The 144,179-nt window shown below is 35.7% G+C and overlaps 3 protein-coding genes and 1 non-coding gene across 4 annotated transcripts; 1 reads left to right on the top strand and 3 right to left on the bottom strand.

Moving 5' to 3' along the window:
* Nucleotides 1-6,283: 6,283 nt before the first annotated feature.
* LOC115857597 (U6 spliceosomal RNA) lies at nucleotides 6,284-6,390 on the bottom strand. Its single transcript, XR_004041303.1, has one exon. It is a non-coding gene; the product is annotated as a U6 spliceosomal RNA (small nuclear RNA).
* Nucleotides 6,391-15,798: 9,408 nt separating this feature from the next.
* Nucleotides 15,799-17,139, bottom strand: LOC115853292 (pleckstrin homology domain-containing family A member 3-like). Its single transcript, XM_030856632.2, has 2 exons — nucleotides 16,397-17,139; nucleotides 15,799-15,969 (listed from the first exon to the last, which is right to left on the bottom strand). Exons 1-2 carry the CDS (start codon nucleotides 17,137-17,139, stop codon nucleotides 15,810-15,812), a joined length of 903 nt encoding a protein of 300 aa, XP_030712492.1. The 3' UTR covers nucleotides 15,799-15,809.
* Nucleotides 17,140-89,550: 72,411 nt separating this feature from the next.
* Nucleotides 89,551-129,349, top strand: OSTN (osteocrin). Its single transcript, XM_030860722.2, has 5 exons — nucleotides 89,551-89,600; nucleotides 100,605-100,703; nucleotides 103,328-103,542; nucleotides 122,752-122,848; nucleotides 126,599-129,349. Exons 2-4 carry the CDS (start codon nucleotides 100,605-100,607, stop codon nucleotides 122,834-122,836), a joined length of 399 nt encoding a protein of 132 aa, XP_030716582.1. The 5' UTR covers nucleotides 89,551-89,600; the 3' UTR covers nucleotides 122,837-122,848; nucleotides 126,599-129,349.
* UTS2B (urotensin 2B) lies at nucleotides 128,833-142,213 on the bottom strand. The gene is made up of 5 exons (XM_030860734.2): nucleotides 142,114-142,213; nucleotides 137,956-138,054; nucleotides 136,728-136,765; nucleotides 135,163-135,256; nucleotides 128,833-130,695 (listed from the first exon to the last, which is right to left on the bottom strand). Exons 1-5 carry the CDS (start codon nucleotides 142,211-142,213, stop codon nucleotides 130,670-130,672), a joined length of 357 nt encoding a protein of 118 aa, XP_030716594.1. The 3' UTR covers nucleotides 128,833-130,669.
* Between the last annotated feature and the right edge of the window lie 1,966 nt (nucleotides 142,214-144,179).

Below are 144,179 nucleotides of genomic sequence, written 5' to 3'. Positions count from 1 at the left end.
TTTAGTCTCTGGTCTTTCTTTCTGTGAAAAGGCCCTGATGTCCAAGTGGACAAGCAGGTGAAATTTCAGGAAATCTGTAATGGAAAACTCACATTAAGAGTTTCACAGATTTCAGTTAAGTTTTGTTTTTTGTTTTTTTTCCTCCTCATTCAAGTTTGGTCTTGTAGGGAGAGGGAATAGAGTTTACAGATAGATCTATTGAATATGGAATTCCTGGCCTTCCTAGAGAATTGTGTAAAATAATTCTCGTCATCCTATTCTTGCTGATACTCCATAGTCTTTCTCCTTTTTACTTTCTTTCTCTTTTCCAGTTCATTACATTGATGCTACTTTCATTTAATGAATTGCATTTCTGCCACTCATGCCCTTTAAAATTGTTTTATTTTCATTCCTGGTAGAGGAGAGTGTTCAGCAAATCTTTCTTGATTATTAGTACAAAAGCTGTCTTGCTCTTTGCTTGGTTTCTGAAGGAAAAGTCCACTTGCCTAATTTTGACTTCATTTACATTTTCTCACATTGACCTCCCTTTTACAACTTCATCACTTCTATCATTAGCACAGTATCTACTGTGGGTTGGAAGGCTATACCTACTCTGGTTTGGACTCTAAGCTACTTAGACTTGTGCCAGTGTATATATAAATTCTCATTTATTCCTTAAATAAACTTAAGCCATTATTAGCCCCATAGAAGTAAGTGAATCTCACAGATTTTAAGTAGTTTTGTTTAAGACATATACCAGATTAGGGACAGAAATGAACATAATATTTAGTGTTGTTTTTGTCATTATTGGAAGAAATAAAACTATCTTCTATGTCTGAACCCAGATCTGGATAGGTGATATTTCAGGATTTTTACATACTTCAAAAATTATTTGGAAAACCTCTGACTAAAAAAAAAAAACCCAAGAAAGAAAACAGCAAGAAAACATGAACTGCCTTGTTTTTTCTTTCCCACTATTTAGTACAGAAGAAAAGTATAAAATATCATCAATATTTACATTTCAAAGCAGAGGTTGTTTAGCACAATAATGTTTGATAAGTAAATGGAGGAAAGCTATTCTTTTTTAAAGTTAGGTGCAAGCTATGATTTTTGTTGCTGTTGTGATTACCTCAAAATCTTAGAGTCATTTCAACTTCACTTTTTTCTTGTTGCTTGTGGTTAATTACCAAGTCCAATTTCAAATTCATATTATGGCGAGCATCACCTCTATTTTCTTTCCAGGGAATCCATGGCGTTTCTACATTGGGGATTATACACGTTTCTTAAGAAAAAATTAAGGGGATTGCCCCATATGGCCATGCCATGTTTTTCTAAATTATTATTTCCTGCTTCCTTATATGAACCCCCTGTGCAACTAAAGCTATTCTTCCAAGTACATGTGGATAATCTACTTGCCTAGATTTTTTTTAAGGATATTCCTTCTTACTGGAAAGCCTTATTCTATTATAAATCACTGTCTATCAAGTACACATATGTCCACTTTCATATATCCCTTACATTCTAGGATAACTATACTAAAAAGAACACTTAAATTTTATCAGTTCTCTATCCTTGGAGCCTGAAGCTTATCATTTATCCCTTCCGCTCATTAGTTGATCTCCACAATGAGGTTAGAACAATAGGACTTTATGATCCTTAGCTACAAATGCCAAAGGAGGCAAATCTGGGGTTTATTTTCTGTACATCACTCTGTACAATTTTTCACTAAATTCTTTGAAAAAATATTACCCATTTGTTTGTGAAAACCTTCAGAAATCCTCTTAGGGTACTGAAATTAAATAATTATAGAACACAAGACATAGGGAATTTAGAGATCTGATATTTCCTAAAGTTGGAGAAATGTTCTGAAAAAGAAATGAGTTTAAGGTAGACAGCACTCTTCATTTTATTCATTCTATTTCTTTCACACTGATATTTATTTCAATTAATATTTGAAGGTCATTTTATTGACATTTGAATATTTGAATGGCACTGTATTATCATATATTATAAAGCATCTATAATACATTTTAATACATTTGTTCCACCTATACTTTTTTTTTGTCTTAATTATTTTAAAACAAAACCCCGACTTTGTTATTTCATCCCTGTAGCAGTCAGTATTTATATCCTTAAAAAATTATCTGGATATTTTCCTATATAACCAAATTTCTCCAATTGTCTTGAAATATGTTTTTACAATTAATTTTTTTCAAATAGGAACCAAGTAAGGTCCACACTTGCCAGGTGGTTATGTTGCTTACATCTCTTTTTATCTAAAACAGCCATACTATTACATATTGTTGATCTGCTAAAGACAACAGATCACGTGCCCTCTAATACTTCCAACATTCTAAATTTTCTTTGCTGTTTGTTTTGTGATGTTGATTTATTTGTTTCTCTATCCTTAGTATTCTTTTTTTTAATGGCTGCGTTAGGTCTTCGTTGGGGTGCGGGCTTTCTCTAGTTGCAGTGAGTGGGGGCTACTCTTCATTGCGGTGTGTGGGCTTCTCACTGCAGTGGCTTCTCTTGTTGTGGAGCATGGGCTCTAGGCACACGGGCTTCAGTAGTTGTGGCATGTGGGCTCACTAGTTGTGGCTCGTGGGCTCTAGAGCTCAGTCTCCATAGTTGTGGCACACGGGTTTAGTTGCTCAGCGGCATATGGGATCTTCCCGGACAAGGGCCCGAACCCGTGTCCCCTGAACTGGCAGGCAGATTCTTTATCACTGCACCACCAGGGAAGTCCCTTAGTATTATTAATATACTAATTATTGGCCCTACAGATATGCTAAAATTTGGGATTAGATGTTTTGTTTGTTTTTGAAAGAATAGTTCTTAAATGGTGTCATGTATCCTGCATCGTGTTTGGAGACAGGCAATGTCTTATTGTCCCTTCTCAGTGATGTGGTGAGTGATTGTGCAGTTAATTCAGGTCATAATAGCCTGCATATCAGAAGGTTGACTTAACACAGCTCTCTGATTTTTGGCCACAAATAATCTAAATCCTTCCAGCTAGTGACGTCAAGGTATGGATCAAATGACTGTGCATAACCCCTTTCTTGGGTTCTGAGCTAGGAGACTAAAGATCTGGGAAATTAATTTAGATGTGCATGTGTATTCTAACACAGGCATATTAACCAAATTTTAAAAGTAAAGAACTGACTCACAGGGATTATAAAGAGTAATGGAATCTGAGAACCACCCCCCTTTAACTCTCCATGAAAATACCCTTGAAAAGATACAGATAACAAGGAAAAAGCAACAGTGATTCCAGAGACTAAGCATAAAAAGAGTGGAAACAGCAAAATTATGGAGGGATATCTTTAAACTTTGATGACATTACATAAATGTCATTGAGAGCTGATGTATCCTTTAACTCCTAAACTAAAAGAGCACTGGTACAATTTTTGGGCAAATCTCATTCATATCCCCTAAATAATGAATGTGAAATTTAACTTTATGTAGATCTGAGTTTAATTCTTGGATTCTTGCCTCTTATCTGCTCTGTAATTCTGGGGAAGTTACTTCGTCTCTATAAGCTCCTATTTCTTTATTTATGAAATATAGAGTGGATTTCATTACTTTCCTCAGAGTCTGCATGTAGGAATTAAGCTGGAGAATGCATGTATGTATAATAGTATCATGTTGTTTTAAAATAGGTTTTATTATTATTTAGCAATGGTAAGGCTAACAGAGATAACTGTCATTGAAAATATAGTTTGTTATACTTACGGATGTCAACTTTACTGTGGTTTCCATGGGAAGGAACAGGCAAGGCAGGTTAAACATTTTTAGGATTGAGTAGTTTGAATAATTCCATTGGCTCTGGGGTCTCTAGTTTTCTGGTACCCGACCCTGGGGCGATTAAGGCAGGTGACTAGTGGCCTAGAATATGAGAATCCAATAGACAAGTTAGTTGGGCTGTGGGCTCTGGATCGCACTTAAAAGGCATGTGGGCAAATTATTGTTTTGAATTTTTCATCCCTTCTCCACTGATCTAAATGATACTGTTTTTATATATCAGGTTCTCCTTTATTCATAGATCTATTTTTCATCTGTGCATTTTTTTCCCATGGGTCTCCTGTAACCTTTCTTCCTGTATAGCTTTTCAATATATACTAATTGTTTTAAACTTTTTGTTTTGAAATAATCTTAGACTTGCAGAAAAGTTGAAATAATAGTACAGAGTTAATGTATAAGTTTCAACCAGTTTCCTATGGTAACATCTTTTTAAAATTTTTTTAAAAATTTTATTGGTGTAGGGCTTCCCTGGTGGCGCAGTGGTTGAGAGTCCGCCTGCCGATGCAGGGGGCACAGGTTCGTGCGCCGGTTTGGGAAGATCCCACATGCCGCGGAGCGGCTGGGCCCGTGAGCCACGGCCGCTGAGCCTGCGCGTCCGGAGCCTGTGCTCCGCAACAGGAGAGGCCACAACAGTGAGAGGCCCGCGTACCGCAAAAAAAAAAAAAAAAAAAAAATTTATTGGTGTCGAGTTGATTTACAATGCTGTGTTAGTTTCAGGTGTACAGCAAAGTGATTCAGTTTTATATATATACATTCTTTTTCAGATTCTTTTCCCATATAGGTTATTTCAGAATACTGAGTAGAGTTCCCTCTGCTATACAGCACGTCCTTGTTGATTATCTATCTTATATGTAGTAGTGTATATACGTTAATCCCAAACTCCTAATTTATTCCTCCCTCCCCCACCTATGATAACATCTTCAATAACATAGTACAATTGTCAAAACCAGGAATTAACATTGTTACGCTGCTATTAATTAAATGCAAACCTTTCTCAAATTTAACCAGTCTTTTGCCTAATGTTCTTTTTTCTTTTCCAGGATCAAATTTCAGTTCTTATATTGCACTTAGCTGTTGTGTCTCCTTACTCTCCTCTAATCTGTGGCAGTTCCTCCCTTTCTCCTACTTTCCTTGTCTTTTATGATGGCATTTTGGATGAGTTCTAGTCTGTCATTTTGCAAAATGTTTCTCAATTTAGGTTTGTCTATGTTTACTCATCCTTAGATTGAGATTATACATTTAAAAAGATAATACACAGAAATGATGTTATGTTCTCAGTGCATGGTATCACTATATCTTCTTACTGGTGATGTTAATATTGATAACTTGGTTAAGGAGGTGTCTGCCAGATTTCTCCATTGTAAATTACTATTTTTTCTTTTATAATAAATACACTGATCTTAAGTATAGAGTTCAACGAGTTCTGACAAATGCATACATCTAGATAACCCACACACCTAAGATATGGAACATTTCCATCCCTCTAGAAGGTTTGCTTATGTGGCTTCCTAGCATCCTCTCCATAGTAACATCCCAAAAAGCAACTCTTCTGATTTCTTTGATGTATTTCTGGATTCTCTCTGCTAAAATTTGTTAAGGATATTTGGATCTATGCCCATGAATTATATTGGTCTATAAATTAAACTGTCTTTTAATGTGCTTGTCTTGTTTTGGTATTAGGATTATTCTGGCTTCAAAAAAAAGTTGAAAGATACTTCCCTTCTGTTTTCTGAAAGAGTTTATGTAATAATGGTATTACCGTTTTCCCAAATATTTAATAGAATTCATCACCGTAACTATCTGCACCTTGAGTTTTGATGGTGGGTAGGTTTGCAGCAATGAATTCACATTGTTTAATAGATACGTGCTTATCAAGATTTTCTATTTCTTTGTGGGTATTTTTTTTTACATCTTTATTGGAGTATAATTGCTTTACAATGGTGTGTTAGTTTCTGCTTTATAATAAAGTGAATCAGTTATACATATACATATGTTCCCATATCTCTTCCCTCTTGCATCTCCCTCCCTCCCACCCTCCCTATCCCACCCTTCTAGGTGGTCACAAAGCACCGAGCTGATCTCCCTGTGCTATGCGGCTGCTTCCCACTAGCTATCTATTTTACGTTTGGTAGTATATATATGTCCATGCCACTCTCTCACTTTGTCACAGCTTCCCCTTCCCCTTCCCCGTATCCTTAAGTCCATTCTCTAGTAGGTCTGTGTCTTTATTCCTGTCTTACCCCTAGGTTCTTCATGACATTTTTTTTTCTTAAATTCCATATATATGTGTTAGCATACGGTGTTTGTCTTTCTCTTTCTGACTTACTTCACTCTGTATGACAGACTCTAGGTCCATCCACCTCATTACAAATAGCTCAATTTCGTTTCTTTTTATGGCTGAGTAATATTCCATTGTATATATGTGCCACATCTTCTTTATCCATTCATCTGATGATGGACACTTAAGTTGTTTCCATCTCCTGGCTATTGTAAATAGAGCTGCAAAAATATGGAACGCTTCACGAATTTGCGTGTCATCCTTGTGCAGGGGCCATGCTAATCTTCTCTGTATCGTTCCAATTTTAGTATATGTGCTGCTGAAGTGAGCACTGTGGGTATGTTTTGATAGTTTGTGTCTTTCAATAAATTTTCCATCTAAGGGGACTTCCCTGTGGCTCAGTGGTTAAGAATCCAACTGCTAATGTAGGGGACACGGGTTCGAGCCCTGGTCCGGGAAGATCCCACATGTCGTGGAACAACTGAGACAATGCACCACAACTACTGAGCCTGTGCTCTAGAGCCTATAAGCCACAACTACTGAGCCAGCATGCCACAAGAGTAGCCCCCTCTCTCTGCAACTAGAGAAAGCCTGCACGCAGCAACGAAAACCCAACGTGGCCAAAAGTAAATAAATAAATAAATTTATTTTAAAAAATTTCCATCTAAATTGTCAAACGTATCGGCACAGAGTTATTAACAAAATTGCCTTAGCGTGTTTTAATGTTTGTAAGATCAGTAGGGCTATTCTCTCTTTCATTCCTAATATTGATAGTTTGTGGTTTTTCTCTTTCGTCTTGATCTACAGAACTATGGTTTTATCCAAACTGATGATCTTTTCAAATTATTAACATGTGAATGTGTTCTCTTTTTTGTTAGTTTACTTTCTATTTCACTGGCTTCCACTTTTTATTATTTTTTTCCTCTTATATTTGGGTTTCTAGCTTCTAAAGGTAAAAGCTGAGAGTATTAATTTTAAAATTGTATTCATTGTTAATACAAGTATTTAAAGATTACAAATTTCTCTTTCAGTGCTACATTAGTTGCATTCCACAAATTTTGCTATATTGCATCTATAAATTGCTTCCAGTTGTTTCATAATATCCCACATGTCTTTCCACTTACATTACTATCTACAACTCTCAAGGATGAGTGACTCATGATGTCTCCAATACTCTAACACTCAACACGAATACTGCTTCAGTAATTCCTAATATCATACCCTTGTATTCTGAGAATTTCTTTGGGGTACATACCCAGGAGCAGAATTTTTATCATATCTAACTACCTTGCTTCACTCTATTAATCATTTGAACAATTTACAAAAAACATAGTTTTTTTCTTGATTTCCATGTAAATGGTGTTTCATTTGTGCTTAAAATGCTGGTTTTCTTCTCTTTTAGTCCACATATCTTTATTCTTTTTTCTCTGCCCCATTACAACATTGACTAGAAGTGTTAATCTTTGCCTTAATCCTAGTTTTGAAAAGACTGTATCTTAGACATTTATGGAAAGTATCTTGTAGTTTCCTTTTTTCAGCCTAAGCTCCTTCTTAGTGTACCATGGTATTCATCATTGATGAATATTAAATTTTAACAAAACATTTCTAAATATACTGAGATTATTGTATGGTTTTTCCCCTTTAATATATTTTTGTAATGATTTTTTTTTCCAAATTGAATTCAGTGTACATTGCTGGATAAGCACAATCTTGCCATAATGTTTTTAAAAATATATTGCTTTATATGTTTTTCTCTTTTTTTGGAATATATGTTCAGAAATGAGATTAACTTGTTATTTTTCCTCTCTTGTTATATCCAAATCTTGTTTGGGCATTAAAGTTATACTGGTCTCATAAAGTTGTGGAACAATCTCTGATATTTAGTTTTCTGGAAAACTTTGTAATTCTGTCCCTTGAATCTTTGGTATGTTTCAACTCGAAAAATAGCTGGGTGTGTGAGAGTGTGTATGTGTACATGTGATTATTTAACAGTAATATGTCAATTTTCTTCTTTTGATTTGATCCAGTTTTTGTAAGTTTCATTTCTCTAGGAAGTTGTTCATTTATTTAAAATTTCAAAATTGGCACATACATTTGTTCATTTTGTTTTCTTAATAGTTAATCTCTGCTTCATCTAGAGCTGTACTCCTTTTATTCCTGTTATTATTTTTAGTTTCTCTCCTTGTCATAAACATTTCATTTTACTTTTTTTATCTCAAAGAAACATCTTAAAATTTCTGCAATGATTTGTTTTCTTTATTTTCTTCTAACTTATTGTGTTTTAATTATTTTATTTTATGTAACATTAAATTGAATGCTTTCTCTTTATATTAATCATATAAAGCTGACTGCCACCAACAAAAAGAACCTCAGTCAGTAAATTTCCAAAATAGAAACCTCCTTCTTTCTCACTTTATATCCAATTAACTTACATTCTGCAAAATGTTTTTCAAACTCAAACCCCTCTGATTACGTAGGGCTTCAGAGTCCTTCACACAATCTTTGTATCCAGGCTTCAGGCAAAGAAAAGAGAGCATGTGTGGAAAAAGCTCTTTATTCTTTATTTAATGACTCTTTATGCAGTCATTACATCCATTCACATTTATTTTTTTTAATTTTTTATGTTTTTCGGTACGCGGGCCTCTCACTGCTGTGGCCTCTCCCATTGCGGAGCACAGGCTCCGGACGCGCAGGCTCAGCGGCCGTGGCTCACGGGCCCAGCCACTCCGCAGCATGTGGGATCTTCCCGGACCGAAGCACGAACCCGTGTCCCCTGCATCGTCAGGTGGACTCTCAACCACTGCGCCACCAGGGAAGTCCTATTCACATTTATTGATGAGACCTATTGTTTGGCCACAAATCTCTGTAGTAAAACTGGGAAATGTAGTCTAGCTGTGGACTAAGCAAAAAGAAAACACAAATATTGGTCAGCATTGGGCCAGTCGTGCCAGAGTCCATAATTGTACTCACCAAATATCCACTTTCTCCTTCTCTCCATGCTGACCCCCACCCTGAGAAATATCCCAGAGACATACTCCGTCACTGTATACTGCTCAAAGTCCAGGATCTTCAGGTGATTTGCTGTCCTTTTCTTCAGATTTGAACATGATTCCTGTTCCAGCAGCCAATAAGTAATACAACTAGTTATCTGTTCCCTTCCACACACATTGCACAGTGTTAAAACCAGGGACAAAAAAAACCACTCCACAAGCTCTGATTCAGAAAGGGGAAGAATAGGAGACCTAAAACAACCATTATTCTGTGTTAATTCAAAAATCCTCCTGAGCAATCTTAACAGGGACAGTACCCTCCTGTCCCTATTTTGGAGGTGTGAGAAGTTCTTTGCATTCTTAGAATCAAGTAGGTTTTGATTCTACTCTGGAGGGGAGTCTTCTTCTATCTGTGGTTCTCTGGGGCCCCAGACTCTAATTACTGTTAAATTATTCCTCTGTCTGTTGTTAGTCCCACTTTCTTTTCTATTTCATCAGCGTCACCAAGGATAAGGTAGCAAAGCCCTCTTTGACTTTGTCAGCGGCTGCTGACCTCCATAATACTCCCCTGTCCTTTGTAGCCCATCCCTGTTCCAAGTTAGTGGGTCAAGAATGATCAGAATTTGTTCCCCACTAGTCAGTCTGTTTTGACCACAATCTCTTATCCCATTGGAGCTCTGGATTAGGGCTAGGACAGGATTTTACTTACTTTCCCAGTGGACTTGTCTCTCCAGTCTGTAGTGGGTGGTGTGGTACTTGCTCCCCTAGATCCCTCCTTGCTAGGTTGCAGTGGCTTGGCTGCTTTCTTGTCCTCAAAGTGGCAGATGTTGAAAGGTAGCCCTCTCTATAGAGCTGCTATCTCCACATTCTGTTGATTACTCCCTCCCCTCTCCTCTTCAGTTCAGGAGTAATAATGGCTCTCTGCTCTTCCTCACCCCAGGGTCAGTTTACCATCCCTCTTTGGACTTCCTTAACCCTACCTATACCTTGGTAAACATGTCTTTATCCAACTCTCCTTGATTGCCTTATTTGAGCACACCCTCTTACTCTTATTGAGACATAAAGGATGATGTAAGCAAATCTGACTTTGAATTCCAACTCTGCCACTTGCTTTAAAAACAAGTTTTGTGACACAGTTAGTGATTATTTTGCATAAAATTGTTTTGCATGATACAATACTAACAGTATTTCTTGTGCTTGAGCCAAACTAAAAATATATATAGCACATGAGTTTGTTGTGGTAGGAAGGGAAACTTCCGCATTTTAAAATAATGTTTAGTTTTGGTTCTCCCAAAAAGCAGAGCTTGAGACAGTCTTACATGTATGAAGTGATCCTAGGGAACGAGAGTTGCGGAATTGCAAGAGTAAACTGGGAAAGGAAGACTAATCCAAAGGTGCATTATTGATTTGGTTCTGCTATAAACAACCGGAACTAAATTTCCCTGCAGAGTTTCTGAAGACTAAGAATATGTCTCAGAACTGTCAGTCTAAGGACATTTGAGAGAGGGATTTTTATCCCCTGACTCCTGTCTCTCTAGCTGTTCCAGAAAGGCTGCGTCAGCTCCCACAGCATCCTGTATTGAGACATAAGAGAAGCCCTAGGGCAAAAAGCAAGAAATGAGGAACTGTTAAGATATATCTGAAGACTGCTGGTTGTCACAGCGATAGCCAGAGCCAAAAGGTGGTGGGAATTTTTAAGTTGGCATAAAAGTTGTCCAACCTATTACCACCCCTCAACTTGGTAATTTACATACGCAGAGGTCAATTTACAAATGTTTGTTCAATGAGAACATGCAAACTATTCTTTCATAGTCGCTTTAGATTTCATTCATTTTGATAAATACAAAATTGTCAAACTCTCATTCAAGTAAGAATTCTGATTTTTGAGCTAGGAACCTTGATGCCGGGGGAGACTAGGAGGATTGTCCTCTGGGCGCCAAGACACATACTGTTCAAATAAACTGTGACAGTCATATATGCTTCCTCTAAAACTTTATGGCTTCCATTAGTTTTGCGTATTGATCCAGACTTGCATTTTCCATTTGTTTGATCACTATCATATTTTCTTTTGTGATTGTAAAAATGTCTATAACACTTACAGCATTGCAGAGCACTTGAAATTTTTTTTTAAATGACAAATGTTTATGTGTGACTTTTCCTTTGCATAAGTTTATATCCAAATTTCAGGACTAACATATAATCTAATATATTCTATTTGATCTCATCACTCAAATTTCTAAATTGCCACTCTTCCCCATCCCACTTCTGCCATAATTCTTAGTAGGATTCAGGTGAACTCTAAGATATGACAAATCCTCTTAAAAATAGATGTACTGGGCTTCCCTGGTGGCGCAGTGGTTGAGAGTCCGCCTGCCGATGCAGGGGACACGGGTTCGTGCCCCGTTCTGGGAGGATCCCACATGCCACGGAGCGGCTGGGCCTGTGAGCCATGGCCGCTGAGCCTGCGCGTCCGGAGCCTGTGCTCCGCAACGGGAGAGGAGCCTCTCACAAGAGTGAGAGCCCCGCGTACCGCAAAAAAAAAAAAAAAAATAGATACACTGTTGAGCATCTTTTCATGTGCCTCTTGGCCATCTGTATGTCTTCCTTGGTGAAATGTCTATTTAGGTCTTCCACCCATTTTTCAGCTGGATTGTTTGTTTTTTTGATATTGAGCTCCATGGGCTGTTTGTATATTTTGGAGATTAATCCTTTGTCTGTTGTTTCATTTGCAAATATTTTCTCCCATTCTGAGAGCTGTCTTTCCATCTTGTTTATGTCCTTTGCTGTGCAAAAGCTTTTAAGTTTAATTAAGTTCCATTTGTTTATTTTTGTTTTTATTTCCATTACTCTAGGAGGTGGGTCAGAAAAGATCTTTCTGTGGTTTATGTCAAAGAGTGTTTTTCCTGTTTTCCTCTAAGAGTTTTAGAGTGTCTGGTCTTACATTTAAGCCTTTAATCCATTTGGAGTTTATTTTTGTGTATGGTGTTAGGGAGTGTTCTAATTTCATTCTTTTACATGTAGCTGTCCAGTTTTCCCAGCACCACTTATTGAAGAGACTGTCTTTTCTCCTCTGTATGTTCTTGCCTCCTTTGTCGTAAATTAGGTGCCCATATGTGCATGAGTTTATCTCTGGGCATTCTATCCTGTACCATTGGTCTATTATTAGAGAAATGCAAATCAAAAGTACAACGAGGTATCACCTCACACCGGTCAGAATGGCCATTATCAAAAAATCTAGAAACAATAAATGCTGGAGAGGGTGTGGAGAAAAGGGAACACTTCTGCACTGTTGGTGGGAATATAAATTGATACAACCACTATGGAAAACAGAATGGAGCACCCTTATAAAACTAAAAGTAGAACTACCATATGATCCAGCAATCCCACTACTAGGCATATACCCTGAGAAAACCATAATTCAAAAAGATACATGTAGCACAATGTTCATTTCAGCACTATTTACAGTAGGCAGGACATGGAACCAACCTAAATGTCCATCAACATGTGAATGGATTAAGAAGATGTGAGACATACATACAATGCAATATTACTCAGCCATAAAAAGAAACGAAACTGAGTTATCTGTAGTGAGGTGGATGGACTTAGAGTCTGTCATACAGGGTGAAGTAAATCAGAAAGAGAAAAACAAACACCGTATGCTAACGCATATATATGGAATCTAAAAAAGAAAACAAAACAAACAAAAAAACATGGTACTAATGAACATAGTTGCAGGGCAGGAATAAAGAGGTAGACATAGAGAATGGACTTGAGGACATGGGGTGGGAGGGAGAAGCTGGGGCGAAGTGAGAGAGCGGCATGGACATATATACACTACTGAATGTAAAATAGTTGGCTGGTGGGAAGCAACAGCATAGCACAGGGAGATCGGCTCAGTGCTTTGCAATGACCTAGAGGGGTGGGATAAGGAGGATGGAAGGGAGGCTCAAAAGGGCGGGGATATGGGGACACGTGTATGCATATGGCTGATTCGCTTTGTTGTGCAACAGAAACTAACACAGTATTGTGAAGCAATTATACTCCAATAAAGATCTATAAAAAAAAAATAGATGTACTTGGTTTGGTTTGGTTTACTTGGCCAGTATTTAAAAGTAAAACTTCACACTTATGAAGAGCATATAAAATGTTAAAACACAACTTAATTTAGTGAAAGTGGACATGCAAATTAACTTTTTTGACAGTTTTACTGAGATAGATGGTTTGTAGAGTCATTATGCTTTGTTGCAAGTTATACGATCTTCTCTTTATAGATTAAATTCCATTTTTATTTTTAAGACCTGTAATTGTTGAATTCAGTCTTGGAAATCAGAGATGCAGAAGCTATTAAACTCTTAAGTCATTGGGAGTACTTTAACTCATTTCAGATTAGGCACTTTTCATGTCTTTTCTCAGTACACAAGGAATATGTGCCACCTGCAGATAACTAACTTGATAACAAATTCACACTTCTAACCTCTCCTTACACCTCACCTCCCAAGGATCACAGGAGTACCTGTCTTTTTCATTTCCTTCTCGTTCCTTCTTCCTCTCCCGCTCAAGATGTGCTTTATTTCGCTTCACAAATTACCAAAACTAATATAAGAAGAATCAGAAAATCTGAACAGCCCTGTGTGTTAAATAAATTAAATTTATAATAATAAAATTCCTCACATAGAGAACTCCAGGCCCAAACGGATTCATTGGTGAATTCTACCAAATATTTAACGGAAAAAAAAATCCAAGAATATACAAGCTCCTTTAGAAACTAGAGAAATAGTGTGCATTCCACATCTATTTTTATGAGCCAGCATAACCCTGGTATCAAAATCAGTCAACAACTTTACTTGAAAAGAATATTACGTATGAGCATAGATACAAAGTGATATAGATACAAATTTTAGCTTTATTGCTAGTAAAGCTGTTTGATATACATGTCTCACGTCTTTGGTTTAGAGTCACACACATCTTTATTTTAATTAAAACAGGTGTGTATTGTACGTATTGTTTTATAATATTTTTATTAGATTTTATGCCATGAACATTTTTTCATGTCATTAAATATCCATCTATAACATAATTTTTAGCCCTTCTCAAAGTAATGCCTATCTGTTTAATCAGTTCTGATTGGCTTTATAGAAGTACTACTTCTGAGTATTTTACACATTCCTTGTTCTGTGTATTAAAATGCACACACAATATGAAAAATTCCCTTTATAGTTGAACATAATGTTTTTTTCTTTTAAAAGTTATTTTGGTTTATTTGATGTAAGTTAATCTCTCTCTATCCTTTTTTTTTTTTCGGTACGCGGGCCTCTCACTGTTGTGGCCTCTCCCGTTGCGGAGCACAGGCTCCGGACGCGCAGGATCAGCGGCCATGGCTCACGGGCCCAGTCGCTCCGCGGCACATGGGATCCTCCCAGACCGGGGCACGAACCCGTGTCCCCCGCATTGGCAGGTGGACCCTCAACCACTGTGCCACCAGGGAAGCCCCCAACCTTTTTATCTTTTAAGAAAAAAATTTAGTAAGAAATTTCCCTGGAAAAAAAAAATAGTGGTTGATTACATTTCTGTCTTCATTTTTTTTTTTTAATGCAAAAACCACATATTTATTAAGCATATGATTAACTTAAAAACACCAAACCAGTTTGTTTTAAAGTGCTCCTCATCCAAAACCTTGGACAAAACCATCACTCCAAAGTGAACTGAAAAAACAGTTTACAAGGCAGACACTGACAATAGGTATGGACAGGCACTACCAAAAAATGCTATTTGTTCTTTAATTAAATAATGCCATTCTCAAGTTACGTAGGGCAGTCACCTTGACATTCCTTTTTTATAAATATTCATAAATTAAAAATGTCTAGATATTCTAAAGAGCTGCAAACATTAATACCTTACAACAGCAACTTAAGTCTATTTTCGGAAAAAAGCACTAAAATCCTCTTCAATTGCAAGTCATTTATTTCTCTGGTGGAAGTGAGCAAGGTCACTACAATATTAACCTCTTTTCTAGAACAATGTAAATAACAAGGTATGCACATCTTAAATTTGGTAGGTCATAAAAGTTAGGATGAAATCATTTTTTTTGATGCAACAGAAAAATAAATAAGTAAAAATTAAATACTTTAACCCAATACTTGGTATTGACAAATCAGTAGTGTCAACTTCATATACAAAGGACAGCACAGTCTGGTTTTTAAAAAATCCTCAATGTCATGGTATTTGGGGTAAAAATATTTAGAATATTAAATGTTTCCTTTTTGCTTAAAGGAATATAATACAAACACCATCAAGCTGCGACCGTAACTCAGTTTCAGCTGGGGTAAAGTGACCATTTGGTCCATGGCACAAGTTACATATATCACACTTCTGTCAAACTGAATGAAACCTTAGGTTTATAAGATTTTATGTTTATAAGCTACAATACACACTGACTAAGATGTCAGTCCCTCACAGTTTTTTAGAAAAAAATCTACATTTGTCCTTACAGATGTCAAAATGTTACACCCACCATCATTTGTTCAAAAAACAAAAAGATGCACATTCATACTGCGAAGTTATTAGGAAAATACTCTTGCAAATAAACTATATAAAGATAAAATACACTTCAAAGGTATGTGGGTTGTTTTTTGTTTGTTTGTTTTATAATATTCTATAAAGTGCAGAGTAATCCTAAGGGAAAAATTACTCCCTATAACATAGTTTAATTACAGCAGCTTTTGCAGAGCAATACTTAGAGAAAGGTGGACATTTCCGTTTCCTCAGGAAGAGGAGGATGGAAGAGGATCTTCCGATTCAGATTTTCTTTTGGCCATAAGTCTGCTTTCTTCAGGAATGGTTGCTGATGCCAAATCTCCATTAAGTGTATTTCTTGAACAGTGAACAGGTCTATCTGGGTCTTCGAGAGGAACATCATTACAAAAAAATGTCATGAAAAACCTAGGGTTGAAACAGGAATAAAGACACAGACTTACTAGAGGATGGACTTGAGGCTATGGGGAGGGGGAAGGGTAAACGGTGACAAAGCGAGAAAGAGGCATGGACATATATACACTACCAAACGTAAGGTAGATAGCTAGTGGGAAGCAGCCGCATAGCACAGGGAGATCAGCTCGGTGCTTTGTGACCGCCTGGAGGGGTGGGATACGGAGGGTGGGAGGGAGGGAGATGCAAGCGGGAAGAGATATGGGAACATATGTATATATATAACTGATTCATTTTGTTGTGAAGCTGAAACTAACATACCACTGTAAAGCAATTATACTCCGATAAAGATGTTAAAATAAAAAAATAAAAATAAATAAAAAAAATATAAATAAATAAATAAATAAATAAATAAATAAATAAAGAGTCTGTATCTGTGTAGGTTCTTCGGCGCCGCTGGGAGATTCGGTGAAGTGTAGACACTGTTTCTTTTATAGAGTGGCTACTCCTCTCTGAACTGCAAGAACCAGGGTGACTGACAGGACGTTTCATCATTTGAACAGGATTAGTTGACACAGGAGAAACTAAGGGATCCAGATGGCACAGCTGAAACATCCCGGGTTTAAACTTGGCATTCGCTATCTTCACACATTCCTCAAGCGTTGTGATGAATGTATTACACGTCGCCCTAAGTAGAGAAGAGGCTTCATTCATGTTCTCTATGCTGGGAGATGAATGATTCTCATCATGGTGAACAAATTCTTGGATCGTATGAACTTGCTTCATTAGGAGGTCACAGTAGAGGCGAAGCTCAGACATTTTGGTTTTCAGAGATTCACTGGTTTCACTTATTTCTTTTTCTTTTTTAGTCCCAGTATCAGACAAACAGGCTTTGGAGCTCCCCAGAACAACCAGCCACCTTTGTCTTTCAGCTGCATTCACTGCCTTCATGTAGAAATGCTGCTCTCCTGGAATGATTAATTCCATTCTTGTGTTGTCTGCTGAATGGACTTTAATTTCACAAACTACCATCTTTATACTTCCTCTGCTCCCTTTGCAAACATCATCTGGTGAATCATAGTAGGGCAGGATTCCATTATCTAAAACAAAACAACGAGGCTGCCAACCTGTGAGATAGTTGGTCCACTTGTATAGAACTCCCTCCATGTTTCAGAGCCCGGTGCCGCGCATCCTCCTGGCCCGGCGCCGGCCGCGGTGAAAGGGGAAACGCGGGGCCTGGGCAGCCCCTCCCGGCCCGCCCGGGCCCCTCCCCCGGCGCCCCCAGAAGGCACCGAGCAGCCCTCAGCCCGCGCGCGCTGCCGGGGCGTGGCGGCCCTCAGAGGCCGGGACGGCGGCCGCCGCGTGGTGCATGGGGGCCTTGAGACATCCCCGGGCGAGCCCCGGCGGCGACGGCAGCAAGGTCGGGACCGCGGCCGGCCTCCCGCTCGCGCTTCCACCGCCCGGCTGCTCACTTCCGCGCCCCCTCTGTCTTCATATTTTTAAAAGGGGAAATGTTTACCATACTTTAAAGGCTTCTTGAATATCCATCATCAAACATTCTAAGAGCAATTGCTTAGAGGGTATTTTTGTTCACCCAAATTTTAAGCAAGGCTTTAACAATTTTTTGGCAACTCTGTACAACATTGCCGGCTTATTTATGAGCATATATTACCTGTGTACAAATAACAGAACATGTCGTAAAGATATGATGATTTTTCAAATGAACTTATATTTCCTTCATAACCCAGGAAGATTATGGAATAGCTACCTTGATGTACTTCATGAAATAAGGATTGTTTAGCGTCAAATGCAACCGTGTATAAAACAATCTTCCCAATTAGATTCATTCATTGAAGACTCCTGATATCCTTTCAATCTTAATATTGGTTTAAATGTTGATCAGGAAAATTGACAGTCTTCCCTAATTTGAGTTCAGATTTTGCTCATGAATTCCATAGAGCATTTTCCCTTTAAAAGTTTAATGAAACTTAACTTTAAAAAGGTACCACAAAAGAGAAGCAGCTGTAAATGCCAAGGCTTGCACTGACTAATGTAATTCTAGTCTATAATCACAGACTCCAATCTGCCCCCAAACAAATTACACTGTGACAAAAACTGTCTGCAAAAGAAAAGTCAAAATGAATATAATATTGGAATCAGCTTCAGTGGAGTGACCCAACAGAAAAGTCACTAAAGATTAAAATGGGATCTGACAACAAGGCAGGATACGACTCCGGGATCCAGAGTACAGAGGTTTATTGCCAATGCTGAGCTGGAATCCTGGCCTAGAAAAGGGGGATGTCCAGAAGGAAGCCACACTGGGATAAGTCAAATTGGGTAAGTCAGTATTTTGGAGTGGCAGGGTAGGGTTACCTTCCTGGTTCTGCTGAGTAGCTGAGAACACAGCATACTGGAGCCAGGCATTTGGGGTTCTGTTCCTAACCCTGGCTCTTATTGTCCCAAGAAATCAGTGTTAGCCACTTAACGTTCTCTGTCCCAGTTTTCTTCTAAGTATAATCAGATGAACACATTGACCACATACTGAATTTACTAGGATGTTACCAGTTACTGTTTTAAAATAGAAGATAATAAAATAGAACAGAACAGAAATTATAGAGCTATAAGAAATTTTACAGATCCACTAATCCAATCCTTTCAACACTATGGCTTTGAGAGAAGAGACAAATCACACATCTAGTGAGTGCTTTGAAAGCTTCTCTTTTTCAACTTGGAAATAAAAACTAGAATACGTCCTTTGAATATTTTATTGTATCTGGGGCTGGACAAATAGGTATTGCTTTGTGGAGTATTAAAAATTATGAGGTAGATAGATATGTAGTGACCTGAAAAGTATTAATGTTATATACCTTAGTGAAAAAATATTACACAATAATATGTGCAATACAAGCCTGTCTCTATTAAAATTAAATAGGTATGCATATACCTCTAAGAGAGAGACCTGTTGTCAAGTCAGTATTTTATGGTGGGATTATAGGTTATTTTCATTTTCCTCTTTTGGCTTATCAGTGATTTCTAATATATTGAATATGTATTTAGCTTATAATAGAAAAAAAATTACATTCTGTGTCCTAAAATGCAACATATATTGAAATCTAAAAAATATAGGTTTTATTACCCTAAAATGATTCCTTTTGATCTTTTGACTACCTGTACAAACATCAGAACTGTACTGTTAACTCAGACCTCTCTTTTAAGCTCCAGACACAGTTATTCAAATTTTCTATGTATAGTTTAGGGCCCCATTACTCTCTACTTAGAGTCTCCTCTGGGACATTAGCTCTCAACCAATCATAATACTACCCTGCCTTTGGAGGCATAATTGAGTACTTGATATCAAGGCCTCAGGCCCACTTTTGATAACAAAGAAACAGCTAGTTCCCAAAGTGCAAACCTTCTTTTGTCAGCACATAAGCTATTCTACCTTTCAGAGCAATAATTAAAATATCTCAGATTCTGACCACAGTCTTCTATAAATTCCATCTTATTGGATCATTTACCCTCAGTACAGCTGAACTTCAACCTCAGCGGAATCATTGATTTATTAAATCCTCTGCTTTCCCCCATCTGTCAGCTCTTTACTCTTCTCCTATCCAGGTTAGAGTCCATGGTCATTATTGCAACTACTCTCTTCCCTAAAGTCAGTGCCCCCTTTCTCTTTTCATTTCACATTTTCAACAAACCACATTCTTCAAATTAATGACTTTTTGATTTTTCTGTGCCTGTACCCAAGGTACTAAAAAAACCTTTTCCTTATAAATTCACAATCATTGATCTTAACCCTGCAAGACAATTACTCATCCCTCTGATTTTCCCCTTACATTCTACCCAAACTGCTTTCATCATTACTATCAATGTCATCTACTTCACCAAATCCAGGAGAAACTTTTTTGTTCCTTAGCTTATTAGATCACTTAGTTATCTCCAAAACAGTCATTCGCTTTCTCCTCTAAAATATTCTGTTCCTTTACCTTCTAAACCTTAGAGAATTTTAATTTTCCTTTTTTCTGGCTATTTAATCTTAGTCTTGCTTGAAGGCTCATCTTCCCATACTGAGCTGTAAGAATTTTCTCAGGGATCTGTCCTAGGTCTTCTTGTCCTCTACTCTTCAGTCTCCATCTAGGACTATGGCATCTATTCCACTCCTTGGATTTCAATGAGCACCTATATTCTAATGGATACCAAATCTATACCATTAACCCACACCTCTCCTTTAAGATCCAGGTCATTTATTCAACTGTCTACTTCACATCTATATTTAGGTGCTTCACGGACACCTTAAACTCAACAGATATTTAAAACTAACTCGTGATCTTCCTCTTTCTCCAATAGTGTTTGCTCTTCATTCAGTGCTCCCTAGTCAATGGCACCCCCTTCTACCCATATGTTCAAGGCAAAACCTGCTTGTCATCTTTGACTCCTGCCATCCCCTATCCTCCCAAACTAGCTTCACCAGTTAATGCTATCTCCAAGATAGGTCTCATTCCACACATCACTCTCCATTTCTAGTACCCACACCTTAAGCTAGGCTATTGTTATTTTTCACCTGTAATAAACTCTGATAGGGCTTCTTCCACCTACTCTTATTTTCCTCCAATATATTCCCCACATTGCTGTCAGCTTGATCTTTTAAAAACTAACATTTGATCATTTCTCTTTCCTACTAAAAATCTTCATATAGCTTCCCATTGCCTGTAGGGCAAAGACCAAATTCCTTAACACCATCTGCAAGACCTTGCCTGGTCTGCTTTCTACTTACTTTTCTAGTCCCATTCAATGATAGTCCTCTATAAAACTATAACTGTGGAAAAGAAATATTATCCCCATTTTACAGCTCAGGAAACAATTCCCTGAGAATTTAAACTATTTAAATTTAAATTATTTTCTATTGTCAAATGCTTAGAATTTAGTAGAGCCAAGATTCTGACCTAATCAGGTTGGTTCCTATCCTCTTTTTCAGAATGCAACCTTATCTCTATAGCTCCAAATTCATTTAAAATAATATATGTCTCAAAAGAGGATAGTATTGAAATCAAACAAATATTTCACCTTAAGGAATATGCTTCCAGAGATAAGACAAAGATTCACTGAAATAAAATATAAATTATGGGTTTTTGTTATACCAAATACTAGTAGATGCAATGTTAATAATAATACCCAAGATGTATTGAGCACTTACTCAATATGAATACTTTATACTCATTCATTCATTTATGCCCCATAAAAACTGATTGAAGTCTATAATATTATGATCCCCATTTGACAAATATCTAACCTGAGACATGGAAAGATAAAGCATTTGTACAAACTTACATATGAAGTACAGGAGCTGAGCTTTGAACCCAGGCTATCTACCTCAGAAGTTTATTTTTCCTAACAGTCTTTTAATGTATTAATATTGTAATCTCAATTTTTTTGAAAAATGATGGAAGATAGGAAGTAGACTTCATAGGGCAGGATAAAATCCAAGCCCTTCACTCACTTTTCTAGATTTTCCACCACCATATGGCCTCCCTGTGACACTCTCCAGACTTTCGGCACAAGATACCACTCACAAATCCCTGACTCCTGCAGTTTTCAGTCTATGTGCACATGATCACATTCAGTCTGTGTGCACACATTCTGCATATACATTACTACATCCTTTTTCTTTTTTTTAATAAGTTTATTTTATTTATTTTATTTATGTATATTTGGCTGCATTGGGTCTTCATTGCTGCACGTGGGCTTTCTCTAGTTGTGGTGAGCAGGGGGTACTCTTCGTTGCGGTGCGTGGGCTTCTCATTGCAGTGGCTTCTCTTGTTGTGGAGCACGGGCTCTAGGCACGCGGGCTTCAGTAATTGTGGCTCGCACACTCTAGAGCGCAGGCTCAGTAGTTGTGGCGCACCGGCTTAGTTGCTCTATGGCATGTGAGATCCTCCCAGACCAGGGCTCGAACCTGTGTCCTGCACTGGCAGGAGGATTCTTAACCACTGCACCACCAGGGAAGTCCCTACATCCTTTTTCTTTTCATAATCTTAATTATGAAGGTCTAAGCCCTTAAACATAGATAGCCCATTATAAAGTAGCACTAAATAAATGTGTGGTGAATTGAACTGGTCCTCCAAAGATAAGAAATACATATTTCCTTAAATGCACATATTGGTGGCCTAAGGTAAACAACTGAAAATCCCTATTAGTGTTTCAACTTTGCCATAAAAGTGTATCAAAACAATGATTTGTATCTCAATCAGTAGAAAGAAAACTACCAGAATATTCTTAAATAAAAACTTGCATATTAGAAAGCAATTTATATTATGTAGAATATTCAGAAAACAAAAAATGAAGCTGTTAATTATGTAAGTGTCTTTAAATGTAAAACTGATTTCTTAAATCCACACATAGAAATGAACCTCATGTCTGTCTTATATTCACAGTTGTCATGCTACCATTACTCATGATATATATAACAAGATTTTCTTGTATTTTTTCCTATATTTATTTTATTATTTTTTTATTTTTTTGTGGTGTTCGGGCGTCTCACTGTTGTGACCTCTCCCGCTGCGGAGCACAGGCTCCGGACACGCAGGCTCAGCGGCCATGGCTCACGGGCCCAGCCTCTCTGTGGCATGTGGGATCTTCCCCGACCAGGACACGAACCCGCGTCCCCTGCATCAGCAGGTGGACTCTCAACCACTGCGCCACCAGGGAAGCCCTTTTTTCCTATATTTAAAGGTGTTATAAACAACATTCTTCCTGTCTTACATGCTATGGATACACCATAATTTTATTTTTTGATATTTTTCCCATTTGAAATTTGGGGAGAGAAAGAAGCTTAAATTTGGATATTTTATATATAACACTATATTTGGTATCTAGTTCAACCAGTAAGTTTGATTTCTGGGCTCTTTCTGCTGTTAGAGGAGACTTTCTCATTATAGTAGCCAAGCACTTAGTCACAGCTTTAGGAGTTCTGCGGAGGCTGAGTACATGTCTTATGAATACATAGGGTGTGGTTGGAAGAGCCCCGGGAAAGGAATAATTATACTTGCCTTCTATGTTCAGTCATTCAACACCTCCAGGCAAATATCTTCTCAACAATTAATTGGGGGATTTGTAATAAATGATTTCAAAGGTTTGTCCTTCTTACCTTAGGATCTATGATTCTAGGTCAAGTGGGGAAAATTTTACAAAGCTAACTTCTTCAGCTCTTGTCTCTGCTATTGTTTGACAGGGAATATAGGAAAATTAAAAGGACTAAAATTCCAGTCTGAAAAGCCAGAATGTTAATAAAATTTTGATACTGGTCATTTCTTACGTATTTTTTTGTTTTTTTTAAACCATGACCTGGTGCTACTCATAGAGATTCCAATTTTTTTTTTTTTTTTTTTTTTTTTTTTCGGCACGCGGGCCTCTCACTGCTGTGGCCTCTCCTGCCGCGGAGCACAGGCTCCAGACACGCAAGCTCAGCGGCCACGGCTCACGGGCCCAGCCGCTCTGCGGCACGTGGGATCCTCCCGGACTGGGGCACGAACCGGCGTCCCCCGCATTGGCAGGCGGACTCCCAACCCCTGCTCCACCAGGGAAGCCCTCTTATGTATAATTATAGCTTGTGTTTCAGTGCATCAGCAGTTTATCCAGGAATCTGAAAGTACATGGACATGGCAGGCATTTATAACATTAATAAGGACATACATCCAAGCTACAAAGTAGGCAAAGAAAAGCTTTTATTTTTTTTTAGAACTTTGAAGGATCAGAAAGGGATCTCTGACTTTCTTAACAGAGGCTCTGAGATGGAAAATAATTTTGGTAAAATAGCTTAGAAAGGAAAACAAATTTAGTTTCCTTATGACAGCCGAGTTCTGAAGATGACTTCATTTCAGAGTCCTGTATTTGTGACTCAAGAAAACCAAGAAAGTGTTCGTTACTCAAAGCTGCAAGAAGAAGGGAAATAAGAAACCCAAAGTTAAGCATGGCCATCCAGCTGGCACATGTGCCCGGGCCACAATTGGCTTTGGCAAGTCTTCATCCTCAAGGTCTCCAATGGCTTGGAGACACCCACCGCAAGAAAATCATGGGTTTTAAAATACAAGAGTTAAAGAACACGTTGATGTCATTTTGGTGCAGGAGCATTTAGAGAAATGTGTTCCTGTCTTTGAAGGTTGGCTAACCTTGTGAATGCTTCAGACCTGTAATGGAACTCTTTGCCTGGGAGTTGGTGCTACCGTCTCTGAAGAGATTTGTCTTATAAACCATCGCTACAGTGCAGCCTGAGCCTTTGTCCTTTCACTGCTCCAGGCCCAGGAGGAGAAATTTCTACCTAAACTTCTTTTTAAAATCAGAAGTATCTTTATGCATACAGACTAGTCTCCTAGAGTCTTAGAATAACCAGAAACCAGTTCTTGAAGTTACCTGGAAGACTCTCAAATGATTGTATAATCTCTGCTTAATCGACTTCTTTATGAGGGAATTCTTAAGAAGTTCTTCCACATAAAAGAGTCAAATTTGTCTCCCTTTAATTCCACCCATCCTCTAAGAGCTACAAAGAAGAATCTACCCTTCACCAATCTCTTTTCCAGATTAAATATTCCAATTCTTTCACCTAATAATTTCAAGTACTTTGCCATCCTAACCATTCTTTCCTGCATGTGCCCAGCTTAATTTTCATCTTTTAAAAGTGATTCTGGTAATTTTAAAAAATATTTTGTCTGGATTGCACTGAAATACTCCTACAAAATAAAGCAGAATCTTGATGCCCTATAAAGTGGGTTTACTCATATAATTCTGGCTTTTAGAAATAATTTCTAGATAAAAAGAATTAATATTAATCACCAAATCTCAGTCATGACAGTCTTCTTTCCCACTGTTACCCCAAAAAATCATGCAAATTAATTTTTTAGAAATCTAAGGACTATATTTGTAATCCTTCATTACATTATGAAACATGTTTAAGAGAAGAAAGTAAAATACACGTTCAATCTAAAATGTGTGCCTTAGTACTTTAAATCCAGACTCTTAATGTTTGATTAGATAGGAATTTAGATGCCAACAGGTTTCTCCCCTCTGTTTAGAGATGAGGAATCCGAGACTAGGAAAGAGTAAGTATCTTGCCCAAGTACTTGCTTACACCCTCAAATCACTGGGAGAAGCAGGATTCTTTCTCCAATCCAAACCTCTTTCTCATGAACCCTGTATGTTCAGCTTGCCATAAATTGCAATTAGAGCCAAATGTCACCTTAGTTTGTTAAATGACTTACTCTATATCCGTGCAGAGAATATAACATAACCATAGGACATGTTTTATGTTATTAATAAACATGACAAAACCATATAAGCAAAATGTTACAAGAAATAGCATATAAGACATTCGTTTACAGGTAAAATCCTCTTATAAGAAATAGCATATATAGAAATAACACATATAGAAAATGTTGATTCATTTCCATGTCAAGAGAATCTGTCTTTGAAAGAGCTCTTCAATGACAAATTCTAGCTGCTGAATTATGTTTCTGGATGCTAGTTTCCTAGTTTAGAGTTAGTTTACTAGATACTGCTTATGTTTCTTACAGCACACTAATTTACTTAACTACCCATAGTTAACTGTTCAGTTAACTATGCTGCATAATTAACAACTTAAAGCTTAGTGGCTTAAAATGACAATCATTTTTCTCTGCCAGTCAGATATTCGAACATCCTCATTAAGGATAGCTTATCTCTTCTGCGTAGTGACAGGTCCCTCTTCAGTTACATTCGGCTAGAACATCAGGTCAGCTAGAATGTTCCAGATTGCCTCACTCAGCTGGGATGGTTGGGAGGACTAGGCTTCTCTTTTCTTGTGGTATCAGCCAGGCTCCCACACATGTCTGAGCCCTCAGTTCTTCTTCATGTGGCCTTTCTCTCAATTCACATGTATAACCTGGACATCTTATATTGTGTCTGGGTTCTCCCTGAGCAAAAGCAGAAGATCCAATAACTACTATTAAGGCCTGGGCTCAGAAGTCCCAAAGGGTCAATTCCGTTATATTCTATTGATCAATGCAAGTGGCAAGTCCAACCCAGATTCTAAGTTTCGGAATATAAAATATACTTTTCAATAGAAGTACAATTTATGTGAACAAAGATGGAAACCCCATACAGCAAATCTTTTTGTCTGCTATTTGCTTTGCAGTTGGCAAAAGCGAAGCCGAGTTCAGCTTTGATTCTGCCTCCAAAATAAAAGTACTCTTAAAAAACTCATCCACCAATATAGAAACTAGTATAAATACACACACACACACGAAGAACCAGTAGACAAAAATGCACGAGAGTATTGCACACATGGTTTCTCTTCTTACCCTTAAAGAGTAGTTTCACATTAAACTGTAGTTTATCCACATTACTTATCCACATTACTAAAAGTTTCATCTTTATCTCTGAGATAACATTTTGATTCTTATCATTTTAATAAAATTGTTTCACAACCAAAGAATACATATGTATGTCCTAAAAGATTTGATGTAACACAAACACACACACACAGCAGTTCTAGAACCTTTAAAGTTCAACACACTTCATTAACATTTTCCACCATAATTGCATCATACTGCACTTCATGATGGTCCATAGCTGTATCTTACGTCATGGAGCCACATCATCATTTACATAATTAATATTGAAAATTATGTTGTTTCAAATCATTTAGTATTTGAAATATTACTTTAGTGAATATGCTTATTTATAAAACTTTGTATATATTCATGGCTCTTCCTTTTCATACATTCCTAGGTCACAGTAAAAGCTATCTCAAAAGCTTTTGATGGATATAGACTGATTGCACTACCAGATGTTAAAATGATTACACTTCTACCAATGTTTGCCCATATCCTTAAACCTTTGCCGACACTGGATATTGTCATTAATTGTTAGACATTTCTAATTTATTAAATGAAATATAGTTTCTTATTCTTTTACGTGTATTTCTTTGACTACTAGTGAAGTTTATCTTCTTGAGTTTCCAAGGCATACAATATAACAGTATCATTTTCTAAAAGGGATCATTTAATCACCTCCTATATATATATGTATATATATATATATATATATATATAAAATATGTATCTACATGCACACACATTCACACATGAAACAAAATTTTAGAAATAGTCACTTTGGGTCCTTTTTGTTGAATTATGGGTAATTGTTACTTTTTTCTATATATTTTCAAAAATTCTCTATGATTAAGATGAATAGATAAAAGCATTTAATAGATTGTTGCCATCCCTAGAGTTCCATCTTTGAGATATTACAATGAAATTCTTTGAAAACCTCATAAAAAAATCTCAATAGAATAGAACTCAAGTGGGACCTGTCTACATTCATTATCAGTTGGATTTGATAAGCACTGTACAGTGTGACCCTGTCAGATAGAAAATAGAAGTATAGGTCTTTACAGCAGTCATTGAAAACTGCCTCCCCACTCTAAACATATATACCCAGAATAGAATATTGACCCTGCCAGTCTTTCCCAAATAAACATGGTTTGGACCAAGAAGCTCTTTCACTCTGACATTATTTCAGCTCTGACACTCCTGGGTTGTAGCTGTGTTGAGCCTGTTCCTTTCCTCTTCCTTCTCTTGGTTAGGTTTTAATCAACTTTGCTTCTCAGCTGGGCTTGATATTTTCATCCTATACTCAGCTCCGCTCGGTCTTTCAGCTGCCAGCTTTCCTTGGCAACTCGCCTCCATCTCCACTCTTTCCCAGGGAAACCCTTTGAGTCCCAGTCACCAATTACACTTTGAAGCTTTATCCTCACCACCCTGCCATTGGATATGTTCTTTACTTCCTCTAATAACCTATGAACTCATCCTTCAAAGAAGATAGCATTTTTTGTATTAAAATAAAAATCACATTGGATATTTGTATCTATTTCTCTTTCTTTAAATTGAAGTATAATTGATTTACAATATTATACTGAATATTAGTTTCAGTTATACCACACACGGATTCAAGATTTTTATAGATTATACTACCTTTAAAGTTATTATAAAATAATGGCTATATTTCCCTGTACTGTGCAATATATCCCTGTGACTTATTTATTTTATACATAGTAGTTTATATCTCTTAACCCCATACCCATATCTTGCCCCTCTCCCCTTCCTTCTCCCTACTGGTAACCACTAGTTTGTTCTATCTATATATGAGTCTGTTTCTGTTTTGTTATATATATTTGTTTGTTTTATTTTTTAAATTTCAAGTATAAGTGATGATAACATAGAGTATTTGTCTTACTTTGTCTGACTGATTTCACTAAGCGTAACACCCTCTAGGCCCATCCATGTTGTTGCCAATAGCTGAGAGAGGATTAAAGCATGTTCAGTACCCTTACTGTTATCAAAAGCTTATCATCTAGTAGCAGTCATTACTACTTTTGATGATAGTAGGGGTACTGTACATGCTTTAATCCTCTCTGTGTGATTCATCATGCCCAGCTCTGCTTTGAATGTAGAAGTTATTCAGCATGTATTTGGCTGAATGAATGAATAAATGATGTAGCTATGTATCCAAGACTAGATGGTCCATCCTAGACAGAATGAGCTTCTTACTCAATCACAAGTTATTATTCTTAGTGAGCTTGGGTGTCTAAAGGAAGGTAATTAATAAAATAGTTTTAGGGGCAGCAGTGGTAGAGGGTGAAACCTGATTTAGGAAAGAAAATCATGACCTCATTTTTCTGTGAGTCTTGAAAAAGTCACTTACTCTTGCCAGAACTCAGTTTCCATATCCATGAAAAGAAAGTGATCAACAAGCCAATCTTCATGACCTCTTGTAGTCTGGGCATTCTTGAATTCTATTCTTAGATTTCATTCAGTCTTGAGCTAAAATGAACCTGAACATCTGGATCATCCCTGGAGCCAAATGAGTTTTAGGGCCAGGAGCTAGAAATTAGATTTAAAGAGGTCCTAGTTGTTCTTTCCTGGATCTGTACACTTGAGCCCATGTAAGAATGAATTGTACTCTACAGCTGTTGAGCTCAAATTATTTCTTTCAAAATTATCTCCTTACATTCACTCTGCTGATGGAATTCTCTTTTTAAAATAATAATCTATTAAATCTAACATTTCAATAGTATTGTTATTGTAAAACACTGTATTCTAAAAAGTGTGTGAAATAAATGTGCGTAAATTAAATCCATTTTCTGATGGAACTTGCAATTTCTGAGATTAAATACATTTTTTGATTAATTATCAAGGGAACTATTTTTGAGGTTAAATTTCTTTGATAGCCAGCCTCTCTGTGATATATTTACTTACATCTTTAAAACAAAGAAACAAATATATTAAATGTCTTCTCTTAGAGTGATTCCTAAGGGAAGAACTCTAGTTATTGGGAGATAAGTCCTAATTAATCAACTCTATAAATTTGAATGCTAATAGTCCTGATCTCTTTAAATTAGAAGATATCGGACCAACTATTATACCTCCAATCTGATCTTTTCTATAATACAGAAATAAAAACTTCTAGTTACAGAGTTCAGGTAGTCTACAGTAGTCTTATAATTCATCACTTTTGTTATTTGGCTATAAGTAATTAGATTGTGTTGAAAACTTTCATTTCTTCACGTCTATGGTTTTACATTAGATTACCAAAATCCTTTTCATATAATCATTGCATTTAATTATAACTAGTAGCACTAATCTTGGAAGAAGACAGAATACAAAGTTAGGACTGACTTTATGGAATAAAAATGTAGTGTCCAAAATATTCATGTTTTATATTTTAAATCCAATTAAATTGATGCTGTTACTGGGAAGAATATAATATGAGTTCATTAGTGACTTCGCCTCTGACAGAACTGTCTTGGACAGTGGAGATAGTTATTCCTACATTAGAATATGTTGTGCATCAAAAAATCAGCTTGTTTGCTTGTATTGATCTCTTGTAACTCTCTAGACTTGGTCAGGAGTGGCCCCAGTTTTAGCCTCATACTTTAGAGCAGTACCACTTCATGAGTGGATCCATGACAGAATAAGAAACTTGTATCAGAATGTAAATTAATATTGGTTTCTTTACCTAGCCGTTCTAAAGAAAAATGTTAGCAAAAATAAATAACATGCTTAGTGATGTAGTTCTTTTACATTCTGGTGAAGCAAATTATCTCATCATGGAACAGTAACAAGTAGTTCATGGTGTCAGTTAGAGTACTGTTCTATAAGTAGTACTGCTTTAGAGATCATCCACTCTGCCCCTCCTCCAGCCATGCCCCTCCCACAGTGTGAGGAATCTGAGGGACCTAGGAGACACAACTAACCAGAAACACATTCCAACTTCTAAACCGTGATCTGGGCACACAAGACCTTGGAATTCTTTGTCCAAACTGTCTAAGGTTATTTGGGCCTCCTCCTCATGTCCTTTTTCCCAAAGATGAATCACACTACTAAGTGCCTTTTTGTAGCTACATAAAGAGAAGTTGGTTGTGTGGGTTGGAGTTTCCACCTTCGTGCACAGATGCTCACAGGACAGGTCAATGGAATTTGGAGTGAGGAGGAAGGGAGTGGTCGACTCTTCAGGGGCCAGGGCCAGCTCTTCATGCATTGCCACTTTTCCAGCAAGTAGCTAATTCTAAGTTTCTACCTGGTCTTCTAGTTCAGTGTAGAACATTTCCCTGTATGATATGTAGAGCTCCACTGTACTCTTGCCCCAGCCCTGCAAATGTTAGGGAAAGACTCCTTCCAGCCTATGGGCATCACTTTGAAAAAAAATCAAAGGGATTTTAAAAAACATGCAACTTTTAAAAATGTTCAATCCCTATTCTTCTAATAGCATTTGCTTGTTTTTTTTGAAGTTTTTAGAATGCAAAAAAAAAAATGTATGGTACTAGGATTTTTATATGCCTTCATTTTCTTTAAGGAAATCATGTTTTTCTTATGCTATTTTATTTACCAGAATTTTTTTTCCTCTCTTTTTCCCTAGTGAATAGTATGCATCCTTTAAATAATTTTCAACCAGTCCTGACCTTCCCCTCACTTCTCACACCTTTTAATGTCCCAACTTAGTGATAAGATCTCTCATCTCTAGAATTGGCCAAATCCCCCAGAATTCTAATTGCTTCCTTCAGTTTCTTTCTATATTTTATAGGACACTGTTTGAAGTATTATTTCTTAATAAACTTCTTTTCAACTTCACTGTTTTCCTCTTTTCTTTCATCTCTGTCTCATCATGTATTTACGTACGTATATATTCAGATATTTATATGTATATAATTTATTTTTATATTCATTTCTTCCCCCTTTGTTGTGAGTTTCCTTCAGGCCAATGACTATATCTAATTCGTCTATTTTTCCACAGCACCTAATATAGTGACTGTCGCATAGACACTGAATAAATAATTCATGTTATTTAAATAAATCAAGCAAAATAAAATTGTTATATACTATTAGAATAATTACAGAGAGAAGGAGCTGCCTGGATATTTAAGATTTTAAACCATACTTTAATAATAAAAGTAGAACATTCTTCTATACCTCCTATAAAGTTGAATGTCAAATTAAAGATTCAAAAAAAAAAAAGCCAATATAGAAGCAATGCCTTAAAACTCTGGAGAGGCCTTAGAAAGGGAAAATCATTTTTGATTGGCTTTGTTATTGTTTTTCAAGAATGGGTATCTTCATTTTGAAATGTATTATTTTAAGATCTAAGGGTTTCCTGCTAGTGCGAAGTTATCTTTTTTTATACTTATATTTGGCTTACCATTGAAACCATTCATTTATTCCGTTTCCATAAAACCCCTAATAACTATTTAAATTTTTTCTGTTCTTGGCTCTTTTCAAAATCACAAATACAGGTTTGAAAACTAAATTTGATTTTGGGGCAAATTATTCCCCTCCCTGTGCCCATCCCCACTAATTGCTAAGGAACTGTGACTGTATCCATCAGTTTTACTTATGATAGACTCATGTCTTATTCCCTAGGAAATGGAAAGCCTGCTATATTTTCTAGCCCCAAACTTGGGGGGGAAGGAGCTTAAATTTAATTTATCTACATTGCAGCTGTTCTACAAATATTTGTTGTTTGCTGTTTTCTTAAAAGCTCTCAGGGAAATTTTCATAACCATAACAAAAGTCTATCTTAGGGCTTAATTGCTTTAGGCTTTCTAATTTCTGATATAAATCTCTCCTTCTATAGTTTTAGCATCTTCTCTCTGAGGCTGCAAAGTTAAATCAATCAATCAATCTACCCAATACCATTCTCATGATACTTTTAATCCACTCAGTTTTAAATTTCTCCAGAATCAATTACCTAGGTCACAGTTGGATTACATGATAATAAAAATATTTCACTGTCCACTTCACATTACTGAGGTGCTATAAAAATAATATTATGACCCAGAGTTACTTTAAAAGACTTGAGAGATTAAAAATGCTATGTTTTATCATTTTTGTTTTGAGAGACTGAGGTTATTTAAATCAGAATTATTATAGATTGTAATAGTTATTCATTTTATACTGTTATTATATACTATATAGTTATTCATTTTATCACATTTTTAGCTAGAACCAAATTCTTTGTCCTGAAAAATCACAGAAGAATAATCATAAGGGCAAAAGGTAATGTGTAGCAAATAAAAAGCTTCCCATTCAGATGCTACTAAAGGAAGTGAAAGTCATTTTTTAAGCATATACAATGGGCCAGGCTATGTTCTAGACACTTAGGTTTCAGCAGCAAACATAACAGATAAAATCCCCTGTCCTCATGGTTCTATTGGAGAAAATAGACATTAACAAAATAAAAATGTAAATTAGATAGTATGTTAGAATCACTGGATATAAATTATATGTAAGTTCAGCTTTAATCAATACTAACAAAGAGTTATTTAAGTAGTTGTATCTATATACTCCCATTGGTAGTGTATGGGAATTCCAGTTGCTCCACATCTTTACCAACAGTTGGCATCATCTATCTTTTTATTTTTACCTATGTTGGTCAGTGTGAAGTATTATTTTTTTAATTAAAAAATTTTTTTAACATCTTTATTGTAGTATAATTGCTTTACAATGGTGTGTTAGTTTCTGCTTTATAGCAAAGTGAATCAGCTATACATATATCCCCACATCTCTTCCCTTTTGCGTCTCCCTTCCACCCTCCCTAACCCACCCCTCTAAGTGGTCACAAAGCACCTAGCTGATGTCCCTGTGCTATATGGCTGCTTGCCACTAGCTATCTATTTTACATTTGGTAGTATATATATGGCCATGCCACTCTCTCACTTCCTCACAGCTTACCCTTCCCACTCCCCATGTCCTCAAGTCCATTCTCTATGTCTGTGTCTTTATTCCTGTCCTGCCCCTAGGTTCTTCAGAACCTGTTTTTTAGATTCCATATATATGTGTTAGCTTATGGTATTTGTTTTTCTCTTTCTGACTTACTTCACTCTGTATGACAGATTCTAGGTCCATCCACCCCACTACAAATAACTCAATTTCGTTTCTTTTTATGGCTGAGTAATATTCCATTTTATATATGTGCCACATCTTCTTTATCCATTCATCTGTCGATGGACACTTAGGTTGCTTCCATGTCCTGGCTATTGTAAATAGAGCTGCAATGAACATTGTGGTACATGACTCTTTCTGAAGTAGTATTTTATGTTGATTTTAATTTCCTTTTATCTGATCACCATTTGAGAGCTTTATTGTCTGTTTGAATATCCTCCTCTGAAGTGCTTAACCAGTAATTCTATTGTTTTCTTCTTACTGAATTGTAGGAATTCATCATATATTTGAATATAAATTTTTTGTTATATGAGTTACATCTTATTGAACTCTGTGGCTTTCCTTTTCGTTCTGTCAGTGTCTCTTCATGAGCAGAAGGCCTACATTTTAATAAAGACCCATTTTTCAAGTTTTTATTTTTATGATTAGAGTCTTACTGAGTTCTACTTAAAAAATCTTTGCCCATCCCAGAGTAATGAAGGTATTCTCCTGTTTTCCTATATGACATATATTGTTTTATCTTTCACATGTATGTCTACAATCCTTCTGGAATTGGTAAGTGTGAGGTACAGGGCAAAATTACTTTAATATAGATTTCCAACTGTCCCAACATCACTTATTGGAATAATAAAAACACCTTGTCCTCCATTGCTATGGCACTTTGTGTAAAGTGGGACAAATTTTGGTAAGTTTGAATATTGATAGGAAAATCAAGTAGAGAAGGGAAAACTGATGATGTGGGAAAGGGAAAACAGAATAAACTGGAGTAGGCTACTGTGGATGTGCGTTAAAGTGCAAATGGAGGGCTTCCCTGGTGGCGCAGTGGTTGAGAGTCCTCCTGCCGATGCAGGGGACACGGGTTCGTGCCCTGGTCCGGGAGGATCCCGCAGGGGACACGGGTTCGTGCCCCGGTCCGGGAGGATCCCACATGCCGTGGAGTGGCTGGGCCTGTGAGCCATGGCTGCTGAGCCTGCGCGTCCGGAGCCTCTGCTCCGCAGCGGGAGAGGCCACAACGGTGAGAGGCCCGCGTACCGCAAAAAAAAAAAAAAAAAAAGTACAAATGGAGATGCTGACCTTAGCTAAAAGCATAGGCAGTCATTAATAATGGCAATATTAGTGATGATAATCAATAACACTTATATTATTTACCATGAACCAGGTACTTACTGTTCATGGTTATTTACCATGAACCAGGTACTTACTCCACGCACACACATATATACATATGAATTCATATATATGTAGGTATAAATATGTTTTTAATCTATTTTTTCTTTTTTAAACTTTTTAAAAAATTAATTAATTTATTTATTTATGGCTGTGTTGGGTCTTCATTTCTGTGCGAGGGCTTTCTCTAGTTGTGGCAAGCGGGGGCCACTCTTCATCGCAGTGCGTGGGCCTCTCACTATCGCGGCCTCTGGTTGCGGAGCATGGATTCCAGTTGCGCAGGCTCAGTAATTGTGGCTCACGGGCCCAGTTGCTCCGCGGCATGTGGGTTCTTCCCAGACCAGGGCGCGAACCCGCGTCCCCTGCATTGGCAAGCAGACTCCCAACCACTGAGCCACCAGGGAAGCCCTGTAGGTATATTTTTTTATGTGTAAATATACATGAACTCATATATATATATTTATATAAATATACGAATTTTAATTTGTAACAACACTATGTACATATGTACACAGATACACGTATTTTTATGTACATGCACAGTATTTTTAGAAAAATATATGTATACATGAAATTAGCTATATATTCTATACCATATTCACTTCAAAATATACTATGCCATATATATTGATTTTATGCAAGAAGTACCTTAGGCAGAGAGTACATAAGTAATTTGGCCAAGAGTGGTAAAGCTGGGGTTTAAATCCAGGCAGACATTCAAAATCTCTAGGCTTAAACTTCTATGCTGTATTCATCCATAGACACTTTTTTCAGTCAGATTAGTTACTAGTGAATTGATAAATATTATTAAGCATCTATAGTTAACAGACGTTTAACCCAACAGCTAATTTACCTATTTTCCTATGTTTTGAGACATGTCTTACTAACTAAGCTTAAATTAAAAGAAATCTCATTTCTCATGTGGCTTTCATAAATGCAGCTGCTAAAATTAATAGGAGAAATAAATTTGATCAATCACTTTGAGTTTCCTATGTTATGTATTTTTTTTTTTTTGAGTTTACTTAGGGCATGCTTTCTTTTTTGTGTGTTTGTGATGTATTTTTTTTAAAGGAGAATATTCCTCCTTTATCTGAAGACTGTCACTCAAAAAAATACATATCAGTAACAGATTTAGCTTTCAAAATTCCATTTTTTGGTTGTATCCTGCCACACTCTTAAAATGTGAATTGAAAACTGTGTGGGATGAATCCAAACACTACATTGGTATCCTCTTTAAACACATGCAAAATTGCTCTAGTGGTACTTGTTTTATCTAATATCATGTTTGGAGGGAACATACACATGGTTTTATAAACACACATTTTAGTCAAATTGCATGTTCTAACATCAGCATAATATTTGCATGGTTTTGCAACAGCAAAGTCCAAATAAGCTCCTTAGCCTTCTAACCTCTGGAAAGCAAACTACAGCATGATGCACATCAGACATTATAAGTTATATTTCTCTGTTGTCCATTAAAACGCTGGCATATATCAGACAGTTCGGTGAAATTCAGACCAATGCAAGCAGAATGAAACTTGAACTTGTGTTTAATGTCACCTGGGTTTGAATCACTTCCCTTAGTGTCCCTACAATTTCCCTGAGGCTTTCCATTTGTATGTCTTTTAAAAATATATACATTGCTCATTTCATTTCATGATTTAAAAATACTGCTGTAAATAGGGAGTTGCTAAATATACCACACATACACCACCAACTTTCAAAGCAGGGAGACAACATTCCGAGTACGAGAAAAGCCCAAAGAAAAGGATAAGTGTGTCACAGCATGTTTGGGAAACATGAGGCAATAAGCTTAGCGGGTGCAGTGGGTGATTGTTAAAATGAGTAGAAAGAAAAAAAGCAGAACTTGTATGGAGTCAAATGATAAAATCCTGGAAATTAAATTGAGGTGTTTAATTAATTAGTTAATTAATTTTAATAATACTTTGAGTACTGAATTCAGAAGGCACATTGTTATGTGCTGATGATTCAGATTTGAACATGATATGATACCTGCTCTCAAGGAGCTCAGAATTTCACATGGAAAAAAATGCATGAAAACAAGGCAATACAGTATGATAAGAGCTATAAAAGGGGCATGTTTAAAATGCAATGAGGATTTAAGGTTAAGGCTTATTCAATCTTCCTAGGAAAATGAGAGTAGAAAGGCTTCGCAAAATAGGTTTCAGTTGGTCAAAGTGTTAAGACCAAGTAATGGTTTACTGTGCATTTCTCATGGAGGGATCAGCAACTACAAAAATCCAGAGGCAGGTATTTTAATTCAGATGGCACACTGTCAGGTAAATTTTGTTGCTCCCTTCTCTTTAAATATCACAACGACTAATAAAATATACTTCTAAAAATAAAATTTTAAACAGAAACAAGTTTGTGTTTGACCAAAACAAAAATTTGCAGGGACAATTGTGGACTTCAGCCAATGTTTTCTACACCCTGGTACCAGAATCAGAGTGAGGTAATTAATTTCTCTGACTACAGGGTATGTATGTATGTCAAGTGACGCAAACCATGTTTATTCTATTAAATGAGAAGCCAGGATTGGCTGTTCCAATCAACAAGAGAAAGGCTAAAACACTGTGACCACTTGTAGTGATTACTTAAGTAGAAAGTGTATATCTGAGTTGCTGAGAGAAAGAATACAAAGCCATACACAAAGGACCTGTGTCAAGCCATCTGGGGTTCAGTGAATGAATAAGTCTTTTCATAGTTTTGTCACAGGAGAGTAGCACTCAGTTGTAAATATAGGACCTGGTTCTGGATTGGGGGATGAGGATACAGGAGTGCATCTGCAAAATAGCTATATTGGATCCAAGGACTACAGATATCAAGAGCATTATAACAAACAACAAACAAAAACCTCCCACTCAAACTAAGCCTGAAAACAAAAGGTCTAAAGCACAGAAGGAAAACTAAAATTGAGAGAGCAACTCTTAAAAGTCCTTTTTTTTTTACATTAGTATTTATTTCATGGATGCAGTTTAGACACTCACTAATGAACAAAATTAGAATGCAGACAAATATACAAATACCATAATAAGCATTATCAAATAAAATAATTGGCACTAGTATTATAAGCATATTAATGGGCCTGGTGAGAAAAGTGATGAAAGAACACTGCAGCCCATGGCATTTTTCTTTTTATCAAAAGAAAACACTCAGTAGCACCATAATGGTAATACTTAAAAGAAACCTAAGATGGAACATTTTAACTGTTAACTGTTATCACTGAGGTTAGCCTGTTTTATTTAAGTGAATTATACTGGAAGTTAACAGTACAGGCAATATTTTGGCCAACTTCCGTTTATGGCAGCTGAACATCTTCCATAAAGAAAAGCGATGGAAAATAAAGCCAGCCATATGTGGACCCCTCGTTAGTACTTGGTACAAACTCTGCACTAACCAGAATGACCTTTTTGACTAAAACCGTATAATGCTGAATAAAGGGTGTTTGAAATGCCCATGTACTCACACATATGCACATACACACGCATCTTTTAAAACTCATTTTAAAGTGACGTGAAAATAGAGATATGTTGAGCAGAATAAACAAATAAAACAGAAACCCTGGGATGTGTAGGGTTTTATACCCATTTACTCTGAGAATGTCTGCCAAACCACGGAGAAAACACTTTGATGACTACACGTGATATGGGAGCATAAGGTGAAGTTCAGCAAACTCTCAAGTTGACATCTCTCAGATAAAACTGGGACCCCCAAAGGGCTCTACAGGAAGTAAGGGTGAATCAAACACATGACACAGACAATGAGAATTTGAATTTCTTACCTCTGACACTAGATGGAAAGGGAGAAAAACGTGATATCCCCCTAGAAATCTTTTTTTAAAACATTTTTAACGAGGATAATATGCATATATTAAAGTTCACAAGTCTAAACTATACAGATGTTTGAATTTTACATTTAACCACAGCAGAGATGAGAATACAGAACATTTCCATCACTGCAGAAAATAACCTCATGCCCCTTCCCAGTCAATACAGTCCCTATCCCTGGGGTAACTATTCTTTTGGCTTCTAGCATTATAGATTCGTTTTACTTGTCCTTGAACTTCATATAAATGAAATCATACAGTGTGTCCTGTGCGTGTCTGGCTCCCTTCACTCACTGTGATGGGGAAAATAATGAACCTCTAAAGGTATCATCAATCACTTCAGCTAAAGCCAAGGACACATTTCTTATCATCTTTTCCAGTTGAAGTTAGGTGCCTGCAACAGTTTGGAAGAGCCATGTCAGGGTATCTTCCTTCGTGAGGAAGATGCCAGTGGTGGATCTTAAAGAAAAAGATCATTAATGTATCTCTTTCTGCGGGATTCTATTGTTCCTTCCACAAGTACCTGGGTTATTATTTCACCTCCATTGCCACAAAGTTGGTGTATCCCATTGCTATATCTGTAACATTTTTTTCAGCAATCCCCTGTTCGTGCCATACCTGTGGTCTAGAAAGTTCAAGTGCAAGAGGGACAAAGGCGTTTTCATAAAACGTACAGAGGTTCAGTATGTCACCCACTTTGGCTCTTGTGTGCTACTTAGGGGTGTTAAGTGAGCAGCATATGCAACCAAGTAGTAAATTATTCCCATGTCCATCCAACTAAAGGATACAGGTGGCTGAACCACAATTAAGTTTGAACACTTTTGTCCGGGTGGCCACTTGAAGGGCGAACCAAACAGTCCAGCCTGGGTTGCCGTTAGGGGAAAGAAAGAAGCATGTTCAAGAATAAAGAGGGTGCAATCCAGAATTTTCAAAATAGGAGTGACCAGTTTTCAATATAGGAGATCCTTTTCTTTTCTTTTTCTTTTTTTTTTTTTTTTGCGGTACGCGGGCCTCTCACTGTTGTGGCCTCTCCTGTTGCGGAGCACAGGCTCCGGACGCGCAGGCTCAGCGGCCATGGCTCACGGGCGCAGCCGCTCCGCGGCATGTGGGATCTTCCTGGACCGGGGCACGAACCCGTGTCCCCTGCATCGGCAGGCGGACTCTCAACCATTGCGCCACCAGGGAAGCCCTAGGAGATCCTTTTCTGAGAAACAGCCATATTTAGTGACCACATTGCCTTACTAAACTGTGTAGCTCATGAGGAGCTGAGAAAGATAAGTCAGAAATATTCTTAAGTCCATATCTGAGGAGGCTGTTCCAAATACCTGTGAATGGATCATAGGGATCGTGGAAGATATTTCAGTTCCCTTGACTATACGTCCATCGAGTCCCCTCCTCCTGCAGTGTGGCCTCTCTTACCACGGGTCAAATGAGTCAACTTTGAACAGAACTAACACATCAGACATTCAGTGGTAACCTCTGCATTAGAAATATTGGGTCCTATAATGTGTGCTCAGTCCACGTGATGGACGTGTTTCTGTGTCCAAAGCAATGGCAGTCTAGGCAGTGAAATCTTCTTCAACAGCTAGATCCATCCAGTCTCTAAGACTGGGCCCATACCATGGGCATCTATATAAGTGACCCAGATAGTTTAATCAGCAGCTGCAATTTGTTTCAACAGTTCATGGATCCAAATAAGAGTATCCTAGATCTGCTAATCTGTGGTTTTCCAAGGGGAAGATCCAAAAGCTAGACCAAGGGCAACAGAATCAAATATAACAAAGTTCCTTCAGCGGAGTATGGCCAGAGCTATGAGAATGGACTTGAATTCTGCCCACAGAGAGGAACAACCACAATCAATTTTGCTTCTACATTACTAGTACTACGGTTGAACAGTTGCAGCAGCCCAGAACACACTGGTGAATAGCAGTTTAGCTCAACTGCCAGCGTACCAGGACTAGGTGTTTAGGAGACCTCTGTGAATCAAGGGCTCCATTGAGCTAGCGACTTTGCTTGAGGCAGTGGAGTGTAAAATAAACTTTCTCCCAAGTGCACAAGGTAAAGCTGAGATGCCTCTGGGATGAAGTTAGCTGCATTCTTGGATATACCATTTCCATTTGATGAGCAAGATATTTTGAGGCCTTCCTACTATATTATTTACTGTATTCAAGTTGACATATCTTATCAGACTATCAGGCTGAAGAGTAACAGGAACCCATGAGTCAGGTGTTTCTGTGGAAAGTTAACAGCTGCCTTTCAAAGTGGATATAACTGTTAGACATGGAAGAGAGGCAATCAGTCCAGAATCTCAAGGGGAACCTCCAAATGAAGGCTGCTTCATTTGCTTGAGTCTCCAACTGGCAAAATCATCTGTCACAGAAACTTGTAGCTCAAAGTTGTCATTGGGATTGTGGGGCCCCAAAGATACTATCACTTCTCTACATGTGACTCTGTCCAATTGAGAGAATCCACTTGGCCACAGATGGAATTGAGAAATAAAAGCATATAAATATCAATTCCTATTATATATTCAGGTGTATAAGAAATAACAAAAGTTCATCGAGTTTGTCCAAAGATACCCTTCTACAAGGTCACCTAAGTTTCCCTTCCACATTGTGAACTCTGCTCAAACTTGCATAAGGTGAATCTAGACACCCCCTCCTGCCATGGGACTGGGTAAGATGCTGATTTGTAGTACCTGTGTCAAATAGAGCCATAAAAGTATGAGTTTCTCCTTTTCCTTATGTTTTTTAGTGTATTGAAATCAGTGCATAAAATGGGGGTGAAAAAAAAGAAACAAAATTGAGTTATTTGTAGTGAGGTGGACGGACCTAGAGTCTGTCATACAGAGTGAAGTAAGTCAGAAAGAGGAAAACAAACACGGTATGCTAACACATATATATGGAATCTAAAAAAAAAAAAAAAAAATGGTTCTGAAGAACCTAGGGGCAGGACAGGAATAAAGACACAGGCGTAGAGAATGGACTTGAGGACACGGCGAGGGGGAAGGGTAAGCTGGCACAAAGTGAGAGAGTGGCATGGACATATATACACTACCAAATGTAAAATAGATAGCTAGAGGGAAGCAGCTGCATGGCACAGTGAGATCAGCTCAGTGCTGCGACCACATACAGGAGTGGGATAAGGAGGGTGAGAGGGAGATGAAAGAGGGAGGGGATATGGGGATATATGTATGCATATAGCTGATTCACTTTTTTATACAGCAGAAACTAACACAACACTGTAAATAATTATATCCAATGAAGATGTTAAAAAAAAACTGTATACAAAATATTGTTATTTGTATATTCCACAAGCATTTATTCAATACCTTCCGTGTACTTCAAATTATAGAAGGCAATGCCAAATGATTGGAAAAATACATTCTTTGGAGTAATGAGACATTAGAATACAAGGTAGAAAGCAACACATTGTAAAATGAGAGAGAAGGAAAAAGAAGAGAGATTGTATGTGCTTGGGAGGATCCCAGAAAGCATCACGTTAAAACAAGATGTTTCCATTTGTCTTCAGCAAATGTCAACCACAATGGAAAAACATTAAGACAGCTAAGTATAAAATACTTCATCATGACTCTGTTTCCATGGTGTCAATTCTGTATGTTTATATAGACTATTTTCTTGGTCTCATGAAAAAGATTTTAATAAATCTATAAACACAAAAGCATTGAAAACCATACTTGCCACAAGATACCAAAGTTCTTAAATATTAGTGATTTGGAATATTACTGTGTATATTCCCATCCTGGATTAGTTCTCTTTTTGAGATTTGGGGAATTAGTTTCAGACTATCTGTCTTCAGAAACTATTGATGCTGTATGACTTCAGCAGCACAAATTAGGTCCATGAGTAGGAAGGTAAGCGCTTACTTCAGGAGCTCTGTTTTGACTTTCACAAATGGGAAGGGCTAGAGGTGGCTTTATGGGCCAATTACAGTTCATTTCAGGACTCCTCTTGCCTTTAGTGTATCTCTGAAGAGATATTCTCCAGAAGATGTGCTTTCCTTCTTTAAATAAGTATATGCATTCCTGTGATGAAGGGAGAAGCAACAAAGAAATCCTGCTCAATTAATACATGCTGGAACATTGCCATTAATGAAGGATAAATAAACCTCTATAGTCGTTCATTTGAAATGTCAAGAAAAGCAATGGAGTTTTTAAAAATAACAAACATTTATTTAGTTCCTATAAGGTGCCACAGTTTTAGGCATAGGGGACCTTGTAGTGAAAAGGCAAATGGCCCATGCTCTCCATGCAAGACATTTTGCAGGTGTATGAAATGTGGGTTACAGGAAGAACAGAGGCAAGAGATTGGAGAGGAGAGGAGGTAAAATACATGCACTTAACAAGTAAAGAAATTTCAAAATGTAATTTCAAATAGTGGCAAGTGCTATGAAGACGATAACTGAGGGAGATCTGATAAAGAGGGAGTTGGCAGAGACCTTAGGTTAGGTGGGCAAGGAAGGGAGTCATATATAAGAAGGTGATATTGGAACTGATACCTGAGTTATCAATTTACAAAACAACAAGCCAGGTAACAATCCAAGCACAAAAGCAGTAAGGGCAAAGGTCCTATGGTGGAACACAGCTTGGAAGATTCCAGAAAAAAAAAAAAAAAAGACTAGTATAACAGAAGCATGGTGACTGAGGTGTAGATGCTCCAAAGTGAAATTGTAGGGTTTGGCAAGATCAGGTAAGATGATGTAAGCATATAGAAGCAGTTTGGATTTTATTTTCTTAAAGCTCTGATTTGAAGCCATGGTAAGGATTTCTGTATACTTTTGCATACACTAGTGAAAGGAAATTTTGATGTTTATATTTATTCAAAAAGCAATTACTGAGGAGCTCCTATGTGCTACAGTGTGGAATTGGAGTAGAAAGTAGACAGGAGGATAGACAGTACTTACTCTCTAAGAATTTATAGAGTGATCGAAGAAAAAGTGCTAAAAGTCCCAATATATTATATTACATTTATAAAGTATTTTGGATAGTCTAAAAAATGATATAACTTCCAGATGGTAAGATCTTTTCATATAATATGGCATATATATTGAGCCTTGAAATATAGGTATGAATTGAGTGTACGGAAATGGGGGCATGGGTAAGTTCTGGAAAATGCATTAAGATAGAAGGAAAAATACAAGACCTTTTATGGAATGCAGGGCATTTAACCAAGTGTTGCTGATACTGGCCATATATGTCAGGCAATGAATGGACATTAATTAATTCTCTCATTTATTCAGTGAATATTTATTGAGCAAGTACGATGTAGGAGGTGTCATACTAGTTGCTAGAGAACAGTAGTGAATGAGATAAAGTCCTTGTTCTTATGGAGCACTCCAGTAGGGGGAGACAGACAATAAACAAATAAGTTAATATAGAGTACAAGAAGACAGTAAATGCTATGGAGAAAAATAAAGCAGAGAGTAAGGGAAAGCAGTTTGTACGTACTTAAGCTTTTACAAAATTGATCGAGAAAGACTTCTCTAATAATTGACATTATAGCAGAGACCTGAAGGACATGGGAGAGTGACTCATACAAACATCTGAGGAAGAGTATCAAAGCAGAAGAAGCAATAGGTAGAAATGCCCTGAAGTGGGAACATGCTTGGAATGTTCAAGAAAAAGTATAGAGACAGGTGTAACTGCAATATTGGGGATGAGCTGGAGAGTGATAGGAAATGAGTTTGCAGAAGTGCTTTGTAACAAGGGGATTTAGACATGAAGCACCTAGGTGATAGCAAGTTGGGAAGCCATTGGAGCACAGTGAACAAAATGGTGGAATGTTCTGACTTTCGTTGTCAAGAGATGCTATGACTAGTGTGGTGAGAAGGCCCAAAGAGGATGGAACAGAAGCAGAAGGCTATGGATATTATCCAGGTGAGAGGTGTTTGTGACACAGATCTGGATTTTTATGGAGGAAGTGATGAGAATGGTCAAATCCTGGAAATACTTTGAACGGATAAAATTTGACAATGGGTCAAATACTGATAAAAGAGGAGTCAGATTGACACCAAGTTTTTTAGCACAAGTAACTGGAAGAATAGAGTTGACATTCACTCAGATGAGAAAAACCCCAGAAGAACAGGGATTTGTTAGGCAATCTACAGGTCAGCTGTAGACATAGTTTGAGATGTCTATTTATAACTAAGCAGAGATTTTGATAGGCAGTTGAATGTATGGGTCTAGAGTTCAGGGCAAAAGACTGGGCTAGAAATAAAAATTTGGGAGTCATCAGGAGATACATGGTCTTTAACACCTTATGACTGGATTATATAAACCATGGAATAAATCTAACTGAGAAAAGAAGGCTTGGCATTGAGTCCTGAGGTACTACAGATCTAGAGGCCAGGGAGAGGAGGAAGAATCAGCAAAGAAAGGAGTGCTAATGAAGAAAGAAGTAATAGGGGAGTCAAAAGGAATCAGTGCCGCAATAACTTAATGAAGCAAAAAGAGAGTAATCAACAGTGACAAATATGTTTAAGTAATTTGAAAACTGACCATTGGATTTGGTATTGGGGAAGTAATTAGTGACCTTGACAAGAGCTGTTAGAGTAGACTGGTAATAATTAAAACCTCACCAAAGTAGGATTAAGAGAGAAAAGATAAAGAAGAAATAGTGAAAGTTAACTCCTCTGAGAAGTTTTGTTGTAAAATGTGCCAAAGAAATTGAACAGTAGCTAGAGGAAGAGATACAGTCAAGAAAAGTTTTGCCTCCTGCACTGCTGGTGGGAATGTAAACTGATACAGCCACTATGGAGAACAGTATGGAGGAAAATAGAACCACCATATGACCCAGCAATCCCACTACTGGGCATATACCCTGAGAAAACCATAATTCAAAAAGAGTCATGTACCACAATTTACAATAGCCAGGATATGGAAGCAACCTAAATGTCCATCGACAGATGAATGGATAAAGAAGATGTGGCACGTATATACAATGGAATATTACTCAGCCATAAAAAGAAACGAAATTGAGTTATTTGTAGTGGGGTGGATGGACCTAGAATCTGTCATACAGAGTGAAGTAAGTCAGAAACAGAAAAACAAATACCATATGCTAACACATATATATGGAATCTAAAAAAAAAAAAATGGTTCTGAAGAACCTAAGGGCAGGACGGGAATAAAGATGCAGACGTAGAGAATGGACTTGAGGACATGCGGTGGGAGGGGAAAGCTGTGGCAAAGTGAAAGTTGCATCGACTATATACACTACCAAATGTAAAATAGTTGGCTGGTGAGAAGCAGCAGCATGGCACCAGGAGATCAGCTCGGTGCTTTGCGATGACCTAGAGGGGTGGGATAGGGAGGGTGGGAGGGAGGCTCAAGAGGGAGGGAATAGGGGGACATGTGTATGCATATGGCTGATGTGCCTTGTTGTGCAACAGAAACTAACACAGTATTGTGAAGCAATTATACTCCAATAAAGACCGATTAAAAAAAAAAGATTGCCTGAGATGAGACATAGGTTAGTCTAAATTGAATGCTGCTGGAATGGTCCAGTTGAGAGAGAGAGAAAAACTAATGAGAGAAAACAGAAAAGGAGAACTACATCAGTAATGTATTTGAGTGGTCAAGGAAGTTGCTTTCTAGCGCACCAGTGGTTTACCCATACTAATAGGAGGGAAAGCAGAATATATTGGTACTAATATTTACAGGTGAGTAGATGGGGTAGCAGAAGTTTGTAGACAATTTTTTTTATAATTGCTTTCTTCTGCTTGGTGAAATAGAAGGCAATTTTATGAGCTGAGAGTGAGGCCAGGAAGGAGGTGGTTAGAGAAGAGTGGTTAGAGAAGAGAGAAGATTTAGAGGAGTCCTCTAAGGAAGTAGGAAGAAAAAAGTACATTTCCCTAAATGGACTATAGGTCAGGATAAAATGTCTGTCTGAGATTAGCAGGCTGCATTTAAAAGTGATATAATTAAGCAGAGCATGTAGGTTTTACTCATTACGATTGCAGGGTGAGTGACGATTTTGATCAACTTTAATTTTGTAAAATTAGTATGATGTGAGGGGCAGTATGATGCATGGATGGATTCTAAGCTATATGAAGACAAAAGGGGTATAAGTACAGTGAAAAGGTGATAAGATCTAAAAGGCATAGTCCCTGGAGTATTGGAGTTTAGATACAAGGTAGACTGATTTAGAGCTGGTGGGTTTGAAGATGTTACAGTTACTCGCATTTGATAAAGTCTAGTTGTTTTCATTAAAGTGAATAGTCAAAGACGGACAAAAAATAGATTATTTACAAAGCAGTAAAGAAATCAGGATAAAATGATTAATTGCCAGTATAAGGAATAAGGACCACAGACTTAATCTTAGAGTATGTAAGATGCTCTGAAATTCTTAAGAAGAAAAGTGACATGATCATTACTTCGAAACAGGTAATCAGAAGGGAGCATGGAAGGGGAATATATGTAGGCAGAGACTGAAAGCAGGAGAAAAAAATTAGCAGTCTCATGGCACCATGAATAGCAAAAAGACGAAGGAAAAAACTGAGGCGAAGTTGGGTTGTGTTCTGCTCTTAGTGTAAAGAAACATATGGACTGGATGCATTGTCTCAAGAATTTGGCATTCAAACCAGGTAGATAGGCATGTAAATAAATAATTTTGACCAGATGTGATAAATGCTATGCCATAGGTATGCACAAAATGTTATGTAGATGCCAAAAAGAAATTGAACCATTCTGATGATCCTGCTATGAGCAAAATTGAGGGATAAAGGAAAAACTTAATTGAAGACATAAATTGTTAGCTGAAAGCTGAGTGGTAATTTTCCAGGTAGAGTAGGTAGAACTGGGTGTGCTAAGTAGAGAGAAGAGGAAGCTTAATATCTAAGGAGTGTAAAGAATACGATGTGTCAAGTATGTAGTGCTGTTTGGGATTAGTTTGAGCATGGATGCTAGAGGAGACATCATGGGAAATAAGGCTAGACTTAGAAGTTGAAGCCAGTTGTGAGTGACTTTGGATTTGGTCTTTTTTCCTGCAGGTAATGAGGATTCACTAAAAGTTTTAATTGTGTACTTTCAGAGGTTGTATGTGTGTGTGTGTGTGTGTGTGTGTGTGCAGTGAACATGTGCACGTGTCTGTTTAAGACAGTGCATGGCGTTCCTTTTTTTGCATAAGTCTGAACTTATTTGGTCACACTTTGATCTCCCATGAAATGAGTGACAACCTAAACTTGGATTGTGGTTACAATTAAAGAGTGTAAAATTAGCCTTCCTTTCCAGTAATCCAATTGGAAACATTGACCTCATCACTATTACACTTTAACAAATGAAACTGATAAACAGTTATGTGATAGGAGCAAAACCAGAGCCTGACCAATATCATCTGGGGTTTAGATTCTCTTTGAATCCAGTTCCACGTCTGTAAAGTAGCAGATGGGAGATGGACATATTTGATAACTCTAAGGTTTGTTCCACGTCTAAAAGTGTGATTACTCCATGCTAAGAAGAAAAAAGGCAAACTATACCTAAAATTTCACTATGAATATCCACATATCAGAGAAAATAAAAATCAAAGTAGCCATCTTCTTTTTCCAAATAAAGAATAAAATGTAAAATACAGTTGTCCAAAATAGAAGTTGGTTAATATACTATTAGGCCAACATTGAATAAGTACACAATCATATTGAATGCTAGTACATCTATATTGATTTTCAAGGATAGTGTGGAATGTTGCTGTCTAGTCTGGTTAGCATAATTTTTTTTTTTTTTTTTTTGCTGTACGCGGGCCTCTCACTGTTGTGGTCTCTCCCGTTGCGGAGCACAGGCTCTGGACGCGCAGGCTCAGCGGCCATGGCTCACGGGCCCAGCCGCTCCGCAGCACGTGGGATCTTCCCGGACCGGGGCACGAACCCGCGTCCCCTGCATCGGCAGGCGGACTCTCAACCACTGCGCCACCAGGGAAGCCCGGTTAGCATAATTTTGTTGATGTTCAGTTCTTACTGAATTTATTTCATTTGAATTCAGAGAAATAAACCAAAACTTTAAAACAAAGCCAGCAAGTTTTTCCTGTGTTTATATGTTTATGTAAATTTTGTGACAAAATTTTGTGACAAACCCACAGCTTTCAGTGGGTGCATGAGGTTTAAGTGGTTTCATCTCAAACTGGAACCAGATGTGAGGACTGGTGAAGTGACCAAATGTCATATTGCAAAACCAAAACAAAACCACCGTTCACTGTCTTCGTCTCTGCTAAGCACCAAAATGATGTGTTTCAAGGACCAGCAAAGGTCTGAATGAAATTTGTCTTCATTGGGAATTAGGACTTAATTCAAAACCAGCAAAGAATAAAATCATCAAGGGATCTGGGTGAAATATTTGAACCATAGATTTCAGAGGAAACTGCTAATTGTTGACCAAACCCATGGAGCCTGATAATTAATCATATGGAGGTATTTTCTCTGTTCTATTGTACAAAAAACATATTCATACCCATTTTAATATTTTGCTTCTTTATATCCCCAAGTGAGACTACTTTCCTCTTTTTTTTCCTCTTCAGTCTCATTACTAATCACTAATGGTCCAGCTCAAATTCATTTATGAAATAACACTTGCCATGAAGACTCCATTCTTTCACTAGAAATCATTGAATCCCCTTACTTTATAAATGGGAATCTATGTTTCAGAGATATTTATTACATTATTATATATAAATATTTGATTATATAAAGATATATTACATATATAAAGGTTTGGTAAAGTCATACTGTTTATTGGAGAGTTATAATTCCTCTAAATTTCTACAGCTTTAATTATCTATAACACAAAATATATTTGCCATAACTAGAGAAGGGTACCTCCCAGTTTATGAACATTCAATTTGTGAACAATATAATCCCACATTGAACATTGGGGGAGCTACCTATTAAAAATTCTAAGATGTGAGAAATATCCCCTGAATGCTACAATCTGTTGTCTACACTGATGCTTTCTTCATAGTTCCAGAAATATGGGGAGAGCAGCACTCTTTTTAATGTCTTTAAGGGGTTTCAAAGTCTGAAACTAGCACTTTAGTTTTACAGGTCCTCTACTATTGCACCATAAGGTATTTTTATTCCTGTAGTATTCAAACTCCCTGAGGTTTCTAATTCCTTCTCATCAATTATTCAACTAGAGAAGAGTAGCAAGATAAATTTTACTGTTCACTTGACATGAGCAAAGTTTTCAAAATAGGTAATGTCAAGTCACTTGGAATCAAGTAGTGACCTAGGAGAGAAAATAACACAGTAGCGTAAAATTGTTATATATATATATATATATATATAAAATACATTATATATATATATATGTAACCTCACATATCATATAAACTAAAACTCAGAAAAGTAAAAAAAAAAAAAATTGTATAAGATCACCCCACTATCTCATAAAGCTCCTCTCTACAGTGGTGATTAATTCCTTTTAAGGTTGTAATTGGTAATCTTCTGAAAAGACAGACAAAATATTTGTTTCCTCCTCTGAAAAATGTAAAGGGCTTACAACACATGGCATGAAATTAGGACACCTAAACAGCACCCAAATATCTGTAGATAAGTAAAGCCTTTTTACATCCTGGATCTATGGTGTGATATATTCAGGATGTTGTTGAGGTCTCAAACACTCTCTAACCCAAACTTATAAAGAGCTCCCAAGTGAGTGTTTGATTTCCTGACTTCCCCTAAGGGTAATGGCCTCCAATACATAATCCTTCAATAAACTGGCTAATTTAAGTAAACACCAAAGTTGGCAATGGTCAAGGATATAGGGATTTAAGGTAATAATAGTAACAGCATATGAGGTCTTAAGGAGCAGGGATTAATATTCCAGTAAATTGGCTTCTCATCTCTTCTGCAGTTCCATTCTCTGAATTTATAATTTTAGTAGATACCATTATCATCACTTACATTGACTATTATTCAAAAAACATGGAATCGGACCTGCATTCTATACTTTTGTCAGTTTATAGTTCAAATAGTAAACATATATTGATCACCTAATATATGTCATGTACCATGCTAGGCTCTGAGAATATAAAAGTGAAAAGAGTGATTTTCTTTGAGAGGTTTGCATGAGAGCAATTTCAGAAAACAGAGAAGACCGAAGCAGCGAATTACAACGTTCATTTATTAACTTATAAGTAAGAGAAGCAGCAAAAAAAAAAAAAAAGTAACACCTTACTTCTACAAGGCAAACATTTGGTTGCAGAGATCAAATGCCTCCTGAATAAAGACTTTGTTAGTTTATTTATATAAAATTGTTATATAAATATGAATATATAAAATATATTCATAAATTAGTTTATTTATATAAAATCCCAAGTCTAGCAGGTGAAAACACAAATGAAAATACATAAATTTTCATCCTTTCATATCTCCAAAGAAAAGAGGGGTACAATTTGTTCTTTACAATATTGATTCTTTATGAAATTACAAATGGGCAAATGAAGCACTGCTCCTTTATTATAATATATTTAAAAATCTAGCAAAATAGATGCTTAAAATATATAAACTTTGCTCATTTATAACTATATATCTATATATCTATATGTACTTAAATATCTAAATACACTTAAACATACAAATATAAATGAGTAATGTTTATAGCAAAAAAAAGGCTGTAAAACTGAAAATCCAATACTACAGAGGGAACAAGAAAGTATATTTAAAGATATATTCTGACCCAGAGGAACTAATATGTCCTATGTTATATAAACTCTTCTAAAGTATTCACTGTAGATAGAAAACTGCTCAATCATTATAAGATACTAGATACCAAAACCACCAACATGGGCGTGCACACGTGCGTGCACACACACGCACACAAACACTCTAAACAAAGTCCCATTTTTATACTTACATTCAAAATCTCCTAAATAATGTATTTTTAAAAATCTGACAAGTAGTGAACTAAATGTGCAATATATTTTGTAAAATTAAAAAATTTCCCAAGAGTACATCTTCTTCCCCTCATTTGATGTTTCTGTATTTTGTTAGAATTTGTTAAATATAGATTAGAATTTGCCTGACATATGTTATATTTTAACTTCATTTTCAACTGTTTTAAAAGTTGTAAGTGTCTCTTCAGAATAGTGTTTAACTGATCATTTTTGTTAGTTTTTTATTAACTCGTTAGCTTGACTTTACCCAATTCAAAAGTATCTATCTTTGGAAGGGGATAATTAATCCTTTTATATTCATTGTAATCCTTATCTGTTGATCCTATTTCTCTCACTTGTTTTTTCTGTAAGTATATGAAAATATGGAAAAGGGATTGTGTTTTTTTGTTTCTTCCTTTCATATATTTTGTTAAAATTTATAGAAATTTTTCTTCAACATGTGTACCTCTCATGATATATTTAAATCATTGTGATATATTTATATATCTAGCCTGGGGCCTCCTTATTTTAGTGTGAAAGCAAATAGTTTTTGTGAGGTGTTAAGTGCTGAGCCCCTCCCTGATGGCAGAAAATAAGCTGAAAGATCTCTTTTGTCTGTAAGGACTTAAATGAGAGGGTGAACCTGCAGGAGTTTGGGGAAAGAACATGGATAAATAGTACCAGATCCCAAATTTGGATATCCGAGTCCCATCCAAAGAGCAACTCAGAGATCAGCCAGTGACATGAAAGCATCAGGACAAAGGGCTGAAGGAAATAACAGGACAGCATACAATTGCCCAGGTCCATGCAGCTATTGGGCAATAACTCCAGCCCAAGAATGTCTCATCAAATGCAAGATAAAATTATAGTTACAACTCTGATTATTCAACTTAGTGTTTGACCTTGGATGCCTCCCTTTATCCTTTTAAACATCATAAATTAAAGTGATAATGATTTTATAATTAACTAGAACCTCTTCAAACCTCAAATTCTTGGGCTTCCCTGGTGGCGCAGTGGTTGAGAGTCCGCCTGCTGATGCAGGGGACGCGGGTTCATGCCCCGGTCCGGGAAGATCCCACATGCCGCGGAGCGGCTGGGCCCGTGAGCCATGGCCGCTGAGCCTGCGCGTCTGGAGCCTGCGCGTCTGGAGCCTGCGCGTCTGGAGCCTGTGCTCCGCAACAGTGAGAGGCCCAACTCAAATTCTTAAGAAAACTTCTTTTCTCAGACTATGCTGCTTTTGTTTATCACTTAGGACAACATGAATTGGAAATTCCTTTAGAAAAGAGGCCAGTTTTAGGCTATTCTAGGTTTGTTTCACCTGGTTATTGTTTTATCCCATATTTGAGAAGCCAGAAAAGTACCTGGTACAGTACTCACTCTTTCCTTTTCCCCTCAAGTGACTTTGAAATGATTGCACCAGACACAACTTCTGGGTCCCCCATAATTCAAACAATAAAGCTGTAATTTTAGGAATAGCAGTGAAGTTACCCTATTCCTGTTCTTCAATTAGCTAGAATGTTTGGGGCTGGAAATCTTTTTGGAACAATCCCTCACGCCTAGTTAGTCTTGCTTGTCAGTTTATATGATAGGTCTCTGGGTGCCAGAAGACCATGTCAACCCTGGAATGTGATTTTATGAGGAAGCCCATTTAACTGACAGTGAAAAAAAGGGGTTAATAACAATCATGTGTATGCAGTGGTCCATTGAGCTGACTGACTTGCGAGCATGGCATACTTCTGAATGTCAACTCAACTTGTAAAAAATCTTGTACTCAAACACTTAGGTCTGTATAATAATTTATAGATACAGGTTAGAATACCATGGAGTGCTTTGGAAATTTATTTAGGTAGACTTTATTCCAGGAAAATCTCATCATGTAAGTTTGATAACTAAAACAGTGTGGTAAATGTTCCAGGCAATTGCCTGCTAACTTGAAACCTTGTACACTCAATATAAAAATTATGGCCACTGAATTTTCAAGAAAAAAAATGAAAAAGTTTTAAAAAATTTTCTTCTTGTAATTCCACAGTATATTTATACTCTTAGCTCATGGAATTAATAAGAAGAATGGATTCAGATACCATCTGACCCACTCTCTTTTTTTTATATTAGAAAATGGAGGCTTAGAGGGGAGAAGTGGCTAATTTGGTTTTACAGACAATTACTGCAGATCTACGAATAGAACACAGCTTTCCTACACCCAGTGTTCTTTCAAGGCACTCCAGATTATACTAAGCTAATTGTACATAAATGTGGTTATGTCCAAGAATGCAAAGTTTCAACCTCTAGTTCTGATATATTAACTACTAAAATGAGACAGATTCTTTTTTCACTCAAATAGGGTAAATTAAATAAAGTTTTGAAAGAAAACAACAATTTCCAACATATATAATCATTAATAGTCTCACTGATTAAGAAAAAACAACGAATTTATCTTTGAATTCTAATAAAAATCAGATTTTTAAAATAATGAATTTTAAGTATGAAAGGAAAATAACAAAAAAAAAAGAGGAAACAGGTAGCCTTCTAGGGATATTTATTCAAATGTAAACAAGCACCCTTTTAACATGCCATATCTATGGAGCTGGAACTAGAAATGATAGAGAAAAAAACTTGGAAGAAAACGGCTTCCTCACCGTGTCTTCCAGTTTCCTAGATTATACTCTGTTGCATTATGGTTTAAAATGCCATGCTGAGCAATGTATAGGGCCAATAATTTTTCTGACATTTTATAGTTAAATAAATTTTAGGTTTATTCAATCATTCATCATAAATCATCCATCTTGATTTGGATTCAAACTTATTCAAAGTCAAATCAGTTCCTTCTATAGCAAGGGCATGTGGTGGGGAGGAAGCAACAGTGATAAATACCACAGAGGATGTTATTTTATACGAATTAGAGTATAAGCCTATATTTTATTTGCTCTTATTCAATGAAATGAAAAAATTGCCAACCTGAAATGGTAAATACTTATAAATTTAATCTTTTTTCTACCCTTTTTTTTTTGGACTTTTGTTTTTAAAGATAATGAGACTGAAAAAGTTGTTTTTAACATAAAACACAAAGTTTTATGGAAATATTCAGAGGAAATTGTGACTGTTTAAGAAAATGTTGCTTCAGGGTAGTGACACCACAGGGAAGGGATTTCTTAAAACAATCCCTTAAAGATGGTTGAGGTTTCTGACCCTTGGCTCTGTGGACTTAGATTGAGGTGTAAATTTTGTAGACCAAATTTTTTGCAATAGATAGTATTAAAGGGAAAAATAAAAAAAGAAAATATATCCAGAGTGTTTCAAATTCCTTTATTTTCATTCATTTTGAACTTTTCTACTAACTGAAGGTCATTCATATTCAGAATTATATAGCTTCATCTGACTTATCAAACTTTCTCTTTTATAGAGGGAACTATATCTAAATGTTAAGATATTTGTATATTATTTGCATATTAATTTATGGAGGTCAGAAAACAATTTTAAGGTAATACTGTTTTTTCCTTTGTTCTCTGAATCTTTCCTCCAGCCTGTGCAACTCATGTAAAACCTGAAACATTACTGTTGCTGAAATAAGTGTTTTGGGGTTTTTTTTGAATGAATGAATGAATGAATGAACTCATATATATTCAAGTTTAATCTTGGAGAAAATGTTTGATGAAAGTATCACTAATAGTATTTTTATTATTATCGTCTCTAAGTAATATGTAAAAATTCTTTACCAGGGTCAGAGTGGATAACAACAACCAGTGTTCATTGCAAATTTATTCTGCATCAAGTTCTTTGTTAAAATTCTTTCATAGAAAAAAAAAGGAAAAAAAATCCTTTCCTAGATTATTTTATTTAATCATCAAAACGACCTTAGTAAGTGGGTATTATTAAATATATCCATAATGAAACTGAGAGAGCTTAAGTAACTTGACATATATTACAGAGTTATCAAGGAGCATAGCTAGTTAGCAGCAAATATGGAATTTAAACTTAAATAGTACAATTCCAGTGCCCTAGGCTAGACATTATCAGATTATTTTTTAGGTTGGAGGAATCGATCTATTTAGGAATGGTGAAGACGGACATGGCAGCCTGAAGTAAATGCCCTTTATGTAAAATTTTGAGTTCTCTTACATAGGCTTAAAAGGTATATAAAGCATATACCAAGCTGTATTCCAAAGATGATTTAAAGAGAATTAAAAAGCAATAAGCAATGTCTAGTTAAAACAATTCTTTTGTTCAGCTTGACTTTATCAATTTATAATTTGTGAACTTACGATCCACAGTGTTCTGTCTGACATTTTGCTTTCCTTTCTTGCCCTTGTAGTCTCTTTTCCAAACATCAACAGAATGATCTTTTAAAAAAATAAATCAAATCATCCCATTTCCAGATTTAAATCCTCTAGTGGCTTCAGTCACGTTTAGAATAAATCCCACTCTTTACTAGGCTCCGCAAGGCCCTATACGAGTTAGCCCTTGCCTATCTGTAATAATCTCTATCCATTTCCTCCTTAGTCACCTTACCTTCCAAACACTAGAATCATCGCTCTTCCTAAAATATGCCCAATTCTTGCTCTCCATGAAAAGATCTTCAACCTCAGATTATTAAATGGCTCAATTCATCATTTAATTCAGATCTCCACATATGGTATCTCCTTAGAGAGGTTTTCCCTCGGGAATTTTTTAAAAACCACCCCCAACCTCATCACTCAATTCCCTTCATGGTTTTCACTACCTGCTTATACGACATGATAGTTTACTTTTTTATCTATAAGTTCCATGGGGGCAGAGACTTAAGAGCAGCAACTGTTGACAGCTGTGTGTTCATTGCTCTGACAATGCCTGACAGTAAGCATTCATTAGCTGTATGTTAGAAAATAAATTTTATAATCTTGAATTATTACAAAATCATTTTTAGGTCTGGTCAGGCACACTTGTTCATTTTAAATCAGATTGAATAAAGCGTTGGAGTATAAAGATGTTTAGGAGACAGCAAATAAGTTTATGAAAGCATATTCTAGCCTATATTTTTGCTTTTGCTAGTGTTTAAAGGAGGAGGAATGATAGATAGATAGATTTTATTTCTGAATACTTACATATTTCAAAGTGAATCATAAAATAGCTGAACCTCTTTGATTATTTCAAATAGCTACAAATGGAATAATAAGGATAGATGACCCAGCAATGAAGACAGGGCTCTCTGGCCTGTTTCCCTCATTTGCAAAATCGAGGAACTGGACCTAATGTTCTCTAAGACCCATGTGGTTTATTGTCCTACAAACTGAATATTGTAATTTGAAAAAATAAATCCTCATCTGTAACTCTAAAATATCAAAAATAATAATATAATTTTCAAATTTAATTTTCATAAATTATAACTATAAATGGCAATAACTTGCAAAAATCCTTTTTGATTAGTAAATACTACCACCCAAATCCTCCATTTAACTAATTGTGTGACATTAATGGAGTAGCTTCACCTTCCTATGACTCTATTTCATCAATTGCAAAGTGGAATTAATTATACTATACACCTTATACGATAGTTATTAAAATGAAATGGGCTAATGTGTGATACAACATTAATGTAATATGTAGCATATTATAAGTGCTAAATAACATTAACATAATTAATTAACTTAAGGGTTTAAGCATAAGTTAAAGTGAAACATTCTACCTAATCTTAAGAATACTGATCAACCTCTACACTCCTTTTTGAATATGAGTGGGGATGTGGGAGATATTTCAAAAAATAAACTTATACATAGAACTGATTTAATTAACACAAATCTGAATCCTTTCAGTTCAGACAAAAGCAATAAAACAAGTAAACAACCTGAAGTAAAGAACACTCGTGGAATATGAAATGTTGTAAAGTCAATTTCTTAATTATTATAATAAAAGAGAATGTGAATTATTTGCAAAGAAACTTCAAAGAATAAGTACAAGAAATAGAAAAAAATAAGACAGCAGAATATAAATGGTAAACTAGAAGAAATCAGGAAGAATATTGAAAATAACAATGAAAAAATATTAAAATTTGAAAATACACTAAGATTTTCAAGACATGGAATAGATATCATTAGAACAGTAGCAATGAGGTAGAAGACAGATGAGTGAACATGCAAAACCAAATGGAAAAAAATAGTGACAAAAATGCTGAAAGACAACAGCTATAGAAAGCAAACAAAATAGACCCAATCTAGACATAAATGGTATTTCTGAAGAAGAGAAAAATACATAAATGGAATGGAAAATACATATGTTAAGAGAGATGCTACTCAAGTGCAGGATAATATGGCAAAATAACAAGCAACCCTGACTCCGTCTACCATGCTAAAGCTTAGATACCAGAGAAGGGGGTAAGAAAATTTATAAATCCCAAATGATTAAATAAAACAGAGCATTATAAAAGGATAATAAATGTAACATAATATAACAAAGATTTCTAAATTAAAAAAAATTATCAATTAATAAATATAATACATCTAAATCTAATAATATAAATGTAAACTTACATAAATAATTTGATAATTAATACTGAAAACATAAAAGTAAAACATTCCTTATAATTTTATTATTTTATACAAGATGGTAAAGGAATGTCATCAAGAACATGATAAATAGGTTTCAATGGAAACTTGCAAAATTTGAAAACCTACATGGACAAGATAGAAAGCTATAAAAAAATTGGACAGTTGACATATCAAATAATCATTTTGAAAAACCGAAATGGCAATCAGAGAACAACTCCTCCACATTCTGAAAAAAATCCCCCAATTAACACAGCTGTATGATCAATTCTCACAAATTTGCTTTAACCACATTGTTATTAAAGAAAAAATGGGGGGTGGGAGGAGCTGTGTGATTTATCTTGTAAGGCCATGTGAACCTAAGCCCAAAAGTGGAATAAGAATAGCACAAAAATCATAGGTCTAGTTCACCTATGAAAATAGTTGTAAAAATCCTAAACAAAATGTCTGATAATCAGACACAAAATGCTTTAAAATAATATATTTAGTTCAGTAGACTTACCTTTGAAATTCAGATTATCACATTAGTGAAGAAAAGGAGAAAATCAAAGAATTTTTCAATAGATACAGAAAAAGTATTTGATAAATATTAACAAGTATTTATGTTTAGAAAAAGAACTTAAAGCTAGGAATAGTCCAAAACTTTCTTAATTTGATCAAAAACTCAGGAAATCTCATGATTATGGAAAATCTTTAGTTAGCCATATACCTTTAAGATCAGAAATAGGATGAAAAAGCCTGGTAGCTCAGGCCTATGATAGGGGGAAAAAAAAAAATCAATAGGTGAGAGAATGATAAGAAGGGAAGAGACAAAACTGTCAGTATACAGGTGATAGAATTAACTACATTGAAAACTCAACAGAATGAAAAATGTTTTAGAATTAGAGAGTTGCATTGGCCTTCTAAATAAAAAAATGAACTTAAAAAGTGTAAGAGCATTTTTTAAATTAAAAACATTACTTTTTATTGGTAACATCCAACTGGAGTATATATTAGATACCATTCATAATAGGAAAAATAAATAGGAATTAACAAAGAATTTACCTTGCACAGCAATTTATGGAGAAAAAAATTTAATTATATTAAAGGCCATAAAGGGCATAAACACAGGCTAAACATTACTTTCATGTTTATGGATGGAATTTTTAACACTATAAAGATATCAATGCATGTTTCTGGAACTTAATAGTTCTGTGACCTTAACCTAACTATTCACCACTCTGTGCCTCCATTTCCTCTTCTGTAAAATAGGAAGTAAAAATAGTGTCTTCTTTATTATTTTATTATTATTATTACTATTATTATTTTGGTGAGAACATTTAAGTTCTACTCTCAGGAAATTTCAATTATACAATACAGTGTTATCAACTACAGTTACCATATTTTACACTAGATCCTCTGACCTTATTCATCTTATACCTGAAAGTTTGTGCCCTTTTACCAACATGTCCCTGTTTCTCCCACCTCCACCTCAGTCCCCAGCAATCACTTTTCCACTCTCTGTTTTCTCTGAATTTAACTTTTTAAAAAATTGTAGATTCCACAGAAAAGTGATACCATGCAGTATTTGTCTTTCTGTGTCTGGCTTATTTCACTTGGCATAATTTCCTCAAGGTAAATATGTAAAGTGATGGATATGGATAAATAACTAGATGAGAGGAATCCTTTCACGATGTGTATATATTACAAATCACCACGATGTATCTTTTAAATATTTTATAAATTTTTATATCAATTATACCTCAATAAAGCTGAAATTTTTAAATATATATATATAATATAAACAAAAAATAATGTCTTCTTTATAGGGTGTTTATAAGGATTAGTTGAGTAATGCACTTAGAACACTAGTGGGCATAGAGTGAGCTCAGTAAAGATTAGTTATTATTAATACATATCAGAAAGGAAAATGAGCACCCCTTTAGCAGATGGTGTTGTGGATACTGGCTCGATATCTGGTAAAAAAGACACTAAGAACCCCAGGTGAATTTTTTAAGTTAAGTATGAAAGATAAAATTATAAAGTTAATGAAGAGAATTTCTTTTTTAATTTTAAAAATATGTTATAAGATATGCACTTGATAAACTTGACTACCTTAAATTTCAGAATTTGTGTTCATGACTGATGCCATAGACAGAATTAATAGAAGGGGAAGAGAACAGGAGGAGATATTTGCAGCCTTTAATACTAATAACAATCTCTAGACTATAAAAGGAGCACATAAAATTTATTAATATCAAAATCCACCAAAATAAACAATGACCCAAAATAACTGTAAATGGAAGAAGTTATACTACAAAATAAAACTCTGTAAGCACTGAATTCTTTTAAATATAAATAATATTAAACAGCTTTGAAAATTATGGCTATTGAAGAGGATGTAAAGTTGTAAATCTTTACCCTGTAAAAATATCACTCAATAAAAATTTAGATGCTGGAAGTAAACAGAGGAGGAAGGAAGACATATGTACACAAACGTCTCATCCTTTTAAAGCAGAGAAACAATAGATAATGTTCAAAGTTAATAAACTAGGGAACAGTTTTAAGAAACAATTATAATCAGAATATAGCTGCCCAAATTACCAGCAAAATATGAAAACAAAAGCACATAAAACAAAGCTAACATAGACTAAAAGTAAATGAGATCAAAAGAAACACTGAAAACAAAATCAAATATAACTTTAGAAATCAGAAATATGGAACATGTGCTCAATTTCCAAAGCCTATCATCTACAATATTTAATATGCTCCATGTTTGCTACCTTACTGTCAGCATCTTGAGAGCCGGTTTAATGACTGATTCACCTTCTTGCCCAGTTCCATGCACACTAGTAGGCACTAAAAAATAAATTCTTGATTTATAATGAATGTATATAGAGTTCACCCTTGAATAATGCTGGGATTAGAGGTGCCCTACCTCTGCACAGTCAAAAATCCACATATAATTTATAGCGAAAGGAACCTTCCTTAGCGGTTCCTTCTTATCCATGGTTTCACATCTGCAATTCAACCAACCACAGATGCAGATGAACGATGTAGTCCTGTAGCAATTACCCCAGGAAAAAAATCCATGTAAAAGTGGACCCAAACAGTTCAAACCCTTGTTATTGAAGGGTCAATTGTATTTAGAAGCCTAGTTAAAGGGCTGCAAAATACTTTAAACATAGTATTCAAGGTTGATTAAATCCTACTTCTGATGACAATATTTTAAGGAGGTTTGAAGAACAATTAAGAAATGTATTAACCCTTGTCTGAGTGGTTCAGTCTACTGTCTTAGCAGGAAAAAAAAATGGCACACTTAAATTGAGTAATTGGAGGAGGGTTTCAAAATGTATTCTTGGAAAAGTTATGGGTCTGATGTAGGGAAGCAATAAGAAATGTCACAGAGACTTCCTTGGTGGTACAGTGGTTAAGAATCTGCCTGCCAATGCAGGGGACACGGGATCCAGCCCTGGTCTGGGAAGATCCCACATGCCACAGAGCAACTAAGCCCGTGCGCCACAACTACTGAGCCTACGCTCTAGAGTAGTGAGCCACAACTACTGAGCCTGCGTGCCACAGCTACTGAAGCTCACACGCCTAGAGCCCGTGCACCACAACGAAGAGTAGCCCCCGCTCACTGCAATGAAAGAAAAGCCCATGCACAGCAATGAAGACCCAATGCAGCCAAAAAATAAAATAAATACATTTATTAAAAAAAAAAAAGAAATATCACAGTATCCTAGGACTAATAACAGTGGAGTTCTGACACCATCCTGAGTCCTGGGGGAAAGTGAGTTTTGAGAGCAGGAAAGCTACCTTTCTGGAGCTGTGACCCGCCATATAGGGAGCCGGCCCATTACAAGCCCTGAGGAAGACTGACCAGGGCAATAAAACCCCGAATATACTTCTTTCCCACTCACCGAATCTCCTAGAGTGCCTCCTACCCCTCAAAATCAACTGAACTCTAGAGAACAAGGAGCCAGCTGATACAGCTTACAGTTCAGCCTCCCTGAGCAAAGTGCAAATAGAGAAAGGTGAGTAGAGGTTCTGGAGGGGCAAACAGAAGCTATATGGCACAGACTCTACTTCCCAAAACTGTAAGAACAAGGTCTATGTCAACTGTTTTCCATGGTAGGCAGGTAAATATTTATTCATAAATACCATGTGTTGGATTTGAGCTTCTATTTGACCCATAATTACAATCTCTATCTTCTGTGTATCTAATATATTCTCAAATAAAATGGGAAAACTGCATTCTATTCACTCAGAGAGAGTTCTCAGCCACAGGTCTTATTTTGTTTTCCCTGGGTTAGAAAATTGGGTCTATGATCTAGTTTCTGGTCAATAAAAAATAAGTCATGAGTGACTGAGCTAGTTCTCTATTCAGTAAAAATGTTCTGACTATGCAATTCTCAGTACAGCAAAGATATATTTCTTTCTCTGCAAAGCAGATCCAAAGAAGCACCTAAAGAGTATCTTCTCTGTTGGTTATAAGGGTAACCACTATTTTGGTGCCAAATCTTACATGACCCTTTTTACCACATTATTAATGAGGACAGATGTTTTGAATTGAGAATCACACAAAAGCCAAAATATGCTCCTGACCTTAAAAGACAGGATCAAACTTCCACTGTACTGTAATTTTTTTTCATCCAGAGGCATTTATTTTAGGATGCATACTTTTTGTTAGAAGATTTCTGTCAAATGAATTGAAATACTTTCTTGGTCCCTCTTAGCTGGTTAAATCTGAGCACTGCAGAAACTTTTCAACTGGGCTCAAGACAGGCAGAGAGTATAACGTAGAAGATATTCTTACCAAAGAATTGAATTTTAGGTCTCATGTTAAAAAGAGGCAGCCTGGGGTTTCCCTGGTGGCGCAGTGGTTGAGAGTCCGCCTGCCGATGCAGGGGACACGGGTTCGTGCCCCAGTCCGGGAAGATCCCACATGCCGTGGGGCGGCTGGGCCCGTGAGTCATGGCCGCTGAGCCTGCGCGTCTGGAGCCTGTGCTCCGCAATGGAAGAGGCCACAACAGTGAGAGGCCCATGTACCGCAAAAAAAAAAAAAAAACCACTTCCAACAAACAAAAGCCCAGGACCAGATGGCTTCACAGGTGAAATCTATCAAACATTTAGAGAAGAGCTGATACCTATCCTTCTCAAACTCTTCCAAAATATAGCAGAGGGAGGAACACTCCCAACTTCATTCAACAAGGCCACCATCACCCTGATACCAAAACGAGACAAAGATGTCACAAAGAAAGAAAACTACAGGCCAATGTCACTGATGAACATACATGGAAAAATCCTCAACAAAATACTAGCAAACAGAATCCAACAGCACATTAAAAGGATCATACACCATGATCAAGTGGGGTTTATTCCAGAAATGCAAGGATTCTTCAATATATGCAAATCAATCAATGTGATACACCATATGAACAAATTGAAGGAGAAAAACCATATGATCATCTCAATCGATGCAGAGAAAGTTTTTGACAAAATTCAACACCCATTTATGATAAAAACCCTCCAGAAACTAGGCATAGAGGGAATTTCCTCAACATAATAAAGGAAATATATGACAAACCCACAGCCAACATCATCATCAATGGTGAAAAACTGAAACCATTTCCACTAAGATCAGGAACAAGACAAAGTTGCCCACTCTCACGACTATTATTCAACATAGTTTTGGAAGTATTAGCCACAGCAATCAGACAAGAAAAAGAAATAAAAGGAACCCAAATTGGAAAAGAAGAAGTAAAGCTGTCACTGTTTACAGATGACATGACACCATACATAGAGAATCCTAAAGATGCCACCAGAAAACTACTAGAGCTAATCAATGAATTTGGTAAAGTAGCAGGATACAAAATTAATGCACAGAAATCTCTTGCATTCCTATACACTAATGATGAAAAATCTGAAAGTGAAATTAAGAAAACACTCGCATTTACCATTGCAACAAAAAGAATAAAATATCTAGGAATAAACCTACCTAGGGAGGGGCTTCCCTGGTGGTGCAGTGGTTGAGAGTCCGCCTGCCAATGCAGGGGACACAGGTTCATGCCCTGGTCCGGGAAGATCCCACATGCCGCGGAGCGGCTGGGCCCATGAGCCATGGCCACTGAGCCTGCGCGTCCGGAGCCTGTACTCCACAACAGAAGAGGCCACAACAGTGATAGGCCCACATACTGTGGAAAAAAAAAAAAAACCTACCTAGGGAGACAAAAGACCTGTATGCAGAAAATTATAAGACACTGATGAAAGAAATTAAAGATAATACAAATAAATGGAGAGATATATCATGTTCTTGGATTGGAAGAATCAACATTGTGAAAATGACTCTACTACCCAAAGCAATCTACAGATTCAATACAATCTCTGTCAAACTACCACTGGCATTTTTCACAGAACTAGAACAAAAAATTTCACAATTTACATGGAAACACAAATGACCCCGAATAGCCAAAGCAATCTTGAGAACGAAAAATGGACCTGGAGAAATCAGGCTCCCTGACTTCAGACTATACTATAAAGCTACAGTAATCAAGAAAGTATGGTACTGGCACAAAAAACAGAAATATAGATCTATGGAACAGGATAGAAAGCCCAGAGATAAACCCATGAACATATGGTCACCTTATCTTTGATAAAGTGGGCAAGAATATAGAGTGGAGAAAAGACAGCCTCTTCAATAAGTGGTGCTTGGAAAACTGGACAAGTAAAAGTATGATATCAGAACACTCCCTAAAACCATACACGAAAATAAACTCAAAATGGATTAAAGACCTAAATGTAAGGCCAGACACTATCAAACTCTTAGAGGAAAACATAGGCAGAACACTCTATGACATAAATCACAGCAAGATCCTTTTTGACCCACCTCCTACAGAAATGGAAATAAAAACAAAAATAAACAAATGGCACCTAATGAAACATAAAAGCTTTTGCACAACAAAGGAAACCATAAACAAGACCAAAAGACAACCCTCAGAATGGGAGAAAATATTTGCAAATGAAGCAACTGACAAAGGATTAATCTCAAAAATTTACAAGCAGCTCATGAAGCTCAATATCAAAAAACCAAACAACCCAATCCAAAAATGGGCAAAAGACCTAAATAGACATTTCTCCAAAGAAGCTATACAGATTGCCAACAAACACATGAAAGAATGCTCATCATCATTAATCATTAGAGAAATGCAAATCAGAACTACAATGAGATATCATCCACACCGGTCATAATGGCCATCATCAAAAAATTTAGAAACAATAAATGCTGGAGAGGGTGTGGAGAAAAGGGAACCCTCTTGCACTGTTGGTGGGAATGTAAATTGATACAGCCACTATGGAGAACAGTATGGAGGTTCCTTAAAGAACTAAAAATAGAACTACCGTACGACCCAGTCATCCCACTCCTGGGCATATACCCTGAGAAAACCATAAAACACAGACCTACTAGAGAATGGACTTGAGGATATGGGGAGGGGGAAGGGTAAGCTATGACAAAGTGAGAGAGTGGCATGGACATATATACACTACCAAATGTAAAATAGATAGCTAGTGGAAAGCAGCCGCATGGCACAGGGAAATCAGCTTGGTGCTTTGTGACCACCTAGAGGGGTGGGATAGGGAGGGTGGGAGGGAGGGAGATGCAAGAGGGAAGAGATATGGGAACATATGTATATGTATAACTGATTCAGTTTGTTATAAAGCAGAAACTACCACACCATTGTAAAGCAATTATATTCCAATAAAGATGTTAAAAAAAAAAAGATCACACCGTGGTAGCATGATAAAATAATTACATGAAGAAATTAGAAATTGTGAGCTCATTTAGAGGCTGTGTTAGTTTTTATGGCTGGCATAACAAACTACCACAGACTTAGCGGCTTAAAACAACACAAATTTATCATCTTTCACTACTGTGGGTCAGAAGTCAGACATAGGTCACACTGGGCTAAAATCAAGGTGTTTGGTAGGGGTGCCTTCCTTTATAGAGGCTCTGGGGGAAAATCCATTTCCTTGCCTTTTCCAGTCTCTAGAGGCCACCTGCATTCCTTGGCTCATGGCCTCCTTCAAAGGCAGCAATAGCAAGTTGATACATCTAAAGTTACATCTCTCTTACTAGCTACAGCTGGGAAAAACTCTTCACTTTTAAGAACTCATATAATTAATGTGAACCCTCTCAAATAATCCAGATTAATTTCTTCTCTAGGTTTGTACACTTAATTATAGTTGCAATTCCCTTTTGTCATGTAACTAACATATTTACAGGTTTTCAGCATCTTTAAGATTAGAAAATAGGCATCGTTGAGTGGTCATTATTCTGCCTAACATTGCTTAACACTGGTGGTTTTTAGGAAAACGTCTTAGTAATATTTAATTTAGTGACATTTTAGTAATTTTGTCATATGTAGTAATTTAGTAACTTTAAATTTAAACAGATATTTAAAGTAATATTTAAACAAGTCTTTTGCAAATTTTATGTCTAAAAAGATACTGTGGGCTTCAAATTGTAGAAAGTCCTCATTATCCAAAGACACTTAAAATAAATCTTCTTAGAAGGGGAAACATATCCTAATAAATAAAAAAAAATCAATTTTAACTAAAATCAATTTGAATTAATTTCATTTCAAACTTAATTTAAGCTATAATACATGGTAATTCTTAGAATAAAAAACTGAAACAAGAATGAGTCTTTTTAAAAGTAATTTTTCAGCAAAACAGTATGATAGCAGAGTAGAACACTATTTATATTGATCATTTAAAGCAAAACAATAAATAAAGGCCTTTTGGCGATTAGGAGCCCATTTCTGATTAAGGAAACTTAGTTAATTTAGACCAACCCTTCTACTAAGGATAACTAAAGAAACTGGGATAGATGATAGATAAACAGAGACAGATAGATAAATGGATAGAAAAAAAGGTAGACAGACAGACAGATGATATATAAAGAGAAAGATAGATAGATGAATAATCCATTAGAGTGTCCTTGCAGAGCTACTAAGACAGTAAAGAATTGCCTATTCAGTGTAACTATGTAAGAAGGAAGGAAATGAGGCTCTGGAAAAATGAGTCTAGCATTTTAGACACTTTGCCCCTGGAAATATCTATTGATTCTTTTAAAGACTACGAAGAAGAAAACAATTTGAATCACATTTTGACAACCTTACAGGGCTGGGTGGATAAAAATTGGAGTTGAGGACCTGCTAAGGTGGCAGGTCTCTGTTAAACTTCTGCATATTTTTGGTTGAAATTTGAAAGAGCTATATCCTGGAAGAGAATGTGCACTCAATATAAACTGGCACTTTCAGGGACTGTAGTCCGACTTCAAATCAACTCAAAATTTTTCAAATATACGTGGTCAAAATAATCAGGAACACATGGCCACAGAATGCATGAATTGCATCCAGCACAAACAAAATGTAATAGAAGCCTATTCAATGGAGCTCCAGATATTGGAGTTGCTAGACCATTTTAATTATTCTTAATATATTCAAATAAATAAAAGATGAAAATCTATAGAGTAGAAATTCTGCAATTAAAAGATTTTAAAACAAAATTAATAATTTAACAATAGAATTTAATAATTTAGACACAGTTAATAATATAATTTAATAATTTAGATATAGCAGCAGCCATATGTGAAGAGATAATAGATGAGAATTATCCGGTGATAAAATTTAGGAAGGTATGTGTGATCTAAGCAATTCTGACCTAACTATATTTTACTGATATTCCTGAAAACTGGAAACAATAACAGTGTGTAAAAGAAGCTAAAAGCACACACACAAAAATTTTCAAAGGAGCAACAATTGGACTGAGAGCTGAATCCTCAACAAAAGTAATAAAATAAAATAAAATAAAAAACAGTGAAGTATACTTTTACAGTACTAAAATAAAACTCTAGATTGCTATACCCAGAAAAACAAAATAAAACAAACATTTTCAAAAATTAATGTGAAATAAAATTACCCTCATATAAATAAAAATTATGAGAATTTTTCTTAACAGACAAAATGAATTACAAGGAGTAATTTTCAAGCAGAAAGAAAATAATTTCAGATGGAAGATCAAAGATACAGGAAGGAATGAAGAGCAATAAAAGTGGTCAATATCAGGCTGAATCTAGTAAACATTGACTATATCAAATAATAATAATGTCTTAGGGTACATAGAGAGAGAGCGAGAAAGAGAATTAAAATATGTAACAATTGCATTGAGATGAAATGTAGTGGTAAAAGGAGTTAAAGTGTTTTAAGTCCCTTGGATTTTTTTAAGGTAAAAGTGACAATTAATTTAGATTAAGTCAAGGACATTGTATTCCTAAAGCATTCACAAAAAGAATAACTACAAATAATTTTCACCTAACAGAAAAAAAATGGAACCAGATAAATATGTAATCTCCCCAAAAGAAGCAGAAGGTGGAAACAAGAAAAGAGAGAGGAAGAGAGGAGAGATAAATAGAAAGCAAATAGGAAGCTGACAGATTTTAATACAACTATATCAATAGTTATATTACTTATAAGTAGATAAGTGCTCTAATTAAAGGAAAGATATAAAAATCAAAAAATAATAATATACTAACTGCAAAAAACATCTCTAAAATATGAGTACTGCAAGGTTGAAGTTAAAAATTTGGAAAAAGGTATAGACTACAAACACTAACCAAAAGAAATCTTCTAAGTTCTATCTGTATCAAAGTAGACTTTAGTACAAAAAAAGAAAATTTAGAAATAAAAACAAGACGCATCAAATGGTAAAAGGTTACCCACTAGGATCATAGAAAATAAAGACATAAAATATACATTTTGCACAGTGTCATTGTCTCAAAATATGTGAGAAAAAAATAACAAATGTACAAAAAGAAACAGACAAATAAGTGACAGGGGATATTTTAATGCAGCTTATTCACTAGCTGATAGAACAAACAGGAAAAAGAAAAGCAGTAAATATAGAGAAAATTTGAACAATGTGATTAGCAAACTTGACCCTATTGAAATATATGGAACATTGCACCCAACACCTGCAGAATACACCTTCTTTCAAAAACACTTGGAATATCCACAGAAAATGACTAAACAAAATAATTTGAGAACACACTATTGGCATTTTCTTCTAAAGTTGAAATAACATGCCCTACCTTATGACAGAGGAATTCCACTAGTATATTAAAAAAAAAAATCATACATAGAGGCATCAAAAGACACATACAAAATTATTCATAGCAGCAGTATTCATAATGGTCAAGAATTCGGAAATACCCAATAGCAGAAGAATGGCTATTTAACTGACAGCACATTTATACACTGTAATAGTATATGGTAATGAAAATAAACTACAGCCAAAGGCAACAACGTATTCGAATATCACTAACCTAATATTTATCAAAAGAATTCAGTCAAGGATAATATATACTGCATGTTTCCACTGGTACGAAACTCAAAAACTAAAGGTTTAGTAAAAGCTAAACTAAAGGTAATATTAGAAATCAGTATTATCATTATGTTTATTCAGAGGGAAAAAATAGTGAATGAAGGGAGAGTGGGTGCTGGCAATATTCCATTTCTTGAACTGGGTGATGATTACACAGATGTTCTCTTTGTCATAGTTAATTGAACTCTGCAAATATGTTTTCTCTGTGTTTTTTTCATATATGTGTTATACATTACAATTATGTATGGGAATGTATAACTATATATGTATATATAAAGAAAAAATATATGCATATATGTATATACATATAATGGAGTAAGAGATGACATTACTTTCTCTAATTAAAGTCAACATACTATCAAGTCTCTGACAACTGATAATGGACAGCACTTGACCTTGACAAATAAAGGTGTCTCAAGCTCTTCTTTATAAAAATAGTCTATTTTGGGTAGTTAGACTAGATATAGCACCAGCTGTCCTCTCTTCTTTGGCCCAGATCCCTCCCCTCACACTGTAGTCAGCATCTCCTCTAAATTAATATTGAACACATATTTAAAGGCTACAATATTTAACCAGTGCTAAAATAGTAGACTTCATAATACACCTACATGACTTGGTTGAGGCTATATATAAACTATCTGAATGTACCTATTCTAGTCCCAAAACCAATATTATTTCCTTTAAGTGCAGGTTTCATATCTAACGTTCCTTTTATTTTTGATTCTCTTGCCTAAAATAATTTACTCTACAGACTAGGCATTCATCAAATTTTTGTATTAACCATTGTCATATGATTTTTAAGGTAAAGTATTAATATCTACATGTTGAATAAGAGGAAAATAAAATTTCAAGAGATAAACTACCCATGAGCACACAGGTAGAAAATGGCAGAGTTCATATTCAAAGTCTGACTCCACAGCTTAGGTTCTGTCTTCCAAGTTCTGTACCCTCCCTAAACAGAAAGTTAGACTCAGAACTTTTTTTTCTTAGTCCTCTCATTAAGACTCAAGAACATGTTCACAAGAGAAAGGACAAGAAGAATTTCCTCTTCCAAAGAGATTTGAACTAATTTTTTTACACATCTCAACCCACTCTGCGACTCAGAGTTCTTTGCTATAAAACTCTTTGGTTTGCCGTGCAAAGAAATTCCAGATGAGTCCCTACCATTGATCCTCCAGACATCCCAAACATGTCTAAATTCTCTAGTTTATGCTAAAATATAAACTGAGTCCCTAATACATAAAAATGACGTTTGTTTTTCTACCCCCAAAATAGAAATTTAACTTTGTATCATGTGAATTATTCTAGTATCGTTATTAAAAACTCATCTTTTCATCTATGTCTGTTCTCCCTCTAGCTGGTGAATTTCTCAAGAGAAGAATGTTTGCTCTGATTTTTCTAATCATTTTCAAAGCACTTAAAACAGTGCCTAGTACAAATAAACATTCAGTTAATGTTTTTTGCTCAAGTTTTCATAGAAATGAAAAGAATTAAGTCAAAAGAGCAACAGGAAAATCCACTGTTGTGTCTTTATTATTAAGGTTAATTTTTTTGGCTTAGTTTATGCTAAATAATCAAGGTCATTTTCTTTCATTCTCACCTGCTTTTCATGTGTCAACATATTTAAAAAGGATGCTAAAAATCACCCCTAGTAATATGTGTAGAAATATTTCCTTAAGCAATTATATTTGCAAGGTTTTTCCACTTTTACCCTAAGAATTGGTAGTTGATGGAACAAGGAGGGCCAGTAATAACAGTTGCTAATGGTAACATATCCTGAGGACAAACAGGAGGGAGATCCTGGGAAGTAGCTTGGAGAAAACCATAGCGTTAAGGGAGGATATCAAAGTAAAAATAGAATACAAAGTAAAAATAGATGGTTAGAAATCACCATCTTTCGTTGAATGGATATCCTGGCAGTCAAAGTCCATAAACAGAAGCAACTTGAGCCAAGACTTCCTTTGAAACCACTTCTATTTCATGGAAACTAATTTTTAACATGCTCAGTGGTTTAGGAACATGAAGAGTCAGTTTACAAATCATTATGCACTTCATGAAAAGAAAAAGAAATTGTCAAGAACCCAGATTTTAAAACCATATAATGGAGTTAAACATTATTAAGTCATGTGACAAATTAGAGGGACACCAGAGTAATTTCAACACAGTCAAATCATCAGCCTTCAATCTTCATAGTGATTACGCTCTCAGCTTACATACATCTCTGCATTACTGTGGTGTCTTAATAACATCTGTTAAAAATCCTGACATGTTGGTAATGTGAGGAGAGAACATCCTTCAGTGTACCTATGCCAATAAGCAAATGTCTGTTCTAGTTACTGAGGTTTTTAGTCTTTCTGACTATATATAGCTCATACTTCTCTGATCTCCTTACTTCAGAATAGAGTGTATTGAATAGCTCAATGAAAATCAGCAAGTTGTGATTATTAACTAATTCATATGTTGGTTTGAAAACCCAAGTCTATGATAAAATGCTCTAATAATAGGAGTGAGGCAAATGTGCAATAAATCTGGACTTGGTAGGATAATTGCATTAAATTTATCTTAAGTATAAGGCAACCATCTTGTTATTTGTTAAGATATTTTTTTATTTTCCATTTCTGATATTAAGAAATTATACAATTATTGTATATTCTGGACCAAATATAATACCCTCTTCTTCTAGAACATGCACTTTAATCCACAAACACCTCTGTATGTGTTTCTCATCACTGAGCACTTGTACACATCCTTCAAATCTTAACTCAACTCATGTATCTCCTACTTTATGAAACCATCGTCCACTCCCCCAGGCAGAGGAAGTTAGGCTACTTCCTTTACGTTACCACTGAATTTACAGCAGCCGTAGCACTTGTTATAATCGTGTGATTATTTTTCTCTTCTTTTGGAATGAGTTTCTCAAGTGTAGAAGTGGTTTGTTTAGCCTAGCTCTGGAACACAGTTGAGAAAAATAATAATTTGTTAAATGAGCCAATCTGCCTTCTGGATCTTATCTCCCATAATACCTCACACCAGTACCATGTATGCATTTCATTATGCTTCAGACACAGAGGAATATTTACCATTTTAAAACCTTTCACACTTTTTGTTACAATAGTTTGGTTCAAAGAGTTGTTTCAGTCTGCATGGCCCATCTCTTGACTGAGACAGAAGACATTCGTTGATAGACAGTACAGGACACCTGTTCTCTGTCGTCTTTAAGGAACTCTAGAGAACTGCCTCGGTTGCCAGAGCTTCTTCCATCAAGCGTCTTCATTTCCATCACTGCCCAGTCCTACGGTAACTTGCAATTACTTCTGAGAAAGACCAACCATTCATTTCCCTGCATGTTAGCATGCTGATACTTTCCAATATGCATATTACCTGAGAGTGAGACCACAATTTGCTCAAAGTTCAAGACAATCTCTACACTGTATTGGGTATGTGATTTGGAGCCGGCAACTTAACTTCACTTTGTCTCAAGTCGTCAGCTGAAAAATTATGATACTGAAAGTAACCACCTCAAAATACTACCTATTTTATAAAATTCGATTGAATGTGAAACTGCGATGATAGTCACCATTTATTGAATACATATTAAGCATTTACATTTGCTTTACATACATTATTAAATTTAATCATCCCTACAGAATTACATTGGTATCCACTAATTAATTACAGAATTAGTATTGGTATCCACTTTCTACAGAAATGTGTGTGTGTGTGTGTGTGTGTGTAGGAGACTATATCTAGTATAGTAATCTGGTCACAGTTAATTGAAATATGACAGGTTGGAGTAGGGAGATAAGACCCCTCAACTAATATGGATTTTTATCAAGTGTAATAATAAGGTTGTTAAGACAATAAACCAGCAATCAGCTTTCAATTGGGAGCTGTTTTTTTTTTAACAAAATAATGTAAAATCTAAGAATATGTTAGCAAATAATCTGGTTTTTCATGCCAGTTCTTTGGATACTTTTCTTTCCAAGCACCATCCCCTACTTTCTTCACATATCTTACTCCACCTGGTAAAGGAAAATAATAATTTCTATCCCCTTGTCAGATAAAGTATGCGTGAAAGGTGATTCCAGGTAGGACATGTTCCCTATGACTAAAATAGAGCTCAGAATGGGAAACTTTTACCTTGATAACTTGAAAATAGGGGAAAGATTCCAGAATTCATGCACCAAAGATTAAAATACAATGGCAAGTAAAAAATCAAATAGTCAATCCAAGTAGTAAGGTAACCAGTGGGAATCAGTAACAAAACCAACTTGTGATTTGAGAAACCAGAAGAACTAAGGATAAAAAGTTGTGGAGTAGACAAAACGGAAGTTATCTGGAAATGTTCCTGAAATGGAGCAAGCATGGCTCCAGTAGCCAAACACAAGACAGGTAAGGGTTTTGTAGGTCAGGAATGTTTGATTGAGCCTGAGAAGAACAGAAGGCATACTCATCCTTCATATCAGGAGATATGAACAGTGTATGCCAAAAATAAAGCCACCTTTTCAATTTCAGTTTCCATGTATTAGCTTGTCTACTTGGTCTGTCTACAGGCTCCTTAGAAGCAAACCTCTTCTTGAAGCAGATGCAAGCCTGTTTTTTAAAAGAAATATTTGGAGAATCAAAGTTTTTTCTCTGCCCCAATAAGGGTGGTAGAGAAAACAAGGCTTCTGAGAAAGTAAAAGCTAATTTTTTAAGGTTGTCTAAATAAGATGAGGTAATAATAAATGAATTATACTGATTATCATGTTTATACTCCCTTTTAATGCTTTTGAATTTAAGCATAAAATGCTATATTTTGAACCTAGAATCAGTATTTTTAAATCAACTAAGAAAATACTAAATTAAATAAATCAATTTTTGCTTACTGAGTTAATTCAATCAATCAATCAATAAAGCTTTCATTGTAAGACATTAAATATAGAAAAACATTTCCAACAGACACTTATTTCAGAGTAGTTCGATATACTAATAGCCCTTCCATTCCAAATCTCCAGTTCTACAGAGAGCTTCCTATCTGAGATCTTGAATTCTTTGGACCAAGGTAAACAGATACTGGGCCAGATTCTATATCTCTACGTCTAATTTTTCCTTCCTTAATCTAGCCTGCCTTGTTTCTAAAAAGAGACGTTTATACACATATGTGATCAGTATATCCTCTTCCATACACTTTCTCCTAATTTTCCCAAATACTTTCTTCATCCTAGCAGAAGTTTTCTGGAAGAAAAGAAAAGAAAGAATGAAAAGATACATGTGTAATTCTAGGTAACTTGCTCTAGTTTAAAGGGTGAGTAGACATGACTTATATTTGGGAGGTTTATGATATGTAGTTAGAATATGGGCTGTGAACACATCAGGTTTGAATCTCAGCCCCTACCACTTACTAGCTGGTGAACTCTACTAAGGCATTTAAGCATTCCATGCCAAAGTTACTTCTTTTCAAACTTATGACTAATAGTAATACCCGCCTCTTAAATCTACTTTGAAGATTAAACCTGATACGGAATGTAACACTATTAGCAGAGTACTGGCTCTGAGGAAGAACTGAATAGATGTTAATTGTTATTACTATTATTACCAGATATCATATTTTGGTAATATGGAAATGAGCTATTCTTTGTTTCAATTTCTTTTGCCTTAGTCTAAATATCACCCTTCTGTACACAGGAACAGGGGGGTCATGAAGCTGTTTAGATTAGATAATCATAACCAAATAGATAATTAAATACATAGATAATTTTTCCTCAATAAGACAAGGTTCAATAAATCATGATTATTTAATAGTGTTATGCTCAAAGATCCATGAATAAAATAATGAAGGGAAATATGTTATTGGGAGTTTCATTGCTTAGTGAACTCAGAATCTTTGAAAACTTCAACATTTATTATCTTGACTGATTTTTACTTCCTTCTGTTTGTTTTATGTAAATAATGAAATTAATATTCTTCCAATAATTTAACCTATTTTTGTTGTTATTTCATGCTAGACTTTAAGTATGAGTAAAAACAAAGATGAGATGATAGTTCCCCGGTGCTGCTCAGAGAGGACTGGACAAAACTGGGAAGTATTATGGGACAGACTGGGAAGAGGATGGTTTTTCTCCCAGATTTGACTTTCATTGCCAACTCTCTGCACAGTTAAACTCCAACTTTACATTCAGCTTCATTACCATGTCCACATTTATAATTAGATTTAAGGCTAAAGCCTACATTGTAATGAAATGTAGATAGTTCTGCTTCACTTTGGCAGGTCAGTGAATTCTAATACCTTGGCAGGCAAGTGAGTGAGAGTTTATTTCAGATAATGAGCAAGGTTCACAAGTGCTGAAACAGAAGTTCAATGTGAAAAGTAAGAAACAGTATTTTTTTTAATATTCTAAGAAATATAAAGGAACAAGGCTAAGCACATGTGATTTCTATTCAAGTAAATAGTTAGTGGTGATAATTGTAGGTAAGACAATTTTAGGGCTAGACTTTATAGCTTCATTTTTTTTTACATGCATGGAAGCTGAAAGATGATGTGAATCTTGAATATTAAAAAAAAAAGTTACTTTTTTTCCTTTATGATTGTAATCGTGTGGACCTTAAGGGCTTCTTTTAGTCTTGGCCTGTGGATGGTAAGATACATCCTTATTCAAAAAACATGTGTGCACACACCGAATGTTAGGGTGAGATCTGTCAGCCACTCTTCAGGCAGCCTGGCAACTAAAATAATATGACAGAAGGTAAATCTCTCAAATCGTGTTTAAAATATGCTTCTATAAAACTTTTGTTATACCATTTGGATAGCACCAATCACATGGAAATGTCATTATTTTTCAAATTAACCCTCTCCTCGGCAAGACCTTAAATTACATGAGGATGTGGACTATCCTGTACAAACTCTTTACCCTATACCTTGACTTTCTCAGGACCTGGCACACAAAAACTCGAAGGAGTGTTCCTCTGTGGAAATGAACACTCAATCATGTAGTCAATGTAGGCATATTTGCAAATAAGCAGTTACCTGAGTTGGTAAGTCAAGGACATTTGACAATTGGAAAATTCCTTCCAGATGAGGATCTGGAAGCCCAGAAAATGTAGGACTTGTCCAGGACCTGCACAGGACAGGGAAGAGCCAGTCTCCCCAGTCCCAATTACATCAGTCTGTGGAGGACCAAATGGAGGCAGGGGGAGGTCATTGTTCCAGTAAGTATCTTACTTCTAATCTGCAAAGGGAAAACCTGTGGGATACTCCTAAATTAAATCATGCTGGCAGCCAAAAGTCCAGTTTTGCAGAAGACCACGGGATATGAAGATTCTGCATGAAGAAAAAGGTAACTTGCCTCTGCTAAATATCTACTCACTTCCAGTGCACAAAGTCATAAAAACATTAAAAATGCTAGTGTGTGTGTTTGTGTGTTTGAGACAGAGAGAGAAAATGAATGAAAGAGAAAAAGATTTGGATAAGAAAATATTTCCCTCAAATTATATTAACTAACTGTATGAAAATAAATTAATAGCATTTAGATTAGACATAAACGTTAACTTTACAAAAATAAAAAGGAAAATATTACCTTTACTAATTCCTGACTATTTTTTTATGACTGAAACCTATTGCTATTCCAGCTAAAATTGACACTTGTCACTTTCTTGGCACTATGCACTTTCTATATCAATAAAAAGTAATGGCTAGGAATCTGGCCTCTGAACCATAATGAACCTGTTGACTCACCTCAGTATACCTCAGTTTCCTTATTTTCAAAATGAATATAGTAAAAGGATTAACCTCATAAGATTATTGTGATGATTTTAAATAAACTGGTACATGTAAAGCGCCTTAGAGCAGTATATGGTCCGTGGTGAGTGCTCAGTAAATGTTAGATATGTATTTAACATGTATTTAAATAAATAAAATATGTATCTTAAAATGTATTTCCAGTTCCTAAACATTGAGTTATAAACCCTTCCATATACCTCCTAACTTGAAACTTGAAAGGAAAGGAAATTCGGAGTTTAAAGAACTTCCAAATCATTTGTACGTCATTCCTTCCTTTGTCCTCAGTTTGAGTTCATTATTAAAAAGACAGAGAGAACTACCATGAAACATTTATTCTAGCTTGAGAAAACAATGAAATCAAACGCAAAAAATTATTACTGTAGAGCCATCTGCTTGTGGTTTGAACAAAGCACTGTTATTTAATATATGGAAGTAGTCATCAGAGAGATGAGTGAAATCTGACAACAAATATTCTTGCCTAGGGCTTGCATTTATACCTACACCTGTCTACCCCCATTTGGAATGAAAATATAAGTTTGTGAGCAAATATAGTTTAATAAGAGAACTAATTCTGAACCAAAAGAGATGAACGATTGTATCACATATTACATGTATGTTTTATTTGACCAGTGTATCTGCTTAGGTAACAAGATGTGAATTGATTATAGGGCAAAGATGAGCATTATCAAATGAAAACTTAGTTTGACTTGCCCAATATGTCTGTCAACCTCACTAGGGTATATGTTTTATGTTTTAAAACTTTCATATGGTAATAACTTTGATCAATAGATGACAGGTTATATAAGCAAGCCACCTCTTTATCTATTTGAAAGTAAGTCTGTATATACTTTTCAATTTGTTGTTAATAGAATCAAAAGGCTTAGGAGAACATAACTAGTTCTCTAATCTGAGATTAGAAGTGATAATCATTTCTTCAACACCTGTAATAGATCTGCTTTTTCTTAAGTACATTTTGATGTGGAGGATCTTCTTTGAGGGAAATAATTCTATCGTCAAAACATCTAAATAAAATGTTATTGACAGTCTTTTCGCTCCTATTGAATTCAAATCTCTCTTCCTGTACTTTATGACCCAAGATAAGGATGAGGACTCTGTATAATTTTTTTGTCCTTCAAATTAAACATATCCATTCTTCTAAATGGTTTTTAGAGTAACTGTTTTCCAGGTGCCACCCTGATCTGGGTCCCCATTTTGGGACACTCTAGTTTACCTGTATCTCTCTCAAAGTATGATACACTCTGACAAGCATAGAGTAGAGTAGGATGATTACCTTCATCCTTTGGATATCATCATGTTGATGTCAAAAGGTTTTAGGCATCCCTATTGTAGTTAATTTGCACTGGGTGTTTTACTTAGAGTAAAGCTTTGCTGTATCAGATGCCTAAGAGAATTTAATAATCCTGTTAGTGGCTGTATGGTCAGGCCACCCAAAATGGCTCTTCTCTTGCTTTCTGTACATCCCCTGCTCAACCAGTCAGTGCCTGCTTCACCTACACCCTACTTACATGACTAGCCTTCCTACATACTTGCCCCAGGCCCCAGCTAGTGACTGTTCTTATCAAAGGGGTGGTGAGGGGCATACCCTTCTGCTAGTTTCCCGGTAACCAATGAGCCCACCTGACATCAATTCCCCCATAGCTGGTAACATCTCCCTGCCCCCGGAGCAAAGCTTGCCGCCATGTCCTGACCTGCATCCGCAGCACCAGTGGGGTGTTGCTCCAGGACCTTGCTTCAGACATGTAAGCTCCCCCATCCATTAAACCATTGATATCTCTGTCTCTGACACCAGGCTCTTACTTCAGCCTTGAAGCTGGGCAAGCACAGGGCCTGTAGACCTGCAGGGTGCAGCCCAACAGTGGCATTTCCTACTTACTTAAGAGGTTCCAGCTTACTTATCTTAGTTACTACAGTATATTAAACAAAATTTATTTATTTTGTGATGCCTGAGGCTTCTTCCCAGTGTGAACTCACAGAGATGAATTTAAGGGATGTATAATTCAGAGACATGACTTCTCCACAATGATGGAAGTTGATGGCCTAAATAGATGCATTCCAGGAATGGCAGGGATACCCAGGACTGTCATACTGACTTCTCAACATCATTGGTGTAACACAGTGGAAAACAGTGTTGAGGAAGTTTTCAAGAAGAGGTTTTGGAGGAGTCACTCATGAACACAAATCCCAGCTCTCGCATTTATACATGCATGACTTTGAACATATTCCAAACCTCGTTTCCCCATGATTTAATTTTGGATAATTCCTACCTTGTAAGATGTGTCTAGAATTAGACGGAGAGACAATATAGTGTAGTTGTTAAAAGCATAAGCTTTAAGGTCAGAAAAATTTGATTTAAATCTTGGCTTTACCACTAACTAGTTTATTCGCTTTAACTACGTTTTGGTTTCTTTGGTAAAAAGAGAATAGTAATTTCTCCTTCACCGTGTAGAAGTGAAAATTTAACAATAACACAGTCACATGGTAAGTTCTCAATGAGTTATGCTGATTATTACAATGACTGTTTAAAAAACTGTAATACAGTACCTGTCTCATAGAAGGTCATCAAAAATGGTTATTCTTATTATACAGCGTCCACCCCTATAATTTCCTATAACTTTAACTTAAAATAATAGTTCCTGACTCAACATGAGAGACAAACACACTTGATATGATAATTGGTGAAAAACTTTCTAGAATATCAGGTAAGCCATTAGGAAAAGAAGTCCTAAAAACAAAGATGCAAACAAGAGCTAATCAAGGGTTGAATTCCTCACAGTATAGTATGGAGTCCATCCTGGAGTTATTTGCATTTCAACTTTGCCTTGCCTATTAGAATATATGTTCCTAGAGAGCAGAGTCACAACGTCACAGACACAGCAGAATTTCTTGCACATCCAATGGGACAGGTAAATACAATTCTTTAATATTCAGAGTTTTCATCTGTATAATGGTGTTAATAGTAGTTGCCCTATTATCTAAGAGTATTGTATCACCAAGAAAACAATTACTACAGCAGTAATATAACTTATAAACAGATTTGTAAATTTTGATGTGCTATTTGCTGATAGGTTATTATCATTATATCAGTACATCATTGTACTGATATAATGATAATCAAATAATTTTCTCCTGGAGTGTGTGTGTGTGTGATAAAATGACAGTTTGGTCTTCTAGTGTAGCTTCTGGTGTTTCCTACCTTTCCATGTCCTTAAACTGATCAAGTCAGTAATTTGAACTGTTACAATTTAGCAGATAGAATCCTGTAGCTAAGGTAACCAGTAGGGGTGATCTTAATAAAGGAAGGGTGTAAAGGGTGGAGGTATCAAATGGCAAGGGCATTCCATCAGGGTCAGCCAATGTTGCGCGGTAAAAACAGTTCTTGAAATAAGGCCAACGAGTCCAATCGAGGCTCTAGGCCCATAAAATAAAGGTGAAAGCCAATGCACTTTGGCTCAAAGGTGATCTGTAAACCTTCAGTTTGTTTTAAAATCTCCCACAACTGCAACTACATAAATACAGTGTGCCCTAGACATGGGATACATCCAAAATCAATGCAGGGACTTCCCTGGTGGTCCAGTGGTTAAGACTCCTCACTCTCACTGCAGGGGGCCCAGGTTCGATCCCTGGTCAGGGAACTAGATCCCGCATGCCACAGCTAAAGATCTCACATGCCGCAGCTAAAGATCCCTCACACCACAATGAAGATCCCACATGCTGCAACTGAGACCAGTGCAGCCAGATAAATAAATAAATATTTTTTTAAAAAAAATCAATGCAGACCAGAGTAACATGAGGAGTTGTATAGAGTCTAGAGGTAGAAATAAGTCTTCTGACCTGGGAGATTAGAATATGGAAATGTAGCCTTTTGGAGTTCACTTCAGGATAAATACAAGGGAAATATGAGGAGGCTTGTGAATGCAGTTCTTACACCTCTGAATTTCATCATTAAAGGGATGATTTATACAGATGAAAAGTGCAGTGGAAAAGGTAGGACAGGGCTTCCCTAGGGACGCAGTGGTTGAGAGTCCACCTGCCAATGCAGGGGACACGGCTTCGTGCCCCGGTCCGGGAGGATCCCGCGTGCCGTGGAGTGGATGGGCCCGTGAGCCATGGCCGCTGGGCCTGTGCGTCCGGAGCCTGTGCTCCACAGCGGGAGGGGCCACAGCAGTGAGAGGCCTGTGTACCGCAAAAAAAAGGTAGGACATAGCTAAGAGACAGGCTTTGCAAATTATTTCTATAATATGAGTACTTTATAAGCTGTTTTCACATCTAAAAAATTGGGATGATAATAAATAGAATATTGTCCAAAAAATGTAAAGGAATTATTGAAATATTGTTATACAGCAAAACAAGAATAACAATATAAGGAAGAAGACTTATGTTACCTTTTAGTATATAGGAAGCCACAAGACAACGTCACTTTCACAAAATCATGCAAAACTTTTAACTGTTTTTGAGACCATCAGGGATTTGAGGTCAGTAGATAACCAGGGTTAATAAATTTCAAATACTTGCAGTTCCTCTGAGGGGAGAGAGGGCATACAAATAGTTTCACCCTTGGTAGAACATTTGAAGAAAAGGAAGCCAACATAAAAGTGGTGAAGAACAAAAGAACCGTTGAAATTTTAACAAATTTTTAAAGTAAATGTGTCAGTGGCATGAGAGTTTAGAGTTCCCAGAGGCCCAAGATGTAAGTGAAATCCTCATTCATTTGCTAGGCCTATAATATATTAAAATTAAACACACACACACACACACACACACACACACACACACACACACTACCAGAGATTAGAATAAGAATAGGAAACAGTAAATGAATTTAAAGCTAGGTCAATAGAAACTATTTCAACTGAATTATAGGGAGAAAAGATATAAAAAAAATCAGACCTTCCAAGAGGTATAGGACAATATCAAATGATCTAACATACATGTAATTAGAATAACAGAAGAAAAAAGAAAGAATGAAACAAAAAATATCTGAAGAGATAATGGCCATTTTTTTCTCAAAATTAATGAAAGAAAACAACCAGGAAACTCAGAAGCCCTCAGGATAAATATAAAGAAAAATACAACTAAGCACATCATAAAGCATATCACAGGTGAAGAGGCTTCCAGTCAGACTACACAATACTAAAGAAGAAAAGCTATCACCTCAGAATTCTACCGTGAGCTATAATAAAATTTTAAAATGAAGATAAGTTAAACACTGTCTTGGACAAAAATACTATGAGAAATGTTAAGGAAAGTTCTTCAAGCAAAAGGAAAGTAGTACTACTTGGAAATGTGAATCTAAACACACACACATACACACACACAAACACACAAAAAGCAGCATCAACAATGGTAAATATAAGTTTAAAAATTTTTTTAAATCACTAAAAATTATTAACTGTGTAAAACAAATATAGAAAAAAGAATTGGGTTTATAAAACAGAAAATTAAAATGTGTACGATAATACCATAAAGGATGAGAGGGATAACATGGAAGTATACTATTGAAAGATTGTTACACAATATGTGAAGTGGAAAAATATGATTTGAAGGAAGGCTGTGGCAATATAATGATGCATACTATAAATCTATAGCAACAACTTAAAAATAAAACACAGGTATAAACTATAATCCAAAATAAAGTAGAACGAGAGGAAATAGATGAGACAAAACATCCCAGTTTTTAAGACGGTAGTTTTAAAAATAAGTATATCATGTAAAAAAAATAAAGTATATCAATAATTGCAGTAAATGCAAATGATCAAAACACACCAATTGCAATTTAGAGATTGTCAGATTGGGAAAAAATTAGCAGAAACCAATTCTATTCCGTTTATAGGAACACATTTTAAATGTAATGGTATAGATTGACTGAAAGGAATATGATGTGGGGAAAGATATACCATGCCAAAAATAATCAAAAGAAAGCTATATGAACATATTAATATCACACAAGGTAAACTTCAAAACAAAGAATTTTATTAGGGTTAAAAAGATAAATTACATAATGATAAAGAGATATGCACCTAATAAAGAGCTTAAGCATTCATAAAGCAAAAGCCGATAGAACTGAAAACAGAAATAGAGAAATTTCTCAATGTACTTGAAGACGTCAGCAAGTCTTCCTCAGTAATTGAAAGAACAAGTAGACAAAAATCATTAAAAAGATAGATTTAAACATCATCAGCCAACTTAACTTAGCTGAGAATTATAGAACACTCCACTCAATAATAATAGAACGCACGTTCTTTTTAAGCCCACATGAAACGTCACCAAAGTAGACAGCTATATTGTCAGCCATAAAATAAATCTTGACAAATTTAAAAGAATTGAAATAAAACAAAGTGTGGTCCCTGAGTACAAAACAATTAAATTAGAAATCAATAACAGAAAAATATATGGAAATCACCAAATGTTTGGAAATTAAATGACAAATATCTAAATAACCAATAGTCACAATTTTAAAGAAAATCAGAAAAAGTTCCAAATCAAATAAAACCTGAAAACAGAGCATATCAAAATGTATAAAATTTAGCTAGAGCAGTGCTTAGAGGAAAATTTGTAGCACTAAATGCCTATATTAGAAGAAAAGAAATGTCTATAATCAATAATTTAAGTATCCATGTTAAGAAAATTGAAAAAGGTGAACAAAGTAAACCCCCATCAGAAAAAAAGGACGGACACAAAACATAGCCAAAATTAGTGAAATAAAAGGATGAAAATTGAGAAAATCAATGAAAACAAATGCTGATTCTTTAAAAAGACAAACAAAATTGATAAAATTCTAGAATGACTGATCAAGAAAAAAAGACTGAAGAAAAAGAATGCCAGAATTAAGAATAAAATAGAGGATATCATCACAGATTGTACAAATAACAAAAGCAAAAAAAGAATAATATAACTCATTTTAATTTAATAATTTAATGAAATGGACATATGATTTGAAAAATGCAAACTATAAGAGTACACTCAGGGGAAAAAGATAAAATGATTAGCCTTACACCTATTAAAGAATTTGAAATTTTAGTTAAAAACCTTCCCACAAAGGCAACTAATGTCACAGATGACTTCATTGGCAAATTCTACCAAACATTTCAGGAGAAAATAACACAAATTCCATACAAACTCCTCCAGGAAATAGATGAAAGTTGTTATGGGCTGAATATTAGTTCCCCACCCCCCACCAAATTTATATGTTGATATCCTAACCCCCAATGGGATAGTATTAGGAGGTGGGGGTATTTGAGAGGTGATTAGGTCATGATGGTGGAACCCTCATGAATGGAATTAGTGCTCTTATAAAAGACACCCCAGAGACCTCTCTCATACTTTCTGTCATGTGAGGACACATTGAGAAGTTCATCATCTATGAACCAGGAAGTAGACCCCCAGTAGACTCCAAATGGTCAGACACCTTATTCTTGGATTTCCCAGCTTCCAGAACATGAGAAGTAGATGCTTGTTTTTTAAGCTTTCCAGTCTATGGTATTTTTGTTTTAACAACCTGAACGGACTAAGACAAGGGTATAATTCTTCCCAATCATTTTATGAGACCACCATAACTCTCATACCAACACCTAAAAATATATATTTTAAGGAAGTGAAAAGCCTATCTCCTATCTCCCTCATGAATAAACATCCTTAAAAAGTTTTAGCACTCCAAATCCAGCAATGGAGAAAAAGAATAATACGTTGTGATCAAATAGAGTTTATCTCAGAAAAGCAAAGTTACAATTCACTTTCAGAAAACTAATAACAGAAGGGAACTTCTGCACCCTGATAAAGGGCAGCTATAAAAACCCTACATTATCATATTTAACGGTGAAAAATGAAAGCCTTCTTCACCCCAAGATCAGGAACAAGGCGTGGATGTTCACCCTCCACTTCTATTTAGTATTGCACTGGCAGAGCTGGCTGAGGCAATAAAAAATTACATACAGGTTGAAACAGAAGATACAAAACAGGTTTTCTTCCCAAATAAGAGAATTTTATATACATAGAAAATCCTGTTTAATCTATAAAAACCTACTAGAACTGATAAATAAGTTTACCAAGATCACAGAATAAAAGATCAATATACAATAATCAATTGTACTTTTGTAAACTAGGAATGTCCACTTGGAAATTGAAATTTTAGAAACTACATTTATAATAGCATCAAAAAACATCAAATAATTAGTGATACATTTAACAAAATACATACAAGATTTGTACAGTTTTGAAATTTAAAAACATTGTAAAGAGAAATCAAAGATCTAAATGAAAGAGAAACATACTATGTTCACACATCAGAACACTTTTTTTTTTTGCCGTATGCGGGCCTCTCACTGCTGTGGCCTCTCCCGTTGCGGAGCACAGGCTCTGGACGCGCAGGCTCAGCGGCCATGGCTCACGGGCCTAGCCGCTCCGCGGCATGTGGGATCTTCCCGGACCGGGGCACGAACCCGTGTTCCCTGCATCGGCAGGAGGACTCTCAACCACTGCACCACCAAGGAAGCCCCAGAATACTTTTAAGATGTCATTTTTCCTCCAATTGATCTATAGATTCAATGAAATCCCAATAAAATCCCAGATAGTTCTTTTTTGTACATTGATAAGCTGATCTTAAAATCTATACGGAAATGTAAAGGACCTAGAATAGCCAAAAGAATTTTGAAAACTTCTAGAAGGAAACACAAGAAAAAATCACTACAAACCTGAGTGAGGGAAAGATTTCTTAGGGTACATAAAGCATGCTCCATTTTTAAAAGATGGCTAATTGTACTTCATCAAAATTATAAATGCCAGGGCTTCCCTGGTGGCACAGTGGTTGAGAGTCCACCTGCAGATGCAGGGGACACGGGTTCGTGCCCCGGTCCGGGAGGATCCCACATGCCGCGGAGCGGCTGGGCCCGTGAGCCATGGCCGCTGAGCCTGCGCGTCCGGAGCCTGTGCTCCGCAGCGGGAGAGGCCACAACAGTGAGAGGCCCGCGTACCGCAAAAAAAAAAAAAAAAAAAAAAAAAATTATAAATGCCTGCTCTGTGAAACGAAACTATGAGAATGAAATGACATGCTACAGAATGGGGAAAAAAATTGCAAAACATAAATCATAAAAATTCTTGTATCTAGAATATATAGCGAACTCTCACAACTGAATATTAAGCAAAAGTTTTAAACAGACGCTACACCAAAGAAGATATACAAAGGGGAAGTAAGTACGTGAAAAGATTCTCAACATCATTAGTTTTTATGAAAATACAAATTAAACACAATAAGATACCAGTATACATTTATTAGAATGGCTAAAGTTTTGAAAATGGCAATGACTGTCCAATGCTAGCAAGGATGCTGAGTGATTGGATCTCTCATACATTTCTGGTGCAAATGCAAAATGGTAGAGCCACTATGGCAATCAGTTTGACTATACCCTATCAAGTTAAACATACACTTGCCACGTGATCTAGGAATCCCATTTCTATGTATTTGCCCAGGTGAAATGAAAACATGTATCCACTCAAAGACCGCTATATTAATGTTTATGGCAGCTTTATTCATAATCACCAAAAGCTGGAAGCAACTCAAATTTTCACCAACTGGTAAATGAATAAGCAAATTGTGGCACATCCATCCAATAGAACACTCTCATTATTAAAAAGAAACCAAGTGCTGATACATTTAACAACATGGATAAATCTCAGTCAGAAGCATTATTCTAAGTGAAAGAAGCGAGACACCAAAGACTATATACTGTATAATTTCTCACAGCCTTCTGGAAAAAGCAAAATTATAGGGACAGAAATCAGATTGGTGGTTATCAGGACCTGGGGGTGGGGTAGAAGATTGACTGTAAAGGGCAGGAGGGAAATTTGGGGGCGGGGGGTTATAGACATGGTCTTTATCTTGATTGTAGTGGAGGCTACATACTGTCTACATTTGTCAAAACTCATCAGACTGTGCACTTTAAAAGGGTGAATTTTGTGTATGTAAATTATCCCTCAATAAACCTGACTTGAAAAAAAGCATTAGGAAGTATGGCATAATGTGGGTAATAGTGTGGGTAATGGTGGCATTTGCAGTCATGTTGATCTTTACAAAGGAACCCATTTGTATGTCTCTTAGCGCAATTTTGAGGTTAAACAATGTGCTGGGTCCTTTATCTCTCAGGGTTTGACCAGCGGTAAACACAACAGGAGATTGTATCCAGGAAGCAAAGTGAAATGTCAGTGTTTGTTTCCTAGGTTCCCTCCCCTGTAGATCACTCTTGACTACCTGTGTCCCTTGATGAAATGTTCCACTTCTGCCAGGCAACTTTCTCCACTAAGATCCCTCTGTTCTGGGTCCCTGTAATCTCACTTTTATTCCTTCAGGTTTAGGAATACCTGGCTATTAATGGGGGTTCAGTATACTGCATGATATTTTCTGGTTCCTCCACACCTGCCCACATTAAATTATTCTCAAATTTCTCAATTTGAGTGTGCCACCTCTTTCTTGCCAGAATCCTGACTGATAAAGAAAGCGAGATTCAGCTCCTGTTCTCATCATCAATTTTAAGCTGTGAGCACTTGGGCTATCCCTTTCACATAGTTGAGCTTGAGTTTCCTCATCTGTTATATATGAATAATAATACCTCATTAGCAAGGTTATTATGAGAATTAAATAATGATATAAGTTTTCAGTAATTGTTTTTCTCTTTTTCATGTTAATCTCTTCATCTATTATTGGGTGTTTATTCTCTTTCTATTTATTCATATGCTTCTATTTTAGTCTCTCTTTTAAGTAACAGAATTTCTTTATCATGTATAAATGCATAAGTCATTTACATAGGGCTTTATAATGTGCAGAAGCCCATATGAATGGCTTAAATGTACCATGGTTTTGTTCCTGGAATAAACTGTTGCTAAAGAACAGTTAAGTCAAACTTTTGAATTAGGTCAACAAAATCCACAAATAGGGTGGAATCTTTGGACTGTCTAAGCAGGGACAGATCTGGAATAAATCAGCCACAGATATCACTTGTCAGCATGCTAAGGGAGGCATTTCAAATAAGGGTAGAAGGTACGTCAAGAATATTGGCTTCTAGTAGCATTATGATGAATCCGTTAAATCTATATTGAGAGTTTCCAGCATGTGGATTCAAGTTAACGTAATTGTTTTATGGCAGTAATGTCTAAACAAGGACACGATTAGGCTGTATTTTTATCTTGACTTGTGAACTATCACTGCCAACTACTCAAATTTCAAGCTTGTTGAGACATATGTTATCCCTGGAAGCCCTTCACAAAAATGAAGCATTTTACTGTCCCACCAATTCAGTGTGCTCCCGTCAGTTCTCCATCTAGATCTAAATTAACCGTGTGCTAGTTCCTATACAAGCGAGTAGCATTTTAAATGCCTTTTAAAGCAAAACCAAAAAGAACAAATTTATTTCTATTTGTGCAAAAACGTAATCTGATTTGGATTCTCTTTTCCAGCTTTTTAAATAGTGAGACAGAGTGAAGTCGTGGGAAGAAAACTGGATATGGAATTACGATCTGTGTTAGAAAACTGGCTCTGCTGCTACTTCCTAGCTGTGTGATCTCATTAACTCACGAGACTCAATCTCTTTATCTGTTAAATGGGGATCTACTGGTGAATTAAATGAGCTAATAATCATCTGACAACATATTACCTTTAGGACTTAATAACTTATAATAATTTATTTTTTATAATTCGTGTATGTAAAGTTACAAATGTGATTAGTAGGAAATGGGAATGAAGGAAAATTTCAGACACAAGCAAGGATGTTTTGGTTAAAAGGAAATTAAAATACTGGAGAACAAGAGCAAGATAAAAATGATTACAACGACTGCATTTATAGCCCACATGTCCAGTTCAGTATTTATAGGTTTGTTAGTGACAGCCTTCCTAGTATAGCAATGTTAATTACAAAGTAGCTGTCAGTTTCACTGACAGGGCTGCCGCACCTGACTGAGGCTGAAACTACTCACCATTTCCATACATGATCATTTATTTAAGCGTCCAAAATATACATCAATAAATCAGTTTGCATTTCTGATTTTGTTTCCGTAAATCTTAGTTTGAAATATCCTAGTGACTTTCTTTTTAATAAATCTTAGTGCATTTTATTTCCCAAATGTGATTTGTAATTATCAGAGCTGGACTAAAACCTCAGGAAGAAGTGATGGGTCTAAGGCTGAACACAATACTAAATGTATACTTAAATTTTCCGGAGCCCATGCTCCCGTTGCTACTTAAATTCCATGGTCAAAGCAGTAGATAGAATAAATATGGAGAGGAAGAACAGGAGAAGGAAACAGAGAAAGAGAGATAGAGACTGGAAAAGACAGAGGAAAAAGGATGAGAGAGAGAGAGAGAGAGATTGAGGAGAAGCTTGGGAAAATGTTCAGTGGAAAATCTGTAGAAATGATGTAAGAGAAAGCAAAGGCAGGGATTGGAGTAAGGGGTGTATAACTGAGACTATAAAAACTCAGAGCAAAAACTCACCATCAGAGCTGAGTTTGGGAGAAACTGCACAGAGAGGACTCTAAAGTGAGAATCTCCTGATTTTTCACAAGGTAAGTTAAATATAAAAGCTGACGAAGAGTTAGGCTTTTTCCTTTTAACTTTTTTAAAAAATTTCATATACTTTTTAAATGTTTTGATTTTATCTTGATTTAGCTAAAGTCAGAAATGTTTTTGGAAATACTTTCCTCTCTAAAAATGAGTAAAAAATCTAAGGTATTTTTGTAATGCAAACTTAGGGTGGAGATAATTGTTTGCTCAGGCATTTTATATTTATTATATTACTTTTGCTTTTATATTCTATTTTAAAACAGAGAGAAAGGGAACTCAAGATAATAATCCTATGTGTGTTAGATGTATTAATTTTGCTTTCATCAAATATATCCAGTGTTAGGAAATTCTTACATGTACAAAGTAGCCTAATTTTAAAAACCTAGCTATAAAAGAAAGTTTTTCTCTTATCTGTATTTCTATTACAATTGGAACTTAGGAAACATCCCTAAACTAATAAAATTCTGTATTCGATATTCTTCAAACCCATATTATCATCTGATTTTATGCTTACAAAACTCAAATAGGCAAGTATAATATTAATAACATAGCTTAGAGTAGACTTAGATCAATGTCTATTCTTCAGTATTTGAAGTGCTCTTGCTATTAAGTTATTGAAATAAGAGTTAATCTGAAACATACATTTGAGTTCTGTTTAAGAAGAAATTTAAAATTTTGTTTCAGGTTTTGACCTGTGGAAATAGTGTACACTCAATAAATTCAGTTCTAGCAAAACAAAATATAGCTCCTTTGAATTACAATTATAGATATTATAGGTTTAGGAATGAGATTATTATTTATTTCTGAGTTATCTTTCTAGAAATTAGATAATTTAAACAATGATTTATGATGATTTTAGTGCTCATGTAAGCTATGGAATTGATAGCACTATATTTAATGGTCTCCCACAAGCATCAGCACATTTTGTGTCTTCTCTTTACTTTGGTACTACTCTTCATCACTCTTAATAGAACTTTTCTAAGAAGAGCTTCCTGCAGATATGTATTCGTCTCCTCTTTATAAGTGAATTGTACTGTGGCTTCATTCAATAAGTTATTTAAGGTATTTAAGGTTATTTGCTTTCACCCTTTATTTCTCAGGGTTTTAAACTGATTCCGATACAATGAATCATGGGCAGTAAAGAAGCAGATATGTTTAGTAGACTAGGTATGGGGACCTCAGGGTTATAATTTTAACTTCTTATTCAAATACTTTCAATGATTTGAACATTAATTAATAAAATTAGATTGGTTGAGCTTGTCTCAAATGAACAGAACTCAAAGTAAGCAGTCTCAAAATATTACCCCAACTGTGTCACTATGTAGTTGTGCAACTTCATGCAAGCTTAAGCACACAGTAAGGCTCGACAACATTTGTTATTATTGAAAGAGATGAAAGAACTAAAAGTGCCAGTGATACTGAATGTGAGAATGACCTGGGGAAGCTCCCATATCAGTCACTTTTCCCTATATTAGATAATGAGGACTCAGTATCACAGAATCTTGGGGCTAATCCTTAGACATCATCTAACTTAACCTCCTTGCCAATATTTCATCCACTGTGATCTCTACACATCAGACAAAGTTTGCTTAGGTTCAATGGTGTTATCAGAGGAACACATGCTTTGGAGTCAGGAAACCAGCTTTTTAATCCCAGTCCTGTCTTCAACAGCTTTTACTCAGCTTCCTAGGGGCATTTTTCTCTCCTCAGTAAAACTAGAGTCTGTGTGGGTACAAATGTTGAGTCACAAGTTCCCTCCCAACCCTAGGCATGGCTCTACACAGGCCAACTCCCATGTGCCTAAAGATCTCTCTGACTAGAGATATTTTTAGCTGAGTCCTCCTTCTTTCTGCAAATAATTTTCAGGGTACCTCTCTGGAGCAATGGTTAGCATCACCAGCCAGTAATTGCTGGTGCCTTGGCTGGTTTGAACTGGCTGTTGCTCAGCCTTGCCTCTTCTCCCTTATCAATGCCTCATCAGCTCTGGTCTCAGAACAAAGCACCCACTCCCTGCAGAAACAAGCCCTCTGCCATGCCTCCTCCTCTTAATCCATTTTACATCTCTCCTTCATTTCCTCTCCCTCGGACAAGTTAATTACCTCTGAGTCTGGCTCTTTCCATCTATTGAGGATGGTAAATTCCACAGTTTCTAATGAGAGCCTCCTTCCTTTCTAAAACCCTATGCTCCTATGACACATAAGGCTCTAAACATGTGAAAAATGCACGTTTAAAATATCACCTGGGCCACCACTGAGAACTTGGCTGCTGACCCACCAAGTAATAGCTGTGGCTTTCCATGGACCTCTCCATGGCTTCCCTGTGGTCCCACTTTGGTGGTTGCATTTCCTTGCAAACTCTGACTTGTCCATCGATGCTGGGGCACTAAGAGGTTTAGGAAGTGACATCTCCTCCTCTACCTCCTTGGCAGTCCATCCCTCCCTGACTGCTCCCATGCTTGTGTAAGGTCTAGTTCCTGTAACAAGCTCCTTAATTCCTGTAACACTCAGGCTGGCTCTGCTTCCATGACACAGCCTGAGTATGCTACACTGTCAATATTACAAAAACTATGGGAAAATCATGACTGTAACAATATAATTAGTGATTTAAAAAAAATATTTAATAGAGATATCTTATGAACTATAAAACAAAATATAAATCATATAAAATCATATTAAAATTCAATTAAAATTTAGTTTTGTTAATATAACTAGAGTTTGAAGAATAATTATGTTTTAAGTATAACAGATTTCTTCCCTTTGTTTTCTTCTCATTATAATATTCTTTGTAGTTGTATGCTAATATTTTCATAAAATATTGTGGCTGAAATTAATAATAATGCATAATATACTGTAACATTAAATGTTAAAAGCGATTGCCATTTATAATTCTCTTTAGTAAAATTTCCTTCCCCCAATCAATATTACTTTCTTTATTACATTTTATTTTCTATCACCCTGCTATAATTCTATTTTATTAAATAGTATATATAAGTACAAAGTGGGGTAAAGGGTGAAGGAGGTGGCAGTATTCCACATTACCCTGATGCTAATATATGCTATGTTTAACTGCAGTTATCCAACTTTACCCTTTGAAAGCCTTTTTATACCACATAAAAATGACCTCCGTATCAAATGGCTAAACAGAATGTTTATGTGCAACTCTACCAGCTTTTCCCTATCTCTAGTTTTGAAGATTCTTATTTTTCCCATTATTCATTATTAGAATTAAAGAACAAATTCCCTTACCAGAATTGCACGCAATCATACACCAAGTTCTCTTGTCTTTCTAGATAACATAGTTTTATATGAAGAAACTTATAATAATTCAGGGATCTGAGCACAAATTAGTGTTTGATAAGGAGAAATCTGAAATTTTACTGGCACAATGATTAGGGAATAATGATGCATGTCTCTTTCATTAGAATGAGAATCTGTGATGTGAAACATTAATGGACATACTGGGATTCTGGCATGAACTTCATCATATATTACTGTAGGTGTAAAACTTGGGCAAATCTCTTCCCATCTCTAAGCCTTAGTTTCCATATCAATAAAACTGGGAAGTTAATATCTGTCCCACATTTCTGTTTACCTACTACATAGGGCTGCTTCATTCATTCATTCATTCAACACATAATGTTGACTCTCTGCCAGGCGTTATGTTGTGTGCTGAGATACAATAGTGAACGTGTCATAGTTCCTACCGTCAAGGAGTTTACAGTAACATTTAAATAGTTTGTTAAACATACATACCTGGGCTTTTTAATAGTGGGATCTTACTAGTGTTATTGTAGGTTTCTGCCTTCTTAACTTTGTGCAAGAAAGATACTAGTAATATGATTGAAAATTCCAAATAGAAAAAAAAATTGAGACATTTAACAACAAAATTTTATGATTTATGGCAGTAGTGTCTGAAAAAGAACAAAAATGTTGCCAGACAGAATAAAATCAGTTAACACATGTATACCAGTAAATAATCATTCTTCCTGATTTTTAGCATTCAGGGAAATTCATTTCAAAGAATTTTTTTTTTTTTTTTTTTTTTTTTTTTTGGCTGTGTTGGGTCTTCGTTGCTGCATGCAGTCTTTCTCTAGTTGCGGTGAGCGGGGGCTACTCTTTGTTGCAGTGCGTGGGCTTCTCATCGTGGTGGCTTCTCTCATTTGGAGCACAGGCTCTAGGTGCACGGACTTCAGTAGTTGTGGCACTCGGGCTCAGTAGTTGTGGCTCGCGGGCTTAGTTGCTCTGCGGCATGTGGGATCTTCCCGGACTACGGCTCGAACCCGTGTCCCCTGCATTGGCAGGCAGATTCTTAACCACTGCACCACCAGGGAGGCCTCCCAGGGAAAGTCTTTTTAAAATGCAGGTGTCTGTCACATTAAGAACACCTCATCCATAAACATTTGACTTTATAAGCAATCTGTTTTGGAGATGGGAAAATGTTTATACTTCTACGAATAAGTTATACTTGAAGGAGCATGAAACTGAGAGTCTGAAAGCATTATATTGTTGTTCTGGCTCTTCTTCTAACTGGCTATGTGGCTTCGGAAAATTAACTACTGCCAACGGAAGAGCAATGAGAAATGAGAAAGAATACATTCCTGACATTTTCATTTCTTAAAAAAAAGGAAATGTTAAATTTCTCAGTATCAATTTGCACCTTCCTTTCAGAATCACACTCAAAATATAAAGCAAATACCCATCACACAATGTACTGAAAATAGCAAATTTCATAAAGAGAATTTTAAACAAACGGCTAAACACCATGAGTATTTCTCAGATGTATTTCTGTGAGAATGATATAGATGACATGTATGCTAGTGACAGAAACTACCAGTTGTAATTCAGTTGCTCTTGGGTGAAAATCCTCAGTGATTTTGAATCTAGTATTTGACTTTATGAGGATCCAAAACTAATCCCCACTTCTGAAGTTCTAAGTGCCAAAGCCACACTTAGTTCTCTTGTTTGTGGAGCCGATTGCACCATAGGCAGTGGAATTGCAGCACCAATGAAGAAGAGACTCCAGCGTCCAAGTCTCTGCTTTCTAGCAGGAAAGTGTCTCAAGCATCTGGTTGCTTCTCTCATCAATGATAACTAGACACAAACTTAATACCCTGTTCAAATGTCACTCAGTGAAATATCAAGGTTATCTGTATCATGTCAAACTGTTATGTATCCTCTTGATTGTTTAACATAAGCTTTGCTGATCGTCTCTATGAACGGCCCCAGATTCCCTAGGTGGTTGTTGAGTATAAGCTTTACTTTCCTTGGAAGGACTTGTCGTCAAACACTTGCCTTCAGCTCAGAAATAATCATTTTTATACTATGTAGTTAATCTTTCCATATTATCTTATAGTTTTCAAAATGTTTTCATGCAAAATTTAGAGTCTCCCTTGAAAAGTTCACCTATGACAAAATAAGAATAAAAATAATGCAGTGTTTTTTCACAGATAAATGTATATCTTTATATGTTTTAATAAATAATATGAAATATGAAAGTAAATGTTTTTATTGCTCTTATTTGGCAAACAAGGCAAATCCATAATGATTTGTGCTATTTGTAAATTAATTAAATAATTTTAAATTAAACAAAATTAATTAATTAAAATGTGAGTTCATAAAATGAGTTTTATTTGACAATTTTGACAGTTTAAGCATCTTGCTCAAGGTTACCAAGCACAGCAAGGATACTTATCCCTATCCTTCAAGTCTAATTCTGAGTTTTTCCTCACCATCATAGAAATATTTTTCTGATGATGAATGTCTATTTATTGACTGAAAATTTTTATTTTTAAAATACTCATTAGTTTATCTAAAGATTTTTAGAAAAACATTGTGTGAAAAATATATGTACATATGTGAAAAAATATGTGTGTATGTGAAACTGGTGGTGTGTCTGATATCTGAAAATTTATATTTTCAAAAATTCCTATTTTGTAACCAAAATAGGAGCTTTTGATAATAGTGATTTTGTATCCACTAATACTAAGGCTTGTGAGTACTCTGAAAATATTCAAATGATTATTTTCCTTTGATAGACTGTTAACTACAAATGCAGAGAAATAAGGAATCAATCAAATCTTTAAATTTTTTAACATTCTGTGATTTTTAAAATTTATAACTGATAATGCATTAAATATTGTACAATGCTTTCTTTCTCTGACCCCAAAAGAGCAGATATAACTGCTGCATGCTAGGGAATCTGGATCCTCCCTCAGCTCTAACAGTGTTTGTTTTGAAAGTATGGGGGAATTGAGTATACTATCTTAAGCATGATGAAAAAAAAATCCAAGTAAACATTTGAAAGTAAATAGATATAGCATGATAAATATGATTTATAATTTTATAAATTTTGTCTGAAATATTAAAAAAATAGATATAGCATATTTCATCCATTCTGTGCACATTTAACATCTCTGAAGTTGGAATGTCTTACACTTGATAGCATGGCATAATGTAATCGGTAGCATTTTTTCTTTCTTAAAATACATTTATAAAATGGGATTGCTTACCATAAATGAAATCTTAAAATCAAAGATTTGAAGGCCCTGTCTTTTCAGCTAGAAATACTTAAAATTCAAGAGAAGCATATTTATGTGAAAACCTAGATGCAAAATCTTATGCATAGACCTAGCTGATTTGAGGGACAGCAGAAAGGTTTTCCCAGCCAAACCTACACCAACTATTATCATTACCTACATACAGAGTCTGTGCTTCCACCAGAAAACTGCTGGATTCAGAAACGGACTTTACAAAAGCTAGAAGCAACTTTAGAGGTCAGGGAGACTAACCTCAGTTTACTCAGTCTAGAGAGGAAAGCGTTTGTCCAAAATCATACAGTGAATTAGCAGCTAAGCCAAGGCAGGGCCTGAGTCTCAGAACCTCTAGATCAGGTCTCTTTGTATCACAGCGAGCCACACAGACTGTGTTAACCACTGTCCCTTTTAAGTCCGTCTTTAAAATAAAAAATGATAGTTATTCTGCTATCTACTATCCTGGAAGCTTTCCTCTATTATCAAAAAGACCTGGGTGACCATGACTTTATGGGGCAGGGTAAAGGGTACATTGAAGAAGAACTTACTCCGTTTTACAGATTTACTGCGGGACCAAGCTGATCCACCACTTGCCTAGAAGACCACCCCCGTTTTCAGAGAAAGAAGATTTGGGGAGTGTTGTGTGCAGGTACACACGGTCATTTCCCAATGTCAGAACTAGAGACCCTTCAAAACACGTCCTGTTAAATCTCACTTAAATGTCTGCAATGCCAAAGCAGAAGAAGAGGATTAAAAATAATAATAATTACTTTTTTAAAGTCCTTTATCTTTAATTAAGGCTTTATTTTTAATTTCTGTTAAAAATAGGGTGGATAGAGTCTATATGGAATAGTTCTAATCAAGAAATTATCCCAGAAGTTATCAAGAATCAACCCCAAAACTCAGTCCTTTTGTGAATTTCTAATGGTTAGATCTACTATCCCTAAGTCAGACGTTGTTGAAGAGAAATTTCCTTCGTCACCTGAGTGATGTGTTTTTCTTCAACACCAGCCCTCAAAGGCAGATAGTTTGGATCAGTGGCAACCAATCTTTTTCCCACAGAGCCCACTTGAGAGATCATTTTTCACAGTAACAATGACTCATTGCAGCACTGATTCTCAATAATGCAAACATCTTTCTTCATTTTAACAGACTGCTCATTTAATCCTAGTTTAAATATAATTAAACCAGTTACTTTACTGCTGGACTTTCAGAGCTTAATCTTCTTATAAGGCAGATCCCATGCCCACTGTCTCTTTTGAAGCTCCTCACATTAGAGAAATGTTATTCAAAAATTACTCAATGAAAAGTATAGTTGTACTAAAAAAAATTGCAAACACCTCCACTATCATGTATTCACACAATGAACATCCTTTGAGTGTTCTTTCTGTGATCTGGAGTGTACATGGGGCTGGGTAGATTTTTAGTCATGGGCTATATTTATCCACTATCAACAAAATAGGAAAACGGAGCTGAACCTGGTCTTTTCCTTCCCTCCCTATAATTTCCTCTGTTTCTAATTTTGTAGCAATCAAGTTTCAACTAGTTAATCAAATGTCTTTTGTGTGGCAGGTGCCAGGGTGTTTGTTTTCATTAGTGTACCAAATGCCATATTTAGGAACTTGGCCTTTTCGTTAACTGGCTGCAAGCATGGCTTTAAACCATTAAATGGGTGTATTTAAACTCAGCATTTATTTTTATATCTCCCTATCCGAATAATCAGGATGTGGTTATCTGTAAGATGATACATGATGACTTTTTTCCTATATACACCCAAGCACAAAAATATATGCCTCAGACATAATCATCAAAATTACAAACACTCATCATCCTGTGCCTTTTATAAGATTGCAGAGATGAAGAGAAAACTGGTTAGTAAAATGTGCATAAAAATAGTTGAAGGAAATCCACATGGGGAAGCTCATAAAATTGAGCAATTTCACACTTTGTAACCTGTTTTTAGCATGATAAAAAAAAGTGGAAGAAAAACATCACAACCATAGTTTATCTTTGATTGAATGAAAGAGCTATTTTTAAAAAAAGATATGCCAGAAATATGAGCTCATTGTAAAAATACACTTATGTTTTTGATATGTCTTCCCTTTTGCTGAGGGAAGTCAGAGACAGCAGCAAAATCAGAAGGAAGAATGATTCAATGGCTGATTTTCTAAAGAAATAAGTAATGCAATGTTTTGTTGGTATTTTTACCAGATAACTTTTACATTCATGCTTGTTATTTTTCTCCTGTCTCAATTTAGAGAAATAATCATGATTAGCTGATTTTAGATACTTATCGAAAAACTCAAATATTAAATATAAGTTTGTCAGAAAGAGGACACAGAATTTACTGCTCCCTTCCAGAAATTGTGGAATAAAGATAAACAGCTAGTGAACAACATTGTATGACTAGATTGCAAAGTAGAGTAATTGATGACATAATGAAGAACTAGTTTAGGCTGCATTACATGAAAATTAAGATTACATTTGATAAATAAATGTTATAGACAATACTAAAATATTTTATCTCCATTTTAAGTATTAATACACATTTAATACAGATGTTACTCTGTCTAGGTCTTATTTGTCTGTATTCTAGCAGATACATTTATTACTAAAATCCACACTGAGGTTTCACAGTAACAACATTTTAAGGAAATGTCATAAAGAAAATCTTGGATCACACCAAAGAGAATGTAGTTATTAAAGAAATATTTAGTAATATCTCATAAATGTTCTTTCACTTACAAATTATAAATTCTATATGGGATAAAGAGGTTATACATGAATTAATCCAATCCTCTCAAAAAGTTCTTCTGAGGTCAGAATTACTCCTCATTTCACAAATATGGAAAATAAAGCTCAAGTAGGTTAAATGACACACACTCAAGGTCACACTATTTCTAAAGTAAATATGAGTCAAATCCAGTTCTTCAGATCGATCCTAGGATCCCTTTCTTTTTGCTCCCTGTAGGTTTCCAAATGATTTTTTTAAGGCAACAGAAGTTTACTGAAACTTCTCATTCATGAAGGATGGCCTGGGGGACTTCCCAATGTCACGTGCTAAGTGGTGAAGTCAAGCCCGTTCTGTTGGTAGCTCACAGCCCGTGAGCTTCTCCCAGCAGGGCAAGGCCTTCTGCTTTAACCAGTGGCAAAACTGGCATCCCACAGGCCTGGTCTCGGTTGTAGATAAGCTTTAATTGGATTTATAGGTTTTTTTAATGTAAAAATTCATAAATGATATACCTTTGTGCTTACTACACAGAATTAACAAATGTAATCTTTTAACATGTTTGCTTTACTATGTATATAGAGAGAGATAAAAACTGAGTCCCTTATGTTTTCTCCATAATCTCATGTACTCCCCACCCTCCCCAGAAGTAATCATAGTCATGAATCAAGTTCCATTGGTTTATATTTTAATTATATGTACAGATTTCAAAATATATGAAATTGCTTTACGTATTTCCAATTTAGGTAAATGGTAGCTTGGCATATGTATTGTTCTAGAACTTCTAATCTCCCCTCAAATCTGTTTTTTTAAATCCTTGCATATAATTACACATAACATTCAGGTCATTTGTTTTGAACAGTAGATAACACCCATATTTAATTTACTTGAGTAAAGTCCATAGTATGAATTTACCTCATTTGATCAATCCATTTCCTCTTGAGTAGAGTACTTGAGTTGATTCATTTTTTTACTACTATATAAAATGAAGCTATGAACTTTCAGATACATGTCTCCTTATAAACTTTGGCCCAGTTTTACTTGTGAGTCTGTTTTTAAAATTTTATTTATCAGAGTTATTTAGATGTTCCAAATGCTAATCTTTCTTTTTTATGTCTGTTGAAAATATATTCCATTTTTAATTTGGTTTTTATTGTAATTTGTTTATTATATTTATCATGTAGAATTTTTCAATTTTGATATAGTGTAATTCATTAATTTTTTCCATGAGATCTACCTTTTGAATCTTGCTCTAGAAATCCTTACATATCACAGGACATAAAGATAGTCTCCTGTTGGAACTGTGGTGTTTCTGAAATTTTGAATTGAATTACTTTTAGACACAGCACATTCTCTCTTGCTCACCACAAATCCCACCAGGCCTTAGTCTCTCATACCTAGTCAATTTAATACATTTCCCCTTAGGTACATGAGGTTGTAGTCTGTGGATTAGAGCGTCAAAGAATAAAGTTACACAAACTAGATTTTTCAGACTTGGCTTAGAATTAAATTATGATTATAGCTCTACAACCCCAGTCTAGGTTTCCATGGAAATGAAGCCTTGATAGAATTCATTCTGGGAGATCTACAGCTTCTATTAAGTATTATATAAGTTTTGCAGAGGTGCACTCCAACACATAGAAGCTGAATAATTTGGTTTATTACCTGCCTATAACAAACTTTATAGACATTTTTGTTTTCTATCTTGCCAGACTAATCAATGTTAACCATGATGTGTATGACCCTTAGATGCTGGACTGGAGATTGGCAAGTGCACATTTTATCCTGGCTGCGACGTTGGTGGTCTGGAGCTCAGGAAAAGTGCTCTCAGTGGATGTCACAGCAGAGGTAATGGAAACTAGCTTAAGGGACCATACTTCTTTTATGAACATAAGCCATTTTTACTAATGTCAGAAGCAGGTGTTGCTGACAAGTAGGGAGAAGGTTTGATAACACAAAAATCAAGTAAATAGGCATTTCTTTCTATACCTTGTCCTCACCGTGGATTCAGAGAAAACCAGGTATCTAAATGTTAAAAAAAAAAAAAAAAATCTGTAAGTAACAACAAAGATTTGTATTCCATAGAACAAAAACTATAGGAGAAAATTCATTATAATTTCAGCCATATTTATAATTGAATCAATTACATGAAGATAAAGTGCTTTTATGTGAAATTTGAAGGCATTTACATGTCAAGATTTGAGTAGTTGGGCCAAAATTTTATCACTCTACAGATGTTTTCTTGCTGCCAAGACTAAACTACAAAGGAAAAGAAATGTGAGGACATCGCCACACAGAGAAAAGTTAATTTGACTCATTTGATCTTAATAGAAACATACATTCTTTGTGCTTCTTTTTTTTTTTTTTTTTTTGCCATACGCGAGCCTCTCACTGTTGTGGCCTCTCCCGTTGCGGAGCATAGGCTCCGGACGCGCAGCCTCAGCGGCCATGGCTCACGGGCCCAGCCGCTCCGCGGCATGTGGGATCTTCCTGGACCGAAGCACGAACCCGTGTCCCCTGCATCGGCAGGCGGACTCTCAACCACTGCGCCACTAGGGAAGCCCCTGTGCTTCTTAAATAACATAAAGTGAGAATCTGAAATGTGTTTTACTGAAGGACAAGTTTTATACAAGTTTTGTGAATTTTTCCTGATGATTAAGAATATCTTTAAAAAGAAACAAAAATCTACTTTGTATATACGTCAGTTGGAAGAATGAACACATAGTTTTTGGAAGAAGCTCTGAGAGATAATAAAAGATCTCCTAAATTTGCCCTTTGGAGGTTTGCCTCCTGATCTTAAGAGTTTCTTTCTCATGATTATAACATCCTTCCCCTCTTTAGTTTCTATGCTGCCAGGCTTAGGTAGGGAAGTAACAGAAGTTGAGGTTTTCTTTAAAGTTGTGGACTGTGAACTATGAGTTACAAAGAGCTATAGAGATTTTTAATGTTTTTATATGATGAAAGTAGGGTTTGGGGATAATTAACTTCATGGCAGTATTCAGGACAGAATAGAAAAAAGAGAGAGGGAGAGAGGAGATAAATAAATTATATGGTGATTGAGAGTGTGCACTAAGCAGTGAAGAGGACCTGATATAAATCTCTCCTCATGGGAATCAGAAAACGCAGGGCAAGAGGGGTTTTCCAGAAAGAACTGGCCAGACTTAGAGCAGATTTCACTGGTTTAGGAAAGAAGGAGCTCAATGACTTTAGGTCTCAGAGCTTTGAGGTGGACTCTAAGTATTGCAAAAGAGAATTGTGTGAGTCAATGATGAAAAGGCTTGGAAAGTACTACTGTTTCATTTTATTGAGAAAAAAATGAAGGGAATAGAAAAAGAATAAGAGAAGTAACTCAAAAATAAAGACAGGAAGTGAAGGAAAAGAGTCTTTCCCAGACCGAGAGTCTGGCAAGAATGTGACTAAAGGAGTAAAGGGAAGAGACCCCTGTAGTTATTAACCCTTCTTCCCACAGGGGAATAGTCTCAGGCTCTTGGGAAAGAAGTAGCATCCCCTGCACAACAAAATGACTTCAGGTTGCTAGCAGGAGCATTTTCTGAAATGCTGTGACTGCGCCTGAGAAAGGAAGACAGACTTCACAAACCGGAAGCTTACACTTCTATGGTTTGGATGACATGCCAAGTGGCAATATGTGTAAACAAACAAATAAACAAGAAATCTGACATGGGACAATAAAGTCCTTGGGATAGCTCTGACTCATCGTAGACACTCATTAATATGTGTTAGTAAATCACATGGGTGGAGATGGTAAGCTCCTTCAGGGCACAGACTGGATTTTACTCATTTTTGTATCTCTTGGGTCTAACGCAGGACCTGCACAGTGGATGTTTAGTGGTTTGAATCAGTAAGGAATGAATGAGTGGTGAAAAGAAAATAACATGAGGTTCAGATTTTTTCAGAATTCATTCAATAAATATTCAGCAGAAATTTACTGAATACTATGAGCAAAATACTGAGATAGGCATTGAATAGAGCAGATAAAAGACTAATTAGACATAGTCTTTGCCCTCAAGTTACTCACAATCTAATAGACAATACAAATATATTGTAGCTAATCTAATACAAGGGAAAATGTAATGATGGCAGTGATGAAAGAAGTATAGATAAAGTGCTTTTGGAGTAATAAGGAAGGATGCAGTTGTTACTGGGAAAGAATCTGAAAGAATAATCAGTTATACTAAATTTTAGAGGCAGGCCTCCTTTAGAGGAGTTTACCCTTTTTTTTCTTTGTGTGTATGTGTATGTGTGTGTGTGTGTTTAGTTTCCCTTTCATTCCTTTTGGATAAACCTCATCTCTATGTGTTTTTGTCCCCAAAAGTCTTTCTCTCTGGATCACAACTCATGAGAAATCAAGGTTCATGACAGGCATGTCAGCTAAAAATAGCAGAAGCCAAATGCAGATGATTGTATGTATTTTCTTCTCGTTAATGAATGGAATCACCTTTCCTGCCCTATAGGCCTTTGATTCTAGAGTCTTAGATGTTCAGTCACCACCCACAGTCAAGGAAGAGAAATCAGCCACTGATCTGGCAGCAAAACTCTTACTTCTTGATGAACTTGTGTCTCTGGAGAATGATGTGATTGAAACAAAGAAGAAAAGAAGCTTCTCTGGTTTTGGTTCTCCCCTGGACAGACTCTCAGCTGGCTCTGTAGATCATAAAAGTAAACAGAGGTAAGTGACCTCTTAGAGAAGGAACATTTTCATTTTCTAATTCTTCCACTCTGGGTTCAGAAACAGAGAAGTCCACATTAAAAAAATACAATGAAAACCTTGTAGGTAAACAGATTTAAAAGTGTCTTAGCTAATTTCTGAGTTTAATGGCATCATCTTAGAAATAACGTTTAGGGAGCAAAATAACTGCTATGGTATGCACAAATATTTTTGTCAAAATGTTTTCTGAAGAAGATTCTGTTGCATGTAAATATAAAGTAGTTCTTACAAGACATAACAGCATTTGGGAAGCAAGGGGAAATGTGTGTCCTATGAGATAAATGTTCTGGTCAGTTGCATTTTCTAGTTAATAAAGGTAACCACAATACCATTTTATTTTTACCCTTGTTACACAGCATTCCAAATGATGTGACTAAGTCCCCTTTCCTATACCAAGAAGGCAGTGAAGAGCTCTCAGGACCTGGAGTCAGGACACATATGTTTAAATCAAATTTCTAAGCATTTCTAGCCATGTGACTTGTATAAGAATCTTATTCTCTGTGATCTTCAGCTTATTTATCTGGAAAATGGGGATAATTACTTACCTCTATAAAAATCAAATGAGTACTTTGTAAACTGTTAACTATTATAACAGAATTAGAATAATTAAATCTCTCTTTAATCATTGAGTAAGTGTCAGTACTTTAAAGCAGTCATTCCAAACTTAATTCATTTTCTGCCCCCTCAGTATCTGTTCCTCACGCTGTACATTTCACAGCAGCAGTGACACAAAAGATCACCCAATTCCCCAAAGTCTGGAATTTGGGGAATTTACTAGGATCCCTTTTGCTCACCAGGATTCCATTTGCTTACATTAAACGTTCCATTATTCACTAAATTCTCTAAACCCTATTTGTTTTATATGTTTAATATCTCCAGAATATCCTTTTACATTAAGGCTTTCCTAATTCTGGCCTAAATCATCTTTTTGACATGTTTTCTTTCTCCAGTCTTTCCCCATCTCCAGTCTTTCCCCATCTCCACTTCCACCACCATCCTCACCCCTTTATTGGTGAATGCATCCTTTACTCTGCTACCAGGGGGATCATCTAACACAAAAATCTTTTCCTGAGGGCTTCCCTGGTGGTGCAGTGGTTGAGAGTCCGCCTGCTGATGCAGGGGACACGGGTTCCGGGAAGATCCCACATGCAGCGGAGCGCTGGGCCCGTGAGCCATGGCCGCTGAGCCTGCGCGTCCGGAGCCTGTGCTCCGCAACGGAAGAAGCCACAGCAGTGAGAGGCCCGCGTACCGCAAAAAAATCTTTCCATGAAAAGTTCCCATTGCTTACAAGATAAAAGCAAACTCCTTAAGGAAATTCTATGAAAATGTTCACAATCTGGCACCTCTTTTCTTCCTGCACTCATTTCCACATCCTTTAGTCCAGTTTCACTTGGTTACTTGGAGTTCTAGGACACATCACATTTGTTCCTGGTCCATGACTTTGCTTTTGCTCGATGATTCTCATCAATACAGGATGCAATTTGCTAGACTTCTGAAAGATTCTCAGAGTTACACTAGTAAATAAAATCATCACTTTGGGACTATAATTTATCCAACATGTACTTGAAAAAAATACCACACATCTGTTTTGAAATTCAGATCGTATTCTAATTAAACAAATGTAAGTTAGTTCCACTTATGTTCTAGACACTGTGTTGGGCTACGGTGGAAAAAAGAAGGAAAATACAGTCTTTGTCCCTCAAAGAGATCACATACCAGTAAGAAACATAGAAATATTTATAACAAATTATAACACAAAGCAAGAAGAGAGGCAATTTTTAAAGGTTATAGAAAGCCAAAGGTTAAGTGGAGAAAATATTGTGCCTTCTAATAAACAGTATTTCTTAGATTCCTGGATCTTGCAGTACAGTCTACAAAATAATTTGAAAGTCAACATGTAAACATTTATGTAAATATTTATATATGAATTTATGATAGCATACATAGCATATACACCAAATATTTATTACATAAATCTTATAAATATATATAATCTACATTGAGATTCCATCATAACAATTTCTTTAGGAAGTGTCACAAAGAGATACTATATTAGGAGATATAATCTATCTAACATAGCTTGGCTTGTAAGAAAAGGAAATTGGCAAGCACTTATTCATTTGAACAGATTTTCACATATAAAGGCTAAAAATAAACTATTATAAGTGTGTAAAAATTTAGGGAATATTGTTCTCATGAGTACTTCTCGAGGAAGCTACTGGATGAAATTCTTCAAACAATCAAAATGACTGGAGAGGTAACATCATAAGAATTGGTGTGAACATAACTTTAGACTTAAAGTGTGATGACGGTTACAAAAAGAAAAAGAGTGCCATGTGTTATAGTTATGCAGTCTGACAATATAGAAACAGCAAAGTATCAAGCAATTCAGGGACAGTAGGGGGAGCATATGAAATTTAGAATGAGTTTTTGATTGCTTCACGGCTATTAACTGAGCATAAAACGATATTACAACAAATAGTTGCTTGCAGACATGGAGAAGAAGGAAAACGTGGAATTTTCTCTTTATAGAAATTGTACAGCTAAAGCAATGAAGAAACAATAGAATTAGTAGATGTAGAAATTCTCCTTTATAGAATTATTCCAGCTAATAAATGAAGAAGGAGTGGTAGTATTAGAATGTCTCTATTTTGCAAAATCTAATGAAATGATGGCTCTAGGCAGTGATTGTCAGTTTCTGCTAGCATCATAAAAGGAAAAACAGTGAGTCATTATATGCTCCCTGGTGGAAGAACTCAACACTACCTATGTAACAGAACTGAGGAAAAAAAAAATTTTTCTTGCCTCTAGTTCTACCTGCCAATGTCCAGGAAATATAGAAGACAAAGAAATGACTTCAGAAACATTATAGGGAAGCAAACAGCAATTCAGACTGTAGAAAACAGCAGAATAAATAACCTAGTTTCTTCAATAAATAATTTACAAAGATTTGAAGAAAAACAAGAGATGGAGGAGGGAAGGGATCCAAAAGATCAAAGTAGATTTAAGGGATTTATTAACTAGTCACAGTTTTGGGGGGTTCTAATTCAAGCAATTGTCTGTTTAAAAATTAACATGTGTAAGAGACAATTGTGAATGTGCACTGTGGCTACTTAATGATTTTAAGTAATTATTGTCTCTTTTTTATTTTTTTTTATTTTTTTTGGCTGTGTTGGGTGTTTGTTGCTGCGCGCGGCTTTCTCTAGTTGCGGCGAGCGGGGGCTGCTCTCGTTGCGGTACTCGGGCTTCTCATTGCGGTGGCTTCTCTTGTTGCGGAGCTTGGGCCCTAGGCACGTGGGCTTCAGTGGTTGCAACACGTGGGCTCAGTAGTTGTGGCTTTCAGGCTCTAGAGCACAGGCTCAGTAGTTGTGGCGCACGGGCTTAGTTGCTCCGCGGCATGTGAGATCTTCCCCCACCAGGGATCGAACCCGTGTCCCCTGCATTGGCAGGCAGATTCTTAACCACTGCGCCACCAGGGAAGCCCTACTGTCTCTTTTAAATATGAAAATGGTAGTGTGGTTACATTAAAAATTAGATTTATTGTTATTTAAATATTTAGTTGTAAGTATTTGTCTGGGATTTGCTTCAAAATAATACAGGAGTGGGAATGGAATAAATGAAACAAGACCTACCATAATCAGTAATTGTTGACTTAGAATGATGCATACATGGGAGTCTATTATACTATTCTATTTTCACCTGTGTTTGAAATGTTTCATAACAAATTAAAGAAATGAAATGAAACAATAAGATAAACAAGAGATTAGACCTGGCAGAAGAGTAAATACATTCACCAAATGATAACGCTAAGAAAATGACTCAGAATATATCACAAAGGTATGCAGAACACAAAGAGAAATTATAACATACAATTTAATCTAATTAGAGTTTAATGGTGATAAGTAGAAGATAATCACTATTTAAAGAAATTATGGGTATTTTTTCAATAATTTTCCAAAAATGGTGAAAAAAGATGATTTGCTGAATTCTGTAATAACAGCAAATTTTGACCCAAATAACTACTACTATTTTTGAAAGGTTAATTGGATTAAGAAAAATTATTCTGTTAAAAGGAAGTCAGGTAAGAGATGGCTTAAAAGCATGAACATTCAGGGCATGTTCTTGGCATGACTAAATAGCATGGTGTAGGTTCAGTATCAACCTACAACCTAAGAAGCAGGGTTAAAAATAAAATTGGGAAGGAGAGTTAGGACCAAACAGGGATGCTGTATTCAGCAATCATTCATATTGTTACCCTCTGGACTGTGCAGTACAAAACCTCTATAATCTTAGTCAGTGTCTCTGGAACCAGATTGTGATGGTCCCATTGAGTGTTGTATAAAGAAAAGATATTAGTAATTAATGATCTTCAGAGGTCAAAACTGGTCAATTTTCTTTTGCCTTTTTCTCTACCTTTCCCTTCACCTCCAGCTACTTCCAGAAGGTTGGAAGTGTTAAGGACAGCTAATGCATTTGCACAGAAGTTTACGCATGAGCTTGAAAATTTGAGGATTTCCCCTAATCAAGACTCTATATTTTGTTTCATGGCTACAGTTAGAATACAGAGACTCTGCTCCTTTGTACTCTATGGCTTAACAACAAAGGTGACCTCCTATATCAGGATTGTTTTATTTAGCATTTATTTAGAATGACATATACAAATTAATAGTTTTCTTTTTTACATATAATTTATGTCTTTTATACTTTTATTTTTGATAGTGGATGTTTTACCCCTTTGAATTAGATTCCAAGGACACTTCTTGTGAGATTTTCCTTCAGGATTCATTTTTTATTCAGGAATTCCTGTTCTTGGTCTTAAAGCAAACATTAAATTTGTCTATTAGAGATTTGGAAAACAATGGGAGATAAGTAATAGATATTGCATAATATATTTCTATACACATTCTTGAGTTTTAATTGAAAAATAATTTTAGATTTCTTTCGAAGTATAATGCTAACTCAAAAAACATTAAATGTTAAATTTTTCTATCATCTGTTGCAAAGATATTTGAGAATCATTTAAATGTATATGATAAAGTCACAGGACTAAAATGAATGTTTTCCTACATTTAGTAGCAAGAATATACAGTTTAGAGTTTTGCAACTATTTTATTAAAAGATTTCTAAAAATTATAGTAATTTTGCTTGGGAGAGCTGTACATAATGTTATTTGCTGTTCTTTGATTACATTATATGAGATAAGACCTTTGGTCCTTTAGTCCAGATAGCTTTACTACTTCTTTACTTGCTTTTGAATTATTCACAAGGCCAGGATTATCTTGTTACCTTACTATGCATGAACGTATACAAAACAATTTCTTTGTTGCTTACAAACACGTGATGCTCATGTATATGCCATCAATTTTTCTCCTTCTCAGGGCGTGCATTTTCTATTTTCTGATACTCACCGAGAGAAGGTTATCGGTCTGAGATCCATTTTCCATACTGTAGCCCAAAGATTTCACCCATAACTAAATCTAGGAATTCATAAGCTCTTTCTGTGTCGTGGGCCACTGTGGACCCCTTCTCAGAATATTGTTTTTAAATGGACAAATGTCATGAGTTCAAAGGTTACTAATATATAGAAACAGAATTATCATAATACTTAAAATGAATTTGTAATATGACAACATATATGCTTCTTTATTAATGCATAAAATAAGATCTAAAAGACATGTCTAAATAACAATAAATTCAAGTAGTGCTGAACATAAAAACAATTTCAAAGTATCTGTAATGACAAAAATGTGATCCAAATGTATCTGTGATTTCTACTGTGGCAAGGGTTAGTTACTACTAACACCCTTGTGATTTGTTCTCTACATTCATAAGTGAAACAAATGCTATATTTCAATTAGAGGATAATGAGACTAAAGGTGTAACATTTCCCATCCATGTTTATGGATCCTTGAATTACATGACTCCGGATTTTAAAACTCTGTCTCACGCATATGAAATGCATTATTTTATTTTCTATTACTATAAGATATTCAGAAAAGAAAAATTTTAAACTCTGCTTTTGAAAAGGTCCATAAGAGATGGAAATGTGAAGAATGAATGAACAGCTAAGGAGAAAGAAAAAAGAAAACAAACAAACATAAAAAATACCAGGGCAAAGTCTATGTCAGATCTTCATAATATGAAGCAAATAACCATCTGTTGTTTCCTATTTTATATCATATTTAACATTTTTTTCACCTGAATATGACATTAGCTTCATTTTCAATTGGATGTGCAAGTTACTTTAATTCTCAGGGCAGGGTTATCTCAACTATGCTTTGAAGTTCAAAATATTCCTTCATTCGGTTCACTTGTTTAAAGCCTGAAGTTAATGGTCATTCAGCTTATGAAAAATAAAAGGAAGCAGCTATGACCATATCCCTAGCAAAATCGTATCTACTATTTGAATGATAATTTAATTGACTTTAATATTGGAAGGTATTGGAATTTTTCTAAAGGGTGGTTTCTCTCACTTCTTCACACAACCCTAAAAATGCCTTGTAAAATATTAACAAAAATAATAATACTTTATATCTGAATTTAATTAGGATAATCATTTTCACAACTATTATTGTTTTAATTCTCCCATTAATATTTTGAGGTCAGCAAAGCAAGTAATATCATTGTGTCAGTCGGGGTTCCTGCAGGAAACAGGCAGGAAACAGGAAACATTTGAAATAGGAAAATTTGAGAAGGATTTAGACACAGGAAGACTATTTACAAAAGGCTGGGTAGAAGCAAATCATAATGGATGGCACAACAGCCCAGGACCCTGGTCTGAAGAGTCAGATGCCTTGGGAGAAGCCGTGACCTTCAGTTAGGAGGAAGTGATCTTGCAAGGAGGCAGCGAGGGAAAATTATCCTGACTTCACTTCCTCTCTCCTTCCACTCTCTCCTGCCAAGGCTGCCCATTAGGCCTGTCCCAAACCAAAGCCAGGGAGCACAGGCACTTTTCCGGGATCCAGAGAGGTTAGTTTCCGGGACTGAAAGTAGGGTGAGAAAAGTCAGAGAGTGTATCTGGAGAACAGATGGAAGACACCCAGCACAGTTATATACATTCTATAGATTCAGGTCAATAAACACTTTGCTCTCTAACATTGTTATTATAACCACTTAAATGAAAGAGAAGACTCCATAGAACATAATTAGAGAAGCAACTTTATCCCTCACCCACATGCATTCAAACCCATTCAGTAGGAGTTGTTTCCTATCTCTTGCGTAAAAACACAGGCAGGTACTATGACTCTACAGGTCACACTGAAATAATAAAAATTTGTCTCATCGCTTTTATTAGAAAAACAATCATATTTCAGTAATTAAAATAATAAAAATAATATGTTTTAGCCCAAACTATGAATATTAATAATGTTTCTCCTTTTCAAGCTGGAAAGCTGCACTGGGAAGAGGTGTGTGGTCAGTTTGTCCTCACCCCTTCCTCTACCACACTGGGCTGCTTTATGTCTCCTCCAGTACTGGGGATGTGGGTGCAGAGAAGTAAAGAAAAGTCTTACTTGACTGATGCTATCATGACTTGACTTTTGTGCTCTCTGGCCTCAGTAAATGCTCAAAGATGATTCCTCACCATGGGCCGTTTTATGGGGTCACTGCATAACCCCCCGTAGGGAACATTGACGTAAATATCTTGCCTCCAGCAGCGCTTCTCTTTCAGCAGGTCAGTTTTACTCCTCACCTTTATCCTACCCGCTCAGTTTCTTCATTTGACACCACCAGCAGCATCCTGGTGCCTCACCCATAACCCCTGACCAAAAGCCCTTCGGGGAAGTTTCCTTTTATCATTAGCCTAGGCCAACTCTACCCACACGCCCGCTCTACATCTGTTCCACAGAAAACCCACATCCTGGACTCTGGTCACTGAAAGTAAAGCTGTCGCTTATATAACCATTTCTTCACTCTGGCATCGAGCCAATTCTTACAGCATCCTGCCCTTTAGATTTCATAGTCTGTTCTGTGAGGTCTACCCTGCTTCAATGGGTATATGTCAAGATTTTCTTGAAGTCCTTTCTCTATATGAAAGAAGAGGGAAATGTTACTGTTCTCCAAAAACTTGCTCCAGAGAAATTCTCCTTCTTTACCTATTCAGTATCAATCTTTTTATTGGATGAAGGTTGAGAAAATTAGTTTGTAACAACCTCCTTTACAAATAGTGCATAACTCTAGCACCTTACTTTGGAATGCAAGAGAAAATACCACTGTTTTTTTTTTTTTTTTTTTCCTCTTCAACTTTTCTAGGCCACAGCCAAAACTGAGATAGAAAGAATCCCATTTTAACATTCTGATACACTGGGTTTTTTTTTTTTATTCCTAACACCCTAAGAAGATATTAGTCCCATTTTATTAGTATATTTTCACAGATATAAAATGATTTCCTTGGCATAATGTAGCTAGAACATCAAGTTGTTGAACTCCAAGTTCAATGACTTTCCACTGAAATAAGCTGCTTATGATAAAGAAATTAAAGTTATATGTGAATAAGGCACTTGTCCAAGGCCAGGAAAAGTGAGATTCACTTAGAATGCATGCATTAAATAAATCATTTTGAAAAACTGTACCAACGGTATATGTGTGTCTATCCAAAGCCAGACATAAGGTTCAGACTAAAGTTGAGAATAGCAATTCCAACTTCAATTTGTCAGATATGATTGCACTTCTTGATGACCATGCCAGAGATTAAAGGTGAAAATCCTAACATTTCACCTTTCTACTTCATTGTGAAGCAAGGTTGCAGGCTGAGGCCAACCTAGGTATCTCATGATTTTTGCTACTTTTTTCCAGCACTTAACTGTTAATACCCAAAGGAGGTAGTTCAAAATGGGCTCCATTTCATAGTGAAGAACACAGAGAAAGGATTCAGAATGTGGTGCCCTATTTCCATGTTTCCTTCCTCATATTTAAAAGCCTGTCTGTACTATAGGAAATGCCCTTGAGCATTGACCTTGGGTCATTTTTCCCAATAATTGTTCTTTACTGCTTGCCTCTTATACCCCAGCTCAACTCCATGGTAAAGTTCCTTTACCTTTTCTCTCTACTCTAACACATATATGAAGGTTTAAAACTTTCTCCTAAAAGGGATAATACTTGATTCCATATATGGGCTTTGAAATGTACATTACCTACTCCCCCAAAAAGAAAATTCTAGAAGACATTTTTGTGTAAATTCATTTGCTGGATAGAAGTTTTGAGTGTCATCAGACCCTCAAAGAGGCTCATGAGCCAAGCAAATGAAAATCCTTTCTGCTCAATCCTACGGCTCTACAGTAGTTTCCAAATCAAGCATGCCTGGGTTACTTTACAGTGAACCCTTTAAATCTCATGTTTTGATTCCAGTGTTCCTGGTTTGTTTCTGAATGCTTGTTCATATGGCCCTTTCCTTGGGATAATACTTCAGAAGCTGATATTATGCCTAGTCAGCACCATCATCATAAGTTTAATAGAATCTATTTAACATTGAATTACCACTTTTGAGACAGAACTCCAAAAGTCATAAGTCAACTGTGTGCTAATGAAGTAGCAGTTTCTTTCATCATTCTAAACATATCCCATTTATTTAGTCATATTTCTCAGCCTCGTGTTTTCACGTAGAGAAACTCCAGTTAAGGAAAGACTGGCCCCAAGCCCCACCACTTTATTCACTCCCTCTCAAAGGAGAAGTAATCACGTACTTGATAGGTCAGTTTGCGAGGAGTAGTTGAGCATGTTCAGCTCATCCCTTTTCTTTCTGTTTTTATTTGATAATTATGACTGTGTAAATCTGTCTAATCCTCAGAGGAGACGTAAGAAAGTCATTTAAATGCAAATTAAGTCTTATTCTACATTCAGCTTGATCAAAATGACATTTTGATTTCTCCGCATTGATCATTCCTATCTTATTTCTGTATTGTTTCTGAAGGTGGACTCAGGAAAAAAGGTATTATGTACTGGCCCCTAAAAACTACATCATCACTCAGACTTAATGTGGACCTTCATCAGAACATTCTGGAATTTGAATTTGAAAGCCTAATTGTCTCTTTTAAATTTAAACATGACTGTGGACTTCAATGATTTCTCTTTTCATTATTTACAGGGCCTTGCTGAGTCTCCTTCATTTTACTCTGTCTCATACATTAGTTTTTCCAAGCTCATATATTTATATCTAACTTGCTATAGTCAGTTATTAATTCTGTAATTTTAAATTGTGGTAACCAACATTGCAGGACTCAGGGGTCACCATTTGTTTTATTGTTTTCATATGCCCCATCAGTTCTTCCTGGAACCTCCAAACTTGGCTGTGATCTCTTCTCTTGTGGAATCCCAAAGCACTTTGAATCTTACCATATTAGATCTCTATTGCTATGCAAACAAGTTACCCAAAACGTAGCAGCTTAAGACAATAATAAACATTTATGTTCTCACTCAGTTTCTGTGCATCAAAAATCTAGGAAAAGTTTACCTGGGTGATTCTGGTTCAGGGTCTCTCCCAAGGTTACAGTGAAGAAGTTGGCCAGGGCTGCAGTCATCTGAAGGCTACATGGGGCCTGGGGATATCCATTTCCAAAATGGCCCACTCGTAAGGCTGATAACAGGAAGTCTCAGTCCCTCACTAGCTGTTGGCAGAAGGCCTTAGTTCATTGCCATGTAAACCTCTCTATAGGGCTGTGAGATGAACTTAGGAAATGGCAACTGACTTCCCCTAGAGGGGGTGATCCAACAAAGCAAGGCAGAAGCTGCAATATTTTTCATTACTTAGCTTTAGAAGTCATTTCCACAATATGCTATTGGTTACAGAGGTCAGCCCTGTTCAATGTGGAAGCAGACTGCATTATAGTAGAATTATTGGGGTTTATCTTGGAGCCTGGCTACTATACTCACCTAAGCTTTAAAGTATATTTATTTAATTCTGTGTTTTACTCATCTAAATTACTGAACTATTTAAATGAACATTCTCTGTTAGCCATTACTATACTTTCCCTTTTTGCTGTTACTCAATGTTGGTAGAGCTGCATGCCCTTCTTGAAAGGGGCCAAGCATTTTATTGTCCCTTTAAGATGTAACAGCAAATCAGACTATTGTTTTTAGGGAACACCCTCCACACTCTGATTCCTAAGTTTCTTTCCTTGGGACTCAAAACAGTAAGCTGGATCAATAAAAATTGTTGTGTATCCTACAATTGGGGGAAAAAATGTTTAAGTTCACATGAAACGACTATTAAAATTAACGAAGGGGCTTCCCTGGTGACGCAGTGGTTGAGGGTCCGCCTGCCGATGCAGGTGACGCGGGTTCGTGCCCCGGTCTGGGAAGATCCCACATGCCGCAGAGAGGCTAGGCCCGTGAGCCATGGCCGCTGAGCCTGCGGGTCCGGAGCCTGTGCTCCGCAACGTGAGAGGCCGCAACGGGAGAGGCCACAGCAGTGAGGGGCCCACGTACCGCAAAAAAAAAAAAAAAAAATTAACGAAGTATCTGTTCACAAAATAAGCCTTAAAATTTTTAAGGCTTGGTTATCATACAGAACATATTCTCAGACCATGACGTAATTAAATAAGTAACAAAAGGATAACTAAAAAAGAAGCTACAGTTCTCAACTCATTTCATGAGAATAGCATTATCTGGACACCAAAACCATGTGTGGAGAGAACAAGAAAAGAAAATTACAGGACAACTTCATTAATAATTATAGATAAGAATTCCTAACAAAAAAATCAACAAAACAATTCCAAAAATATATCAAAAAGATAATACACCAATATCATGTTGGGTTTATCACAAAAATACAGTACAATGTTGATTTGCTTTAGAAAGTCAAATAATAGAACTAATAAATTGAAGAAATAAAACCATATCATCTCAAAAGATGCAGAAATAGCATTCAATAAAATTAAACATCTATTCATGATCTAAATCACCAGTGGACTAATAACAGAAGGGACCTTTTTTAACCAAATAAGGGACTCCTATTAAAAAATCCTACAACATATATTCTTAAATGATAAGCAACAACAAATCCAATAAATTATTGAAGGTCTTTATGGAGAACATTATAAAAATATACGAAAAGGCATTAAAGATAAACTAAATAACTGATCTTGGATAGTAAGATTTAATACTATGAAGATTTCAATTTTCTCCAACTTGATTTATACCTTAGATTCAATACAATTCCAGGTAAAACTGCAAAAGGATTTCCCATGAAACTTGACAAGGTGAATCTAAAATTTATGAATACTTAGGTGTGAATATAGAAAAAAAAGGAGAAAAATGACCCCTATGTCACTCCATAAATAACAAATAATTTTAAAAGGTTTAAAAATATAAATGTGAAAAGCAAAACTGCAAGAGGTTTTAGGACAACATAGGATAATATTTTTGTAACATTAGAGGTGATTTAATGAACAAAACGTAAAACTATTGATAAATTTCAAAACAAAATTAAAGATTTTCATAAAAGACACAATAAAGAAGATTAACTACAAATGGGAAAGGATATTTGCTCATAACTGACAAGGTCTAATATTCAGAGTATAAGAAATTCTCCTACAAATCAATATTGAAAAGAAAAACAAACCAATAGAAAAACAGACAGCAGACTTAGGTACTTCCAAAAGAAGAAATCCAAGTGGCCAATAAGCAAAGGGAAAGGTGAGCAACTTCATTAGTATTCACGGAAAGCAAACTAAGAACACAATGAGATACAACAACAAATGCACTAGATTGGCAAAATTCAAAGTCCACAGTGGGAGGGTTGGCATAGATTTGAAACAATAGGAACTGTCATACACTGCTCTTGGGTGTGTAAATTGGTACAACAACTTTGGAAAACAGTCTGGAACTATGTAATAAAATTAAGTATAGGCATAACTAGCAATTCTACTTCTAAAAATATACTGTAGAGAAATCCTTAAATGTGCATTGCAAACATGTGTAAGAAAATTTCTAGCTGAACAGCACATAACAATAAAGAAAAAGAAATACCTCAAATTCCCATCCATGGTAAAATGTATTAATAAGCTGTTGTATATTCATTATTCATACAATGAAATACCATACAACACTGAACATAAAAGAACTACATCTACACATGACAACACGGACAAATCTCAAAACACAATATTTGCTGAAAGAAGTCAAGAAGTATTCGCACATTTCTTTCAAATAAAATTCTAGAGCCATCTAAACTAACCAAGAGACTTTTGAACAAAACATATAGATTATAAAGAAAATGAAGGGAGATATTAGATCAAAATTCATCCTACAGATTACCTCTGGGACAAAGTCATGGGAGGGATTCAACTTGGGAGGAAGAAAACTGAGGACTTCTAAAGTACTGGTAATATTTTATTTCTTAACTTTGTGCTACCAATAGGGACGTTTATTTTATTTTTTTAAACTGAACATATGTGAATTTATAGACTCTTTGGTATGTACGAAGTGATTCTAAATAAAAAGTTTAAATATAAGTTTTATAACAGTTATTTTAGAATGGTGAACATCTTTAGAAATTGAATTATCAAATTATTATTTTTTTTTTGTGGTACGCGGGCCACTCACTGTTGTGGCCTCTCCCATTGCGGAGCACAGGCTCTGGACGCGCAGCTCAGCGGCCATGGCTCACGGGCCCAGCCGCTCCGCGGCATGTGGGATCTTCCCGGACCAGGGCATGAACCCGTGTCCCCTGCATCGGCAGGCGGACTCTCAACCACTGCACCACCAGGGAAGCCCAAAGAATATAAATTTTAAAGAAAATCCTATTTGGCTCAGGAAGTCTGTATTTTAGTCTGAAGTTTAAAATTATATTTAAAATAATCCATCTTTCTTATATTATTTTAATAGTTATTCTGTATCCTTAAACTACTTTCAGAATATTTTAGAATGGAAAAGGTGGATTGTTTTAAATGGATATATAATATAAGCCATGTCATACTGTTATTTTGTCACAAGAGGGACTAGATAGTCAAAAAGTACGTTTTTCCCTTTTGGTCTTAAAAATATCTTTCTATGTTAACATGTATGTTTTATACACTGTGTATTACTGTCAGTGTATGTGTTGTAGATTGTAGTATGGTTATATATATTTCATATCAGCAAAAATGTAAGAGAAATACTAGTTTACCATTTCACTTCTGAATAGATAGAAACTGTGTAGAAATTATTTAACTTATTAAGGTATTGTTGTTTTTCGGTAAGTAGAAGTAATAAATAGAATCCAAGTCAACATCCCCTGGTTGCTAATACTTTTTGGATCAAATCTGGGTGAAAGAAGGGAAGGAAAGAGTAGGGAAGAAGGAAGGAGAAAAAGAGTTTATTTTTGCTTTTTACCATACCACAACTCCCTCTAGTTTACTTGACCAGGAAAAGTAGATTAACCATAGTAAAGAAAGAAAAAAATGTTATTTTCATTTATTTTACCTTGACTTTTGAAAATATACATTGGTAGTATGGACCAATAAATGTTCTGTTCTAATTTATAATGATGCATGAAACCATCATACTTCTCTTTAAGAAAGTAAAAGGATTATTTTTTGTGACACTATCCATTCTGCAGAAGCTTTGGGAGGTCAGTTCACATGTGAGGCACTACTATTTCCCCAGGTGCCATTTTCTTCCTCTTTTTATCAGTCCTTTGAACACCTGGAAGGGGCTGGTTTCTCACTTCTTCTGCTTGTCTGGGACTTTCCCTGAGCATTTTCCTCCATCCCGGGATGGCTTCTACCTTACCCCTTCCCTGGAGTTATAACGGGGAGTGGTCCATGAAGGAATTTAAGGGCTCAAGGAATAAAAATCACAACAGTTTAATATTTTTATGTATTAACCATTTATACTCAGACATAAGCCCTAAATCATACAGACAAATGTATTCAGTTTTTTTTTTTTTAATTTCTATGGTAATAAATTACCACAAACTCCTGGACTTAAACCAACACAAATTATATTATCTTACAATTGTATAGGTCAGAAGTCCAGGATATCCTCACCAGTCACCAAATACCATTCTAGACCAGCGGTCCCCAACATTTTTGGCACCAGGGACCAGTTTCATGGAAGACAATTGTCCCACAGTGGAGATGGTTCAGGGAGTAATGCAAGCGATGGAGAGCGGCAGATGAGGCTTCGCTAGCTGGCCCTCCACTCACCTCCTGCCATGCGGCCCAGTTCCTAGCAAGTCCCGAATGGACGGATACCGGTCCATGGCCTGGGGGTTGGGGGCCCCTGTTGCAGACAACTTTGATATGATTGATGGCTAGCTAGTGGGTGGCTCCTAAAATTCCTTCTGTAAGCTGCTGTGGGATTTCCCTTTCACCTAGTCTATCAGCAGGATACAGAGGAAGTCAAGAGATTAGCAGGCTGTGCTCCTTGGAGGCTCTAGGGAAGAATTCATTTCCTGCTCATTTTAGATGTTGGCAAAATTCGGTTCCTTTTGATTGTAGGATGTAGGTCCTCATTTTCTTTTAAGAATGTTTGGAGGCCACAGCGTTGCTTGATTTGTGACTTTCTCCTCCATCTTCCAGACTAGCAATGGTGGGTTAGGTCCTTCTCTGATTGCAGCTCTCTGACCCACTTTTCTTCAGTCATCTTCCACTTTTAGGACTCCTCTGACTACACTGAGCCCACCCAGATAATCTAGGATAATCTTCTCATCTCAAGGTTTTTATTAATCCCATCTGCACAGTCCCTTTTGCTATGTAAGGCAAATGATTTACAGATTCTATAGATTATGACAAGGACATCCTTTATGGTGGCAGAGGAGGAGTGACCATTATTTTGACCACAAGGAAAATAACTGCTTAAGTGAGGAGTCTGTAAATCTACTTATGTGAATAAAAATTATTTTAAAATATCATGAAGACATTTTTCTTTTTTTCCCAACAGTCATTATTTATAATTACATCAGAAGACTTAAAGCACAACTGATATGCAAAGTTTCCTATGACTCTTGACCATTCACTCTATGCTAATTTTATAGCCCAATATGTTTCCCAATTGAATGTCAAGTTGAAAAATATGTAGTCAGTTTATTATCATGAAATCCAGAAGTGAAAACAATAGGCACCACTTAGGAGGGTGTGATTTTCAGAAACTTGAAGAACGGAGGCAGAGGTATGGATAGGTGAAGAATAAGCACTAAGTATTTTGTTTGTTTGTTTTTGGTTTTGCTTTTTTGCAGTATGCGGGCCTCTCACTGTTGTGGCCTTTCCCGTTGCGGAGCTCAGGCTCCGGACGCGCAGGCTCAGCGGCCATGGCTCACGGGCCCAGCCGCTCCGCGGCATGTGGGATCTTCCTGGACCGGGGCATGAACCCGTGTCCCCTGCATCGGCAGGCGGACTCTCAACCACTGCGCCATCAAGGAAGCCCACTAAGTTTTTTTTTTTTTTTTCCAGATTTTCCCGTATTGGTCATACTGTTGTCTAAAAGACAGTCCTGTAAGATCATACATACAATGCTATCTATATTGACTAGCAAAACGAAGGGCCAACCCGAGAAGGAAGATAGATGTGAATCAGCAGAAAAGAAGGCTGAATTAGATTTAAAAAAAAAAAAAAGAAGAAGAATAACATGTGTCTATTCCTACCAATATCATTGGAGGGTAAGCTCCCCATGAGGTTCACTTCCTATTTTTAACATCCTTGTATACACAGCACTAAGCACAGTACCTGGCATATTGAACACATTAAATAAATATTAACTATCTTCAAATTAATTGTTTTAATTAGAATTAAACAATATTTATAAATTTTTTTATGTGTAAGATACAGTAATAAAAGTCCCTCATGTTTCCATTGTTCTCTATACTTTTCAGAGCTTTTTAAATGAATTATTTACCTAATAATGACATGAGGAACATTGATAAGACCTGGTAGTTAAGGCAAAAACTTGGCATCAAGAAAAATGAGAGAACTTTGTCCTCTACTATTCGTATAATATTAAATCCTTGTTATGTAACTGGCTCGTTTGTGGGTTCGAAAAGTTGCTAGGCGTTTGCAGATGCCTGTTCCCTTGGTTTGGGTAAAAACTCAGGGCTTGTGAACAGTAAAAATATTTTTAGAAAAAAGTTACCTAGATAAATAGGCATCACTCCCATCTGCTGTAGCCCGTGTGACACTATTTAAGCAGGCAGTGACATGCTGAAGAGCAGGAAATAGGTTTTAACCTGGAGGTCCCGGTGCTTAGTGCAGTTTCTCAGATAAAATACTAAGTGAATATAGGAGAAAATGAGAAACCTGCAGCGTTATGGTAGCAGAGACATTTGAGCACCTACTGTGACCTAGCCCTGAGCCACACTCTGCAAGGATTCATTTAATCCTCATCCAGCATAAGAGGTTGTGGGATCTTAGTTCCTGGACAAGGGATCGAACCCGGGCCCTCGGCAGTGAGAGCGCAGAGTCCTAACCACGGACTGCCAGGGAATTCCTTCAAACGACAGTACAATCTTAAGCAAAGGTAATGTCGTTTCTCTAGTGCTTCAATCAGCCTGGGAAGAGTCTGCTCATCACTGATATCCAAAATTTCGCAGGATGGCAAAGGTGGAAAACTCTGCAAAACCACTTCTGAAACCAGTGGTTCTGTACTGAGTTATTAAAAATAATAAAAATTTACACAGGAGAGAGAGTTATTCAAACAAGTTTAACACTGTGATAAGAGCCCCAGTCCAGTTAACATTGTACCTTGTTGGGTTGTCATAATACTTCCTTAAAAATGTGTTATAAAGAAGGACAAATGAAAAACAGTTATAGTATATAATAAAAGAAATGTCACTTATAAAAAAAAATCCTTGTCAATCTGACAGTACTTAATTATAGGTTTTTGAAAGCAAAGACTACTTCTGACTTATTGATCCCAAGACAGCCACAAAAGGAATCATACAGAGTAGGTACATAGTAAATGATAATAGGGAAAAAAACATAGACTTTTTTGTAGTTTTTATTTATTTTTGGTGTTTAAAGTATTTAGTATAATACTGACAATATAATGCAAGTAATTAGAAAGAACAAAAGAAGCTATTGGAAATGTTCTGAAGCAAACCTTTTTTAACTCTTTAAGCTGTTGAATATTGACAAAGTTGTCTTGTGAGGTAATTAGTTCATCACTGAGATTTTCAAGTGATGAGATTTATCATTGCTGGTCAAAAATTGAAGCAGAAATTCTTACATTTGGTGCGAGAATTAACTTTAAGACTCTTTCCTATTCCAAAACTATTTGACTACTGGTAATGTTCTATTTCTTGATCTGGGTACTTATTGTGCTTATAATCTGTATATGTCTCATATTGTTCACTTATAAAATACTTATCCTCTTTTCTGTGTGCATCTTATGCCAATAAAAAGCCTAACAAACCTGTAAGTCAACTCCCTTCAGCTGTGAGATAAGTCACTTATTTACATAGCCTTCTTAGCTTCTCCCTATTTCTATCTTCATTAAGAAGACTGAAAACATCTTTTAATTCCAAGGCCAGTGTATATTATGCATTCACAGCTCTTGGACCTCTTCTGTTAGGATTTTGACTTGATAGCACCAAGTGATGGCAATAACAAATCAAATTAAAATGTTGCTTTTTAAAGAGATAATTTATAGAACATACAAACTGTAAGGCCTCCTGTAGGATTTTTTTAACTTTATTTTAATAATGAAGTATTTTTTTCCCAAACAATATTTGAGTACATATAACAAACATAGACCATCTCATACAAAGCTTCTCTAGGTAAAATCTGAGTGAAGACCTGAGACGCACACTTACCCCACATTCAGTCTTGGCATCAGCATCCTTTCCTCTCCCTCCTTCACCAGGAGAACCATTCTAAGGGAGAGGTTGGGGAAAACTGCTGACCTAGTGCAATCTTCCTCAATTAACAGAGGAATACACTCAAATCTGAAGACGGGAAAGGGATTTACCCAAACTAAACACTCAGCAGATTGTTTCATCTGGGCTATTTGATTTTGGATAAGTTATTTAATTTCTCTAAGCCTAAGTATCCTCAGATGTAAAATGGAGGTAGTCAAACCTACTTCAACAGATGAATAGATAAGAGATGGTGTCTAATGCATAGTGGGTGCTGATGAATGAGAACTATCACAGTTATTCCAACTCCAGAAGAAAGCCCCCAGATTTGCATGAAATAAAAGAGCAAAACTAATGATTGATAACTTGGACTTTAGCTTAAAAATGTTCTTTTTCGCTTGTTTCAGGAAAGTAGTAGATCATCCAAAAAGGAGATTTGGTATCCCCATGGATCGGATTGGTAGAAACCGGCTTTCAAATTCCAGAGGCTAATTGATTCCAATCGTGAGTACAATTTGAAGAAATATAATACCTGCAGGCTTTGATTAACATTTCACAATGGGCTAACTGATCCATCTTGGTTTGTAAATCCCCCTTTTGATTCCTTAGCTTATAAATTTACTTTTTCAAACATTTCTGTACTTGATTAGTATATAGATGCTAAATAATTTAAATGACATTAAAAAAAATTCCTAGACCTACTTCACCCTAAAATAAAAGATTTAGTTATTCTCACAGACTTCTATGTAATTATTGAATATTAATATGCAAATATTAAAATTCTAATAAACAATAAGTCACTTTCATAAATATAGATAAATGTGTAGCAATCCCTCTACTATGAAGAAGACACATTCTAGTGACACACACAATTTTGTTGCTAATAACTACATTACCAGAATTATCATCATGAACACAGGAGAGAGAATGGTGTCCCAGAAAGGGTATTAGCCAAGGAATCAGGACATATAATCCAAATCCTGGTTCTGTCATTCATTATCTCATTTCTATCAAGATACCTTATTTCTCTACAGGTTGTACATTTAGATAATAACATAAGGGTATTGTAGACATTAAATTAGATTCTTGTACTAGTCCTAGAATGTATCGGACACACAATACGTGCAAGTGATAACAGCTTATATTACAGTTCTGAAAATTAACTCTGTGCAGAGTCCTATACTAGTGCTATACATGCATTGTTTAATTTACTCATCATGTTCCATAAAGTAAGTACTGTTACTATCCCAACATCTTGAGAAGCAGTACAGTATAAGGGGTAAAAGTGCCAGGTAGAGAGGTCAGGCTTTTTGGGTCAAATCCCAGGTCATCTATCTGTTAGCTGTGGCAACTTGCTTAAAGTCTAAAAACCTCTTTCATAAAATGAGGACAAAAATAATTTCTACCACATTGCATTGTCCTGAGGATAAATGAATTGATATACATTAAGCACTTAGAATTGTGCCTGACATGTGTTAAGCACTCAATAATTATTATACAAATAAGTGGAAAGCTTAGATATATTAATTAACCCACAATGCTACATAGCTAGTAATTGATACAAGTATAACTCAATTCCAGAAAGCTTAAATTGTAAGCTTATATTTTAAACAATATATTTAATCACACATATTATATGTTTTAAACACTGAATATTTGTTGCATATAAAATCTAGGCAATGTATTTTCTCCCAGTAGGGCTTACAGAGGGTGCATTCTTCCTCGCAAATAGATAAGACAACCCAGAACTGCTTTGACAATTTCAGGCTACAGAGAGAGGACTCTGCTTTCTGCTTTTCTCAAGAATCCTCAGACCAGTGATGCCCCAAAAGCATCACATTAGCCTTGATCCTCTTTTAATTTGTCATGTCATTTTTTTCTCCTCATCAAATACTCTCAACCACAATGAAAAGTCAATGTTTTACCTCTACTTTCTCATTCTCAGAATGACTTAATTAAAATAAATATTTTTCTCTGTGGAGTCGTTGATCAATGCAGTTAAGAAGTTACTGAATGTCCATAAATACGGGAGGACTTACTGAATACAGCCAACATCACTGCCTTTTTCAGCAGCACCATCTTCAAAACTCAGACTGAACTGTATTTCTATCTAGAGATATACCAAGTATGGTCACTCTTGGGGCTGTTAACAATCACCACATTATATTTGAGTAGGAACTAACTGCTATCAAAAATCAAGTAACTCCTTGAAATTAGGGCCACAATCCTGTAGTTTCTTGAAGTATTGAGAACGTTATGACACTGAGGTTAAAATAATTAAGTTCAATTGGTTTCCACATGTATCCTATCACCTTTGCAACCCTTCATTATCACCCATTTTAGTATTTCTGAATTCAACCAAAACAGGTTATGATAAAAAAAATCATACAAGAAGCTCATTTTTTCTATAAATTTTTATATGAAGTTTTAGACCATGAAAACTCCAGAGAGCTACTAAACTACAAAAAGGCTGTTGAATTAACATAATGTTTTCTGCATCACTGTTGAGTGAAATCCAAATTAGTATATTATGTCCTTCACTTAACAGACTTTACAGAGTATCATGACAATCACTGTCCTTATTATTATAACCTCAAGAGAGTAATATCACAAAAAAATATGTTTAGCAAAGAACTTACCATCACATATTTTCTCTTCCTTTTTTCAATCATTGTGTGTTCACCTGCTCAACCATCGTTTCTATTCCTTACTTCCTGCTACTATCACCAAGATTTCTCAGACATTTTTTGACTCCCTCATGTGAAATTTCATGTTTTATATTTATGAATAATAAAGGCCATCAAAATATATTTCTGATTTCCATTCAACTTTTCAAAATTATTTTTGCTATGTTATTTCTTATTGTCACAATATTCCCTTGAATTAAACAGATGTAATATGTGAATCATTTAATAGATAACTTGAGTCATTAAATAGTGTTCACATAATCATGCAGCTAAATATTTTGAACATATTCTGAACATTTAGGTTAAAAGAACATAAAGTCTCATTTAACCTAAATCTTTTTTTTTTTTTTTTTAACGAATGAGAACACGGGCTTTGAGAGGAAATTGATTTGCCCAAAATTTTACAGACTTTTGGACAAAGAAAGATCCAGGACCCAGTCTCTGGACTTCTAAGCCAACATTCTCTTCATGACCCATAAGGCCTGTGTGCTAAATTGTTATTGCCCACTTCACTGATTAACCATTTCTTAAGGAAACAGAAACGGTATCTCAGACTTTATGAAAATCTTTGTTTCACTTCTGTGGGAGTTGACATACACTCATTTGGAGCAATTTTATTTGTGGGTTTTCACCTTCTGGGTTTCAATATAAGTCTTCACACTAAAAATGAAACTGATAGTAATCATGGAAGTTTTTCTTGGTTTGAAATCAAGTCTAGATACAGCTGCTGTGTGTTACTTAGTTTCCAGAACAAATGCTAATCTCTTCCCTGATAGGCATTTTGGAAAGGAAGATAATCTGATTTTTACACAATGTCCTCCTCAAATCATTAATGTTTTGGACCCAAGTTTTGAGTTTTTAATAGGCTTCAGTTCTAAGCAACTTGAATTAAGAGTGGTAAAGTTTCATAACTTCTCTAGATGTAATTAGCAAGTTCTAGGTTGCTGCCGTTGAAATCAGAGTGCCCACTTGATGAAATGTGATAGAAATATGACCATTAATTGTGCTACCCCGGCTGCCACGTGCCTTAAGACTTTTAATAATTTGAGGCAAATGCTGCTGTATTATACTGACAATTTTTATTTTAGAACAATATTGACACTATCATTCAGATAAATTAACGTAACTCGCAAATAACAGAAATATTGTGTTTAAATACCAGTATATGGTTGGACCCTTTAAAAAGAGCAAGATGTACGATAATTATTAACATGTTAATATAACAATAGAAGTAATAATCAGATTTTCTTTATCTTTCACTTGTCATGGCAACATCCTTTGAACCAAGACTGAAAACTCAAAATAAATAGAGGTACTGGAAGAATGGAAGTGTGGTTTCAGCATAAGCGCCTAGCTGTTACATTAAAAATATCCTTTTTCAATAAATTTTGATCTGAAATTATCATTTTGCATTATTGTCTCTGCAATAAAAATATGGTGCATAAGTAAAACCTATAATGAAACCTCATGTAATTAGAGTTTTAGCTCTTCTCCACTGAAGTTGATGAGTTTCCCCTTACCTACAGAGTTCAGATTAGTTTAACATTTTCAACTTTCATTTTTGCAGACACAATTTCCTTGGGTGAAATGTCACAGAAATACGGAAGATGCTGCAGTGAAGTTCTTCACACTCCACAATGATTAAACTTCTAAGGAACCTTCTGTAATCCTTTCCAGAGCTTTAACTTCAGTTCATCACATCACAGTATTGTTGTAACTTCAATTAAATTGTGCAGATAATTTCAATGTATGGATATATTTTAAATATATATTTTAGTTACTCATGAACGGTTACTTGGCCCCAAACCTTACTTTTCTAAGAAACAGAATACAGTGAAACGCTTTCTATGTGCATTTACCATTTACATATATTACTGAAGAATAGTAACTGAAGACTGATTTCTTTCAGTAAAATTTAGGTACAATCCAGTTGTTCACCATTGTTCATCCAGTAAAATTTAGGTACAATCCAGTTGTTCATCAAGGAAAGACAATGCTATATAGTTTCTCTTGAAGTTTTACTTCTCTCGTATCCTTTGTCTGTGAGGCTCTTGGGTAATGATTATGAAACTAGACTTCTCTTATATTCAAATGTCAATCCGGTTCAACCAAATAAAACACAGTCCCAGTTCCAGAAACAAGAGAAAAATGTCTCTGAGCAGAAAAAAACAGCAGTAATTAAGCCCATAAACTTTATTCTCCCAATGAACTGAGAAACACTGCAGGCCGGAGTACATTGACTTAGAACTAGGAAACGAAGGATATTACTCATTTGCCAAGTTTGGCTATCTCATGTCCCCTAACAACTTTCCATTTCTCTAAATTACAACTTATAGTTAATTAAGAGTAGCACTGGCTGATTATGAGAACAACTACACACAGAAGTAACAGATGAAAGTATGGGGAAGTCAAAGAATCACCAAGTAGGAAACCACCAAAGCACTTGGGGCCAATTAAGTTCACCTAATTGTAGCACAGTATATTTTAGCACATTACAATAAACAGTCTTTTTGTTGTTAATCACTCATCTAAGAATCCATTTAATTTGTTTCATATACTGTGTTTAATAAAGCATTGAAGAATATATGAGAATGATTTCTTTAAAAAGATTCAAATTATTTTTAATTGGCCTATGAAAGCATAAGTTTTGGTATTCTGGAAAGCTCAACTCTCAGCAAAACTGTGTTGTTCTTGTAATTTAGATGCATAAGCCCATTGTGCATTGGATATGCTTTCAAAACATAAAGATAACTTATTCCTTGGACCAGAGATTTAGCATAAGTCAGCAGAAATTTAAAAACCCTCTGAAAACACTTCTTTAAACCCTAGTAATCACTGTCAAACAGACCTGATATGTGGGAAGAAAAAAAGTTCGGTCAGCAAAGCAAAGGTTTATTTTAGCCTAAGAAGGAAGACTGTGATGAGAAGGTATAGTCATATTAGAAGAAGGGGAGAGAAATGGGTTGTTGTTGATCTTACCTAAAAATGAATTAATGTACGATCCAAAGAACAAAATAAACTCAGACATAGAGATGAACATATGCACTTAGAATACAAAGTGGTTTTGCATATAACTTCTCCTTGAGGGGGGAAATGTTCTAACTGCTGAAAAACTTTAAGCTTAGGAAAAAACTGAAAATGAATGATTCTTTTAATTGTAATAGAGGAGCCTTAGCAAAGAGAACTGAATTTTGAGAAATCTCACTGATTCTTCAATTTCTGTTCATAAACTTACATTAGAAAGTTAGTGGTACATGGACAGATATACTGCAGGACTCATTATTTGAAAGAATTATTTAAGTTATAATTGCTCTTGCCCACCTTTCCCAACTTTCTGATGAATTATAGAAATATGTCTAATTCCTTAGAAGCTCTTTCTTTCCTTTTTCTCCCCTTTGGATATTTGTCAGCTGCTAATCCAACTGGGTACTGTTGGTTCACACTTTGACAAAAGGTATTAAAACCTACTTTAACCTAAAAATTTCTCATGATAAAGATTTAAAGTTGGATTAAACAAATTGATTTCCTATCTTCTATAATTTTTAAATTCAAAATTATGCCTATGGCCTCCATTTTAACTAAAGTAAGAAGTCACAGTGTATCGATTTATACTCTATTCTAATGTGTAATGCATTTGTCTCATAGCATATACACAAGACTTACATGAAGAGAAAAAGAATACACAAGACTTACATGAAGAAAAAAAGAAAAGTGTTTTCTCCACTTATAACTATTTTATTTCATATTTTAACTTTTACCACTACTTTATACAGAATAGAAAATAAGTCAGCGGTATTCTAGTTTAAAATAAGGCATCCTTTTAACATAGCAGGAAATTTAAGACATAATTTCTGTTAAGAACATGACGAATCATCTCATCTATTTGTATAACCCATTGTATATTACTAAATCCAGCTATATTTCATTGAAAGTCACCAGCTTAAAGGGACTTTTCATTTAGTTTCAAAGAAATAGATTACTTTTTATTTTTCTTTGTTCCTGTAAAAAGCTTCATACAGCAAACTGTGAATATGGATTTCTGAGTTCTGGTGTTAATTATATAACCAGTTTTTCATGGGGGATATTAATTCCTGGTTACATACACAAAAAAAATATCTAGCAAATTCTACCTTTAATCTACAGATATCTTTAGGGAATTAAACTTCTTAAAGCAAATTATAAAAAGAAAACAAATTATAAACAGATGACTTTCTCTAAAAGGAAGAAGTATCAAAACCTTTTTTGAATGACATTACCCCTAAAGTTTACAAATGCATAAATATTGTTCAACTGCTCCAAAGTTAATAAACGTGAGATGATGAAAACAGGAGTTTTGTTTTCTTTATGATAATATCATAATTTATGTTCACAACAGGTGTAAATACGTGGGAACATTCAGGCATTATTGAGCAATGAATATTTATGTACATTTAAGTGGCTCCTAACAAGTGTATTTAAAGCACTACAGGCATGTTACTCAACTTGGTCAGTTTCATGTATTTTTTAATTTTTTTTTAGCTTAAGCAATATTGTTCATTCTAGCTCATGAGATAGTCTTATCTTTAAGCACCACACAATTAACATCATGTAGATAAACTGCATTTCCCCTGTTCTGTGACGTAAGGGAATGCCAGTAGGCTCATCTGGCCAGCTAGTCATTGATGTTCTTTAATTATAAAGTTACTTCGACTATGCTTCTGTGCCACAACAGGTGGCAAACAAGAATGAAATTGGATTCCCAGCCTTGAATTGATTAAATAAGTTTGCTCAGACGAGATGTAAACAAGAGCAGTTTGATGTGAAAACGTGGGGGAAAAAATGAAGGAAAATCCAATGAGTTTTTGTTTTGTTTTACTTGACGTTTTTGGTACACTGAGTCTAGTCTCTCACAGACATGCTGAGAACCTCAAATAATTTCTGATATTGTGGAGGAGGCAGAGATGAGAATTAAAGGACCCAAAAGCAAATTGTTCTGTACAAAAATTTTCTTAATATCTATCTCTGAAACTTCTAATACATCTTTCTCCTAGAGTTCGATAAACAATAGATTTCTGCTTCTTAGTAATGTATTCATTTGGTTGTAGTAGTCTCAGTGACAATTGTCCTGATGAACAGAAAAGAGATAGTAGCCAGCATAATCACAAAAAAAGAGAAAAGACAATGATGCACATTTTCTATAAATTGAGACAATATAATTTAATTTTCCAAGACATTTTCTAAAATATTTTAAATAAATTTAATAAAATATAATTTCTCATATAAATTGGGACAATATAATTTAATTTTCAAAGACACTGTCTAAAATATTTTAATTGATAGCTCAACAGCCTAGTCATCTCTGGACAAAACTATATGTAGACAATGAATTTATGAAAAGCATACAATAGATAACAGCACTCCCAACTTCAGGTCTACAAAGCCATTCTGATCGTCCCATGCCATTCAAAAGTGCAACTGATTTGTCATCATTATTCACAACATAAGTTTTAAGCATGTAATATGCTGTAATATTATTTAATAATAAATTCTGCCACCGTTTCTTTATGCTTGAAATAGCTACAATCTTTAAGCAGTAAAGTGAGTAGATATATAATTTTGTCTAATGTTCTTATCTTTTTTGGCATCCAGAGGAAAAACTTTAGACACAGTATTTCCAAAAGCAAGCTAAAAAATAAACAAAACAAAATCTTTATTAGGAAGATTTTTGATAAAATGGTACATTTGAATAAAATAGTTTATGTACACCTGAGTATGAGAGAAAGTTTTCTAAAACGAATGTTCAAATGGTAGTTATTAGCCTCATGTGGATCTTTAAATTAATTAAAATTAAATCAAATGTGAAAATTCAGCTTCTCTATCACACTAGCCAACTTGCAAGTGCTCAGTAATGCATAGTGGCCTGTAACTACCGTAATGGGCAGTGCAAATTAGAGAATGGTCACATCATCAAAGAAAGTTCTATTGGACAGCACTGTTCCACATTATAATGCATATAACGCAGTTCAGAGACTACAGTAAGACACACCCTTCTATTTAAGAGTTGGGGTAAGTTAAGTCCCAAAGGGGAAGTCACATAAGTAAAATCAGTGACAAATATGCTTCTATTTACTGGAGAAAAAAGAAGGAAGAAAATTTAAAGTTTACTTTGCAGACCACCAAATGATATTTAAATAATTTGATCATCACATTGAGTCTTCACATTCTGATCATAAAGGGATGTTTCAGAAAAATCAAACCAATTTGAACAGCATTTTAATCTTCAAATGAATGAATGAGTCATTTTAAATCTTCTGTGGGCTGTTCCCAATCAATTGTCCAACTTACGTTAGCTTCATCTAATTAATTACAAATTTCTCTAATTTCCTTCAATCTAAATAGTTTATAAAATGAAGACCTTGGGGAGATGGGTCTTCAATTCACTATTGATTAATAGGATGCACAATAAAAATGAGTTGAAAAACTCAGTAAAGACACTCTTTGCCATAAATGATAAAAGTCTCTCGGGCTTCCCTGGTGGCACAGTGGTTGGGGGTCTGCCTGCCAATGCAGGGGACACGGGTTCGTGCCCCGGTCCGGGAGGATCCCACATGCCGCAGAGTGGCTGGGCCCGTGAGCCATGGCCGCTGGGCCTGCGCGTCCGGAGCCTGTGCTCCGCAACGGGAGAGGCCACAACAGTGAGGGGCACGCGTATCGCAAAAAAAAAAAAAAAAAAAAATCTATCTTCCTGCCTAGGTTTCTCTCCCTACCTCCACTCATTCTGTAAACTGTGAACCTAGCGCTCATCAGTGCAAACACATAGAGTGTTATGATAGCACTCAGAGTCTACTTTTCATTCCCAAAAGAGCCAGCGTTTTCTTTAAACAAAACCACATTCAAATCCTATGCAAGCAGAAGTTTATTTTCAGACAGTAAACGGAAGAACTTGGCCTGCTAATCCAATCTTCTTTTTATAGTATTTTGGAAAGTCCCTTTCTGCCCTCTGGATATCTTTGAATATCTCAGTCTGGAAGGAAAAAGAAATCTACACATATCCTAGATTTATACCACAAGAGCGGCTCAATTAAGTATGCACTGGAACATAGTTTGGAAATTTTCTGGACCAGTTGAAGGGAACTTTCATGAATGGTATCCCCAGTAGAGCCAACTCCTCAATGCTTATTTATCATTTATGTGAAGGAAAACCCTAGCCAGCATTCTGGTGTCTCTTGATGTCTATCTGGTTAAGTCTTGTAATCCCCATTTTTAGCATGATGCTAGGTGTTGGACAGTTATATTTTTAACGAATGGAAGAATTTAGCAGCGGTCGGTCAACTATATATTAAATAATTAAACAAATTACAATAATTCACAGTAAGTGTAAGATACTCTTGCTTTAAGCTGAATCTCTGAGTCCATTTTACCATCATACATTGCTATTTATGGTGGACTGTTTCTAGTTATGCCAATAAACACCACACTTCAGATATGATGTGGGTTGTTTTTGTCACCTAACCTGGGCATCTAATTCATATGTTTATCACCATAAATATTTACTTTGTTCCTACTACATACACATATGTTTTAATATTTCCTTGCTTAAAAACAAACAAACATAAAGCTTCCTTGACCCCCTCAAGCTACTCTAATATCCCAATTTTTACTACCCTTTAGAAAAAATTTCTCAAAAATGTTGTCTGTTGTTAGTCATTCCTGTTGTTTGGTCATATTCTCTTTAACCATAAGTCCACCAGATAATTCTTGTCAAAACCATTAAAACCCTTCCCATTACTAGTCAGATGGAAAATCTCAGTTCTCATTTTACTGGACCTATTATAGCATTAGAACAGCTGAACTATGTCTTCCTGGAAACAGTTTTTTATCTGACTTCTGAGGCATCTTTTTCTTTGTTGCCTTTTTCCTCGGTAGCTGCTCCTTCTCAGCCTCCTTTGCTAATTCTCTCTCATCTGCCCAGTCTCTAACCTTGGTGTGGCCTGGGACTTGGCCTTGGATGTCTTCTGTTTTATATCTGTCTAGAGTGATTCCCTAGACAGTCTCATCACAATACCAAGCAATATTGATATGCAGATAACTGTCAAATTTAGATCTCCAATCTGAGTTACTTCCCTAAACTCAAATTTATATACTCAGTGGTTTACTTAAATCATTACTGGGACGATTTTGTTATACATGTCATAACAAGCTCAAAATATCTATGGTAGAGGTAAGATTCTCCAACTGTTCCTTGCATTTCTCCACATTCTCCAGGGGCTTCCCCAACCCCGCTAAGTTAGCTTGAGATCATGTGCCTAATTTTGGTAGGTAAGGGTGCATTTACCTCCATGTTTTTCCTACCCTGCTACAATGACACACGGTGCAGGGACAAAGTGAAGGAAAATAACCAAGGTACCTAAGGCTTCATGTAAATACAAAATAAATCTTAAACCAAGTTACACCACTGAGATTATAAGGTTATTTTCTTGATGTGCTTTGCCTAATTTGTCCCAAAGTACACTTTGAAAACTTGAAGGAGGGTGGTACTCTAAGAAGAACCTAAGTTACGGCACAGTCTCAGCAGCTGATTAATGGCAGACAAGGAAATTGATATCATAGGCTGGAAACACGAAGAACCATTTTACAAAGTAGCATAGTATGTGGTAAAACTGACGTTTGCAACAGTTCAGGTTCAGAATGTGTTCTTCTTGAATTTCTAGAAGAAAAACTAGGGAAACAAAATATTGGCAGTATTTTTAGGTTGCTGTTGGATACACTTAGACAGGTATTGCAAGAAATAGTGAGCTTAAGAAGAAAATGGTGTCTTTGCAAATAAATAAAAAGAGTTCAGAAATACAAGATCTTGAAATATTGCAAGAGCTGTTTCTGGATCCCAAAACTATAAAATGGGATTTAAAATGACTCTAAGTGAGTGACGCCAGGTAAATATCAATTGGAATAAGGGGCTCAGGGCACAAATCAGATTATATGTATAGCCTTCAAAGTATGTTCCAGATGTCTTCAAGGCAACTCAGTTGCGGATGAGAATGCAAAGGAGTTAAAATTGTTTTAAAAAGGTTGTATGTAGGAAATAGCTGAGAAGCTTTCTAAATTGTTACAAGAACACCATTGGCAAAGAAACCATAAACCCTAGAATAAAAAATGTCTTTGACACTTTAAGACCAAATAAACCTTGGGCCTCCAACTTTGTGAGAGTAGGAGGAAACCTGAGAAAACTGTGCAATCCTCAAGAAGGGAATATTCCCCAAGGAGCCCATATGATGTGTCCAGGGATGAACATGAAAAAGCCAAAAAAGCAAAAACCTCAGAAAGGGTGAAGCCAGAGGAAATAACACAGTGGAAAAAGCACTCCACCTACACACTAGCAGGTCCTAATCAAGAAACCTAATTAAGAAACTTTTATAATATTTGCCCAGTGAGATTTCAGAATTGGTGGAGGCCAGCATTCTTGATGTTGTGTGCCTCTTGTTCTTTTCCTTTGTGAATAAGATTATTGATTGTGATAATCCAGTCCCTGTTCCTCTGCCAATTATTGAATTTTGTCCTTTTAGCTGATAGGTCTGTGAATGAAGAGGAGCCACATTGTATTTGACACAGATTAGTATCTCCTGGAGGGCTTATTCTTTGTTCTGGGTGCAGCAGTGAAAGGAGTTTGGAGTTGTCTCTAATGGGAGACGGTTGAATATAGCCTTTGTGGTTAAGAAAAGATCAAAGGATTGACTGTGGTTGAGGCAGTACTCTCCAAGTACTGTACGTGCTTTCTAACATTTATTAGTCTGTCTTGCCAATATTTTGGTGGCAGCCCAAGTGATTAATTCTAGGCAATGGACTTCAGTAGAAGTGCTGCATGTCACAAAACTGAGCTCTGAACTGAGGCAGTTGAGAGCTGGGATGCATCCTCTATCCTTTCCTGTGTCTTGGTAATCTTGGAGGTAGTCAAGCTACAGCAATAATCTAGATGATATAGCCACAAAATAGAAGAAGGCTGTACTATGTACATTGAACTTTATGATTGGATTTTATTATATTAGGTCTCTGAGATTTAGATTATAATTGGTAACACATCACAGCCTAAGCTATACTAACTATGGAAAGGTCCAGCAAATCTCTATTTCAACTCTTTTCTACCACCAAACTTACCTCGCTTATTAGGATGGGAAGAAGATAGACCACCTATAGCATAAGACATCTCAGCATCCTTTGCCTCCATGAGCTGCTCTTTCAGTTTTTCCAGCTGTTAAAAATCAAGTATGAAAAGTATTAATCTTTAATAACAGCAATGTTTTTTTTTCTATTGAAGAAGAAGAAAGATAGACAAAGAAAGGGAGAAGGAAAGATGGAAGAAAGGAAGGAGACAAAGGAACATAAAAGGAAATAAAAGTAAAAAATGAAAATAAACAAAAAGAATTAAATAGAAAAATAAAACGAAACTTGCATTTAGAAACTGGCTGGGAAAGGTCCATGACTTAACAGGTGATCAGGAACAAACAGGCTTATGGTGAAGGAAGTCAAGTCTGAGTGTTCATTAATGGGGAGCCTGTAAACACAACCTGTGTAGCTGGTCTTGATATTAAGTCACCTATAATAACCAGTCCTTTTCAAGGAGTTCCGAAGAGTTATGTGAATGTTTGGATTTCCTGAAATATTTGTCCCTTCTAGCAGTAAGTGAGAAGTATTTTGATGCCCTAGGGTTTCCACCCAGAGTGTAAGCCATGTTAATTTTTTGCAAGCTCGCTGATTGCTTAAACCCTAAAGACCTAACTCTATCAAAATAGAACTCAGCCTGAGCTACTGCACGCGTCTGTGTCCTAGATACTAAGAATTGATGGGGCATAATTCTCTCTCACAAACAGCCATACAGTTTGTATAATAGTGGATTTGCATGCAGTTGTGTTTGAGAGAGTTAAGAAATCATCTAATCCAATGATTTTCCAATTTTCTTCATAGCAAGGAGTCAGGAGATAAGGTTGCTAAGGGGCTTTCTGTACCGAAGCCAAATGCAGGTCAAGAAAGCAGCACTTTGGGCCCCTCCCTCACCAAACTAGTTGTTTCAAACAGAGCAGCTCCCCTTTTTTTTTTTTGCGGTACGCGGGCCTCTCACTGCTGTGGCCTCTCCCGTTGCGGAGCACAGGCCCCGGACGCGCAGGCTCAGCAGCCATGGCTCACGGGCCCAGCCGCTCCACGGCATGTGGGATCTTCCCGGTCCGGGGCACGCACCCGTGTCCCCTGCATTGGCAGGCGAACTCTCAACCACTGCGCCACCAGGGAAGCCCTCCACTTTTGTATATTTCATTTACTGAGACCACATACAATTTTGTTTGGAAAAAAAAATTTCCACTTTAAAAAATAATAATAACTTTTGAAAACCACCAATCTAGTTATAGCCTCCTATTTTACAGATGAGGAGATTTAGGTCCAGAGAATTTTAATTCTTCCATGGTCTCATAGGTAATTGGATAGCTGGGACTAGAATCCAGATTTCTAGACATTTTATCCCATGATCACTTCAGTTATGGCTCTGTTCTGTTCTCTTTATTTTTTAGTAGAATTTGATTATTTTTTCCCTAGCGAATCACTTCACTCTTCCTCTAGCAGGAATAAAGGTTTTATAATAGAGTATTAATAATTGTAACAACTATTATGTCAAAAGAAAGTGTCTTTTGGTTATTATTAAAATTGAAATTTTAAGTATTTCACATTCTCACCTGGTTAAGTTCTTCCAATTTGTTAGCCAGCTCTATATCTGCAAGACACATTTATCATATGAAAAATGTACATTGCAAGTAATACTTAATTCATTTCAGGTCATACATTCAAGGAAGACAAAGGTCTTTTTTGTATGATTTGAGATCACCTACCTGTCCCTAATATAAAGGTCCAAGCATTTTTTCAATGCCTGTAATATTGAAATATAATCAGTAATGTAATGAGCAAATACCTAATTTCTATCAATAAGCACAGAGTTTTTTTAAATAAACCACAGTTCTAACAAGGACTAGTATTTAGAAATAAGCTAGTTTACTGACATGGGGAAATTCTCATGAAATGATATTAAGTAAAAAAAGCAGGACACAAATCTTATCTATATAGTTCCATCAAGAAGGAAATTTCCAGAAATGTTAATATCAACTCCCTCTGGGTTTTACACTTTGAGTATAGCTTTTTTTTTTTAAATAATTGTGTTCATTTTCTTCAATGAAAATATCTTATTAATTTTAAAATCCTGTATTTTTAAAGTATTTATTAAGGTATTGTTTTAACTGGTACACTGTCCCATGAATAGACAATTTTTTTATAAGAACAGATGTTTTCTGAGAGGGTACCACATTATCATATTGTCACACTGTCTCTCAGGTTAGACTTGCTAAGTTTCTGACAATATTTGTCATTTCTTGGAGACCAGTCTGATGCATAATTGTAAATCATATTCTCCTGTTCTTCAAAGAAAAAAACTCTCAGTTGGTATAGCCTAAATTACCCAATGGTTTCTACTCCAACCATTTCCCAAATTGAAAGAATTTGATTGCGAAAAAAGTGCTAACTTAACTGCCACAAAACCACAGTTAACTTGTGAAATTTCTAGTGGAAACCTGTTTTGAAACATTTAGTGATACTCTTGAAGCATTTAGTAAAAAATAATATTAACTGTACCAGTGGGAATTGCTTAGGTGAGAGGAAAATATGACTAAAGATTACTATTGAGTAACTAGATAGTTACTGATCTCATTAGGACTCTCAAACTGAACAAAATAAGATTTTAATATTTTTTAATAACGCCATTGCTTTTAGCGTGAATACGAGATAAGAAAGACATTTAAGCCTTCAATGCAGCATTAAAATTAGTAATTATTATTTTATTTAATATAAATTAACATGTAGAAAGAACAGGTCAGAAGATGGAATAAATAAAGTTTGACTTTATTCTTAACTCACCAGTGTTGGAAGGTCTTTGGAGATCAAAATTTTTATTCAGTAGAGCCAGCAATAGTTCTTCGCGATCTGTATCTCCTTTATCTGGAAACAATTCATTTCCTGTAATAATTACCTCAATGTAGTGAAACCTCGATTTTCAGTCTGTGTCACTGAACATGTTTCTGATTAAATATGTTTTACAGGTAACTATAATCACTATCAATCACTATATGCACTAACAATGTGTATACTCACCAATAAAATGTGTATAGAGAGAGGTGTGTAATCTCAAAAGATGGGCTGTTTTAACAATCGTTGAATGTACGTGAACACTCAAAGAGAGATTGTGAGAGAGAGAGGGAGGCAGAGATAGAGAATATACCTGGAAGGTTACAGACTAAATTTTACCTGTAATTATTTCTGGGTTAGTAGAATTGCAGGTAAATTTTACTTTCTGTTTTTTCATCTGCGTTTTTTTTTAAATTTTCTACTATTGTGTTTAACATAAGAAATACGAATTAAAAGTTGTTTTTAAAAGAAAAATTAACATTTGATTTTGAGATTTTATTTGATACACATTAAAATATGAGCCTTTTTGTGTTCTGGGAATTGCCTTTGAATCATCCAAGGCAACCCTGTGGAAGAGGTAAGACAGTGCCTACTTTTTCCATATTGATATCTTTCCATCTTTGCCCATTTACCTCCCAGCCTACTCATTGGTCAGATGCCCAGCTATCTCAGCACTCTAAAAACAGAAAAATCACCCAAATTTTCATAAATACTTTAATTCTGGAGTAGAAGTCAGGACAATAGACTTTATTCAAGCTATAAAAAAATGAAGAGTCAACAAGATTTTAATGCAAACAAAATAATAGTGTGTTATAAACAAAATGAACTTTGTGAGGTGGCCTAAAAAATCAAACCTTTATGGTACAATTTCTATAGGATCATTCTTCCTGTATCTCCTCATAATAATTGATATTGTGTGGACAAAAGGTAGATTAGTGAGTTTAAAATTTAGGAGTGGGAATATTGTGGTTTCAGTTAGAGAATGGCTCATAATTTAGCTAGATTCTTCCTTTAAATTGTTTCTCTTTCCCTGTGCCTACAAAATGTCAACTAATGAACTCAAGAAACTAAGTGGCTAATTAAAGGAATGAAAGCTTTGCTGAGAAAGAAAATAAATGACTTGGGGTAGGTGGCAGCGTCAAAATTTTCAGCATTGACCAAAAACACTTATTGTTGCTCAATTTCCTCAATTTCAAAGTTCCTCAATTTCCATTACTTCACAGACATAGAAAGTATTTGTGAAATTCTAGGTTATTTTTTTCTTTGAGTAGTTAAAATAATAGACTAGCAATGGAATTTTTGCTTAACATCAATTAAACAAGGACCCTCGGAGATAATTTAGTTTAAGAGAAAGACATGACCATGCAATAGTGTAGTAATTTTTTATTATAGCTGTTCACTAAAATGTTAAATTACAATCTTTAAAATGCTTTAATTGAAAAAAATAAGGAACATTGTGTAGCCAGGTGATAATGATTATTTGTTTCAGAAAGAGAACTGTGATAAAGAAACAGATTCATTGCCTTCAGTTTAGGGAATTTATAAGACTAGGAGGAAGGTAACTAGAAAAGTGATGATCTGAAGCTTTTGTTTGCTTAATTTACAGCCCACTTCTCTGCATATTTAAGTGGAACATTTTTTAAAAAGACAATTAATGTATTTACCATTCTTTACCAGTTTGGTTTCTAGTAATTACACCTGAATGACTGTCCTCAAAAATTCTTGTCACTAACTTTTAAGAAAACCACCTTTTGTAGGAATCTCTGAGGAAAAAGTTTTTTCAAGAAATTAAATTTTTTTTTATTTCTAAAGTTAAGTGAGATATTGCCTAAGAAAAATAGCAAATAAGTCTTGTTTTTATTTTTAGTATTAAAACACATACAGCTTTAAGAGAAAAAAAAAGAATGTACTTTTCATCTGTCTTTGAACTAAAAGTTAGTGTTGATAAAGGAGATGTTTGAATAAAAAAATACCCAAGTGCAGATACCCCTTTAGCACAAATGATGGCAAAGTTGCTCAGACATGAGAGAGTGATTACTTTTGCAAATACACAGGAAAAAACTGATTGATTACTACTTGAGATACTGAAGCTTAAAAGACAGTTGTCTCCTGCTTGTCATTTGAATGTGAAGATTTTTAAGGGATATAGACAAGAAACTTTACCAGAAAGAAACCTGGAAACCCCTCAAATGATAATATACCAAAAAAATTAAATTGCCGTAGCCTTTCTGGTCACAATATTCACTCCTCCACCTTTTGTGGTAGACAGTTTGTCCAGTTTCAAGCTTATCCACTGAGGCAGGCTTTCATATGGCCCCAAGAAAATAAAAGCTGACAGATTGTGCCATTGGTCTTGCATGACGTCTAACACAGAGGATGGCGACCCCTTGGTGTTCTGTCAGCAGACAAATGCTTATTTGAAAACAATGTGTTAAAAGACTAAAGTGAGTCAAACACTTAGTTGCTTTGAAAAATGTGTACATGGAGAGAAGCTCACTCTAATCATCGACAATTTAGATTAGAAAATAATCTTCCCAATAACTAATCTTCTCCATTTATATATAATGAAACTGAGGTCAAAGGGGGTCCCAGAAAGAAACCTTTCCTGTATGTTGCCAATGAAATATACATACCAATATGTGCTATTCTGGGATCAGAGTTGTTATCTAATTATAACCTAGCAAAATGTTTGAGTTGGATTTTACTGTATTTCATATACACATGATATCACAAGTTACAGTTAACACTAACATCCTAATTTTGCAAAGTCCTTTATGAATGGCCAGATATTTCCCTCCTCACACATATACACTGTGTTAAGAACACTGAAAATCCCATTATTTCACAGGAAAAACAATGAAGTCCTACCAAGTACAATGATTTTGACTGGCCAAAGACAAAATGTGAGCGTCATGGATAAAATCCAGAATCTTTCATTCCCAGGCTTGTATTTAGGTCTCAGGCTTGTATTTGTTTTTCAAAGGGAAAATCCCTATAAATAAATAATAAGGGTTTCTGCATGCAATTTTATTTCCACTGTCAAAAGAACTGCTCTAATTTTCATTGACTTTTAAAACACATTTGAAGCAAAATGGTCTAGTAAAGTTGAATTAGATCTGAAAGGGGAAACTTAATCCCTTTTCTCAACCCAGTGTCATGTAAACAAAATTTATTACATTCTGTCTTGGTTCCCCCAAGTAAGACAAAAGTACAAGGCTATCTCCCTCTTCCTGACAAGGAGATCAGTTAGATGATAGATCACCTCAGAGTTTCAAACTGGAAGAGATATTAAAGAGCAATATTTTTAAGTTACTATCTTTACAATGTAAATAAATATATAAAAGTTTCAATGAGGTTAAGTTGTTTGCCTAATAAATCAGCATTTAATCTAGCTCCACTGATTTCCAGATTGAAAGCTATTTCCACTACAGAATGCACTGAAAATTTTAAAGAAAGATCAAGTTACCATATTACAAGAGCAGAAAATTATTTTCTCTAACTTTATCGTGGCATATGTTTGTAGACATCATAAATTAAACTATTTCATTTAATATAAGTACCCTAAGTATGTTAGAAATCTGATACAGTCCATGCGTAATGTGGCTGTTAGCATCGTCCTCCTGAAAGTACTATGTAAATTTCCCCATGCATTACTCTCCCCAAATCTCTTCACACACAGGTTTATTTCTTGATGTGTTCTACTAGGAACCACTCTCCTTTCAAAAGTAACTTATTAATAATCTCATTGGATGAAAATCTCATTTTTCTTTCCTCAAGATGTATTTTTGAAATATGCATAGCACTATCACTATTTACACATTCCCATCTTTGGTCATGGAATAGAAATAAGAAACAGATGCCCCTGGATTAGAAAAAAAGAATGTAGTTGAAATTAATTTAGTACAGTGTCAGTTGAAATTAATTTACTTGAGAAGAACAGCATCACAGATTACATGTAATTTAAAACAGCAACTACTGAAGGGCTGTTTGGTTAAATCATATTGATGTTTAAAACATTATTGCTATAGTGGTAGAAAAATCAAAGCAATGCAAACAGGAAGATAAGGATTATTTACCCACCTGTAGGATTTTAGATTCGTATGTACATACCTTGGATAAAATATGGCAGCCCATGCACAGATTCTAAAAAGAACATTACAGATAAAGTTAAGAGTCCGAAACAAAGAGTGGTTGAGAGGATCTTGTTCATGTTAAAAATCTTCTGTGCTAGCAGAAAAACTGACTATCCAGGTCAAGACGAATATTTTAATGGCTCTGGAATGCTTCAGAGACCACGTTTAAAAGGTGGCAAATGTGCTTCTACTACAAATGATCTGGACAAAGAGAAAAAAAGCTTATAAAATGTAGTGCACCCTGTCAACATGATTCACTTACTTGGAGAAGTGACAGGTTTGCTACTCAGTCAATGACAAGAAGAACCGAATCAATATATCTCATACTTGCCCATTTCACTAAAAGCATGCATTCCTATGCATGCACACGCACTCAAACACATGCATAGCATAAAGCAAAGACTGGGACTAGAGACCTGTGGGTTAGCTTTTCATAAAAATGAAATGGGAACAATGCCCTTCATTTGGCTAATTTAGAGCCAAATGTGGTCTTCCGGATAGTAATGTTATTTGCAAGCACCACTTCATTTTTAACCAACCAAATAGATTTGAGCTGGGAAGAGCTCAAATTTGAAATGAATCATAATGGGTACATTAACATCTCACTCTGTTGGAGAAGGATGGTTTCATTTTGCTGCAAGCAGCACTTTTAAAAATTAAGGCTGAATCTAATTAATTCAAGGTTGGCAAATGTCCCATCGATTACTCTCTCTAATACTTGCTTTAATTGTGTTAGTTTTCTTTTTAAGTCAAAGTCTTTCAGTATATCTGTAGTTCCAATTTTATGGCTTCGAAGATGCAACAATGACCAATGGCCTTGGCAGTTACTCCTTCTCCCAAGAGACTTAAGGTGTATTTGCTCTAAAACTGACTTGGTTCCACGTATGTGAACTGCAGCACATGATGATGTTAAGCAGATGCAGTAACCAAACTTTTCACCCACTGTTTTAATACATTTTCTGAATAAAGTCTAAATTACTTAGTTTGATAGGCAGGACTGTTTTTTCTTCAGAGACTCATTTTCCACTGCATGTCTTTGTGCACAGCTATATTAGACTTCTAATTCCTGAACATATCCTGCACTTTCTACACTCCAGAGCTTTGCTGATATATTTCTGTATGCATGGACTCTTCATCCCACCACCATTTTACCTTCTCAGTCCTCAAGCCTCTGATCAAATGTCACCAGCTCTGTTTAGTCTTCTGGATCTCTCTCTCTTTTTTTCCCTTATGGCCATAATATTTTTAAAATTTTTTATTGAAATATAGTTGATTTACAATGTTGTGTTAGTTTCAGGTGTACAGCAAAGTGATTCAGTTATACATATATATTATTTTTTAGATTCTTTTCCATTATAGGTTATTACCAGAGTATAGTTCCCCCTGCTACATATTTTTTTTTAACCTCCTTTGGACTGCTGCAACACTTTGTTGATAAATCTATCACAACTCAAAAATCCATTCTTTTTATTACAGTTATGCATTTGTGTGTCTGCCTCCACTATTAAATTGTCAATACTTTGAGAGCAGTTATTGTTATAGTCATTTCTATTCCTATTTGCAAGTATCAGAGTGATTTAAAGGAAAAATCAGTGAAAACATAGTTGCTGTGTGAATAAATAATAACTGAAATGTGTGGTAATTTAAAGGCAAAATGGGATAATGCTCTTCAACGTTATAGCTAGTTACAAAGCTAAATAAGTGAAAAAAATACTTGCGACCCTTTAAACGTCTGTTTTTTCTTGAGCTTAAAAAGTTAAGAATAAACATTGTCTTTGAAACCTGATTTTAAAAGTTTATCATGTTTCTGTCATTCAAATATACCTTGATGTTATCTATCATAGTTTATTCAGTAAGTTATTTAGATTAGCTTTTTGAACTATTTTCTAAAGATTATATCAATATGGAAAATGGTATATCAGTATCACTTGATGAACAAAGAATATACAAATGTGATGAAAAATAGTTACAAGTTAAATAGTAAAGAAAAAAGAAAAATCACATATTAAATATATAGATAATAAATCTGATAAATCTTATATA

Source organism: Globicephala melas, chromosome 4 (genome assembly GCF_963455315.2).
Source record: "Globicephala melas chromosome 4, mGloMel1.2, whole genome shotgun sequence".
In the NCBI taxonomy this organism is placed as follows: domain Eukaryota; kingdom Metazoa; phylum Chordata; class Mammalia; order Artiodactyla; family Delphinidae; genus Globicephala; species Globicephala melas.
The sequence above is the reverse complement of the archived record's forward strand: the minus strand, read 5'-3'. Positions and strand labels throughout refer to the sequence as shown.

What these genes read in the sequence shown, in the direction of transcription:
- OSTN (XM_030860722.2), top strand. Translation starts at nt 100,605, where the DNA reads ATGCTGGACTGGAGATTGGCAAGTGCACATTTTATCCTGGCTGCGACG. An exon ending in CAGTGGATGTCACAGCAGAG is followed by an intron (nt 100,704 to 103,327) that starts GTAATGGAAACT and finishes CCTGCCCTATAG; the next exon opens with GCCTTTGATTCTAGAGTCTT. An exon ending in GATCATAAAAGTAAACAGAG is followed by an intron (nt 103,543 to 122,751) that starts GTAAGTGACCTC and finishes CGCTTGTTTCAG; the next exon opens with GAAAGTAGTAGATCATCCAA.
- LOC115853292 (XM_030856632.2), bottom strand. Translation starts at nt 17,139, where the DNA reads ATGGAGGGAGTTCTATACAAGTGGACCAACTATCTCACAGGTTGGCAG. An exon ending in ACCTACACAGATACAGACTC is followed by an intron (nt 15,970 to 16,396) that starts TTTATTTATTTA and finishes CATGACATTTTT; the next exon opens with TTGTAATGATGTTCCTCTCG.
- UTS2B (XM_030860734.2), bottom strand. Translation starts at nt 142,213, where the DNA reads ATGAACAAGATCCTCTCAACCACTCTTTGTTTCGGACTCTTAACTTTA. An exon ending in GCTGCCATATTTTATCCAAG is followed by an intron (nt 138,055 to 142,113) that starts GTATGTACATAC and finishes TAATTATTACAG; the next exon opens with GAAATGAATTGTTTCCAGAT. An exon ending in AATTGGAAGAACTTAACCAG is followed by an intron (nt 135,257 to 136,727) that starts GTGAGAATGTGA and finishes GATTTTTAACAG; the next exon opens with CTGGAAAAACTGAAAGAGCA.